This window comes from Patella vulgata, chromosome 1, assembly GCF_932274485.2.
Source record: "Patella vulgata chromosome 1, xgPatVulg1.2, whole genome shotgun sequence".
Lineage (NCBI taxonomy): Eukaryota > Metazoa > Mollusca > Gastropoda > Patellidae > Patella > Patella vulgata.
This window is the reverse complement of record NC_065879.2, coordinates 23,325,827-23,470,005: the sequence shown is the minus strand read 5'-3', so window position 1 is coordinate 23,470,005 and position 144,179 is coordinate 23,325,827. Positions and strand designations below refer to the sequence as shown.

Below are 144,179 nucleotides of genomic sequence, written 5' to 3'. Positions count from 1 at the left end.
CTCAAAGTTCCAATTGTGTTAGATAGATATGCTTTATTTCACAAACCGTACATACAGTGTAGAAACAATGACATATTTACATCAACATAAATATTACATATACATTAGCACAACCGTAAAACTGCACTACATTTTAAAGTGCTCTTCGTCCGTCTTGGAACTATTCATAAATAATTTCATTGTATAAAGATGGCCAGTATAATTTATACATATTTACATAGTAACATTGGCTTTAATGGGCTATAGTTGCCATTGTCTATGATTACATAGTATATCGATAAGTAATAAAAAAACCCATGTACATACGTGTGTTAATATAGGTACAATTTAGGAACAATGAGTAGAAGATAATCCTAGGATAGAGATTTAAGAAAATTAATGAAGTTAATGGCTAATTGTTACGTATTGACTATTAAGTCGAGGAGCGTATTTAAATGGTTTTCCATTAATTTCCTTTTGCTAATGTCATCGGCTTTTATTTTATAAAAAGGGAAAACTTGGAATTTTACTAGTAGGTGTTGTGCACATCTAAAGATATGTCTATTTACAAATCATCGGCTTTCATTTTCAATATTACAATCCCGTCGATGGTTGCGTACTCTATCCCGTAGATGCATATATGAGATTTTTTGTGTCACAATTCATATTGTCGTTGACACTAAAGGTAAAAAGTTATGAAAAAAATTATATTTGTTATTTGGCGTAATATGGTTGCAACATTTACATCGTAGATCCGAGCATTTAGACATAACCGATGAAATGAATTTTGCTTTGGTTAGGAGGCGTTTCAGTTTAGGTGGCTGTCTTTGTGATTTAATGAATTGAACATTATCAAATTTCTTTCTGAGGTTGTCGTTTGATGCCAGGAGTGTCCTGCTCTCATGCATTGTTTTAAAGATGTTGGGGGTTATGAGTAGCGACAAAGATAGCCCTCAATGTTTGGATATCAATGGTCAAAGCCTTATTTATCTATAACCTCGAGGGGTTAATGCTGTTTTAATAAATTTCTTTTTAGATCGCCTAATCTGACAATCCGTTGGTCTTCACCTATCACAATGGTTGATATTTTTCTAGCTAAAGAAAAAGGGTATATTACTTTTGGTATGGCGTGGGTAACATGATTTATAAGAAAGATAGTTTGGTATCTGTTTCTTTAGAATACATATCCGTTATAAGGAGTTCTTCTCTTCATTTCACTAGAATGTCCGAGAATGCGATTTGCAGATCGTTCGTTTCAATTGTGAATTTGATATTTATATAGATTGCATTTTGATTACATAGTTTGCAAATTCTATTTCTCTTGGAATTTTCTTCCATCGGCCAGTTTCTATGGGTAGCTTGGTATTGCAAGTTCTAAATCTACATAATATTAGTTTAAATTTGTACATGGGCAAGACTGATCAGATATTTTTCTAAATCATGACTATAAGAAGACCATGTTTAAACACGTCTATAAGTTAAACCTTTTGGAGACATGGCTATGCTACTATGCCATGGTTGTAAAATTGGTCTTGCAGGGATTAGGTAATTTGGGGTTTTAGCCAATTGATATTTCAAAAGGTTTGTGTTACATATATATATATGATGAGCCACATTCGCCAAGAATGTTTTAATACATTTCACCCAGGGTGTATTGCAAGATTGTGACACTATGTATAGTTTAGTTGTCAGTTTGTTTTCACCAGTTACTGCTTTAGCCCAGTAGCATACATTCGTACTTTCTAATATCGATAATTAAGAGGTACCTGCCCAGTTCATCCAAGACCATCGAAGAACTTGTGGAATTATTTAGTGATAAGATGCATTTACAATATTTCATATGGATTCGTTCGATATTGGTAATGTTAGAGTAGCCCCAAACTTCGCAAGCATATAATAATATAGTTTTCACTACATTATCAAACATATCCAGTTTACATTCTGTATTTAAATTATCTTTACTACATTTTGATAAAACTCCGTACATAGCTTTCATAGATTTATGATTATTACTCTTGCATTGCTGGTTGAAATATCCATTTTTCGTAAAATAAACACCCAAGTACTTACAATTATCAACAATATCAATGAGTTACTAAAATAAAATGTACAGTTATCTGGGGTTTTTTTTCATTAAAACTCATTATCTCAGTTTTATGTATATTCACTTTTTATTTCCATAAGCAGTATATATTGAAAATATTTAGTTGTCTTGTAGGTCCTCGCTTGACTCTGCTAGCAATATAGTGTCAGCATACACTAATATATCGTCGCTGCGCTTCCAAAACCTCGTATCTCGGATTTAGCCAAAAACTTTTTTTGGGCTTATTACATTCACATTTCATTGATACATGTAATTTCAAAACCTCGGACCTCTAAACCAATTAGAAATGCTTATTTTTAGCTTGTGACTAATTGTCGTATTTCTACTGGACAAAAAATATTTTCGTCAAAACCTCGTCTCTCAAGACCACGTTGAAACGACGTCAATAGTATTTCGATTGGACAAAAAATATTTTCGTCAAAACCTCGTATCTCAAGACCACGTTGAAACGACGTCAATAGAAGCCTGCATTTGTTTGATACGGTAAGTTTTTATGATATTTAACCTCTATAAATCAACAACAAGAAGTAATATTAATATTTTATATATAATTAAGTTACCTAGATGTGATTTAGTAGCAATTGGAGTTAATTTTAGGTATGTAATGTAGATAATTTGTCAGCTCAGCTAATATTGCCTAGAAAATTAGTCATTTTATTCCCACATTGACAAATAAACAACAACGTAGTACATTAAGGCCTTTTATATTTTAATTAAACTATTACAATGTCTATTATATATTCGCCAACACTTCCAAATTTGAGATACGACATTTTGGAATAAAACATTTGGAAAAATATTTTACGACATACGATATTTTGACGTAATTTAATATTTACATTTCAGAATGAAAAGAAGATTTTAGAGATGCCTCAACGGCCTTTACTACCATTGTCTCGGGGGAAAATGATTCTTAAACTTGCTAATCCCAATTCCAACAACATAGGATAGTCTTTAGAAAGACTACCAATAGCTAATAAATCACATGAAGGTAATATAAACAGAAATGGTAAACAACAGAACGTAACCAACAACCACAACAAACCAGCCCATTTACTAAGTTCAAATTTAGATGAAAATTCTGGATCAAACATTATTGAAAATTCTTTCAAAACATCACCTCTGGTATCCGATGATAATGCTCAAACCATTGTTAGTTTAGAAGATATTGAGGTCGAAGAGGATATTGGTGAAATTAGTATATCTGATATAGGAGATATTGGTATAGACTCAATTATAACCAGCATAATTGAAGCACCGCCCGAAAACGTAACAGCAACCATAGAGTTAGATTATTCTGCAAATGATAAAGTTGTCTCCAAACCGAGTACTAGTACATGTAGCACACAAAATATTAAACAATGCCACAAGAGAAATCCTGAAACTGATCTTACTGATGTGTATATTGAGCCGGATATAATTATTAAACAACCAATGGTAAACAGGGATGGACTAACAGAAGAAATGGATCTTGATGACTCCGTGAAAGATCCGGATTGGCAACCTGACTCTGGCACAGAAGAGGATGAAGATGGAAACACTGATGATATACATGTAGGAACTGGCGACAAGAGACGTACTTCAGATGATAAGAGTTTTTACTGGAAGAAAAAGGTTAACAAGCGTTTAAGGATGGAAGGAAAGAAGACCTGAAGTAGATGGACAGTATAAATTTAAAATTGACAGAGAAAAAAGAAAACTGAGACCAAGGGAGTGTACAGACAGGTGCGAGAAACTTGGACGGAAATGTAATGAAATAAGTGAAGAATCAAGAGAGGGGTTTTTGGAATATGAATTGGGAAGAGAAAAGGGTCTATGTATGTGGATTGGTTGAAAGGGGAGAGGTAAAGGAAAGAACGACCGAGGGGGAGAGCAGACGACAAAGTTCATTTAAATATTATTTGAAATATAATAATCAACGATATCAAGTGTGCAAATCCATGTTTTTGATTTTTGAGCACACTCTGTCTTGGAGAAAAGACTGTTTACCAGTGGAAGGCGGACTGTAATGAGTATGGAATACCAGCCAAATTTCCAGACAACGCAATTTCAAAACCAGCACGTTCTACACTAAAGCCAAAGGGTGATACTGCCAGAGATTTTCTCAACGACATCCCTAAACTACCGTCCCATTACTGTAGATCAACAAGCACCAAACTCTATTTGGAAGCCACATTTTCAACAAGAGCCGATATATATAAGGTGTATAGAACCTATTGTGAATCTAATAACATAACAGTTTGTGGCCGTAAATTATTCTTTCAGGTTTTTGACGAAATGAATTTGTCATTATATGTACCCAAGAAAGATCAGTGTGATACGTGTATTGCTTATCAAACCAAGAACATAAGCGAAGAGGAGTATAATTTGCACATTGAGAAGAAAGAAGCTGCCAGAGATGAAAAGGGTCGAGATAAAGAAAGAGCCTTAGAAGATAAATCGTTATTAATGTTAACATTGGATTTACAGGCTATTCTCATGTGTCCAAAGTTAGAGGCTAGTGCACTCTACTATAAAACTAAGTTAGGGTGCCATAATTACACTATTTTCAATGTAGCCACTCGTCAAGTTAAATGTTACTTCTGGTTTGAGTCAGAGGGAGACCTTACTGCCAACTCATTCGCTTCCTGTTTGTCTGATTATCTAGAAATGGCCATTGATGATTCAATCACGGAAGTTATTATATACACAGATGGCTGCACATATCAAAACAGAAAGGGGTCACACACAAATGGAGTGTGACTCCATTCACAGTGTCATTGAAAGGGCAATAAAACGAAAGCCAATCTATTCACCTCAGAACTACGGTGGATAAAAGCTAGACCCAAACAGCCCTATGAAGTGGAATTTCTCACTCACGAGTTTTTCAAGGAGTACTCCAAGCTAAAATACTATAACTCAATAAGGACAGGAACAAGGACAGGAGAACCAGTAGTCACTGATTTACGAGTTATAAGATATAATCCAGATGGAGTTATTGAGTATAAATTAAATTATGGTGACGAGTTTTCCCCCTTACCAAGGAGAGCCAAGATAAGAGAACCCTCACCACTTGATGAAGTACCTCAACGTCACAAAGATCCTCTACCAATCAAGAAGAAAAAGTATGGCCACTTGCAGCAACTTAAGGTTGTCATCCCCAAAGACTACCATACATTTTATGATAATTTACCACATGAAAACTGATTTGGTTTAATTACATGTTTAACAATTACAGAATTGTGTTACAAGTTTTAGTTTGTGTTGGTTTTAATGTATTATTATAATAATAAATATATTAAACAACATACTCTCCGTTTTTTTTCTGTCTGAATTAAAAACCAACAGAGAATGGGGAAACAATAAGGTTTGTGTTCTATCAATGGAAACGTAAATTTTGACTTAATACCCACTTTGATACCTCTCTACTTACCTAAAGCCTTGTATCCCTAAATATGCACTCATGTAAACACTCATTCGCTGACCCACCGACATCCCAAATTACTTTTAACCAACCTATATCAATAAACTCACCCATCCGCTCAGAAACTCATCCATTCGCTTTGTAACTCACAAACCCACTCATAAACTCACTAACCTGCTTTGTAACTCACCCACCTACGCAGAAACTCACTAACCCGCTTTGTAACTAACCCACTCACTCAGAAACTCACTAACCCGCTGTGTGTGTAACTCATCCACCCAATCAGAAACTCACTAACCCGCTTTGTAAATCACCCACCCACTCAGAAACTCACTTTGTAACTCACCCACCCACTTACTCAGTAACTAACTCACCGCGTAGTATTTGATCAATTTATCCAGTATCACGCCCATCAGTTCACAAATCCACCCACTCAGTAACTCATCCACTCTCCAAGATTCGTGATTGTGCTTTATTAAAATAATCTTTTATTGGTCCAACAACTTTCAGAAACTCGTATCTCATTTTTTTTTAATATAGTAGAGATACGAATATCGTATCTCATTCATTTTGGAGAAAATATCTAGTTCATTTACTTTTTTTTATTTAGAAATGCTTCTAAATCATTCATGAAAATGGAAAATAGAAACGTGTAGAGATTTTCACCCTGTCGTATTCCGTTGGTACATTCGAAACTACTGCGCGGTTCGTCGCTGTTTAGTATGATCTTGGTTTTAATGTCTTTATAAATATTGGCTATAGCATTAAAACATTTTCCATTTATATAGTTATGTAATAATCTATTCCATAAACCAATCCTCCAAACACTATCAAACGCTTTTTCAAAGTCGATAAAAACACAATAAAGTTTCTTACGAAACCCTTTATAAAGTTGGATTAGAATATAGAAGTTAAAAATATGACCCACTGTGGAATAATGATGTTTCCGAAAGTCTGCTTGCTTTTCTAAAATAATATGATTAGTTTCGGAGAATTGGTTTAGTCGTTCGTTAATAATGGAGGTCAACAGTTTGCCCAGGCAGCTCAGTAGACTGATTGTTTGATAGTTACATGTACTTGTTGGGTTTAAGACATCTCCTTTATTTTTATAAATTTGCATAATACATTATATCCAATTGACCAGTCTGATGGAATTATTCCCGTGTCAAATAAATAAACATAAGTAGATACCAAGGCATGAATGCTATTTTTTATATACTCGTTAATAACAGCATCTTCGCCGAGAGATTTATTTAATTTTAGTTTTTTGACAGCTTTGAAAATTTCGTCAGCAGTTATTATTGCGTTTATACAAATATTGCTATCTATATCATATATTTCATCCATGGCAATACGTAATCAGTAACATCATTGTTTAATTTTCTATTCGGATTACTAAAATAATCATAAAGCGATTGCAGGGGTATTGCACTATTGGCCTTGCCCTTACTGTCGGTATTAAGAATTTTCCAATTTTCATTTAAGGTCTGAACAACTGATATTTTGTAATTTTCTTTGCATGTGGATTCTATGCAATTTTGTGAATTTACGTAAGTATTTTTTTATAAAATGCCCCTTTTCGTATAAGTTCGTTTTAAATATGGCCCCGCCATGTTTTTTTTTATATAAACGTTTAGATTTTCTATAATTCGGACGCGCTAACTTGCATTCTTTCTTAAACCATGGATGTTTATACTTAATTATCCTTTATAGGGACGGTTTCATTGATACAGACATGTCTAGTACCAAACGTGGACTTGCCAGCATCTACAAGAATATTACAAAAATCATGTAATGGTAATGACATATTAATTTAATATAATCCCTTATTGTTTATAAATCTTTTATAGATAGAAAGTAACTGCCAGTATGGCCTGTGTGGTGAACATGCCAATCGTATGATTAATCTATTAATTCTTTTATTTACCATTGTTTATTATGTGGACGTATATTGTCGTCGCCCCTGCCCGTCCGTCCACAACGTGTGGACACTCTACAGGTCACAATTTTTATCCGATTGTGACGAAAACTTGAAGTATAGGTCTATCTACCCAAGATATTGGCATCTATCGGACCATACCTTCATGGATTGTGGCCCCTGATTGTAAGGAAAATCACGTTTTTAGCTTGTGGACATCCTAGAGGTCACAACTGTGATCTGATTTTGATGAAACCTGAAATGCATGTTTATAACCCAACAATCTTGGTTGCTTTCGATATTCGCGCATATCGGATCGTAACTTCCTGAATTATGGCCCTAATCGCGTTTTGCGCTTGTGGTCCCTATAGAGGTCCTTATTTTTTATCCTATTTTAAAAAAAAAGTCGTGTGAATATATCACAGTACACTAATGATGGTTGAGTTCGAATTTCGTGACAATCGGACAAAAATTGTACGCAAATAGTGTAAAAAAATATGGTATATCAAGGTTGTGGACCCTCTAGAGGCCACAGTTTTTATTCGACATGGATGAAACTTTAAATATATGTTTGTATCATAAAGATCTTGGTTCCTTTTGATAATCACACATATCCGAACGTAACTTCCTGGATTATTACGCCTGATAGGTCGAAAAAAGGTCGAAAAATTGCATTTTTACCTTGTGGATTCGATAGAGGTCACAATTCTTTTTTCCGATTTTAAAAACCGTTTAGATATTTCACCTTTCCACCATAATGAAGGTTGAATTGGAATTTCGGGAACATCGAAATGAAACTGCCCGACAAAATGGCCGCTCTTTGTACGCAAATTGTGTATAAGTATGTAATACAAAGGTTATGGATCCTCTAGAGGCCACAAGTTTTATCCGATTTTGACGAAACTTGAAACATATCTTTATATTCTAAAAATCTCAGTCCCTTTTGATATTTGCGCATTTCAGACCGTAACTTTCTGGATTATGGCCCTTGATTGTGCAAAAATATCATTTTTGTTTTTAGCTTGTTTTCTATCCATCTCTTGCAAAATGTGGGCGTATCCTACCTAGCAACCGCCTGTTTCTTATATTGTAAATTATTACATCAATGCCTTTTTATGTCAACACTTGAGCTCGCCAAGTGAATAGAAGTAATTCCATATAAATATGCGATTGTACGTAATACGTCAGCTCCCCCACCCCACCCCCTCGGAATATGTCATACAAAATTTACATGATGCATCAGTTTCCCCCCTCGGAATATGTCATATAAAATTCATAGCGGAATCGAGAATTAACTGTTAAGTTAGTTGCGAAAAAGAGCACTAGTCATGGGAAGATAACTGGTTGTGTAGACGAGGTCGGCAGCTAAACCACCTGGATGCTCTAATAATATCAGAATAAATTGACATTAAGATAGGGAACTACATATCGTGGGCTGAGGATTAACTGGTTCTATGTCCATTTTTTGTCAAACTGAGAATAATGGATGTGAAGTTTTGAAACTCATTGAATTTTTACCAAACTTTCACTGTTGTGGAAGCTGACAATATAAGCAGCTGGCAGAATGTGTGGTGCTTTTTAATGCAGTGGTATCCGATCTGGTCAAACCGAAATACGATAAATGGAGATGGGACTTTGTGACTTTCAAAATTTTATGAATTTGTCAGGCACAAAGTTCTATCTAGGAGATAGACCCTTGTGTCTCAAGACGGTCCGAATCACATAGTTCTATATCCAGCCTCATTGTTTAAAAAAAACCTACCCGTAAACTGGGGAAAAGCTAGCCCAGGGATTAAATTGTCACAGGTTCAGAATCCTTCTATTTGTGTAAAACATATTTAGCCTATGCCAAAGTAACCGCTTAGGTCTAAAGTTACTCTGGTTTACAGGAGAACAAAATGGGTTTAATTCATGAAAATTACTATTGAAATCCATGCTACATTTTCGCCAGACGATGATTAACCACGAAGATTAACCACGAGTGTCAATTTATTGAATAGCTACAAAAATATGATTTCGGAAAAAGTAACACATAACACTCTCAAGCATTAAACATAACAAAAAGCCTTTTCCTCCCCAAAATTTAACGAAGTGAAAGCATTGTCCACTGATTGGACAGGTAACCCCACTCTTAGCTTACCGCCAAGGACATGTAGGGGGGACCGGGGCACATTAAACATATGTGTACATTGAACCACCACGGATATATCCTTTATATATAATACTAGGCAACCCAAGACTACACAGAAGTGAGATAACTTCTTAGACCCATTTCCCCGTCAATAGACAGTAACAACATGCTGTCAATTATTTTTTAGGCAATGATTTTTTTCAAAAGAGCTCTTAAAAGTGAAAATGCAATACTTCCACTTATCATTTTCCATACATGTTAACTGTCTAGTCTAGGAAATTCTTGTACTTAAAATCAGTTCATATATATCTACAATCCAGATAAACGGGCTTGATCCATAGAGGGCATATTGAATTTTTTTTAAATTTTGATCATGAAACTGTGATGGGGCAGATTGAACCCCTGTCAATGGGGTACTTTGAACCATGGTGCAATGTACCCAGTGCATTATAGACTATATATCATTTGATAATTTGTTCAGACTAGGAAATTCTTGTACTTACAATCAGTTCATATCTACAATCCAGATAAACAAGGGCTTGATCCATTTTGAATTTTTTAAAATTTTGATCATAAAACTGTGATGTGGCAGATTCAACTGAACCACTGTCAATGAGGTACGTTGAACCACTGGTTCAATGTACCCCAGTGCATTATAGTTTATATATCATTTGATAATTTGTAATATCTTTAAAAATAGAAACAATATTAGAAGATCAATTGACTCAACTCTGTAGGCCTGTCATATAAATGGAATTAAAACTTCATAGGAGCCGTGTTCGAAACGTGGCTGTAACATACAGGGGCGCAATGGGTCTCCCTGACTAAGAGTCGCTTGTCAGCAAATCAGGCTGTCCAAATTTAGACAGAATATTGGACAAATTTTGGTTTGATTCACTGCAAAAGTTGACTGGGATCCCACTATCACACCAAACTGCCAACTTAAGAAGTGCAATTTACGGCGATTTGTAGGAGCCTAGGGAATCCGGACTCCTGCTTGTTTCGATCGTTGCACGGATGTCTGATCTGTGGATATTTGTTCTTAACTAAACATTGATTATTTGCAGATTCATTAGATCACTACGAAACAAGTGACTAGGTTTGTGATCCAAATTCAGATCTATGTTTAACATGGAATATTTACCACTGTTCAATATGCCCCATTATGTGGTTAAACCTGCCCCGATTATTTTGTACAGCGGGGTACATTGAACAATTACGGTCAAGTGGATTAAAATGTGATATACAATAGCAACTATGATATGTCTTTAAACAATACAATAAAGAAGAGAGATCTTCTAATAAAAACATTTGATATGGAAGGGGGACAACCATGTATCTGAAAAAAAAACTGGTTCAATGTGCCCCGGTCTCCCCTACATTTGATAGAGATCATAAATATATTACACTTAAGCCTATGATGGTAGGGAGCCACGGTGGCCCAAGTGTGTAAGGCGCTGGCCCGCAAGCCTGGAGGAAGCGGCTGTCTAGTCGTTCGGATGGGACGAAAAACCGAGGTCCCGTGTCTGGCATGTACGTAAAAGATCCCTTGGGCCTTGATGTCAACTAGTTCCATCTCCATCATTAAGCACTGAACTACTGTGTACGATCATTCAAAATAAAAATAGGGTTTCAACAAAACATTAGGCCTAAGCTGTCTTAAATTACCTAACAATCAATACCTTTCTAACAGATTAAGAATGAATTTATGAAATGGGGTTTAACGTCCTACTTTTCTGCTCCTATACTGGGCTAATGAAGACGGGCATACGCCATACAGTGTGCTATGAGGGAAATTTTGCCCGGGCAGCGGCACTATCGCCTACTCTTATATCGAATTCCAACTGCCAAGGGATCTTTTACGTGCATTCTAATGTATACACGGGACCTCGGTTTTTCGTCTCATCCGAAGGACTAGACAGCTGTCCTTGTCAGGCCCTCCGTTCTGCACCACTGACAAGGGGAAACCACGTCGGAAAATCCAGATGAACTTTCTCGGCCAATGCAGGGATCGAACACCCGACCTCCAGGCTAGCGAGCCAGCGTCTTACCCACCTAGCCACCGTGGCTCCCCTAACAGATTAAGAATTTCATTCTGGGACAATATTATTCTGAGGGCCTTACGGCGAGTTTTCTGCTCTAGAAATACAGCTATTCTGGTGTCTCTTTCGGCCATTTTGTCAAAAGACCACATGACACCAGACCCAGGAATTATATTGGTGAAAGGGGACATAGAACTTTGTGAGGGGGGATGGATTGAAATTTAAACAAAGGCCTATGTGTTTTTTGGCAATTTAACCTAGAGGGCGCCTCTGAATTAAATCTTGCTCACAGTACATAGCACCTGTTGATTCAAAGATAGTTTTTATGCAAATATCTCATTTTTAGTGAAAAGTGGACATAGAACCAGTTAATCCTCAGCCCACGATATCTAGTTACAAAAAAAGGAACTATTGTTGTGGTTCAGTCTACTGTATGATTTAATATTGATATATTAGGGGAAAATAATGACAACAGGAATAGGGAACACAACAATCATAAACAATGGCAGTGCATAACAATCAGTTTAATTTCATTTATGGGTTTTAATGCCATGTATTAATTCTATAAATGTTTTAATTTTCACGACAGCGATTTTATAAGAGTGTTTTAAGGTGACTTTTGATTTACAAGGATTTTTTTTATTTTTGCGTTTTTACCAATGCCCAACCCTTTAAGTGTAAATAATATAATTAAATCAACCTGTCCATAATATCATATTGATTGTATTGGACGTTAAATCTGTAATAAACGATACAAGTCTATCCGACTTGTAGCATTAATTACTAGTCGGTTATCCGCAGTCCTATGAGTGTATGTAGATAATTATTATTATAAGTTTTCAGTATTAAAGATTTGAAGAACCATTCCAGACTATCTGAAGGACCCCACGGTCACATTTGCTCAAATTACGTATAAGTCGACCATAAGTGTTCATAGCTGTATCCCTTGATGCTCGCTATAAATCTATCTTTAACTGTTTTAATTCCGGCGTGACGTCTTAAATTAAGTTTACAGGGTCGCGTGCTATAAAATGATTAATATATATTTTCACGTTCACTGTCGTTTAAAATGTCATCATTTGCTGTAGTTTTACCTTTAAAATCATAAACTAGGAGCACATATTTAAAACTATTAGCTAAGGACATATACTCTCGCTCTATTTCTTCGGGTGATGAGTATTTGGAGTTAGCCCAATCAGATTAAAACATAGATCCTATTTCGTTTCGTTTTTTATAGTTCAAATTTCGTTTTACTTGTCTTTACTACACTAGGATCTGGAAGAGTTGTTATCATTGACGTGTTCTGGATGATGTGAGGTGGTTGGTTAATCAAATGTCTATGTCATAGGGTCAAAAGCCGCTCGTATGACCTCTGACGCGACCTCACAAAACAACTAGTCAGTTCTTCATGTAGTGTAGGTCATCGAAAGTACAAAAAAGCAAAACGAAATATATATCTGTATTTTAATCAGATTGGAGTTAGCCGGGGTGGGGGTGGGTATAATATATGATTCCGATAACTAAGTTTCTGTCTGTTTGTAATTCAAAATTCACTCTTACAATCAATCGGCTTTGCTTTACTCGATATTTGTCCCCCGCCTTTCGAAGAAAGCAGGGGACTATTAAAATGGGTTCGTCCGTCTGTCTGTCCGTCCGTCACACTTTTTGGGACACAATAACTCCCTTCCTATTTGAGCTAGAATGTTCAAACTTGGTGTATGTGTTTATTAGGTCAATGCCTTGATGGAGTTCGAAGATGAGCATTTTCCGCTTAGGGTAAGCAGAGATAAGCAATTTGATTGGTTGATGCTTTGGGACACGATAACTTTAGTTCTAATTAAGTGAGATTGATGAAACTTGGTGTATAGTTTCATTACAGTAATACCTTGTTATCTAAATTATCCCCCTTTGGTGATACAGTTTTTAGCATATAAACTAGATAATAATTATTCGGTTGACACACAATCAACGGCATAGAATACACGATGGCACAAGCTATAATAATTATTGATATAAAATATTATTTTATCGCAATTTAGCTGATATATAACTGGATAGCCCTCATAAATAAGTAGTGGAAGGAGGGAATCGATTTTCATATTCCGTTTTCCTGCAAATGTTATTTAACTTCTTTATTATATAATATTTGTATTTTTGTCCCCCGCCTTTCGAAGAAAGCAGGGGACTATTAAAATCGGTGTGTCTGTCCGTCCGTCACACTTTTTGGGACACAATAACTCTCTCTAACTGAGCCAGAATGTTCAAACTTGGTGTAGGTGTTTATTAGGTCAATGCCTTGATGGAGTTCAAAGATGAGCATTTTCTGCTTAGTGTAAGCAGAGATAAGCAATTTGATTGGTTGATGCTTTGGGACACGATAACTTTAGTTCTAATTAAGTGAGAGTGATGAAACTTGGTGTATAGCTTCATTACATCAATACCTTGACTAAGTTCGATAATGATCATTTTCTGCTTAGGGTAAGCAGAGCGATAAGCAATTTGATTGGCCGAGACTTTGGAACACAATAACTCCCCTTCTAATTGAGGTAGAATGTTCAAACTTGGTGTAGGTGTTAATTAGGTCAATGTCTTGATGGAGTTCGAACATGAGCATTTTGTGCTTAGGTTAAGCAGAGATAAGCAATTTGATTGGTCAAGATTTTGGAACACAATAACTCTCATTCTAGTTGAGTTAGAATGTTCACACTTGGCGTAGGTGTCTGATAGGTGAATGCCTTGATGGAGATTGAAGATGAGAATTTTCTGCTTAGGGTAAGCAGGGATAAGCAATTTGATTGGTTGATGCTTTGGGACACGATAACTTTAGTTCGAATTAAGTGAGAGTGAGGACACTTGGTGTATAGCTTTATTACATCAATACCTTGACTTAGTTCGATAATGAATATTCTCTGCTGTCATGTCATGGCTGAGTTCAATGATTTACATTAGTCGATGCTTTGGGACAAGATAACTTTGATTCTATCTGATGGAGAGTGCTGAAACATAGTGTATAGTTTGATTGCTCGATACTTTTGAAAAAAATAAATGTGCGATTAATAAATATGTGTCATCTATTTATTTTTGGATTTCGGCGGGGGACATCAGCCTCACTGTTGGCTTGTTTATCCCTAAAAAGAGCTGCTATTCCTCCAGATTTTCTTTTTGCAAGTTGACGTCGATGTTTAATTAAGAGTTTGCACCCTTCTAATTAGATATGATCCGCTTCGCCACCTTTTGTTTCAACAAAACATATGATATCATGGCTGGTGATTTCATCGTTAAACTCCGGATAGTTTAGTTTAGGTTTTGAATCCGCACACATTCACGTAGAATAAGCTACCCCCATGGTTGTCCTATTCGCCCCCAACCGCCCACAAGACTGGTAGTTTTAAACTTATGACTTCCATATCCAAGTGGTTAGTCCTGCTGTGATGTATCACGTCTCGGCGCAGATATTCGTCATCATGAAAGTTAGTATCTGGGTCAAATAACCCCCTTCAATAATAATGCCTTTCATCTATTTCTTTCGGAAATTGTTCATTTACACCATATAGGGTTTACCTTTCAATGTTCTTGGGACTTCATATCTAACTAAATCCCTATCTTTTGAAAAAACGAAATAGGCAATTATTGGCCTGTTTTTATTGGGTTGGTGTTTACCCATATTCCTGGCCATTGCTGGATTGGTTTCTGCTACTTGAGTTTTGAGGGAGTGTGTCTATTCTTCCCGTTCAATCAAATCCATACTAAGTACAGCAACATGGCAGATCCTCCTTTAGTCGTGTTGTTAAACTGATAGTGTCGCTGCCCGGGCAAAATTTCCCTCATAGCACACTGTATGGCGTATGCCCGTCTTCATTAGCCATAGGAGCAGAACAGTGGGATGTTAAACTGTCAGTGAACTCCTCATTATACACCCTCGGACAATAGATAACTCATGATCATATATGCAATTGTCTCTTTTATCTCCTCAAGGTATGCTTACTGACCAGTTCGTATTCCTTTGAAGTAATAAGGAGCGTGTGCACAGATCATATGTAGTTTGTAAATGACATATGGGATTAATTACATGTTTAATTAGATCATAGCCAATCCGTGCCTTAAGAGAAGTTTATACAGAGTTGAAAAGTCAATATCATATATTATCAAAAATCAGCTGAGGTCATAAAGCACCTAATATTTTCGTCGGCCATTTCTACAATTCCAGTAAATATGCGATTGTTACTCATCGAGCGCATTTGCAAGTCGATCTGAGTGTTTCTCATCTCAATCACGTTTGTGTTAAGCCAGCCGAGTTCAGTTCGACAGAATTCATTTCGCGTCTGTAGAGTATTTGTTGTCACCTTCAAGTCCTTCACATTTAACTCCATAGCATGCAATTTCTGTCTATTTATGTCCGTGTTTAAAATCAAGGCCTTTATCCATTTCATCAACTCTTTTACTTCTTTCATATATCTAGGGTGCCCCACACAACAAACATTTGCTCTGTTGAAAGTTGTACATGTCACAGCGAATGTGCACACTTCAGCGACATGTCCCGAACTGATTTCTGGCAAGGAACGCGGTGCGAGAATAACCTGCAGTGTAGTAAATGAGGCTATAAATACCATCGCACGTGAAATTTTCAACACATCTATCCAATATTACGTATTGTTTAATGGTCGAGAGCGAGACATAAAGTAATATATTGTAACAACATGAGGGCCGTAAGGCCCGAATGTTTTTACAATATATTACGCAATGTCTTAAGCTCGAGACCATTAAACAACTTAAAATACGTCACTCGAGTTCAATATTTTACGAAGTTACGCTTGGCACATTGCCCGTACGATTATTTGAAATAATGGTACTCCAACATCAAAGGATGACGTCACATCTGTATTTTAACACCCAATAATACATTCTACAGTAGATATCGCTTGTGTGATAAATTTCATAATCTACGAGATATCGCTTTACATGAATTTGATTGGTCAGTTAAAAAGAAACTACTTTTTTGTCATTTCAAAGAACTTTTTATTAAAAGTAACTTCTTTTTCTAATTAAAAATGAATTATTTTGATTTAATTGACCTTGATGGAAACACTGGGTCAATATAAAGGACGTTGCAATGGTTGAATTGCTATCAAAAATTGATGTATCAATACGCCGTTATGTAATCAGGTTAAGTAAAAGTGAAGTCTATAGAAAAGAATTATATTTATTTATTTGTGCATGTAAGAAAGGATTGGGTGGTAAATATAATCTCCTACTCGTCTTTTTTTTTATCAAAAAATATCAACACTAATTGATAAAGGAAAAAAACCTCGACAGGGCCTCGTTTTTTACTTTATCGATCGACTTGTGTTGATATTTTTTAATATTAAAAAAGACTCGTAAGAGATTCTCTACGTATAGCCGTAAAAAATCTATTGTTCATGATTCTGAATAATATTTAGCTGATTCGTTGTTACAACAGGTTTAGAAAATTACATTCGTTTTATTATTTTTAATTAGCTGTATTATGAACTATACTGTTAGGAGCGGCAGCATTTGGTTTAGTAAAATTAATATCTCCGAAGCTCCTTAGCATTCTCGTAGTATCTTCCTTTTGTTTTTACAAGGTTCTCAAAAGAATCGTTGAAGTGCCTAAAATTCTGTAACGTTTCGTAGAAAATAGTCTTGATTATCCCGGACTGTCAGTCAGACGGAGAACGGTTGGTAGACTGGTTAAGAGGGACTAATTTCATATCAAAGGCACCTTGTTAAATACAAGACGACCGTTTATTTAGGGATTATTAATGTGAGATAATAAGTTAATACTTGTTACATATATACTTATTGTGGTATAATTGTCGAGATATTGGGAGATATTTATTTATGGTGGGACACCCTACTATATCGACTTTTGATCGATCGAGGCTAGGCGCCGTTCAATAGTGTCTAGTTTATTTAATTTGATACTCAGTTCATCTATTTTATTTGTTAACATATCTAACTTTAAGTTAAAATCGTTTCCGATCATGAGGGTGACAATATAAGATACAAACTGTCCCTGTGGGCCTGTTGGCCCATACTGACATAGTTCGTAACCTGCTTGTGGTGTAGAGTGAAGTTGGTGAAATGAAATGAAATGGGGTTTAACGTCCTACTGTTCTGCTCCGAACTGGGCTAATGAAGACGGGCATACGCCATACAGTGTGCTGAGGGAAATTTTGCACGGACAGCGGCACGGCTTACTCTTATATCGAATTCCAACTGTCAAGGGATCTTTTACGTGCACGCCAATGTGTACACGGGACCTCGGTTTATCTTACCATCTGAACGACTAGACAGCTGTCCTTGTCAGGCCCTCCGTCCTGCATCACTGACAAGGGGGAACCACGCCGGAAAATCTGGATGAACTTTCTCGGCCAATGCAGGGATCGAACACCCGACCTTCAGGCTAGCGAGCCAGCGTCTTACCCACGTGATCCCCAGTGAAGTTGATATTGTTGTGAAGAGTTAACGGAGTTGTTATTCATTAAACCCATTCTCGGTTTTCTAAAGTTTTCAGTCTTATTCACCTGTATTTCACAATGTCTTCCACCACTTACGTGTTTGCCTTTGGCCTTCCTTTTCATTTGGGTAACTCATATGTACATATTAATATTATCTTTTTAGAACTTATTTTTCCAAATTGTATTCGAGTTTACAATATACGTCCTCTCCCGCATCAACAAATTCCGGATGATCTTAATCATATAGTAACTGACATGAGGTTATTCACGTATAAAATGTATCGTTGATTACAAACTTACGCGATGATATCGTAATTGAACTGAAGTATTCATTCTATCGTGAAAATGTCAAGTTATCGATTTCTATCGCTTGACCAAATGACAAAATTACCCAGAAAATTTGATGAAAATATTTCTACAATATGACACTTTAATTATGTATTAATAATGGAAATCCCAGAAACACGATTCAATGCATCAACTGATGTCAAACTGCGTATTTCGTTCTCCCGGTTTTGAACGAATTGCGTCCATCCCTTGGTTTAGTTGACAATCCTATAGAATGAGTCCATACAACGCACACTATCCTTAATGTTTACTTAGAATTCTAAAGCCGTTCGGATATTGTTAATAAGTCTGGATAATATTAAGGCTGATAACAATTCTTGTCTTGAAATAGTGGTATGCGTGGTCGGGCCAATTCTCGTTTTTGAAGCAATGAAAAGAACATAGGTCGTGGAGATAGTCTGGTATCCCACAAGAGTAGTTTTTGTTACTGTATCCTCAATGCTGGATTCATAATATCTGGGGCTCCTAATACATATCAAGACACCATACGCAGAAATCACAAACAAACGCAGATATTAGATTAAATGAATGAATCCGGGGGATAGCCGTAAGCGTCCACTGCGCTGTACAGTTCCGGGCCTGTAGTGATACAGACATCACTCAAAATTGAAAAACAATCCGGAATATAACCCAGAAAAAAACACTGTGTAATGCTAGTACAAGTCAGGATATGCTATATGCCATATGAAATATGAATGTATGCATATTGAAGTAAAAAAATACCTATACAAGTAACCAGGTAGTCTAAAACTAAACTGTCTATGTTATAGTGAGAAACATGTCAAGTGTTCAAAAGAATGGAGGTTTATTGACTATAAGGTAAGAGCATAATTATGTTCCATATACCAGGAAAAAACAATCTATACTGAATACAAAGAAGCAAACGGAGAAAGTGCAAACCGTCTCGACGACAGCTGTCTGTTGACTGAATGGCGTGCGGTAAAAGGCGGTAGGTTACCCAATGACGTCAAGGGTTAAATTGTAATAAAAACCACACTAAAAAGGGCGATATTCCAGACAGGACAATGCCAAAAGGTTACAAAGCCCCTGAAACATCATCTTAACTGGATAATGGAGGGGGCTAAGAAACCTAAAGGATCAAAGAACTTCGATCCAACACTTAAGGACAGTTCGCTTAGTAAGGAGTAATTTCCCTGGATATCTTGGCAATCTCTTCTAAATCAAAGACGAGTTCGTCAGTGATGTAATCCCATGGAATTATTAATATTTACTGAATGTGAGTAGAATCTTAGGGGCTAGGATTTCCCAGAGTACGTTTTGAGTAAGTGTCTTCCTCTCCTGTCTAGGCTACTGAGTTCTCCTGGTTTAATTTTTCTTGGGAGTACAGCTGAATCAGTTTTGAATTCCCTGAGATTAAACCCTCCTTCTAAGAGTCTTGACCAGTAGTCAGGTCATCAAGTTAAATTGACCTCGGACAAATTCAGGATCCTCTTCCGCATATGCCTCTATATGGTGTCTTATGGTAACATTCAGAAGGAAATGAGATGAGCTTACTGCAAACACCACTCTAGTAAAACGTAAGCATATTAATATGATATCTGGCGTTTTCTTCTTGATATAGTCAAACCACAAAAATCGAAGTACGTCTCTGTCGGTCACAGGCAATGATACCGTCAAAAAGCCTTTCTCTATGTCGCCTGTAAGTGCTGTTCTGTAGGACCTAAAGCGAAGGATAATATTGAATATCTTTTGGTGAAATGATGATCCCCGCATACAGGCAGTCAGTCGTTCAGTGATGGTATGGGGGCGTCTTAGCAGACGCGTCAAACACAATTCTGACCTTGCTTGTGACCTTCTCCTTCCGTAGGACACCGATATGAGTTAAGTAATGTATTCGACCAATCTCTCCATTTCTTGGATCTACCCGTTCGACAATTCCTTGGTCCATCTGATCCTGGATGACTGAATCATAATTTTGAAGAGGTTCGGTTTCAGATTTCAGACACTGATGAAGATTTTTTTTAAATTTTAAATAATATTTTATTTCATTTGAAAATGGATTGGAGAACAGGCTGGGCCTATGTTGACTCATCTTCAATAAAAGGCTTGATCTCGCTTTAACTACGTACATCTTATCAAGGCCTTCACGTAATACCCTGCATATTTCGGCACTAATTTCGATTGGGTACAAGCCCAGCTTGTGAGCCTATCAGATTCCTCGATCGTGCTTTCAAGCTAAAATGTCTACCTGTGATAATCCAGTTGCAAAGTTCAATGTTCATTCAATGTCACAATCTCTGATTGGACGCTACTCCTCACGTGTCTGTAGATAACATAGCCACAACCTCTGATTGGACGCCACTGCTCACGTGTCTGTAGATAACATAGCTATAAGTTCGGGAATTGTGTAGTAAACAAGCAACGGCCAGATGTTGTAAATTCGCAGTCGTTGCTTCAGGAACATGATGTTGACTCCTCTCCCGAAAAAAAGCAATTGTTCCGATACTGGGAGCATGGGAAAATTGTTTTTTTCGGTAGAGGCGTCCACATAGGCCCAGCCTGTTCTCCAATCCATTTTCAAATGAAATAAAATATTGTTTAAAATAGTCTATTTAAGCAAAGCTTGCTGTTGTCGGGTAACGGTGGGTGTGGTTGTTTCCAGTGGTAACATCACCTGGTACCTTCCATCTCGAAATGATATATTGTCTACAAAAGTCCTTATAAAGAGAGTTATCCTTCACGCCTAAGGATGCTAAGTCCCAAAACCTCTTCAACTGCTCGTCTAAACTGGTGTGAAGTGTGAGTAACGCGTTTTAGTTTCTAATAGATCCTCAACAGTTGGTCCAGAAATACCCTATCCTACACAAGCCTCAATAGCAATTGGGCCATGCCCCCCCCCCGCCCCGCCTTAACTTAACAGATGTCAATTCCCAATACTGGTCTGAATACTACCACCGGATTCAGGAGAAGAATAATCAGCGAGAGTGAGTCTCTTTAGGTGACCATAATGACTCTTTATATTAATATATTGATATCTGCTTTTTTTTCAGTGGATGAGATATGAGAGGTACAACAAGAATTTGATGAGTGTAGCCGGCTCTTACAGTAGGTACATGTTGGTCCTGGATTTGAGATATATGTATTGCTGCTGTACAAGGTCGCTGCCGTTGTCGGGTTGCAAAGAAACGTGTTTCTTTGGATTGTCTCATGACGTGGCGCAGTGTTGTTATCCCGGCTTCTTTTACAAACTTCTAACTCATAAAGAAGAATTTCCAGAATTTTCTCCAGATCCCAATCATCATTTATCATTTCTCTACTTACAGACTTTCATCTCTGAGGGTAATTTGTTCATAATTACTGAAGACAACAAACTTTAAACTTCTTACATTTGCTTCTATCGCATCGTAAATGTTTCGAATTCCCTTTAAGTTGTTAATAGTGGTAATGCTTAATAATTCCATGTGACAATTAATGATTTGCTGTCGATTAATACACCTCCGCTTGTGCATGCAAATAGCTTCTTGGTAATTCTCCGATGATAGTTAGAGGTCTGAAACTGACAAGTCTCTGTCTAACAAGGAATTTGGATAATTGAATGTCTCTATTTCTGTCAAGGCATTATTTTTGTCAATGGATGTGTCAAACGTATCCCAAAAAGCCCGCCATCTTTAGTAATCACCGTTGAAATTTGGTAACCCAAGTTTCGATAAATTGACATGCGGCCTATGACTTCCAGGGTTAATAATTGGCTGAGATATAAAGACTGGGATGGTGGAAGACTCACTGGCTGTCTGGTTTTCTACAGGAGGTGAAACAGCAATTGGGCATGAAACTGTAGAGTCTGCTAAACTGACATCGAATGCATTAAGCTTAAAAGATCTTTGGCGCTCCAAGTCTTTCAAGAAATGGTCGTTTTATTTGTGTTATTCTGAGGGCGCTCATAAAAAATTAATAGCTTGCTCAACTTCTTTGTTAAGATCCCTTTCATCACTAATTTCTAAAATCTCTTCATCAAGTTCCTTTAGAACTGCCTTTTTATCTGACAAAGTCAATTTCATTTAAGTGAGTTTGTCAACAAATTCTGAAACATTCGTTGTTTCACAAATTGAAACCATCAACAGAATATTATAGTGGCTATCTTTCCCTTGACTGACTGACGATGTGCTTCTCGGATTTTATTTCTACGTTTAATTGGTTCTGACTTAAGTTAATGCTTACAAAATGACGTAACTTGGCTGTGTTTACTTTATCCTGGCTTGAATGTATCGTCTGGCTTTTGAATATTCACACTTTATTTACCGGTACTGTCCCAGTGCCCTTGATTTTACGTATGAATATGACGCGGATTTTGAACAGTTGAACTATGGATTTTCAACAACTGCTAAGTTTCAGTGGTATTTTGGCGCTAATACTGTGTGAAATTTTTACAACCCTCGGTGTCTCTTATATCATTTACGTGCATGACAGCGGGAGTTGGGTGGCCTATCCGACCTCGTGGGTTAACTCAGGGTCCTCGGGTCTTCCCCTACAGCAGAACAACAAGGCGCATCCGAGCAATCGTTAACCCTGTATGGAAATCGGGCATGTAAAGTCCAAAACAAAAATTGGAACACGGGACATCCCTTTCGACAACACACCCTGACAATAAAAAATATTACAATCAAAATCTAAATGTTAAAACTAATTACATACTTTTCAGCACATACGTTTTGTTAGCCTATATTTATCTTGTACACTGTTCCATGGATCGATCAGTCAATACTGTCTTTAGCTTAGACATCCAATTTAAAACCGATGTTTTTCAATTGCGAAGTATCTTTGTAACCTTGGTTAGTACAAATCTCTCCCTCTATAATTTTATAACAATCGTGTTATGTAAAATGATGAGGCATTATAAGCCGAATATTTTAAAGTAGAGATTATACAAAGATAATTAACGCCAATAAAGATCTTATTGAGAGAAAAAAGGTTTAATTAGATATTAGTTAGCTGTCACACATCACAATAAATTTCTTTATTGACTCTAATGCTAATTCGGAAACCTTTAGTTGCCTTTTCCCAACGTCTTACTTACTTAACAGCATGTTTTAGGTAAACAAAATGAAATGGAATTTAACGTCCTACTCCTACTGGACTAGTAAACATGTAACTACGAGTCCTTCGTTTCAACGTAACTGTTCTTATAACTTTGTTATTCTTCTACCTCAAAATCATAAATATTCACCATAAACCCGTTAGTTGATTCTAAACCAAAACCGCCATGTAAAGAAGAATCAGGAATGAAATAATAGAAATAGAAACTACATTGGAGAAACTGTGTTCTTTATCGAATTTGATCACGCGTACAGTAAGAGTTGCCACCCTTTGCTCTGGCTTAACGTTATAGGGACATTTCAATCGTTTCATTTAATATCTTATTCATTTTCTAATATTTCAGCCATATACACATGCGACGGTTGGCTCAAACATAAAGTTTCAGAAAGTGACAAACTGTCTTGGTTGGAAACGTTACGGTAAAACCAGTGGTCAACAGTCAGTAAGAATATTAGTAAAGAATGTTTCTTCATCGTATAGAGCGTGTCCCGTCACTATTCAAAATAACACACCAGATTAATCCAACTCAATACTTTATTTTCACCTAATTTAACAAGCTTTTTTCAGTTAAATAAGAATTTATCCAGTTTTAACACAAGTCTTCTGACTCAATGAAATGGAATGGAAATTTGTTTAACGTACCGAATGGGCTAATGAAGACTGGCATAAGCCATGCAGTGTGCTATGGCGGAAATTTTGCCCAGACAGCGGCGCCACGACCTACTCTTTATTTCATATTCCAACTGTCAAGGTTATTTTACGTGCTCGCCAATGTGTACACGGGAATTCTGTTTTTCGTTCCATCTGAACGACCATACCTCCACCCTACTCCACTGACAAAGATGAACCTGCACGCCGAATGAACTTTCTCAGCCAACGCAGGGATCGAACAAGGGACCCCGGTTTAACGATCCATGAGCCAACCTCTTTGCCTCTCCTGCCTTCGGACTAAGATATGGGAAATTATTACATACGTTTGTTTGAGCTGCAGTATGTCAAAATGACAGAATAGTGAAATTCTCATGTGGCTGCTGTTGTGTGTGAAGTATCAGCGGTGAAGATTACTGCAAAACAGATTTCTTTTGTGCTCGGAGAGAGGCAGAGAAATGGCCGTTAGGCCTTAAAAATAATTATGTTCCCTCTGAGTTGGTTGGATTAACCATCTTCATTAGAACAGTCGGTGTAGAAAAGTAGGACGTTAAACCCAATTTCATTTCGTTGGATCATCTGGTACACATTCAATTTTAATATTATCATACATTTCCTATGTATGATCAAAATAATAAAAATAAAATTATAAACAAATTGAATGTGTGTAATAGCCCGTTCAGACGATTAAAGTAGCTAAGTCTCTAACTCAATATCATCCCAAATCTTCAACATTCAAAACGCGAATTATTTGTCAATTTAAATCAACATTGATGTTGTGATCTTACCGGTAAAAGATGGGCTTCTGATATCTAATATTTAAGACAACATTTTACCATTGGTACCATGATGCGTTTCAGCGCCATTTGTAACAAGGAACTCGGAAAACCCGGCTAAGAATATTCAACAAGTCATGTCAAACGGTGACATCATATTCTTATCTGGAGAGCATGCGAAATAAATACTATCGGTGTAGACAGGAATAACCAGACACTAGAGATTTCAATTCGATTGAGACTTCTGGCATATTTCGCCGAACATTACGGATTAGAAATTAGAGTAAAAACAGAGACTATTGAATGTAAATCAGTTTATATACATTCATATATAACGGGTTGGCTTAAACACGCCGGCTCCAGCTCGCTTTGGGCATGCGCACTATACAGTAAGTTACACTCCTGGGAAAATGGCGGCGTCATGCACTGCCAGTGTTATCGAAAGCGTGCGAGAATATGAAGCTACCCATGCGTGGTTAATTCTTAACCTCCGACCGAAGAGTCCAGAATAGTTAAACTGGTTTGGCTTATAGTACGTGTCTTAAAAACCCCGGGGATTTTGAACTGGATTAAAAATAAGCGTCTGAACAGTATATAAGATTATTAAAATGAAAAGGCCATTCTACACAGACATCTGTTTATGTCGGTTAAAAGGTCACAGTTGGTCAGTAGCATGCGCAGAGATAGGTTACAGTGTCGTGTTGCACTCCTACATATTATAGGTGAAAAAATTAAAATACTTATAGGGTAATTATTTCCAGTATGGCATATGTGGTATATAATTATCTAACTAAAAAGTACTCATGAGGTGGGCCCCTGTCTGCTTGAATGTCGTAGGGACCCCTAGTTCTGTTGGTCGAATGGCTAGCGTTTGAGCGACTTAGACGACCACAGATTACCAATGATTTCTCAATTGCTTTAATGTTAATTATCGTCTCTTAGACCGGCTGTAACCTTTTCCCAAATTTTCGTTGGGCAGAACGCTTTCTACCACAGATGTGGCAATCTCTTGCCCAAAAGCATGTATGAGGTTCATCATGAAAAACTTGAGATACACAAACTGGAAGTAGAGACAACCAGCGGCTGCCATGCAGGATACGCCTACATTTTCGAGAGATGGATAGAGAACAAGCTAAAAAGAAAGTGATTTTTCCTACAATCAAGGGCCATAATTCAGGAAATTACAATTCGATATGCGCAATATCGAAAGGAACCGAGATCTTTGTGTTATAAACTTACATTTCAAGTTTCAACAAAATCGGATTAAAATTGTGACCTCTATAGGGTCCACAACCTTGATATACCATATTTTTACGCTATTTGAGAACGGACAGCGGCCATTTAGTCTGTCAATTTTGGGCCGATTTACACGAAATTCGAACTCAGCCATCCCTAGGGTGTAACGATGATATAATACGTTTTTGTTTTAAATCGGATAATAATTATGACCTCAATAGGGTCCACAAGCTAAAAACGCGATTTTTCGTACAATCAGGGGGCCATAATTCAGGAAGTTACGGTCCGATATGCGCGAATATCGAAAGGAACCGCGATCTTCGGGTTATAAACTTACATTTCAGGTTTCAACAAAATCGGATAAAAATTGTGACCTCTATAGGATCCACAACCGTGATATACCATATTTTTACGCTATTTGAGAACGAACGGCGGCCATTTTGTCTGTGAATTTTGGCCCGATTTTCACGAAATTCGAACTCAGCCATCCTTAGGGTGTAACGGTGATATAATAATACGTTTTTTTTTTAAATCGGATAAAAACTATGACCTCTATAGGGTCCACAAGCTAAAAACGCGATTTTTCGTACAATCAGGGGCCATAATTCAGGAAGTTACGGTCCGATATGCGCGAATGTCGAAAGGAACCGAGATCTTTGGATTATCAACTTATATTTCAAGTTTCAACAAAATCGGATAAAAATTGTGACCTCTATAGTGTCCACAAGCTAAAAACGTGATTTTTCGTACAAACAGGGGCCATAATCCATGAAGAACCAATATCGAAAGGAACCGAGATCTTTTGGAGATAAACCTATGTTTCAAGTTTCGTCAAAATCGGATAAGAATTGTCACCTGTAGAGTGTCCATAAACAAATTGTGGACGGACGTTCGGACGGACAGGGGCGACGACAATATACGTCCACATGAAAATGTGGGCGTATAAAAATCCCATGCAATTTCCCGTCCTACATTTTGACTTAAGCAACCTCTGAACTCTTGTATCCTTCTGCCTCAAAATCATAAATATTCACCAAAACCTGGCAGAAAATGTATATTCAAACCTTTTTCTTCAATTCTACACCAAAAGGTCAAAGAAGATCGCCATACAATAAACGGAGAAAGGAAAAAAATGACTAAAAATAGCTTTGGCTCTTGTTTCGTGACGGTGCAATGTAGAAATAATTGACGAGCTATGCCCAAACCCTAGTAACGGAAGTTGACGGAGGATAGTTCAAGAATTTACTTTGTACGTGACGAGGCATCTTTAAATTTTGTACACAATTATATGATTTTAAATGATTCAATAAATATATAAATAAGCTTACAGATAATACATAAATACACACACAACATTAGCCGTTTTTAAGTAAGCCAATTAATTTTTCTATATGCCAAAATATGGTCTGTAGATTCTTATGTTGTGCCTTAGCCTGTTTTACATTTCTAGAAGAACAAATTGTCTTTTATGTGAGTGATTGACTTCTAAACCAGACGTAGGACACATGTATTTAAACTTATGTCATTCTAACTTACGTCAAATATCACTCAATCATGTTGGTTAATTCATTCTGGGGCTATAGCGGGTGTCAGATATGACAGATTTGTTCAGACCTTCGGCACACGAAAAGTGAATTTTATGTATTTTCACATTAAAATTGAATGTTTGTTACACCATTAAAAACATATTAAATTGATTAATTGCACGCTAGACTTAAATGCTATAAACTTGGCTTTAATGAGATCGAATACTTAAAGGAGCTAAAACTCTTAACTCAATACTTTCCATAATATTCGAAATTAAAAACACGAAATAGAATTCAATAATTGATCAATCTCAATCAATATGGATGTTATTATCTTGCAGTAAAAATATGGGATCCTAATCTATATATATATATATTTGTGACTGTCGTTTGTCTGTCTGTCTGTTCGGGTTTGGCGGCTACACTAGGTCTGCCCCGAGTCTGAAATTTGGGGTATAGGGGTAGCTCGGACCGGGGAGTAACATAGGCCAGGTGGCGTTAGTCTATATATATATATACAATTAAAATTTATTATAAAAACCTGTATCCTTTAAAAAGTCTAACACTTTACCATATAAACCCGGTGGGCAAACATGTGATGTAGTGACTGACAACGGTAAAAATTCGATCTAATATCCTTGAAATGCTTGCACTCAATCAAAATGTGCTTATCTGTCAAAGGAACATGACAGTGTTCACATTCTGGTTGAGGCTCTCGCTTAAAATTAAAATATGAGTTAAAAAAGTATGACCAATGCGAGAGCGACACAAAACAACTTCATCTCTCCTGTTAGTTCTATAGGAGTTGGGCCAGTCTCCTAAAAGAGGCTTAATGTGATGAAGTTTATTTGTATCTGCAAGATCCCAAGACCGTTGCCAGCGGTCATATATAAAACAGTTAATGGACGATTTAAAATCGGTGAAAGGTAAAAGAAATTGTGATATGGGAAGATTTAAAGCAGACTTGGCTTTTGATCATTCCCTTTAATATCAACGTGACTGGGGAGCCAGCAAAGGACAGTGTCCTTACCATTAAACTCGTGTGATAGTAGCAGACGATAAATGTCTGCTACTAAAGGGTGTACAAGCTGCTTATTGTTTATTGCCTGTAAAGAGGACAAAGAATCAGTAAATATAATGTGTTTTAAAGATGAAGAGGATTTAATGAACTCCAAAGCCTGAAAGATGACCTGGAGTTCAGCAGTAAATATGGAAGCAGCAGGAGGAAGACGAACAGAAATGGTCTCAGATGGCGTGACAGTAGCCGAAGCTACCCGATCGCCTTCTTTGGAACCATCTGTATAAATTGGAGCGTAATCACCATATTTAGACCTTAACTCTCCGAAGAGAGACTGAAACACTGCGGAAATAGTATCTCTCTTTTTGTTTTTTGGTGGTGTCTCAAAGAAAGGGGTATTCGCAATACTGTCTTGACTGATACCAGCCTGAGACAAAAGGGGTTGAATGCGAATACCGAATGATGAAATAACATTAGTCTTCAGTAAATATAGATGTTCATGATAGGGTCTAAATATGATGTTAAATGAAATATGATGAGGCAGAGATGCAATTTTTGTAGCATACTGCAGTGCAAGTTTATCACGTCTATCGTGCAATGAGGGCTCGTGCGCCTCGACGTATAAACTCTGCACTGGAGATGTTCGAAATGCTCCTAAACTGATTCTAAGTCCTTGGTTGTGTATGGTGTCAAGCTCTTTGAGATAAGACTCGCGCACAGACCCATACACCCATAGTCGAGTTTGGATCTTATTAATGCTCGATATAATCTGAGCAAGACCTTACGGTCTGCTCCCCAGTCAGTGTTTGATAAGACTCTCAACCGAACATAATTAATTAGAAATTACAATCTTTCGACACATTCATATTACATTAATATGTGGTTTTAGACCCATTTTAGTCTATTTAAGGCCCCAAAGAATGTAGCTAAACGTTCTGTAAAGGAAAATGTTGGTATCCACCATTATTACGTAATATGCGATAGAACTTTCTAAATCAATTCCAAATATAAAATTAACATAGGGATCTTTGCTTCGGTTCATTTTCAGTGTGGCTGATAATGCCCTTTACTTCAGGCGGTAACAATAACTGCTTTCCTTTATTTACGCCACTTCCCGATTCTCAAAGTCTGTATCACAGATCAACAGTTGCACTTACAGATCTTTACGTTAATATTATAGTTAAAATGTTCTGTGTAGAATTAAAGGATTGTTATGATGTAATTCTTTGTCTTTATAATCCATTATATGGTGGAGTGTATCGGCTAGTCTTTGTAAAGACACCAAAGTTTGTTCACTAACTGTCCACGATTACCCCCCCCCCCCCCACACACACACACACACACACACCAACTGTCTATTATTAAAAAAAAACTGTACATTATTTTTCGCTCAGTTGTTTTTCAGATGCATTAGAAAAGCAGATGTTTGTGGTCGGGTCGTAAATGGTAGCGCATCAATACCGAAAAATACAATATGAGGGAGAGGAAAACTAAATGAGTTAATTCCTATAACAAGTGAAAACATTTGAAATATCTATTTATATATCAGTGATAAATAAAACACATTGAATAAATAATTTATTTCCCGCAAATAAACGTGTTGTTATTTGAATAATTGTACTTTTACATAATTTTGGGGTAATACTGGAGCATTATCTTACAGAAATGGATTGATTTCTGATAGTAATGGTTAATATTAATTTGTTAGTCTTGGGTGATCAAGGGAGGTAGCTGGAACATCGAGACATTGGCCCATCACTTTTGACGTACAATATTGCAAGTTTTCCACGAATTAATCCAATTTGTTTTTTTATATATATAATTGAAGTATTCTGTTAGTTTTCAAAATATTGAGGTAGTATGGGGTGGTAATTGGTAGTATTTAGTGTGTGTGAGAGAGGGTGGGGGGGGGGGGGTAACGTCCACTCAATATTTGCCTTTTAGTCTGGACTACTTTTCATGTCCATATTCCTATTTCTTTTTTTTTTCAAAAAGAGTTATACAGTTCCTTGAATTGTAACTATAAAAGCTTTATAGTTCTAAAGAATAATGCTATTTTTTTTTTACCGCATATTTGTGTGTTTTAGGTTTAATGTATTATTTCCCAAAGTGATAATACAAGTTTAGATGGCAAATGTTTTGTCATTAGTATTAAAACTACACCCGTTTAAGGTATCAACGGATTAATGTAATATTTGCAACTACATGGCGGTATGCTAAGACCCTAATATGCCAGAATAAAGCACTGCGCAGCTACAGGGTAAACAACATAACATGGGAAATCACAAAGTCCCACACAGATGCCTGAATATATAAACCAAAACCATCAAGACTTCAAATTTTGAAAACTATCTTTGTTTTAGCACAAGACCATATAATCAAACATTCTTTTTTTCAAATATCCTCCATTTTTTTCAAGGGACAACTTTCAAATTATTTGTATGGAGTACCATCATAAACATTATCTGGATGAAACGTTTCGGGTCTATATGGAAAATAGTAAATAATGCATAAAGACTAAATGACAATTAAACATGGCGGTATGCTAAGACCCTAATATGCCAGAATAAAGGTTAACTAAAGAATTACATTGCTTTCTCTTCAGTTTCTCTTACTTTAATTATTAGATAGCTGTAGTTATAATAATGCTGCTATCGTTTTCGTACAAGCCAGTTCATTCCTTTAATAGAATAGTTTTTGTTATACTCAGCTTTGCTTATTTAGTTAAATAATAACAAGTCTTTACATGAAAATAACATTATTGACTATCAAAATATATGTACACGGTCTGGCTTATTGGGTCCTTAAAGATTCCTGTCACATATTCCGATTATCTTTCTGTCCTGGGTCCTCAAGTTTTAATAACTCTTGGGGTTACCGCATCTATTTTTCTTTCAGAGAGAATGCATTATAATCTCTAAGCTGACACGTGGTCTAGACTATATATACTCTAAGACGATTCGGCTGTCTTTTCCAAGAAATGTTTTCTGTGGCTTTAATCCGATTTTCATGAAATGATGTGACACAGCGCCTCTTTATATGAAATGAAATGAAATGAAATGAAATGAAATGGGGTTGAACGTCCTACTGTTCTGTTCCTAAACTGGGCTAATGAAGACGGACATACGTCATTCAATGTGCTATGAGGGAAACTTTGCCCGGACAGCGGCACTACAGCCAACTCTTATATCGAATTCAAACTGCCAAGGGATCTTTTACGTCCACGCCAATATGTACACGGGACCTCGGTTTTTCGTCCCATCTCAACGAGTAGACAGCTGTCTTGTCAGGCCCTCCGTCCTGCCTCACTGACAATTGGAAACCACGCCGGAAAATCTGGATGAACTTTGTCAGCCAATGCAGGGATCTAACATCCGACCCCCAGGTCTTACCCACTTAGCCACCGTGACCCCCCGCCTCTTTATCTGCCAGTGCAAATGAACATTAAATGGAAAAGCTGCATATAATATCCACTAAATAAAATGTTTAAAGTTTAAAGTTTGTGGTGTGCTTCCCACCAACGCATCGTCATGATTTTTGGTGTTTTTTTTTAACTAAGGCTAAGTCTCATGCGACGTCTGGACGTCCGTACGTCCATAATTGTTTATGGACTCTCTACAGGTCACAATTCTTATCCGATTTTGACGAAACTTTAAATATAGGTTTATCCCCAAAAGATCTTTGCTGCTTTCGATATTGGCATGTATCGGATCAAAACTTCATGGATTATGGCCCCTGTTTGTACGAAAAATCACGTTTTTAGCCTGTGGACCCTATAGAGGTCACAATTTTTATCCGATTTTGTTGAAACTTGAAATGTAAGTTTATAACACAAAGATCTCGGTTCCTGTCGATATTCGCGCATATCGGACCGTAACTTCCTGAATTATGGCCCTTGATTGTACGAAAAATCACGATTTTAACTTGTGGACCCTATAGAGGTCATAATTCTTATCCAATTTAAAAACCGTATTATTATATCACCGTTACACCCAAAAGACGGCTGAGTTCGAATTTCGTGAAAATCGGCCCCAAACTGACAGACAAAATGGTCGCCCTTCGTTCTCAAATAGCGTAAAAATATGGTATATCAAGGTTGTGGACCCTATAGAGGTCACAATTTTTATCCGATTTTGTTGAAACTTAAAATGTAAGTTTATAACCCAAAGATCTTGGTTCATTTCGATATACACGCATATTGGACTGTAACTTCCTGAATTATGGCCCCTGATTGTACGAAAAATCGCGTTTTTAGCTTGTGGACCCTATAGAGGTCATAATTTTTATCCGATTTAAAGAAACGTATTATAATATCACCGTTACACCCTAAGGACGGCTGAGTTCGAATTTCGTGAAAATCGGGCCAAAACTGACAGACAAAATGGCGTAAAATATGGTATATCACGGTTGTGGACCCTATAGAGGTCACAATTTTTATCCGATTTTGTTGCAACATGAAATGTAAGTTTATAACCCAAAGATCTCGGTTTCTTTTGATATTCGCGCATATTGGTTCGTAACTTCCTGAATTATGGCCCCTGATTGTACGAAAAATCGCGTTTTTAGCTTGTGGACCCTATAGAGGTCATAATTTATATCCGATTTAACAAAAACGTATTATTATATCACCGTTACACCCTAAGGACGACTGAGTTCGAATTTCGTGAAATTCGGCCCAGAACTGACAGACAAAATGGCCGCCCTTCATTCTCAAATAGTGTAAAAATATGGTATATCAAGGTTGTGGACCCAATAGAGGTCGCAATGTTTATCCGATTTTGTTGAAACTTGAAATGTAAGTTTATAACCCGACGATCTCGATTCCTTAAGATATTAGCGTATATAGGACTTTAACTTCGTGAATTATGGCCCCTGATTGTACGAAAAATCGCGTTTTAGCTTGTGGACCCTATAGAGGTCATAATTTTTATCTGATTTAAAAAAACGTATTATTATATAACCGTTACATCCTAAGGACGACTGAGTTCGAATTTCGTGAAAATCGGCCAAAAACTGACAGACAAAATGGCCGCCCCTCGTTCTCAAATTGCGTAAAAATATGGTATATCAAGGTTGTGGACCCTATAGAGGTCACAATTTTATCTGATTTTGTTGAAACTTGAAATGTAAGTTTATAACTCAAAGATCTTGGTTCCTTTCGATATTTGCGCATATCGAATTGTAATTTCCTGAATTATGGCCCTTGATTGTAGGAAAAATCACTTTCGTTTTAGCTTTTTTTCTATCCATCTCTCGAAAATGTGGGCGTATCCTGCCTGGCAGCCGCTGGTATATGTTAAAATGATCATGCCATACACACTGTCCAAATAACACAAATCCAACTACCACCACGCGTATTCACGAATCCGGCAACACACACTCCCTGAACAACTCAAATCTAAGATCACCTACCACCACCACACGCATTCACGCTTAGTTAAATACATGTTATTGTACATCTTTATTAAAATGAGCCCTCCTGTCTGTCCGTCACAATTTTGAGACACAATAAATCTTCTAATTGACCTATAGTATTCACAGGATTTAATGGCAAGGTAAAGTGACAAAAATTGTCACAACACCTGAAATGTGGGGGGGGGGGGGTCCTCAAAAATTCATACAAAAGACTTGGTATCTTAACAATAATGACATTGGATTTTGTAACTTTGGAAACTATGAAGCAAATATACCATTCAGCACTGCCCAGCTACAGGGTAAAAAACATAACATGGGAAATCACACAGATGCCTGAATATATAAACCATAACCTTCAAGACTTCAAATTTTGAAAACTATCTTTGTTTTAGCACAAGTCCATATAATCAAATCAAACATTCTTTTTTTTTCAAATATCCTCTATTGTTTTCAAGGGACAACTTTCAGATTATTTGTATGGAGTGTCATCATAAACATTATCTGGATGAAATGTTTCGGGTCTATATGGAAAATAGTAAATAATGCATAAAGACTAAATGACGTATTTGCATTAAAATATTTTGTAATAAATTTTATTCAATGTTTATTTAGTCACACTCATCACAATGTTTAACCTTTGTTAAATTGTACACAGATAGTCTATAATTAAATGTGGAAATACCCAGCTGATTGTTTGATTGGAACATATGATGTGTTCCAAATAGTATTCCATAAAAAAGAATTTGCCATACAAAAATTGTATTTAGGTAAAAAATTATATACCAAACCCTCAAAATGCTTATTATTTTAACATAAATGAATAATAATCTATCTAAAATTTAAAAACAAGCCTTAACACTTGACAACGGCAGCCATGATAGCTTAGATTTTGACAGTTCTGTTTTCATCAATTTATAGAACGCTCTATATGAATAATATTGATATTAAAAGATGTGACAGTTCTTGCAAATGATGGCCAATAGTCTATAATATTACGATTTACCACCTGATTTATCGATTATTGTGATAGAATAAGTCAAAAGGTATTTACCTAATCTTTATTTACCTTTCTGTGTTGAATTACGGCTCAACGGAAGTGCTGGTTACGACAATAAGGTCATGAATAATTTATTTTTTGATATTATCAAGTCACGTAAATGGCACCTCATTTGTATTCAGATATGAAATAATCATATTCCACAATTTTTTAAATTAAAAATTTAGAAAAATGTAATTAAAACTAACACTTTGCTCAAGGACGTAAAGCCTAGCTTATGTCGCTCTACGACGCGATAAAACTGGCGGCGATTAACAGAAACTGACAGCTTATGTCGCTACGACTGAATCTATCTACGACTGGACGCAATCACAAGCAACCGGTTGATCATAGTCGTAAGTGCGCTCACGTCGCCCGGCGTCAGCTGAAGAATTGGAGCCACAACTGATAACATGACTGACATGGCCTCATTCCACTTGTCCCCCATGGTTGTTACCGCCCCCCCCCCCTCGACTGGATACCACGTGACTAAATAATCGAATCTTATTGGCTACGCCAGCGAGTCGCCGACTCAAGCCAGTCGTAGTTGCGCGCATGTGCGACTCGGAGAAACTGGAGACGACTAGACGGCGACTGGTTGCCGTCCGACTTACACCAGTCGTAAAAGCGCTCAGGTCGCCCAGGTAGTCACGACTGATCTGTTCCGCCGATTTCGAGTCGGCGTCAGTTTTATCGCGTCGTAGGGCGACATAAGCTAGGCTTTAGACGTTCGGAGACGAAAACAAATCGTTCATACTAAAGCCCGGCCCATACCGCTACGACTACACACAAGCCGACAGGACTCGGCGTCTTGGGTAGTTGTAAAAAATAAAATCGGGTCGCGCCTTTACACCACTTGCCTACGACGGTACCAGTCCACACAGGCCCGACTCTCACAGATTATGCGTCGTGAGTTACGCCACTTCCCTCTAGCGAGTGATTCCAAAAGTAAACCGGAAGCATAAAAGTGACATTATATTTTGCCAAGATGCCACTGAAGTTGACTGCAGTATCAGTGGTTGTGCTGCTGTTGCGGAGCACATGACCTGCACAGTCACATGACTAAATGCTACTATCTGATTTGCTAAACATCAGTAAGACAATTGATCGCGTCGTGTGAGTGTCCACACAAACACGATAAGTTACGACTGCAACCAACTGCATCCGACTACGATTGAACATGTTCAATCGGGCCGACGGGCCACGACGCGACGGAAATCGATTGAATCGTGGTCGTGGGACTATCGACACTGCACTGATTATCTGAGACAAGACGTTGCGTTGGGTAGAGTCTGGGCAAGTCGTGGCGGTATGGGCCGGGCGTAAGGGTTAAACAAATACAAAATAAACGGTGGCAAAAGTCTGTGTCAATAGCGAAGCCGAACAGCTTTGTTTGAGCTTTTTGAAGAATAGAAATAGTAGTACGATAAATAGTATCGACACTGGTACTGACATTGGTTTTTCCTCCCAAAGTGAGTAATATGTATGTTGTTGTAACTGAATTCAATAAGCATTGAATATCCCACATACAGAGTCTGGCATTCCATACTCTGTATAATGACAAGGGTATCAGTTTTCTGATATGATCTATCTTGATATAGATTTAGGATGTGGAAATTATTTTTAACTAGCAGGATACTCGGCTTCGCTCGGGGGTCATAACTCCGAAACCGGAAGTGGTAGACTAACGCCACCTGGCCTATGTTACTCCCCGGTCCGAGCTACCCCTATACCCCAAATTTCAGACTCAGGGCAGACCTAGTGTATCCAAAAGGATATACCTTATTTAACACCATACACTATAAAGTGGTAGAAAATAATTTAAATTTTCATGAGTAAGCTACTGTGGTTTGTTCTATTTTTTCTTGTCGCAGAAAGTAAAGAAGCAAGTGTGCCAAAAGGATATACTTTATTTAACACCATATACTACGACGTAGTAGAAAGTAATTTAAATTTTCACGTGTAAGCTACTGTGGTTTGCTCTAATTTTTCTTGTCGCAGAAAGTAAAGAAGCAAGTGTGCCAAAAGGATGTACTTAATTTAACACCATATACTACGACGTAGTAGAAAATAATTTAAATTTTCATGTGTAAGCTACTGTGGTTTGCTCTAATTTTTCTTGTCGCAGAAAGTACAGAATCAATTGAAACTTGTTCGACAGTAGCAGCTATAACAGTTGAAGGTTTGTTCTTAATTCAATTAAGAAAAAAATAAAGGTGTTGGAAGTGCATCTGGATAAAAATATTTCTAATTTAGTGTTAATGGGTACATGCAAATGAAATGAAATGGGGTTTAACGTTTTACTGTTCATGTGAAAACATGAAATCCAATGCTTAAAATGAGTAAAAATCACTAATTCTACCAGGGCAAATTTGTGTTACTACGTCTGATGTAAACAAAGCATGTCTGTGCTGTTACAGCTTGTGTAGGACTATACTGTATGATCCCTTAAAGGTCAGTCCTTTTTAACAGAATTAAAAAAAGGCTATCGCACTACTGCTGTAAAACAGATTGGTCGATTTGCATAACAGTAGAAGTTTGGACATCAAAATCTGTTCAACAAAAAACTTGCTCTAAATTTAAGATAAAAGTTTCTAACACCACTAGAGCCTTCATTTCTACCCCAGGTAGGGAATGTTTGATACTTTACTTATTAAAGATATAAACAAGGAAAAGATTATATTACAAATATAACCGAGACAAAGACACATCTTATTTCATTGACTTAATTGCATGGAATAATATAGGCTCAAGGAACAAAAATGTCTGTGTGATAGAGTCTAGTAATGATGGCGATTATTTTATTATCTCGATCAAGCTTAGATTGTAAGTTTTATAATATTATTACTGACGGCTGCATAAAATTTTCCGTAACATAGGGATCGAGATATTAATAAAATAATCGCCATCATTACTAGACTCTATCACACCAACATTTTTGTTAACGGGAATTGCGCGTATTCAAATGTGACCTGCAAGGCAGAGACTAAATCAACGTCCTAGGCGAAAAGTAGAAAAGTCGACAGTACGACAGATCATAGGTCGCTAATAGCGCAGTGTGTTAATTTCCTAATTTCTACTTTTCGAGTTGCATTTTGGCTTGTATAGCGTGTTGGCGCCTTCTTACTGACATCAATAAATACTTTTCGACTTTCGTGTTCTGAAGAGGCGAAAAGTAGAAATTATGAATGGTAGTTATAGGCTTCCATACTATTTGGGGCAATCTGACCCACTCCTCTTGCACTGCCACGGCCAATTCTTGCAGTGTTTTCGGTTGACGTTGACGTCGACGAACACGTCTCCCGATCATGTCCCAGACATGCTGTAAAGAGGAAAGGTCAGGAATCATGGCTGGCCAAGGCATATGGACAATATGGTGACGCTGGAGGTAGTCATTCACGACACGAGCGCTGTGGGAACGGGTATTATCATCTTGAAAGATGAAACGTCGACCTGCACGTTGAGCAAAGGGCAGAACTATCAGTGCCAGGATGTAGTGACGGTAGTACACATCAGTGACCATTCCTTGAACAATATGCAAGTCCGTTCTGCCAGTCATGGTGATTCCTCCCGAAACCATAACAGCCCCACGCCCGAATCTGTCATGCTGTCTGACGTTAACGTTAGTATGACGCTCATTTACACGAATTCAAACACGAGCACGCATATCAGTGAAATCCAGAGTAAACCTGAACTCATCTGAGAACATTACACGCGCCCATCGACGATTACCCCAATTTCTACGCTGCCTGCACCATTGACGCCTGTTTGCCATGTGCTGGCGAGTTAATGGAGGCACAACACGCGGTCGTCGCGCATGCAAATGGGCTGCATGTAGCCGATTTCTAATCGTTTTGGGTGTAACTCGAATTCCTGTAACTTGGTATAAGTTTACAGAAAGCTGATTAGCCGTTTGTCCTCGATTTCGCAGGACCTGTGTACCAATGTATCGATCCTGGGCTTGTGTAGTCACTCTAGGACGACCAGAACGAGGTCTATCATCAACATTGTGTGTTTGTGGGTACCGGTTCCACAGTCTGATCACATTAAGCATGTTGGCTACTGCTCGCTGTCTAGAACCCATTTGAAGCATGCCAATAGCACGTAGACGTTCATATTTTGAAAACGTATCATTGCAAATTAAACGTAACACACTAATGCAACGACCCGCTAAACAGTAAATCTTATGCAAGAACCGATTGGAAAGCAAACGCGGATAGATAAACCAGCACGCGGCAGTTTTCATCAACCCTTCCTTGAAGTGTCAAATTTGACAATGAACCCCTCTCGCGTGTATGGCGCTATTGCGTGTCGCACATGCAGCTCTGGTTCTGTTGGGGCGATAAGTTCTTCATATGTGAACATACTCTCAAAGCATGACAAGTGTCCATGACTATTTATCATATCACAACCTGCATAGGCAATTGCATTTCAATATCCCCTACTTTTTTTTAAGAGTATATTTCAGGTAAAAGAAAGAATATAGACTAGTATGAAGAATTTTTAAAAGAGAGCATTTCCACAAAAGTATTTATGGTGTAGTTAAAGTATGGCAATTTTAGTATATGTAACTTTTCAATAAAAGTATGGCAATTTTAGTATATGTAGAGACACCCAATCGTACTAAAAACAAACTCATGGGGCGCACAAGACAAAAATGTGAGAGTATCCCTAAAAGGACAATCCAGTAATTTACTTGGGTTTTGATATTTATGATAAACGGACAGCCTAACGACAAATAAAAACTAAAAATTGATTCTCTCCCAATCAAGTCACTTATAAACAAAGCTGATAAAAATAAATTCTTGTGGCATTGGGTAGTTTTCTTCTGAATACAATATGTGTTTTTGTAATATTGGCGTGTTGCCAACCCAGCTTGGGCATTCGGGGCATCGTCGACTATCACAAGTGGTTCAAAGTTATCTCTGTTGATGATGGCAATATTATGTAGAACTGCCACCGCATTTATAATAGTCGCAGCTCTCTATGGTGTTGCCCCCAATCCAAGTAAAAGCTATCTGGAAATTCAAACAACCTTATAAATGCATGAATTAACTCAGATGAAAACATTATCATGGTTAACCAGATGCTAAACTGTCAGGTGAAATCATCATGTTCTCACTGTAAGTAGTGGATTAAAATTGAACTTATTAAAGCTACACTCTATTTAATACTAGTCGCCTGTCCAACCTCGTGGGTTTTCTCCGGGTCCTCCGGTTTCCTCTCACTGCTAAAGACCCCTACGCGCAAGCGAATTATGTAAATAAAATTAAACCATATGTTAGTCCCGAAATGACCTAGTTTGTGTCGAGTGGACGTTAAACCCCATTTCTCTCTCTCTCTCTATTTAATACTAACCCCAATCGATTTTCCAGAATCCCGAAAGCCTGCTCAAATTTAACCCTTGTCTTGCAATGAGCGATGTTATATCTGTCCTGCGGTTGTCCATGAGGACCCAAAACAGGCGTCAAAAGAAAGGGCCTATTTGGGTAGCCAGAATCTCCAAGAAGAACCACATGCTTTCCTAATTAAACAAAAAAAATGTATCACTGAAACAGGCACAGATTTGATGGCTACCGTGTATTAAGTTTAAAACTTACCATTATGTATAGGTCAACCAAAAAATTCTAGCATCGTGACAGCTTCCAGGCCACTTGGCAACAACACTAGAAAATCTATAATCGGGTACACAAGTGAACTGAAAATAGCAAGAGTTTCTTTAAATCAAAGGGAACGTCATAACAAAAGAGAAAGCTTGGGATTAATTTGAGTCGGGCTTTTGTACGGTAACTCGAAAATAATTGTGTTAATTTTTCATCTATACACCATAGTCAGACGTGAATATACATGTATAATACCGGTGATTACATACATTTTTAATTAACTACCTGTGCACTGATAGACGGGTGACCTTTTCTGCAGATAAACTCTTGGGTGCATACAGAGGGCTTCTTTATCCTTATCAAACATCCATCAATAGCCAATTACATTAGGAAACCCCCATTAAAGAAATATAAAACCATGTAAATGTAAGTAGACTTTAAGTCGAAATCGACATAAATATTCCTAAAAGACATGTGCTTATTTTTTTTAACATATAGGTCTACGAACAACATTTTTAGCAAGGCTAAAATAAATGACAAACGCCTAGACAGACATATGGGTAACTATATTATCTTGAATGAGAATGGATATATCAGTTTTACCTGCAATTCTAAAAAATCTTCGTTTTACGTCCTCTTCTTCTGTTTCTTTTGGAAAAGATTTAAATTGGTTGGCTACGGCCTGTAGTGCCAAACTTACGGCCCGTAAACACCTACAAACAGTGGACTTGCAAAAATATAGTGTGTCGGCCACAAAAGATTGAGACGATCCACTTGCATAAAAACGTAAAGCTTTCAACACCTGAAGCAATACAGACAATGCTTCGGACTTCCTAGTTGCGCGTTGAAGCTGGTCTTGAATAGTATCGCATATATAATATATGGTTGCCGGTCAAAATCTGTGTCGCGTATTTAGTTGGATAGCAACAAAATTGGCAGCCATTGTGATTTTAAGTTAGAACAGCATTCTGCAGCTGCCCCCTTCTCCCAACACCTGGAATAAGTCGGCCCATTGGGGGAAGAAATCGCCTCCTTCAATGGGCGCATGTGCCCTTTCCAGTGGACGCAATACGAAGTCAATGACCATCGTGCCCATAACAGTATGCACGCCCCATAAAGCCGAATGACATTGGTTGGGCTCCCACGACTAGACTGGCGGTGCGCCCAACCAAGATGTCGTTATATATGAGGCGGCCCACAAATGGCGAGGCGCCTCATAATGTATAACACGATTAACACCACAAATCTAACCCGATTCAGAACTTTTCGTTTTCCTCATAAATTAGTATAGGTACGCTAAATTCGTATTCCTTCCTTCAAATTTTTATGATGTTGATATCAAAATATAATAACCAATATCGCAAATTCAGCCTCAAAATTGATATTTTCCGTCATATCCATAGTTCCTCTCCTCAGGTGCAAACCCTATTTTCCATTTTCCAAAATTCTCTGGTCTCTGTTATTGTATAATTTTGCCCTTTTCCGGCTTTGTAGAGGGTCCTCCTTTAAAGCGGATTTTATGGAAGTATTTAATGCGTAGGCAATCTCGTTTTTTGAACTTGTATATCGTAAATAATTCTGTTTCTCGAAATAACTACATAATAGCTTGATACATCCCTTGACATCTCGCGTAATTTTCATCTTGAAATAATAAATAATCAATATTATTCAAGGGGTTATATTTTCTAAGATTCACTTTTTTTTCTAAGTTAATATCTGAAACAAATCGTGCGTATACATAAATCATGAAAATAAAATATCCATTACCGTTATGCGAAACTGTTATCCAAATAATGTTCTGTGGGGAACATTTTGGTAGCGATGCAATACTATGAATATCTATGATCCAATGAACTGTGAGGAATATTAAAATACCGGCATTTAATTTGCATATATAAATATAAATGTTTAGAATACAAATATTTAAAAAATGAATAGTTAAATAACAACTACGGGAAAACGGAATTCGAAAATCGATTCCCGCCCGGCTCTGCTTATTTACGAGGGCTATCTAGATATATATCAGCTAAATTGAGATAAAATAATATTTTGTATCACTAATTATTATAGTTCGTGCCATTGTGTATACTATGCCGTTGATTCTGTGTCAATCGGATAATTATTAATTGGTTTATACGCTAAAATCTGTATCGCCAAAGGGAGATGATATAGATAAATATATTTGTAATATTTATTTACAGCTAATCATAACCTACGTACTTTGGAAAACTAATAAAGTGTTTATAAACTGTCACATTTCCAGACCTTGCTTTCAAAAACCGAGTGGCTTAATGAGCAGTTTCTGAGAATTAAGCAAGTGGAAACCGAACATAATATTAATCCGACCAAAAAAACAGTAATGTTTAACACAAGCTTCACTTGCTTGTTTACTGCCGCAAACCAACCGGGCGAATTTTCCTTCGCTAAATATTTCTAACCGAATGCACCTGATTTGGAAATCCCTGTCTACATTTTACGCAAAATGCAAATCTCCCATTTTACGCAGACGCATTCGTAATGTTTATGTTCTAAGAATGAAAGAATGTCGAAATGTCAATTTTACAAGAGAATATTGGATTTTATCGAACTTCTAGGCGTCAAGACTCGACGAATAGAGCAAAGGGAAGATAATTTCTGGTATGTCACCAAATTTAGCCGTTTAAATTAAAAACTGAAGAAATGGCGAGGAATTGTAGAGTCGGAGTATCTCCTGGAACAGACAGTAAATGCATATTTTCAAACCCTTGTTCGATCATGAGTCCGTCTTCGTTAGCCCAGTCGGAACAGGACAGTAGGACGGTTAAACACATTTCATTTCATTTCGATTATGAGTATCTTCTGCTTAGGCCAAGAACATGCTTCAAGCCTCTAGAACACAATAACTCTTATTCGCATTAAAGCAGAATGTTCAAAGTTTGTGTAGATTTTATGGTAGGCGTGATTGGGTTCAATGATTGGAACACGATAACTTTGATTACAGGTGGATTTCATTACATCAATACCTTGACCAAATTTGATAATGAGCATTTTCGGCTTATGCGACGTATACATAACCTGTTTGATTGTACGATGCCATACAAACAGATAAATGTGCAATTAATTAATATATCCATCTATTTATTTTGGGATTGAGACTGGGGGCACCATCCTTAAACATACACTGAAATGTTATCTAAATTATTAATTAGACATTAATTAACTTATTCAAACCATAATCAACTCTCGATGTTGTCGTAAGCCTGCGATGTTTATTGGATTAGGTTCCGATTTGCTCTTCTACTCATATTCATGATTTAATCATGAAATGGATAATCGAGACTATGTGTTTTATCGTACCGACTTTAGTAATGATGATCGAGGCTAGGTCAAAAATTCAATCGCTAAAATCTCGTATCAATTTGACTGAAATTTTTCGCAAATTCCCTTTACATTATCTAGTTTTTAACTATTATAGTGAGAACTTCAAGCACTTTATCTAATTTCCGATAATGTATCTTTAATTTAGCTTGTTTAAAGAAATAGGCTAACTAGTCTATGTTTGGCTATCGATCCAGGGTTACTTTCAACGCAGTGATTTCTACTCATAAAATCTAAACTTTTTCTTCTATTGATTGGGCCATTAATTAAAGGTGTAATGCACAAATCGACTAATGCCCATTAATATTAACCTCCAGCCAATGTTATCAGGAGAGTGCAGTCAAGTGGAAAAGTGAAGTCGAGTGGAAAATTGTAGTCTTGATATCATACTCCTTTGCGATAGATTATAGATCATGTTGACCATGAAATGACAAAGGGTTAAACTTTTTACTTTTTGTACCAACGAAATCCTAGTCGTTTGAGATAGATTGCATTTGACTGTAATAAAATGGTATTTAACGGCTTACTTTTATGTATCAGTTGGGCAAATGGTGTCGCTACGCCTACAAAGATGACTGGCAAACATCATTAGTATTAGTAATGGAACAGTAATACACTAAATGAAAACTTTGGCCGCCTCACTACAGCGTATATATAATGTGTAAATACTTATGGTTTTACTGATATGTTATCATTTTCTAGATAAAGCCGAAACTTTGGTGTTTATAAATCAGTAATTGTCATTCCAAATTTAGTTTATTTAGTGAGATGAACGTCATGAAATCATCCACAAATATTACACTGGGGGGAACAGTCCCAATCTCTGAACTTATATTACTTTATAAGAAATGAAATGAATGGGGTTTAACGTCACACTGTTCAGTACCGATTGGTCTAATGAAGACGGGTAATATATACCGATAGCCAAAAGAAAGTATACTCACTAAAAGTATGACTAAGTTTTGTTTAGATTAAAAACATTTGATAAAGCATTATTGAGTTTGTCTCTTGCGTCCAAACTCAACATCTCTAAGCAAAATAAAAATGTGAAACAAATTGACATTCTACCCAAATACCGTATACCATGGAAAAACGACTTTGGTTGATTCAGCACAAAATGCACAGTGTATACTTTCTTTTGGACATTAGTATAGAAGAAGGTATACTGCTTTTGTTTTTGTTTTTTATTTATTTTATTAGTGGACTTATTACACTAGGGGTTGTCACAGTACCACAATTCTTGAAAAAATAAGGAGCATTGCTGTTCTCGGTTACGGTATTTGTTGGTAAAAGTTGAATTATCCACCCCTTACGTCCCCTCGGCGTCCATGTTGAATTATCGGTTTGATGGTTCGGTGATTTTAATAGCCATTTGGACATAATTGTAATTATGTAATGACCCAAAAGATCAAAAATGGGCCATTATCATTAAAGATAGTTATTGAAGTGTAATATATACGACTTAATTCTCTATATGTGATGCAGAAAGTTCAGAGAAAGAGAGGAAGCGTACGTACTTTCCAACTGTGAATGTCTGCCGTGGAAAGGTAGGATTTAGAATAAATACACCACCTAACAGTAAGAAAAACTTATTATTTCTTTATTGTAGTAAATTTACTTTAAATGAATACACGATCTAAAAGTAAAGTCATCTTAGAGATGGTTTATTCTAGTAAATCTACGTTAAATAAACAAACGATCTAACAGTAAAACCGTTCTAGTAAATCTACTTTAAATAAATACACGATCTAAAACTATCTCAGAATTGCTGTATTCTAGTAAATTTACTTTAAATAAAATTTATACGATCAAACTACGAGAACAAACACTGTTTAATGTTAATATAATTAAAACAAAAATATAATAATATGCGTTTTATTAAATCTCGCGTGTTTAACTATTTAATGGACGAAAATTTGCGGTTAACGTATGACCATAAACGGGGCTGGATATTCAGCGATAAAAATAGGCTTCATTGCAAGGTATTTATCTGTCATCATATCATGGTACAACTATCAAAGTCTATATCAGTGGTTCTCAACCAGTGTGTCGCGGCACACCCGAGATCTTCCTAAGTGTGCCGCGAAATCTTGCACGGCATACTAAGAAAATGCGAAAAACCATGTGATCCTAATTGAGTATTTACTGGAGTTCATGGCTGTGTTTTTCTTTATTCAGTTTGAGTCATTTTGTGAGTCTATGACTAGTCTGTATGCCGTCTGACTTATCAGCATTTTATTTTGCAAAACTCTAATTTTTTTTCACACATATTTAGCCAGGTGTGCCGCTATTATTCCATGTTCTCAAAGTGTGTCGTCGGCAAAAATAGGTTGAGAACCACTGGTCTATATTCCATTTATAGCAAAGTCATCGCGTAAATTCTAGGGAAGTATTGTATTTTCCTTTTTTTTATGGATATATCGTTATTACTCAATATCGTGCTGATTGGGAGAGATAGTCGTGCAAATTTAAAAAAACAAAATCTCAATTTAAATTATTTAATTTTTATTTCAGATTTAATATGGCGTTATCCCTTTTTACGTCACTGGCTGCGGTTGTCTTTTTAACGTGTCTGATAAGAACGGAAGCTACGTATAGATGCAAACCTACTGCAGACCGAAGTTCAGGAAGTTGTCAAACATATACACTTCGTTGTCAAGATGATTTTACGTATGCTTCCTTCAGTTTCACCCGTACATGTACCGGAGATAAATTTTTCAGTGAATTATATAAGAGATGCGTAGATCCTACAACATTCAACTACATCTGTCAGGGTAAGAATGTGTCCAGAATAACACGATAGTCATTTTTGAATAATACTTCCGTCATGAGAGAGGAGAGAGATAGAGAGAGAGTGGAGGGGGGCTAAAACTGCTTCAACAATGGTGAGAGAGAGAGAGAAATGGGGTTTTACGTCCACTCGACATAAACTAGGTCATTTCGGGACTAACATATGGTTCAATTTCATTTCAATAATTCGCTTGCGCAAATGGGGTCTTTAGCAGTGGGAGGAAACCGGAGGACCCGGAGAAAACCCACGAGGTTGGACAGGCGACCCTACTCCTTGTCACGTACAACCGAGGATTCGAAACTACGCCAGTCGACTCAATGACAGAGCGCGCGCATGCTAACCATTCAGCCCCCCTTCAACGATGGTACAATACTTTCACTGTTCATTCTATGGCTTAATACACGCTTTTTAGCAAAATGTTTACGATAAACAGGAAAAGTCCATTTATAGTATTTGTACCTGGTAGTTCAAGCCTGTTGAAGTCTAGCCAAATATGACCAAATATCTCCCAATTCTAACCCAATACTACAAAATTCAACCACATATATACTACCTTATTATTATCGAAAACTGACAGAATTATGCAATTATTTCATTATCAATGAGTTAATTCCTATAATAAGTGAAAACATTTAAAACAGATACACATTGAATAAATAATTTATTTCTCGCAAATAAGTGTACTGTTATTTGAATAATTGTACTTTTATATAATTTTGGGGTAATACTGGCACATTATCTTACATAAATGGATTGATTTCTGATAGTAAGGGTTAATATTGTGACCCTACGGGTAGGGTTACCTCGTCACGGCACTAAAAGCCTGATGTGACACTATCCTGGTCACGGATCTCTAAAAACATTGATGTGACACTACAGAGACAGAGGTGACTATCTTATCAGGACTTTAGCGCTGTATATATAAATTCAATGAACAATTGACTCTGGAACACTTTGTTGGTTTAACTATGTTTTTATATCTTTATAACATCCATAATACAGTGGTTATATACAGGAAACTACAAACACAGCTATGACATTAAATATAAACTAAATATACGCTATCTTTCTAAGTCTACATGGTGATCTCCCTCGGCCCGTAAGCCGAAGAGGCTGTGGGTATGATGTTCCCGTAGGAACTCTGAACGATGTCTCCCCTATAGAATCCCAAAATGATGTCTGAAAGGAAATTTAACCGCGCCCATTCTTATATAGAAAGTATAGGTGTGTCAGCTATTAGGGTGGGACAAATATTACCATTTTACGTCAACATTATTCTATTTAATTGGACTAATCTTTGCGATTTGACGATAGTACCCTACTTTCAGCAAGTGATGGTGACAGGAAGTGTCTGTGAGTTAGTCTATGAAACTTGAATTTTGTAAAATACCTACTTAGCCCCTTTCATAGAACTAAAATAACCTCTATAGTACACACAGTATTATAATATGTGTTAGTCTTGGGTGATCAAGGGAGGTAGACCGGACGTCCACTTGACACAAACTAGGTCATTTCGGGACTAACATATGGTTCAATTTTATTTTCATAATTCACTCGCGCGTAGGGGTCTATAACAGTGGGGGGATACTAGTAAGGTCGGACAATTGATCCTACTCTTTTTCACTATTATCTAAAGTGCCCGCCTTAGACCATTTAGGCCTTCCCCATTACCATAATAGCAATGTATCTAAAACATGACTTTTTATACAATTTAATATTTACCTTAAAATGAGTAATCTCAATTGAACACATTCTCCTTGAAGGAATTTGTGTCGTCACTTAATGAGATTTCACTGAGTATCTCCAACTGTGTGTGCGTGGATGTGTCTCTCGTGGTGTATGTAGTGTGGCCATTTGTGTGATTCTTTGGGGCAATAATTTGTAAAATCGAGCCAAAATGTATAAATAGCAAATAAAAATCAGCCATTATATTTTACAGCTGATGGATCTGATGGATCGTCTAGTCGGTATAGTGACGAGGATAGTGGGTCTAGTGACGAAAGTGATGACAGGAATAGTGACAGTAGCAGTTCTGAAGAATGAAACGAGGGTGATGTTGGCACAATTTGCAAGCATGAATACAATAAACACATTTTGAAATGACGCCATACAGTAGTTAGTACACATGAAAACCCTCAACAAACTGCGGAATTTAGTCACTGGTGAATATTACAATCCTTCATAACAGTAGCATGGACTATGCATCAAATCGAATGTTATGATTGCAAAATATTTGAAGAAAGAAAGGGCAAAACTGTCTTAAAATAGCATTGCTCTTCCTACCCAAAGGCTATTAAAGATGTATTATGTAAGATTTAGATAAATGAAATGAAATGGAGTTTAACGTCCTACTGTTCTGCTCCGAACTGGGCTAATGAAGACGGGGATTTAGATAAAGGGCTGGTCGTTACTGCAATAATAGTTTTAAAAAAAGATAATGAAATATGAATAATGCCATTTAAATTACTTTATTCTAGGGGAATTTTTGACGTTTCCACAATAATAGAATAGTCTGGATTCGATTTTCATTGCTACAATAATAAACAAAGTCTCGATTTTCTATTTTAACTTTAACCTATTAAATGTTGTGGATGGTCTAATCCATTTTTGAAGTTTCGACAAGAATAGAATAGTCTCGATTCGATTTCCATTGCTACGATAATAAACAAAGTCATGATTTTCTATTTTAATATCCACTTATGGTATAGGGGCTCGTTATGGGTTTGTCATGTGCATAAATTTCTAAACAATACTTCATATAACATTTCACGCCAGAAAAAAGATCTACAATAGGAAGTTTTATCTCTTAAATAATGCATCTTTAAAATTCACATAGCAATGGTTTATTCCCCGAAACAATCCATATGTACTATAGAATTTAAAAACGTATACTTAAGCCTTTAGAGATTATAAAAAACGACCATTAATTACAATATTATGAAAAACGAATTTAATTTTTTAGCTCTAAAGATATTGTTAATATTATAAAAAAAAGATCATTAAATCAATAAACTTTATGAACATATATTTAATACAACTCATTATTTGTCAATTATATCTCTTTTTTTTCTGTTTTAAGATATGTTTATATCTTTAAAATGACATTCAAAATTTTCAATGTAATGCTCATCATCATTTACAGCGCAACCGTACTCGTTATTTTTCGATTAAATAATTTTTTTTGTCTCGGAATTTATTTCTTTTTCAAAAAAGAGAGTAATTTAGATAAAGGAAATCTGATGTTTAATACAACTCATTATTTGTCAATTATATATCTTTTTTCCTGTTTTAAGATATGTTTATATCTTTAAAATGACATTCAAAATTTTCAATGTAATGCTCATCATCATTTACAGCGCAACCGTACTCGTTATTTTTCGATTAAATAATTTTTTTGTCTCGGAATTTATGTCTTTTTCAAAAAAGAGAGTAATTTAGATAAAGGAAATCTGATGTTAAAACATAATGTGCTTTTTTATCTTTATTACGTAAATCGTGTGACGTGTACAAGGTTTGTGACTGTCTGGGCCATCCTAAAGATATATTGTGTTTTCTTGCCGTATGAATAAATTACACAAGTATGGTTATTAAGAACTTATCCATATGTTTGAAATCAAACCCGTAACATAATATATCGTGAACAATTACATATTCCAACGCACCACTTTGTCATTGGGAAATATAAGGTTGGAAGCTAATTGTGTCACATATCGAGATAGGGCGAATGCTCACTAGTCCGCGTGTTCACTAGTCCGCTTGTATCTCTTATTGGCAGTTTTTCGTTATTTGTTATTCCTTATTCACCAATAACGAATAACGATGCGGACCACCTCGTTATTCGCGAATAACGGGGAATACGCTACCTCGTTATTCGATATTCAAATGGTTATTCGGGATTCAAATATGAAGCTAGTCATCGCTAGAATGATGTATGCCAAGTAGCATTAAATACAGCAAAGCGACTTCTGGTTCAAAAAGAATCCAAATTGTTATTCAAGCAGCGAATAACGAACTGTTTGTTATTCGTTTTTCACCTCATTATTCGGGATTCGCATATGCAGTTGTTCAGGTATCTTTAATAGGGATATTTCAGAATTTAATTAAAAAGCGAGAACTAGACGACAATAGAATAATGGATTGCAAAGTATCCCTAGGCAGCATAAAAAATAACGAATAACGAGTGGACCTGGCTCGTTATTGGCGAATAACGAGGGACACGCTGCCTCGTTATTTACTTTTTATTCAAGATTCAAATATAAAGTTAGCCATCACTAGAATGATGGATGCTAAGCATCCCTCAGGGGCATAAACTCAGCAAAACGACTTCTAGGCGAAAAACAGCCTACATTGTAATCCAAGAAGAGAATAACAAGCTGTTTGTTACACTTTTTACCTCGTTATTCGGGATTCATATATGAAGTTGTTTATATAGGTATCTTCAATGAGGATATTTCAGGATTTAATTAATAACGGTAACTGTATTACAACAACAGAATAATGGATTGCAAACTATCCCTTGGCAGTATACAAATGATTAAACCACGTATGGTCGGTAAATAAACCAAGCGGCGAATAACTAATAACGAGGTGGCCTGCCTCGTTATTGGAGAATAACGAGGGATAAGCTGCCTAGTTATTCATTTTTCAACTTGCTGTTCGGCATTCAAATATGAAGCTAGCCATCACTAGAATGATGGATGCCAAGCATCCCCCAGTAGCATAAACTCAGCAAAAAGACTTCTAGACGACAACCAGTTCATATTGTTATTCATGCAGTTTTTCGGGACTCACATATGACGGTGTTTAGGTATCTTTAAAGTGGATATTTAAGGATTTAATTAAAAGCGACCACTAGACAACACTAGAATAATGGTTTGCAAAGTATCCCCTAGCAGCATAAAACGGCTTCAATCATTTATTGCCGATAAACAAGGAATAACGAGGTGGCCTGTCCCCTTATTGGCGAATATCGAGGGACACGCTGCCTCGTTATTCGTTATTCACGTATGAAGGTGTTCAGGTATCTTTAATGAGGATATTTCAGGATTTAATTAAAAGCGACCACTAGGCCGCCTCGTTATTGACGAATAACGAAGGACACGCTGCCTTATTATTCCTTATTCGGGATTCACATATGATGGCCTTCAGGTATCTTTAATTGGGATATCATAGGATTTAATTAAAAGCGATAACTAGATAACAATAGAATACTGGATCCGATAGCGGTATATAACGTATAGTTATTCAAGCGGTTAATAACGAATAACGAGGGACAAGCCGTCTTGTTATTGGCGAACAACGCGGGACAAGCTGCCTCGATATTCAACTATTTGTTATTCGGTATTCAAATATGAAGATAGCCATAAGTAGAATGGAGGATGTTTAGGTATGTTTAGTGAGGATATTTCAGGATTTAATTGACGGCAAATTAACTTCTCACTGCTTCTATGATTGCCGTTTTTACGATTTTTGAGCACATGTAAATAACGAACTCTGACACTAATACTAACGTACCCACCCTAACAGTAAAATGTAACTCTCCCACCCTGACAATCAAATAATGCACCCACCCTGACAATGAAATGTAACGCACCCAACTGACAATGAAATGTAAAGCACCAGCCCCGACCGACAATGAAATGTAATGCACCAACTCTGACAGTTGTTTCGATTGATCGATATCTTCTAATATTCGAAATATCGTTCGTGTTATATTACAGTATCTTGGTGATGTGCTCATAGAGTGTTCTGATACCTCCAGGGGATCATGGGGTTGTTGAATCTGGTGATACTCATGTAACAATATTTTGACTCCTGACTTCCGTGTCTGACCTTGACTTTTGACTATGACATAACATGGCCTAAAACCTTCAGTAGGTCCCGCTTTTGTTTTGCTTTTTTTTGTGATACCCATATTTATAGTATTTTTATAGTGGCGGACTTAGTGCACCAGCGGACTAGTGAACTTCTCTCCGGGATAGATCATTTCGTACTAAGGGGTGCCAGCATGCCTTTCATATCGAAACGGTGTGGCTCTTTTAAAACATTTCAATTTTTGTATGTGAATAAACAATCTGTCTCAGCTAGGTATTGGGATTAGGCGCAGTCCGTTATTATGTTTTCATCTTTTACTTACTAGTAAGATCTGTTGCCATTTTTATATCTTTATATTTGATTTTATTTATCAATTAGAGTTTGGTGGGAGGATTTTCGTAATAGTTGGTATTTCAAAATCCAGGGCACGTTTGGGGAATACTTAATCATTTAAGATTGCAACCTTTACGTTTGCTAAGAGCTAAAGTTTGTAATAGCCTGTACACCATTTATTACAAATGGCAATTTACAACAATATAACCCTTATGTATCAATGGTTTTATCTATATTTGATTGCTATCAAAGGAAAGCCCAGCTTAACCGGAGCGGGTACCTGGGCCTGACTAGAATCGCGGGGCCCCTAACCCGACGAAAAGATTATTTCATATCCTTTGAATCGCACGCATGCGTAACACACAATTAAACAGTCTGTAAAACAAGAATAATTACATGATATCTGATCACATACGAAATCTATTCAGGTTGATTGATTGGAGTCTCACCCAGTCTCCGCCCATCACCGAGAGATGGTTCAGTCTCCGCTCTCGCGCCGCTAGATCGATAACCGTTTAACTTTCATCTGGAATTTGATTTCTTTTCTCTTTTTGCCATGAACCGCGGGGCCCCCTATACCTAACCTGGGCTTTGCATCAAACATACTACAATTTTGTTAAAATACTACATCAACATAACGGGTGACCTTTTAGAAATATGAGCGGACGTATGAACCAAAACCTGCTGATAATAGTACGGAACGGTTATCTTTGGCGCGAAAGGATGACATGAAATTGGCAATACACGTTTGCCATGACTTTTGTTACCGTAATATTAGAATAAGGCCACACCAATTTGATTTTCTGTTCTTTTGGGTCTTGAGAAATAAAGAAGTCACTCGAATAAAGTGTGAGATGTTGTTTAAACTTTCAAAACTTACAAATTTTGAGCTAAAAGCTTTTGAAGAGTACAACCATGTACTTTTGGTTTTTAATTGAGGCCTTTTCGTCGAGAAATAAGAAGTCAAAATTTATCAGGTTTTTGCGAAGAACAGAAAATCAAATTGGTGTGACCTAATATATTTTTGAAAGATAGGTAACTTTCCGTGTATATATGATTGTTATACTAGTATCCGTGCAATCATTGTGCATAAAACTATAAATCTGCTATTTAATAGCTATGTAAATAATAGCTATGGTTCAGTGAATAGGATGCTAGCCCACTAACCAGGGACTCCCGGGTTCGATCCCGTTGTTGGCCGAGAAAGTTTCTTGGGATTGTCCAGGGTAGATTCCCCTTGTCAGCGGTGTAGGACCGAAGGCATGATGAGAAACAGGGTCTAGTTGTTCGGGTTGGGGGAAAAACCGAGGTAACGAGCACACATTTGTGTATACGTGAATTAACTTATTTGGCGAAGAGTTGGTGCCAGGGGCGGATTAAAGGACCGTCCGCCGGGGGCAGCTCGTTCCGAAGGCCCTAGTCAAAGGGGTTCAAGGGCCTTCCCTAACACAATTTTGAAAATTACATCACCGTAGAAGAGATTCATAGTACTATCCTGTCGATTTAGATACAAACGGGTGCAGAAAAATAGTATGTTAAACATTTATTTCCTATGTAATAGACGATCGCAGTTTGTTTGACTGCAGCACGTGGTTGTCAAACAGCCCAATAAAGCTTTAATTGATTTCGCTTAACACATCCTAAGTTCCATGAGAACATTTTATTCGTTGGGATATTTAATTGACGAAACTCTCTAATCTTACTGTTCATATGGACACCTCACTTAATAACGTGTGGGAATATTTTGATTAAAAAGCGATGTAGCCATTTGGGTTTGGGATATCAAGTATAACACCGAAGGTGTCAATATCCTAGTCTTTGTATTAGGACATATAATATCATATACAGATTAAAAGCTTTCATTATTAGATACACGAGTGACCGAACAATCTCCATTGTTCTCGCAGCCTTGTCTTCTCGCTCCAAGAGAATGATTAAATACGTTTCAAGTCAAATGACAAACTAATTTGAAGAGCTAATGAATAGTGCTGTGGTTAATATCTGAACGGTAAATAATGTCGACTTCGACCAGCAGGTTATTGTCCATTTACTCGAACAATAATGCCACTTTATTGGTATTGAGAAGCGTACATTAGTGTGTGAAAATACTATAATTGACGTACGTTGTATATTCTATTTCTGAGAAATCTGGAATAAATGTTAATGATTATCTCAAAAATGTCGCAGTTTGACTAGGTAGATTAAATTTGTTTTAGCCACCATAACCTCGATAATATGTTTGCCAGTAATTTGTTATCATACATAATATAGTATATAAAAATTTAGAATGCTGAAAATCTGATCCCAGCTGAAAATCGATGGGAGTTATATTATACTCTCAAAGTCTCCTGGCTCTAATGTTTTACACTAAATTGAAAACAAAATTCATTACAAACTGTAGCCTAAATAAAGTTAATGCTGTTGTGGACACAATAATGCAGGACAGGTGAGTAACTATTTGACGGTTAGCTACTGGACATGGCATTAGCAAAACATCAATGGAACGAATAATCCAACATTTGCACATGGACAAGGTATCTGATCGTTGGTTGCCCAGAATGCAGTTGACCGAAAAACAAAAACGCCAGAGAGCCATGGTTAGTCGCGCATTCTCGAGTACTATCAGAGAGATCTACGTGCTACCTTGGGTCATATTGTTACTCAGGTGAAACCAGGGTTCACCGCTTTGACCCAGAGTCAAAAAGTCAAAGTACGCAGTGGAAGAACGTGACGTCACCAACGCCCATTTTCACAAGAACGTCTTCCAGTGGCAAGGTTATGGCATCCGTTTCCTGGGACGCCGTCGGCGCAATCATGACAGATTATCTAAAGAAGGGTTCCACCATAATTGCGCTTTTTGTGATCAAATCAATGCTCTATTTCACGCCGCCCAAGTCTCTGTGGGGGCTGCACAGGACTTCCATTGGTAAAGGAGTCATTGTGTCTTCGAGCGTAAGGCAGGGACTCGCTAACCAGTGGGTCCCGGGCTCGATCCCAGTGTTGGGAGAGAAAATTCCACGGGATTTGCCAGCGTGGTGCTGATGTCAATGGTGCAGGACAGAGGGGGAGAAAAGTCGGCTAACAGTTCCCGGTCTATTTATTGATGAAAGCGCTATTCTCTCCTTAACTGTGTTCATTTAATAACTTAAAGGGCGTGCAGCATTTACTAATAATATTTAAATTAAAAACAGGAATTCAAATTCATTATTAGGTCCATTTAATTCAGTATCAATGTGGGCTCCATTTGTAATAAGCAAGTTAAAACGCATCCCGACTGTAACTACAAATGGCTGATCCGCAAACGTCCAAAGGAGAAAAAAAAATCCAGATAAACGTGTACACTGTGCGCAACGATTGCCATTTTATTGAGACTGCTCACGTAACTCACCGAACACAGCTGATTGGAAATTACAATAAAAAATGTAAACTCGACCTATTCTCGATTATTTTAAGTTTGGATGGGAGGTTTTTTTTTCTTTTGTATAAAATAAAATTTCATTTGTAATTTTTTTAAGCAAAATGTTGAAAAAGAGATAACAAATCTGTATCTGAGCCGACTTTGACATTTGCTTTTAATGAAATTGTTCAGGGAATAAATAAAAATTACCCAAACTATCCTCAAGTGACTATTGGCAACTTGTTTCGCTCTAAGAAGGTTTTTAAATATACACTTGACATTAAATACATAAAATCTTCGACAACTGCCATTGCTGAAGGCCGAGAACTATCACCAAGTGCTTAATCATCAATATATCTCCAAAAAAAGATTCATAAAAAGTACTTTCGACTTACCTTTCATAAGTAAATCTTCGACGTCTGTGTTTACTAATAACTTAATTTCGGAAAACACATTGTACTTTATGAAAGCATCCCAGTATTATGTCACCATGGCTACTTACTAGAACACAATCCTTAATTATAAATGCTTAGAATAATTCTCAATATGTGTATCATGTTTACTCAATAAAATTAAAATGTTCATAGATCATCTTTTTTGACGTGTACAATGTACCGAGTGAACTGGGAAGTGTCACGAAGTTGACATATCGTATCAAATCAATTCAATGGACAGTAAAGTTAAAGATTATCTGATTTAAAGATAATATATGTCGATGAACCTTTAAGCTATGTTTATCAGAAAATACTCACTGTATATAAATCCGTATTTGATTCGACAAATCCATTATTTGAATTTTCTCTATTTTTGCAGTTAGTGGTAAGTAAATGTCTTGCTTTAGCTTCTTAAACTTTGTCTTCCATTTTTAGGCAGGTGGTCATGTATGAAAAATAGTCAAGGGTGCAATTCTGTTTAGACAATTTACTCCCCGGCTACTCGTATATCAACTGGACGGGAGCAGCTACTTTCACCAAACGTTAGGCGCCAACTATAGCTTACACATTGGAATTGCTGTTGTTTAGTACAATAAAATATATACACATTTAGAAACACGACACAACGTGACAATATAAGGTTGTATTTAATTACTTGCTTTTACAGAAGCGTTTCCGCCGTTTCTAATATTTATTCCAACTGCCAGGGTTTTTTTTTGTCATTAAACCCATTACCTAAAAGAACGGCTACATGGTGAACGTTTGTATTTAAACGGTCCAGACGTCGAATCAACAGTCTTACATTATATCAAGTGGTTCGGCTCCTAAAATCCAAGTCGTGCTGACCTCTCATTTATTTGGAAATTTATGAAATTGACAAATATCTGTTCAATTCAGTTAGAAAGTCAGTCAGAAAGAGTAAATTGTTTCATTTCAGATCGTCATTATGGTATCCATATCACCAGCAGCTTCGTGTTTGCTCCTTGCCCTTCTGGTTCCGACATCGGAAGCCTTCTACAACGCCTGGACTTTTCCAACTTTTGAGCCAGTGTTCGATTCAGACTTTCACTGTAAACTGATGGCGGATAGAACTGGGCAGAATTGTCAGAATTATATCAAAGAATGTAAAAACTTTTGGGATCACGCCAAAACCGTCACTAAGTTGACCTGTTCCGGAGATCTTTTTTTCAGTGAAACCTTTAACAAATGTGTCGACCCCAAAACATTTAACAAACAATGTATTGGTAAGTTAGCACAATCTTCCAAGACATTTAACAAACAATGTACTGATAAGTTAACGTAATCTTTTAAAACATATAACAATGTATTATTAAGTTAGTGTAATCTTTCAAACCATTTAACAAACAATGTACTGTTATCGTTATTTCAAAATGGAAGTAAAACTCGAGACATGCTGTTAATTTCAAGTCATTATTGAATCACATCACAAAACTAGTTACATGACAATCTAGAGCATCCGGCAGATTGGTGTTTCTCAATTTCTCATTGGAGAGAGATAGAGAGAGAGATAAATGGAGTTTAACGTCCACTCGACACAAACTCGGTCATTTCGGGACTAACACTTGGTTCAATTTTATTTCAATAATTCGCTTGCGCGTAGGGGTCTTTAGCAGTGGGAGGAAACCGGAGGACCCGGAGAAAACCCACGAGGTTGGACAGGCGACACTACTCCTTGTCACGTACAACCGGGGAATCGAAACCCCGCCAGTTGACTCAATGACAGACCGTATGATACAGCGCAGCGCGCACGTGCTAACCATTCGGCCATCCAACCCCCCGCTTGTCGTTGGACTGGCATGACTGCAATTTTGGCTTGTATAGGAATGGTTTGCGAATGTTAAAAGCATTTACGGCTTTGTATTGCAGAGTATATTCGAAACGTCTGACATCGACGCAGCAATATATATCGCAAGTGGAAGGTCCAGGGCAATTTGATACATATTGTGTCTAGAATGACATATACCATTGGGTTGTTGAATTTCAGCTCCATACGTAACATTTTCTAGAAAGGTACCATTTACAACTGACTGTTGATTGTAGGAGTGTATATTGTAGCGGAACATAGCTCTTTCATACTGTTATATTTCTCTAACTTTTCAGGACATGTTCAAGATCCATGGAAATAATTTGGTAAGTTTCTTCCTTAATAGTAGCTATTAGGGCGTTGAATATTTCATAAGTGTGATTTCACCATAAAGGCGATATTTTTTTATTGGTCTACTAGATTCACTGACTGCCTAATCAAAATCTGTTTTTCCCCGGATTCCTATTTATGCATCACTCAAAACGGGTAATCAAACCATATTTTTAAAATTTAATTCATTTTATTCCAAACGATTTGGCAGCTGAAATCTCGAAGGGATTATTAGTCGAGTCAAATTTCAGAATAACCCTAAAAAAATGCAAGAAAACGTATTTGGTCCAGAGAACAACATATCAAAAGTTGTCTGAAATTGAGCTACCGCAAAGGGTCTAAATATGACGTCAAACAAAATGGCCTCCATTGGACCAAAATCCCTTTTTTTTCTGCTCATATTCTATCAAAGCTGTTGTTTGAGAAGGCTTGGGTGTAAGACAATGCTATTATAAAAACAACATCTTAGTAATTCATCACTCTGTGAGTGTTGTGCAGTGTTTCCAAGTGGCGTTATAAGGGGGCGTTAAGACGTCACGACGAAATTTTTTCTTTTTCTTATGGTTTGTTACCCATTTCATTTGAAGTTGTAGATGGGTGGACAGCAAAAGTGCAGACAATTGTTGCAATAGAAATGGCCGACCAGTATTTATGGTCGGTCTAGAGTATATTATCACCAAAAAAAAGTCAAAGTCCGAAATCCGTGCCAAAATGGGTCAAATTGCCCAAATTTCAAAATGGCCGCCGGTTTTGACTGGAAAATGTCAATTTGTATCCAATTATCGTAATATGATCGAGCTTGGTATCAAAATGTATCCTTTCGGGGTAGCTGAATCCATTTCCATACAAATTTTGGTGAATAATTATAACTCCAGATGGCGGCCAGTTTTAACGGGAAAATTCGAATTCTACAAAATGACCACATGTGTCAAAATATACGTTTTGGAGGCAGCTGATTCCATTTTCGACTCATTTTCTCATTTTGGTAATTAACTGGTTCCCCTGGGTCAAAATATGTGGAAATCCCATAGGAGATTTGGGGATTAAGCGAGGTCGTTTGTACGCTGAACCTGTTTCTGAAGAACGTTTCTCTCTGTATTTAGATTACCTGTAAATCTACAAATATAGGATATATCTAATCAGAAACGTCACTACATGTCCACCAACATGATTAGTGAGCTGCTGACCTTGTATCCATGGCATCAGGAATTTGTGCCTGACAAATGCTTCTGAACGTACACTGAAAAAATCCCTATATTTGGGATTAGACTTGGTCGGGTACTGCTGTACGGTAAACAATTTTTTCTATACTAAAATAAAAAAAATATGTACGTTTTAGTAAATCAGAAAATAATTAATTACTCATTGCACCTATTTCAATAACGCAATTCTCTATTTTTCAGAAAGGAGACTTTAATTGAATGCACGTTAATTAACCCATCTTAATAACAAGAAGAGAAAATACTATCTATTGCTATGCATATTCTTATAACACAAACAGAAAAGAATTGTACATATTATGCATTATAATCAACCCAGTAAATATTTATTATAAATTGTTTACAGTTACTTAAACTAAAGTCTATGTAACTGTCTATTATATATATTTATTACAGTTAAATATATTTCTTTAAAAAGAACATTTTGTTTTGATTCGTAACCTCACAGTTACATCCTTTTATACATTTGGGAAAATGTTACGCATTTGCAATCTTGGTTACTAATGCCTCAAAGTCGATTTATCAGACTTTTGTTTAATTACGTCAGATATACGCGGCGACCAAAGGCTTGCCATCTTATAATCATGCGCATGTCTGGGCTAGCACATGATTGTTGGAAACAACAATTTGATACTTCCATCATATTGCAGCCATGGCTATCAAACATAGCTCCCAATAGCTCCAAGGGGTTATTTCACCTCAAGTTTGGCGAATCAAACCTGTTTTATGTATATCTCAACAAATAATGGCGGTGTAGGGCGCCCATGATCTGGCGGGGCGGGGGTTCACGGAAGCTAGTGTTGACATCCTATGAGATTGTATATAAGAGGAACCCAGGCCACCAACACGTTCCTGTTACCTCTTTTGTCTTTTTCATTGCGATTTGAATTTATATTTTCTGGTAAATCTTCGTGAATTGTATGCACAGGAAAATAATATAATTAAGAGTTAGGTATAGATTGATGCATGACAGACAGTTATGTAGTATCCTACGTCTAATTTGTAAATCCAGTGGCAATCCAATAGAAGGTTTTGAGAAAGACATTGAAACACGTCACCCCACTATGCGCCAGGATGCGATCGATGCAGTGGAAATTGGGAAAAGGTTAGCACCGGGAAGAGGGACGAGAAGCCGATGTTATGAAGTAAATTCTGATGTTCTGTAACCAGATTTTGCGAAATGTTCATTTTTTATTTGTTTGTATGAGGACATAACAGTTAAAGCCATGGAGCTGGGTAATATGCTCAGCATCAGAGCGCCATACCTTTATTCTTACTACATAAATGTCATGTTTGCTAACACTAGAACTTGACGAAAGAATTTAAAGGAACAAATATAGTAGAATTATATCTCTAAGGACATGGGGAATAAAAAGGACGATATCTTTACTTTTAGAATTTCAAAAAGTCTACGGAAGTTTTGCTCCATTGGTCCCTTACATGTCCCATCTATGTATAACCGGTCATTAATAGGTGGAAGTCGATTTTTTACCTTTCAATATTGTGATTACATAGTCCATGATAATGTTTGGTTTAAATATGCTGATGGAACTTTAAATACATGTAACATGAAACATTTCCTCCTGATTTTAACGTAATGTATAAAAATAAAAAAACGAATAGACATATTTGTTTTTAGGTGAGCTGACAAAGTATGCCTAAAGGAAAAAGTTTTGAATGTCATTCAAATGTAACCATATTTGTAAAAATAAACCACACGAAGTTGGGTTCACGAGCAAAGTTAATTTACAAAGATATCCCACCATTATCACACGCCATTTGAAATCTTAAAATAACCTCGCTGCTGAAGCAACTGACACATAATCCGTTGATGGCTACTTAGAAACTAACAAGCAATTTTGGCGAATGTCGATGCGTCATCTGTTGCTGTTGTATGATGCTACCCAGTGTTAGGTATGATAATATGATTAATTGTAGTTTAGCGTTGAGTAAATTGAATAAAGACAATACTAAACATCAACCCAGTTGTTTTGGAGACCAATTGATCGTGACCAATTTTTCACCCACAGCTTATAATACATCTATCTCCGTAGGTACATCGAAATGATTACCGCACTTTATGGATTAGAATAGGAACTAAAATAAAAGACATTTCATCAAACTATTACATGTTTGTACGGTTTAGAGATTTGTCCTAGATTGGGTTCATCATGCGAAGATTATCCAATTCTAAGTCTTATTAGTGAAGTGCGATTGGAGGTTCCGGTATTTAACGAGGAATGCCGATTGTGATATGTCAAGTAAGGACGAACCCCCATTTCCGAGTACAACGCGTGCGCTTTAGATCATAAGGTATGTCATTGTTTCAAATGACACGGTTCGAACCAAGGCGTGTACATGACATTGGGTAGTGTAGTGTCGCCTTCGTAACCTCGTGGATTTTCTATCGGCCATCCGGTTACCTCGAAAGTTATGTATAGACATAGAGATGCACCATAGTATGTTACTCTTGACGAAATAACTTCCCCTCCCCCTCTCCCATACATGTTGTTTTATGGAAAATGTCGCCATCGTGAAGTAATTTGCACAAAAGTATAATAATCGAAAGAGCTACTGATGGCGGTGTTAAGAGTTGATAATGATTGTATTAATAATAACGTTAATGTTGGCGTTATGTGATCAATAACGTGATAATATAAAAATTAGTGTTAATTATTTAAGTGGCACTTTTAGGCCTTTTCATTTTAAAGAAGAATCATGACCTTCAGCCTTTAGTATTCAAAATCAAAGCATTGGTATAAAAAACAATTACACGAGAATCTTCTCAAATGTGTTAGATCGCAAAGAATTTTTAACCATAGGCGTACGAGCCCGATGGATTTTAGAAATAAAGATCCCAAAAACAAATTCACGTTCGAGGTATGTCTGGAGCGAGCGGCGAAGGGGCGAAGCGGTACGTCGCGGAGTATAGGATGCCTCCCCAAGAAAATTGTAACACTTAGACGGCCGCAAACGCATTTTCCTGCTATTCCAGATGTTGAGTATATAAATAACAACATGACCTGACCGTGGTCCTGTATAGCCTTATTTATGTGGTTTTGGAACCGAAATCCACTCTATGCCCACCTGAATTCCAGATTTTGATGGACGGTGACATAAATAAAATACCGAAAAGAATACTCAATTAAGATTTCACGGAGCGGCCTGCGAATCCGGTCTCCCGTGAGCATTTTAGGCACATAGTGCTACGTCGGGATGTTTGGAGGTGCTTTTCCTGCCTGTGTATACATGGCAACTTTAAAGGAGCTAAATCGCAAATATTTGGGACCAAGAAATAGACATAAATGGGTCGCAACGCATATAATAATGTAATGTGAATGCATATAAACTGATTTACATTCAACCGTTTCTGCTTTTACTGTAATTTCTAATCGGTTATGTTAGGCGAAATACGCCAGAAGTCTCAATTGAATGACAGTCTTTAGCGTCTGGTTATTCCAGTCTACACCGAGGATATTTATTACGCATGCTTTCCAGATAAGAATATAGCGTCACCATTTGGCATGACTTGTGGAATATGTCTAGCCGCGTTCTTTGAGTCCCTTGTTCCAAATGGCGCTGAAACGCATTATGATACACGATTCGTGTACCAATGGTAAAATGTTTATTTTGTCTTGAATATTGGATATCAGAAGCCCATCTTTTCCCTGTAAGATCAAAAGACCAATGTTGATTTGAATTGACAAATAATTCGTGTTTTCAATGTCGAAGATTTTTGATGATATTGAGTTAGAGACTTGGCTACTTTAAAGTGGTCAAAAATAGCCTTATTTATGTGCTTTTGCAACCGAAACCCACCCCTTGCCGAAATGAATTCTAATCAACCAATCAATAATATCAATAAAGAAATATTAATATGACATATATTGCATCTGGGCCTCCGCCTAGAAATTCAAATCTAGATTGTTTACAGGTTCAAAAGAATGCATTCTGTTTGTTTGCTAACGTTTGTTCTCAAAGAAAACCTCATGCAGACTTCACAATGATCTTGTCGCACTGATTAATCTTTGGAAACATCAATTGTCTCACCTTACTGAATCGAATACATTGCCACACATCATTTCTTATCCAGTGTACTATGAAAATATATGCCAAGGTACCCCCATATGCCGGTGTCATAGTCGCCAACTAACACGAAAACTGGAATATTGGAACATTTTCAACTATAATTCATGGATTTTGAAAGTGTTAAGTTCAATTAAACGATTAACTATACCCTCAGCTATTGTAGTGAAAGTTATACAACTTTTCTATTCCCACTACATGGTATACTGATATGTGATCTCTACATTTATCCACCCAAAGCCATGAACATGAAATCTGGTATTATAACAGCGGTTATGGCAGAGCTAAACAGCCAAAGAGACGGGGAACTCAAGCATCTTGTGTATGATAAATACCTAAATCACCCTATTCAGAAGCTGTATGATATCCGAGACCCAAAATGCGCAGAGATGGAACTACTTCTGCATGAGAGTTGTCAACGATTGGTCAGGACTATCAGAGAGTACAGTGAGCGCACCCACCATTAATGCCTTCAACAACAGACTGGACACGGAATAGGAATTCTCCAAACCATACGGTGCTTTCGACCAAGAAACTCTATACTGCGAATGTTCACAAACAGATGATAAGCGACAAGCCCTGCGTAACGAATTTCATATCGCAAAAAATGTATTCGACCTACTTCTACGCAAAATGGAGAAACAGCATAGACGAATGATATTGAAATGCTGAACACAAATAACCCAAATGAATTTTGGCATAAGATTAAACAACTTGGCCCCCAGAAGTCCCGACGAATCCCGATGGAAATTATCTCTGACACTGACTGTATTATTCGCGACGAGGCGGGTGTACTTGACAGGTGGAAAGATGATTTTCAAAAATTATACAACGCCGAAGACAGTGTTCTGTTCGATAAACTTCACTATGATATTATTTTATTCCAAAAGAACGCTATCGAAGGTTATATGGACAGCGAAAGCTGCAATTCAAATACTCAAATCAACTGAGATATCTCTTTTAGTGAAACCACATCTGTTATTTCTAGATCAAGGAATAAATCGGCTGTTGGTATTGACTGCATACTATACGAGATTCTTTAACTGATCCAACCACCATCCATTTGGCGTAAGTCTGTTTAGTTCCAATACGAAAATACCCATCGGCAGATCCGAGAATTCCACTAAACTACAGAGCTATCAGTCTTCTGTCGTGTATATCTAAGCTTTATAGCAGTTTTATAAATACCAGGCTCTCTGAATATCTCGGTGCTGATAATCTTCTAGCCGACGAACAGAGTGGTTTCAGAAAATCTAGCTCATGTGACGATCACATTTTTGTTCTAAACAGTGTCGTGCTTAACAACAACAATGTTTTCGCTGCTTTCATTGGTCTTAAAAAGTCCTTTGATTACGTAAGTCGGATATATTATTATATAAACTTCTTAAAAATATTGATGGTAAGATGTATAACTCGGTCAAAAGCATGTACTTGAATACATCGCCATGTATAAAACTTGACAACTTATCCGAGTGGTTTTAATTTAATTGCAAATTAGGAGTTCGTCATGGCGATAATCCCTCGCCAAATTTATTCTCTATCTTCATCAACGACTTAGTAAAGCAAATCAGCTTGTGTAATATTGGCATTAAAGTATCCCATTATAAGTTAGCGATATTACTCTACGCAGATGGCATAGTGCTTCTCGAGGATAACGAAAAGAGCCTACAGCTATTGCTTGACAAGATCAACGAATGGTGCATGAGATGGAAAGTCCTCATCAACACATCAAAATCCAAATGCATTCACTTCAGTCCGTCCAGACAAACAAGAAATGGCTTTAAATTTAATCTTGGTCTGGAAGAAATCGATACTGTTGAAAGTTACAAGTATTTGGGTGTTATTTTTCAAGAACACTCTAAGTTTGATAACACAGCCAATACTCTAAGCACTGCTGCTGGGCGAGCATTTGGTTCAGTTATATCAAAATTTTAAAACCTTTACGAAATGCCTTGCACACAAAGAAGATGGATTAAAATGGTTCAACTCTGGAATAGACTTTTAAGTCTAGACGACGATAGACTGACAAAGAAAGTGTTTGAAAAAGATTTCCGCTGTGCTACCTCTAATAAAAACTGGTGTGCTGATATGAAAGTCTTATTCGAGAAACTCAATCTCTCCGAATACTATTATATACCAATAAACTGACGATAAATATCAATGTAATAAAATCAAAGATGTGGACAAATGTAGCGAGTCATGACAGGTCAAATTAAGCAACTCCCCCAAACTCAGAACCTATGCTGTCTTTTAAAATGAGTTTAAAACCGAGAATTACCTAGTCCTTAATCTGCCCAGACATGAACGGTCAACTCTGGCGCAGGTTAGATGCGGGGTTTAACCCGTTCGTGTTGAGACAGGGCGGTCTATAGGTGAGAGGTTAGAAGATCGAACCTGATAAATGTGTGCACATAACTGTAAAGAAAATGAAAAACATTTTATTTTAAACTGTTCCTTATATAGCGATCTGCGACAATACTGGTTTAATAAAGCTCGAATAGACATTGTAATTATTGTAAATACTCAACTTACTGACCATTCGTATGAATTCTTATTATATTAGACTTAATTTGTGTATGTTAAATAGTGACATATACGTCCGGTGGGCCGGGTGTTAGTATTTTATATTGATTTTCACATGTCTTCTTTGTACAACACATGTCACTGAAATAAACAACTTTACTACTATCAAAGGAAATAAAATGAAATGGGGTTTAACGTCCTACTAGCTATTAAAGGGGGCAAGTCGCGAACTCAGTGCCATTCACAGTCTTCGACATTGCAAACATGACTTATTGGTCAATGTAAATCAACATTGATGTTGTTAACTTACCGTGAAAAGATGGGCTTCTGATATCCAATATTTAAGACAAAACGAAAATGTTAAAATTGTCACACGAATCGCGGACCAGAATGCTTTCGAGCGGCATTTTTAATGAAGCGACTCGGTTTGTTAACTTGATAAGTTGATTTCACGGTATACTCGGTGAAAAGGCATAGATCTACTAACTCTCCGCAAGACCAGGCTCTTTGTTACCTATTTAGGGTGTTTTCAGGTATTTGGTGTGTTTTCTGGTATTTAGTGGTTTTCCGGTGTTTTCCGGTATTCAGTATAACATGGAGTTTTCCGGTAGTTTTCCGGTGTTTTCAGGCATTTTCTGGTTGTTTTGCGGTATTTCCCGGTATATTTGTATTGCCGCCCGTGGAAGCTTCTTGGCTCAGAAGACTTGAAAAGATATTTGCCAAATTAAATTAAAGAAGAGTCGGCAAAACTGTTGGGGGTGTGGGGCAATTGAGGGCAGGTCTGGGTATTTGTGCCTATTTTTCCAGTCACCAGTCTCCTTATAGCTAATTGGCAAACAGGCAACTTAGAAAAGGTGAAAAGCTAAACTTATGCATGCATTAAAATACATGTACTTATAATGGTCATATGTAATTCCAAAGTCAATAATAACGGGTAAACAGGCGTGGGGTGGGGGTGTAACATCAGCACAAGCTAGGTCTTTTTCTCGGTAATATTTTATTTCAGTAAATCGCTAAGAGAAAATCCTGTGTCAAAGTTTAAATAAAATACTCCCAAGTGTTATATATCTAAAATTAAATTCCATGAGAAGAAAATAAGTGATATAATTTTAATTATATCGATAAATTCCAATATTTCCCGGTAAAATACTGGAATTTATCAATTATTGTCGATTGCATTACCATCGGTCCATGGGAGAAAACTCTTCCGCACTTCTAAATGGATGCAGACCACAGAATATTTGCCTTTTGATTATAATATAGTTTTTACTTGTTTTTTTTTGCCCGGCTCCAACTATTCCCAAAAGAATATGTTGGGGTAAACTATCTCCACCACAGACGAAACAGCATCTGACAATGTCTTGTTTTAAAGCTTGTACGCGATTGGCCGTGAACATTTTGAGATATGCAAATTTGAAGTTTCATAAAATATATAGAAGGAAATACATTCGTGGGCCGAAATGGGGGAAGGAAGTAATTGTTTGTCCTACAAGTGTAAAGCGATGTTTAGTATATGATAATATTGCGCCGTTAATAACTCAATAAACAGTTGTTGAATGTAATAGTAATCATATCTGTAAGTTATAAATTAATTTTATTGTTTTATCTGTAGGCGTAACCGCGATAGGGGCAAGAAAGAAAAGAAGTTGAAATTTTCGTTTACATGATAACACACTGGTGTACGATTTAAAGACGTATTGACAGTGAAGTAGTGTATTGTGAGTAGTATAGTTTATTTTGGACTTTTGTATCCAATAATATGTTCAGTCTTGTTGGTGTCGGGACTAGTTTGCAACAAGATGGTGACACTTTACATTGAACTTAAACCATTTATAATAATATTGGATTGTTTTGAGTCACTTTCCATAAATTCCACTTTCTTCTCTAACTCACACATTTTCTTCTGTCTTTCTTCACTTGGTTCCTGGCTTCAAATAGATATTTTATTTCGTTAGTCAACAATGCGATTTGCAACATCTACATATGATTTCTTACCACCTTTAGGGGGACCAGGGTTACTTTCAATATCTCCACATTCCAATAAACAATCAGAATTACCTCCGTCAATTCGATAAATTAAGCTTTATTATCAGAGCTCCACAAACGTGCATCAATCACCCCCGCCATCTTGAAGATAATCAGCTTACCTTTGCGTTTCAACATCCGCAAACAAATAAACACTGAGATCTATCATAGTATCCACAAGTTATATTTTTGATTTGGCTATTGTGATATTAATATGTTCATTAATAATGGACAGTTGTTGTTTGGTACCTATTAATATGAATTCCGTTATTTAATTTGGACATAGGATTATTCTTTGTAAAACCTGGATTCTTTTGTGTGCACAATTCAATATTACTGAAAATGTCTTTGTAGTCTGAACAGTGAATTTAAAGTGCCATGTGAGTAGTAATTGTATAAAGCAAATTGAAATTTGCAAAATATTAGCAAAGCGAACCGTGTACAATAAGAAAACAAATATGAAATAAGTCAAAATCATTGGATATCCCAAACATGGATTTAGTTGTTATTTTCATGTAACAACTACCACGGTCATTTTATCTGCAAGGCTACCACTTGTAACTTCTTTTGTCTTTCATGATGGACACACTCTTCCTCTGACTTACCCCTGTATCTACCCCATTCGTAGTCGTTAGTGTGCACCTAAATGAACATTAGATCCCTCGGTGCAGAAAAGTAGGACGCTAAATCCTGGTTCATTTCATTTATAATCATAATCCCCCCTTTTTGTAAAATTTATCAATTAAACAACAATAATTTCATCAATGATTTTAATAACATATCCTTTATTTAAACAATATTCAGAGAACACAACCATAAATTACAAATTATTGACGACTCATTCACTTTGTTTGATTAGAATAGTAACATTTTAAAATATTATGTTTAGACGAACGCCCACCGCATCCGGATTATGTGTGTTAGGGCATTGGTTGCTATTGTGAAAATTCATATATAACTTGATATCTTTTATTGTTGCGAATATACCATAATTGTTTGTGTTTGGAGATAATATCACCGATGTTTGAACTGAAACTCGAAGTGATGGTTTCTCGAATATTAAAACAACAAATGGCGGTAATAAATTAGAAGCCGGCATTTTTCAAAATTTAATTATTTTACTTATGCATTATGTACAAGACAAAATTTATTTTTGTTTCCTATAAACAAAATCAAACGAACCTTGATATAATGCATATTGCAATAAACCTTTTGACAGAAGAAAAGCTATTGGAGTACAGATCTCCCATTTAGAAAATTTGTCCTGTATTGATTTGGTATCGTTCAGCAGTAAATATTCGGTATAATGAACCCTAACTAAATCAAATGGACCCATTAAAAGTTGGTATTTTGGCTCTGGTCAAAAGTATTATTACACTTAAATCTAGGAAACGTCACACTTTAAACTTAATTGGGTTTGGATTTGCTGTATTCAGATACTGAGCGAAATGTACAAACATTTATCATGAACATGACTTGATCGTCTGATGATATTCTTCCATGTCCACTTTGATATCAAGTTGCACAAATCTGGAAAAAAAAAAAACCCTTTTTTTCTTTTATGATTACTCTCAATGGATGACAGGAAAATAAATATGTTGTCACGTCCGCATAATTGTAATATACGCTTCAAAAAAAGGAGGGGATATTCAGAAACAATACAAAACTGCGGAAATGCGCTGCTGTTTTATTAGAGGTAACAGGTGTATATTAATAACAGGCCAATTGCCTACACATGAACATAAACAGTTCATATGGGTGGCTTATTTGACGGACCCATTTCACTCGCAAAGAGATACACTGTCAAAAGTGAAAATGGACGTTTTTGATTTTTGTCTTAATAATGAGTAATTGCTCCACCAATCCTTAGACATTCAGCAATTCGTCGTGGCATGCTCCTAATCAACCGTCCAATCACGATTTGGGGCAATCTGACCCACTCCTCTTGCAGTGCCACGGCCAATTCTTGCAGAATTGTTGGTTAACGTTGACGTCGACGAACACCCCTCCCGAAAAAAATAAACGTAACACACTAAAGCAAAGATACGCTAATCAGTAACGTCCACAGGACTTTACTTAAAGAGATCAAGGGCCATAACTCTGGCAGTAATTATCGGAAACAGTTGAAAATAATCTTCTTCATCTCATGACAGTAAACACTGTGCATCAATTTCAAGTCAAATCGATGATATCTTATGTGTCCGTGCACACAAAGTGTTCATTATCTGAAATCGTAGGCAATCAATAGACTTCTTCGTCGCATGAAATGGAACACTGTGTATAAATTCGGATATTAACTTTATCCTCTAGAGCGTCCACAAGATGTTTTCAATGTGATCAAAAAAAATAACTTGGAGTAATTATCGGAAATCCTTGAACAGGCTTCTTCGTCTCATAACCTTTAAAACTATATTTAATGTATGTATTACCTTAAACCCTACAGACAAACTGCTGGAAGAATCTGAATCGACCATAGTCAATTTTTGTTCTGGTGTAAGAAGTTGCTCTCTGGAGTGTTCCCCGAACCCGAGCTACCGGAAGCCCATGACGAGGACAGACGCAGTTTATCTAGATTAAATAAACAAAATATCCATTAAATTCCAAATATTTTCAATCAATACTTCAACTGTATTAAATGGTTTGTTAATGACAGTCAGTTATATAGAGGGATAACTCGTGTTTTCCTTTTGCGTTCGTCACTTCCAATTGTTGAAACATTGATTACGCATCTATCGTAGCAATGATCTCTATGATAAAATAATATTTGGAATATCACATATGTGATAATGACTGACACCAATATTGTCCTTTAATAGTAAGTGCAGGGGGACTGCACCACACAAAATTTAAACAAAAACAAATACACGGACAGGACATCATACTCAGGAAAACACAAAGGTTGAACATTAAACATGAATAAATAGGCATAACATGAAAGTGTTTATTCATACCCTGAAATAATTTCTTAATGCGAAGTCTGGTGAATTTTCCTCCATTTCTTCAGCAACCTGTGTAGGCTCATCTAAATTACATTTAGGATAAGTTGCGACCGGTCGACATAAATATTGTCTAAAAATAACAAAAAGAGTATTTATAATGGTACAAGACATCTTTGACACGCGTAAAAAAATTAAATTGTCGATTTCATTAGTTTTAATGTGTTTAATAAAGTAGGAATAGGTTTGTTTAACCGTGTCCAGATTCTACACTTTATTTTGGACTAAATCAAATTGGAGTTCTCCCTATAAATTTAAGTCAAGTGGGTCTATTGCCTATATGGTATGGTGTGGGTTTGTTACCGCCCTTGAATCGGAATCATAATACTGAGAGAGAGAGAGAGAGAGAGAGAGAGAGAGAGAGAGAGAGAGAGAGAGTGAGTTTGACGTCCACTCGACACAAACTCGGTCATTTCGGGACTAACATATGGTTCCATTTTTTTTTATTTCAATAATTCGCTTGCGCGTAGGGGTCTTTAGTAGCAGTAGGAGGAAACCGGAGGACCCGGAGAAAACCCACGAGGTTGGACAGGCCACTCAATGACAGACCGCGTGCTAACCATTCGGCCATCCAACCCCCCTCCCCCCATAATACTGAGTTTGAGTCTTTAAATGTTAGGTTTTCCAAATAAGCTACGTCTATAATATACATATACGCGTATACAATTTTATTAAACTATTCAAATGCCACTCTTTCTTGATTCCAATTCATATTTAGGAACACGCGTTGCAAACTCTTTTTTCTTGTAGGCACAATCTATAAACTGATTCCCTACAACGAATCCCTATTCAAGGGAAATAAAAGTCAGCTGGATGATCGAGTTTAGGAGAATATTATATTAGTCATAAGACCAAATTATGACTATAAATTTGAAAGACTAATTCGTTATAGACTAACGAGAGTTAACTCCGATTAAGAGTTAAGGGAAATAACTCTGCCACAAATATCAAACCACGCAAAGATTAATATGACTCTCACATCAGCTAATGCAATTCATTGTCCGTATTCAATTTCATGCTGAATTTTTGCTTGGTTTGCATGACCCTCGTTTTCTCCACAGGCCCCTTATTCCCTGCGAATCTACTGTGGACAGCTTGACATCGTGGATAACGAGGTTGGGAAACACTGCTGTGTGTCTTATGTACTTGGTACTTTAATCTATACATTCTTAATTAATAATAAGTTCCTTACTTATGAATGGGGCTAGAATGAAGCATGTGTGCATCATTTACAGGGCAGACTTCTACGGATTCCCTGGAACATCGACAATTATAGATGACTCTGTTCATGGTGTTGGTGACGTCATTACGTGTCTGCTGATAGTTAAATGCATCAGCGCAAACAGCTCTTGGTGGACAAATAGTTCCAGTTCCTGGTCGCTGAATGATAATAAAAAATATGTATAAATAAAGAAACAATTCCCACATGGAGAAATAGGTGATATGTATAACGAACCTCTGAACAGAATGCGGGAAGGGATGTTATGAATATTAACGGGGCTGGTAGCCTAGTCACCTGTCATCTGAACATGACCGGATTAAGCTTGTGTGGGGCCTGCGTGGAAAATGTCACTGATGCCCTTGCATCAACAGTTAAATGGGTGTCATATTCTCGTCATTAACCGTCACACTTACATAAATGAAATTTATGTCAGTATGGTAGATAGAAAGACTTATTGGGCTCAAACGTATACAACATAATAAATGAAATCATCAATCGTTTATTTTAGAACTAATTTAGGGGCCCTGTCTGCACCCCCCCCCTCGCCCGCCTTAATCTGAACCCGCATCTGAACAGGGAAGGGAATTTCCGCGTTTGAACGTTGAAAGGGATAGAACATCATGATCGATCCTGAGTGAAATAGTTAAAAATACCGGGTTTGGTGGTAGGTCCTGCAATCCCACGCGTTACGTGCTAACCGTGTCGATTTGATGCCAACTATTTGCTAAATCTATTTTGAAGATGAAAATCTGTTGATAAACACTAATAAAACATATGTATCTATCTATAGAGACGATAGAAGTTGGCCGAAATTGCGTTTAATGCATCGTCGACACTTGGCCTAGCACATTTTGGGACTAACATACGGTCATTTTTATTTATTTGAAAACTACCTGCAAAGGAGTTTTCTTTCTAAAGTGTGCCACCGATCTGTACACGGGGCCTCGGTGTTTCGTCCTGTTTTGTTCAGACTAGTACCTAGCTTATCCAATCATTAAATGATCCAATCAAACTAATCTCACACATTTGGACCTAAATAAATCTAAATTCATTATCTGGCAAGGTAGCAAATGTAACTTACGTAGACAATATCAGGCTCTTCTTCAGATGATGCACCTTCTTCACAGTATCCAAGTTTAGCTAGAGAGAGGAGTACGAGACTTGTTGCTATTAGGTACCACATCTCTTGATCTTAGATAAACTGAAATATACAAATATATATGTCCATAAAAGTATATCAAATTAATATAATTAATTTGCAAGTGCATTGCAAATAACATAAACGGAGGAAATCACTGAGAAAAAGTCCAGCCGAGCAAGTTTTAAAAAATCCATTGTGAACTCTGTACTAAGCTTTATCGGAAAGAAAGTTAGGTTGACAGGCAACGAAACATGCGCCCACAGCAACTAAGTCGTCCAAGCAGTCAACTGGAGTTGTCGCATATTTTTTTCTATTGTCGGTAATGAAACATTTATAATACACTAAAATTTGATTAAGAGTAACAACTCATTAAGTAATTATCAGAGAATCATTAGGATTTGTTTGGCTTTTAGTTCTGTCCCATGCTAACGTTTAGTATACGAAACATTTAATGTCATGGATTTAGTTGTTTAAATTTAAAGTCAATCGGACGGGGATGACGACAATATACGACCACATTTCAATGTTGGCGTATAAAAATTCCTCTGTGGTGACATTAGCTCTGAACGTAACTTAAGACATCACTCTGAAATCTGTGGTCAAAAACCTTTGAATTTCGATCGAGTTCTCCTTTACCACCAAATGGGCAATCATTAATAATTTTAAAAAAACACGGCCATAGGCGTACGGGTTCGATGACTGTTAGGGGTTGGGGCAAAACCCGAAATGCCGAAAAAATTTCGGATCACAGACGGCGGCGCCGATCTTCGGCGAGAGGCGAAGTAGCGGAACTTACCGTGGAGGGACAACTCCAAGAAAATTTGGAAAATTTGACGGCCACAAACATATATTTTTCTTCTATTCAAGTCCGTGAATACAGCGACTTCAAAGTGCTCTAATATTTGCCTATTTTAGGTGGCTGACTCGAATTTCAGTCAACTAAACAATTCCTTACAGTCCACGCAGACGGAACCATTTGGAGAAAATTTAACTGTTATTCCAGCCAGCCTGTGAATACAGCAACTCCAATGTGGTCCAATAATATAGCCTACCTTAAGTGGCTGAGCAGAATTTTGAAATTTTACCCCAACACCCCCCCCCCCCCCCGCAAATGCGTTTTTTAGTTTTTAAAGCCAATGAGTTAAGCAACTTCGAAATTGTCCAATTGTTTTGTAAGCGAAATCCAACTCTATGCCGACCTGAATTCCAACCACCCAAACTGGCAGTTGCAGATGCATTCACAAATAATAATCAATGCCCGAAAATGTAGCACAAAGTAGTGTCACTCCAGACAAAATGAAAAGGGCGGGTGTAGGTGACGACAAAAAGCGATACTATTTTCCACTCTGAGTAATTGCAAATTTTGTTACAGCTTATGTATTGTTTTAACAATATAATGGAATATCCCTGACGCCCACTTCAACTATTTGACAAAGAAGCTATCATTAATTGTTCGAATTTTGTTAAATCAACAATCATCCCCAGGTCATACGTAAAACAAAGATAGGTTGCCAGACAACGAAACATACGCCCACAGCAGCCAAATCGTCCGGGCGGTCGACAAGGTTTGACTCATATTTATTCTTTTATGGGTAATTGGAAGCATTTACAAGACAATTTCATACAGATCAGATTATAATTTTTGTCATTTGAGGGTTCACAAGGATCTACAAACTGAAACAAGGGCCTTAACTCTGGAAGTAATTTACAGAAAATTTTGAAATTTGACAGAATCTTTCGTTTTACTAATTTAAATAATGCATATAAATTTCATACAGATCGGATGATAACGTTTGTCATTCGAGCGTTCACAAGGTTCACAAAGTAAAACAAGGGTCATAACTCTAGAAATAATTGACGGAAATTGCTGAAATTCAACAGACCTTCGTTTCACAAATTTAAATGATGCATATAAATTTCATACATATCGGATGATAACTTTCATCTTTCGAGCATTAACAAGGTTGAACAAAGTAATTATTGTAAATTGCTGAAATTCAATAGGTTTTGCGGTTTCGCTAATCTGAATGATGCATATAAATTTCATACAGATCGGTAGATAACTTTTGATGTTAGACCATTCACAAGGAGCAACAAAGTGAAACAGGGCCATAACTCTAGAAGTAATAAACGGAAATTGCTGAAATTCAATAGGATTCTTCTTTTTACTAATTTAAATGACACATATAAATTTCATACAGATCGGCAGATAACTTTAGATGTTAGAGGGTTCACAAGGTACAACAACGTGAAACAAGGGCAATAACTCTAGAATTAATTAAGCGAATTGCTAAAATGCAAATAAATTTCACAAAGATCGGATGATAACTTTTGGCGTTAGAGCGTTCACATGGTTCAATAAAGTGAAACAAGGGCCATAACTCTAGACGTAATAAACGGAAATTGCTGAAATGCAATAGGCTTCTTCGTTTCAGTAATTTTAAAAATGCATATAAATTTCACAAAGATCGGATGATAACTTTTGGCGTTAGAGCATTCACAAGGTTCAACAAAGTGAAACAAGAACCATAACTCTAGATGTAATAAACGGAAATTATTGAAATTAAATAGGCTTCTTCATCTCACTTATGTGAAACAAGAGCCATAACTCTAGATGTAATAAACGGAAATTATTGAAATTAACTAATGTCAACAACATATATCAATTTTTAAAAAATCGGATGATAACGTTTGGTGTTAGAGCGTTCACAAGAAATTGTGGACGACGGACAGGTGGGCGGATCGACGGACCGACGAACGGACGGCCGGGGGCAACGGCAATATACGTCCACATTTCCATATGGGCGTATAAAAACAATCGTTTGCTGCAGAGGGTAGAAGTTCCTTCACAATTATTTTAATTATTTTGTTTTCCAGGTTGAAAAAGTCACCGATGTGAAATCGGTCTACGGTCAGAACATCTGCTAAACGTTCGCAGGCATTTAGCAGAATGAGAAATCCAAATATACTAATCAAAGTTTCTACCAGATAATTGTTTTTGAACGTATGATTAGATTGATTATAGGGCAGACTGCGTTTGAGTCTGTATATGAATTCTATCGTAAGCGGGTAATACAATTATTCATGAAAAACCAACGCATTTGACGTTATTTTCCATCACAATTGTATTTCAATACTGGCACAATTAAGACCGGGCTTTGGAATTCATGGCATTTTGGAAAATATAAAATCTGACGCGTGTGAAAATGCCAATTACTTTTGTGCGGTTCCGTTATATTTTAATGAGTAAACGTGTTGATCTTACGAAAAATCGCTTAGTGTAACTAACCTTTTAACTGCCAAATATAAATCTAAAAAACCTGCGAGATTTATTTACACGTCGTTCAAATAGTGATTGCCAGGCAACGAAATATACACATAAAGTATCAGAAATTGTTAAAACTCAATAAGTTTCTTTGTTTTACTAATTTGTGAACATTACAAAGCATTTCAAGCAGATTGTTGCTGTTGTCGTTAGAGCGATCTACAAAATGATCAAGGGCAATAACTCTTGAAGTTATTATCGGAATAAATGTAATTCAATAGTATTATTCGTGTGATTGATGTAATATGCTAATATACATTTTAAGATCAGAAATGCAGCCTGTAGAAATTGTGGACGAGAAACGGTAAAATAAGATGGCATTCCCATGTGGGCGTTAAGTGCCATCTTTATAAGTTAATATGACAATGAAAATCTACGCCTCATTTGCATATGATAATGTGATCTGCGGAAGACTATCTTAGATTTACAGAATTGATAAAAAAAATAAATTCATATTAAATCATTTGCAAAGATTTCATGTCTAAAATGAATTTTCATTTATTTCCAAATGCAATACAAACATGGCAATACCATAACTAAATCAATAGTAAAAGTCTTTCAAAATTAAACGATATGCATTAACAATTTTTGATCTAGAAACGACGCTATAATATACACTTCCGCTACATAATGATTAGCAGCCATATATAATTATTGGCAGTTAATAATTAGTTGCAATACACATTATTTACAAAATGAGAGAGAGAGAGAAACCGCAGGACCCAGAGAAAACCCACGAGGTTGGACAGGCGACCCTACTCCTTGTCACGTACAACCGGGGAATCGAAACCCCACCAATGACAGACCTTATGATACAGCGCGCACGTGCTAACCATTCGGTCATCTAACACTCCCTATTTACAAAATGTGTAGTTATATGGTCTCTGCGACCATGTTATGTCTTTAACTGATTATTGGTTTCACATAATGTAGAGAAGTCATATCTCACGCACTCAAATTGAATGAGTGGTGGGTTTATAAATAAAAACGGTGATAATTTGGTAAAAACACTTGTTATGTCCTTTCCATTGTCGAAATGTCCATCAAATTCTTTCGTGTTTATGAAATGTGTCTGGTGGATCAAATAAGGTAATGTCCCTATCTCCACCGGTCTTCGGGGTATGGGGGATGTTTATTCCATATTTGGGAAGTTAGCACCAAGGTCAGTTTTCGACGTAAAGCAATTAGGGCGTAAGCAGATATAAAACAGCGTGTTGGGCAAAATTCATTAGAGCCCACCTAGTCTGTCAGAGCAGCCATCAAAAGACATAATATACACTTTATTAAGAACAGAACGAAGAGAGAGAGAGAGAGAGAGAGAGAGAGAGAGAGAGAGAGATATGGGGTTTAACGTCCACTCGACACAGACTAGGTTATTTCGGGACTAACATTTGATTTAATTTTATTTCAATAATTCGCTAAAGACCGGGAGGAAACCTGAGGACCCGGAGAAAACCCACGAGGTTGGACAAGCAACCTACTCCTTGTCACGTACAACCGGGGATTCGAAACCACGCCAGTTGACTCAATGACAAGCCTTATGATACAGCGCGCACGTGCTAACCATTCGACCATCCAACCCCAAGAACGAGGAAGGCTTGTACCAATCTGTTTAAGGAATAAAGCTGTATAAAGCACTTAAACTGTAGTTGTAATTTGGGTCACGGAGAGAAAACAACAACGAAGCCCATTAATACTACAAATGCCATGTTCCTTTAAAAAGCCATGTCCAACTGTCCATGGCCTACACTGTAACAAAAAAAGTCAGTGAAAAAACGTAAAAAGGTCGTTTCGGAAACAAAAATTATCAGGAAACTTTTATCCGTATTTGTTTTTCCTGTAATATACAGAAATTGCTTCATTTAACATGAATTCCATTTTCAAATACAGAAAATAAATTCTTGTAATATTCGTTTCCAGGACATGAAAGAGAAAAACAAATGTCACTATATAAGAGAAATTTATCTCTTCGCCTTTTGTTGCGTTACCAAAGTCTTATTGATTTAATATGCAGCCCCTTTTCGTTATCCCAATCGATAGACGATGGCAAGTAAACACAAAACGCTAATCGTCATTGATTGGACCGGTTAGAGGCTTTCAGATGTAAGATTGTGGTATGAAGAATAACAATACGCTTTATAGATCAGATAAATGATGGAAATTAGATATGCATAACATGTAATATACCAAAATGTACAACTACGTAATTCGGCCACGTAAAAAATGGATAATTTATACAGTGTACGCACATAATATAATAGAATGTGTTGAATTTTTTTATTAACACAAAGGACTAATAAGGGAGATTTTATTCTCAATGTCAGCTTCTCTCTCTGGTTCTCAGAAAATAATCACTGATTAAAACGTGACTGTACTTTAACCCGCCTCATTAAACATTGACCTGTACATCAATCAAACATACACATTCTTTAAGAGAGATAGAATGACTTTTAGTTGCAGCCATCACGGTTCCTCTACTAATCAATTAGTAAACTAAGCGGTAGTAAGTGTAAGTCAAAGGGTTGAATTTTCGCATTGACGATCGATCAGGAGACATCCCCTTTCATTTTCACGTACATAACCCCCAACTAAGTAAGGGGTATCTAGGGATACGGACCCTATCTTGAATACTTATCATTAGATTCAGAACTACAACCTTATCAAAGATCAGACAAAAGTCGTCCACGGGTCAGTCAAAAACGTGATCCGAGTTCTGTACAAGTTGTCGTAACTCCATGTTTGACCTTTAAATGGCAGTCTATAACTAATACGGCCTCTAATGAGGTGACTTGAATCTAACAGGATTGTGACTTTGGTTCATACTGAAATGTCTGCATTACATGATCTGAAATAAAGCTGAAATTGACGTAGCATAGTTTATAACTATTATTCTTGTTAAGTTGTGGTTGAACTTACCTGATACAGAACGATTCAGATTCCAAACCTACTTATGAGAACCAAATTTATCCTTTCTGGATTTGAAGATATCAGTCACTTGTAGAACGTTGGTGATTATTCATTGAAGACGTTTGATATTACTGTGATTCTCAATTAAGTTACTAATACTGATGTTCCCTGAAGTTGTCAGGAATACGATTCTTTACTTAAATTTAATTTCGGACAGGACTTCCTCTTGCAGTTCACTGCCATTTGGTAATGCGGAAGTACTCATTTTCAAACCCATTAACCCGATTGCTTCCATTCTTCATCTTTTTAGCAGCGGATTCTAAAACTTTATAGTTGGTCCAACAATTGAATTGATCCTCTCATTATTAACTTCGGGTTGTAAGGCTTTCTAGCTGATAAACGGAGCTCAAGATGTTGAATTGTTTGGCTGGCAATAGGAGCAGTTTTCATCTTTGAAGACATGAATTGAACGTAACTCGAAGTAGCGCAGTGTGTTTCTTTATATACACAACCGCGGCATGCTAAAACAAGGTGTTCTATATTTTGGAAACACCATCGATCGACATTGATTGAATGTGCATGCTAAAATAAGGTCTTCTATACTTTGGAAATATCTTCGATTGAAATTGATTGAAGTTGCTCAACTGGAAGCGGCTCATCCCAGCCATGGTTACCTTAGTTCTAGGTTTGGCTGTTATCGTCTGATGACCCGTCTCTTTTTATCGTAATTCAGGCCAATTGGTTACACATGTTCGGAGACTGAATCAACCTTTGGGAAATTAAGTTTTGATTATTTGCATAAACTATATACGTACGTTTAGATCCGGTACTTAAATCATGGAAATAAAAACATACTACTGACTAAACCTGGGTTTTCTTTGGTAAATTGTTCAATTTGATTCTTCAGTGTGACATTTAACAGCAACGACCTAAAATACTGTAGGTTCTGAATAATCTTCTTCATTATTTCCAAACTACAAGAATCGCAAGACATCCCGATCCTGTTCAGCAATGGATATCAATAGAAGAGCCTTTACGATGCCACCAGCTCATGGTATTCTATGGATTCCGAATCTGATGTGTGTGAAATAGCTTTATTTAACGTCCGCTTCTACCGAGGTGATATCGCAGACAAGCTGAATCTAATGATAATGTTCAGTGATTATTACGTGACGGGAAGTTGTTGTCTGCTTGACTGGTGCATTCTATAGAATGCGAAGTTTGGTTGTAAGTAAAATATGTTTAGATTTTGGTAGGTAACCTGTGAACGAGGAGCACAGTCATAACAAAGTCCAGTAATCATGTACATTTAAATATGGAAATAGAGGCCTTGTGGTTATTCGAATATTGTAACATTCTTAAGGGTGAATCTTGTATTTTGATTGGACAATAACACCCTCAAAATTCCCTGGGCGACTCACTGTGAATGAATATTTCCTGGCAAATACTTCTCTACCCCAAAACTTTATTCTAGGAAATCTTCATGAATTTTACTTGTATGTCATCAACAATGACATTCAACCATTGGCTTATAGAGGGGCATTCGCCTGCATGGTGTTCGAATAAAAATTCAAATATTTTGAGGAATGCCGGTTGCCTTAGTATGGAGACCTCTGATACACATTTTATTTGACACTGTCCTTATTTAAGCTATAAAACATACACCCAATGCGCTTTAAAAGATCGATTACACCATTTCTGAGTTAATGAGTTTAATACAACAAACTATTAACTGACACATTATGTTTGGTTATAACGTAATAGGTGACTAATGAGGGTAGTTAACAAAGTTACCGTAATTAAATCCGCCTTGCAGCAATGAAATGATTTACTTACATAAATGCAAGCTATTGTTGTGGGGTTGTTTTGTTTTTAGATTATTAGGTTCCTTTCGATATTGGCATGTATCGGACAGTATCTTCATGGACACTCTACAGGTCACAATGTTTATCCAATTTTGACGAAAGACCTCGGTTCCTTTTGATATTGGCATGTATCGGACAGTATCTTCATGGATAATGATGTTCGAAAAATCACGTTTTTAGCTTGTGGACACTCTAGAAGTCACAATTTTTTTTATCCGATATTGATTAAACTTGAAACGTATGTTTACAACCTAAGATCTCGGTTCCTGCCGATATTCGCGCAATCGGACCGTGACTTCCTGGGCGACTTAATCCGAATTTTATTTAGTCTGAACCATAGTCTGAAAATACAGAACCATGCTATTGTGGCGTGTTCGGGGTAGTTCAAAAATGGCGGGTGTCGATGAAACATAAGGGTAAAATATTTAGAAAGAATCTATTTTGGCTTAATATATAATTTTAGGAAAGCTTGAAAGAATTTTAAAAGGTTGCTACTTCTATGAGCAGCGATACATTTAATCTCGCATGAAACATAAGTGTAGAATATTTAGAAAGAATCTATTTTTGTCTAGTATTATGATTTTTACAGTGCATGATTTTTTTTGCATGTCCTAAATCAACCACCGTAGATTTTAGAAAAGCTTTAAAGAATTTTAAATGGTTGCTACTTCCATGAGCGGATAGTTTTTGTCTCGCATGTTATGTCTGAATCTATGTAAGTCTAAAAATTACGCATTATTTCAATATTTGCGCTATGCAGAAAGTAAAGTCAATTTACAAGGAATTTTGTCGTCTTTAAAAGTTCATTTGAGTCACGCAAGTCTAATTTCATGAAAGTATTATTTGTTTATTAAACTATATAACAAGCATAGCCATTTTTCAGGGTTATGGTCGAGATCTAAAGCAGAATAAAATGACATCACCATGTCCATGGGGGCAACCATCTTTGAACAGACGATGGTCCAGACCATCTGCGTTTGGTTACTAGTTCCGACACTAGTCGTGAAAAACTTATAACCGAGGGTCGACCAGGATTATAGCCAGTGGTTGTACGAAATGTCGCAATTTACTTTGTGGTCCCTATAGAGGTCACAATTTTTATCTGATTTAAAAAAAACGTTCGAATATATAACCGTTACACCATAATGATGGTTAAGTTCGAATTTCATGAAAATCGGACCGAAACTGCCCGACAAAATGGCCGCTCCTTTTACATAAAAAAAACGTTCGAATATATAACCGTTACACCATAATGATGGTTAAGTTCGAATTTCATGAAAATCGGACCGAAACTGCCCGACAAAATGGCCGCTCCTTGTACATAAATAGTGTAAAATTCTTTTTATTCGATTATAAACTTAAAATATATGTTTATATCCCAAAGAACTCGGTTCCTTTCGATATTCGCGCATATCAGACCGTATCTTCCTATATTATGGCACCTGGCTGTACGAAAAATCGAGTTTTTAGCTTGTGAACTCTTCAGAGGTCACAATTTTTGTCCGACTTTGACAAATATGTGCTTAATTGCGAAATATCTCAGTTCTTTTCTATATTCGCGAATATCAGATCGTAACTTCCTGGAATGTGGCCCTTGATTGCACGAAATCTCTGTCTATCTTTTGCAAAATGTGTGGGCGTATCTTGCATGGCAACCGCTTGTTAACTAATTACAATCAAAAATATTTTGTACAGTATTTACAATTAGTACAAATGAGGTTATCGATAATATGGCATTACATAATTCCTGATTCATCAATATAATTGTTAGACTTAAAATTAAATAGAGTGAACCAAAAATGCATTATTTGTAAATTAGAAATAACTGCTTTCAAAAAAAGATTCGATTAAGTCAAACATTTTTTTTTTAATTTTGATATCTGAAGTTGTTCTTTAAATCTGATGTGTAGCTGGTTTCAACAGACAAGAGAGCTTAAGAAAATGAAAAGATAGGTTGCCAGACAACAAAACATACGCCCACAGCAGCTAAATCGTCAGGGCAGTCGACAAGGGTTGTCACATATTTATTCTTTTGTAGGTAATTAGGGGAATTTAATAGACAATTTCATGCAGATGACATTATAATTTTCGTTGTTTGAAGGTTCACAAGGTTCTAAAAACTAAAACAAGGGCCGTAACTCTGGAAGCAATCTACAGAAATCGTTCAAATTCGACAGGCTTTTTTCGTTTTACTAATTCAAATAATGCATATCAATTTCATACAGATCGGATGATAACTTTTGTTGTTCGAAAGTTCACAAAATTCAACAAAGTAAATCAAGGGCCATAACTCTAGACGTAATTGACGGAAATTGCTGACATTCAATAGGCTTGTTCGTCTTCATTTCACTAATTTAGGTGATAACTGAAACTCTATAGGCTTGTTCGTTTTACTAATTTAAATGATACATATAAATTTCATACAGATCGGATAATACTTTTTGTCGTTAGAGCATTTACAAGGTACAACAAAGTGAAACAAGGGCAATAACTCACGGCGTAACTAACGGAAATTGCTGAAATTCAATAGGCTTCTTTGTTTCACTAATTTAAATGATGCATATCAATTTCAAACAGATCGGATGATAACTGTTGTCATTAGAGCGTTCACAACATTCAACAAAGTGAAACAAAAGTTAAATGTAAAACGTCAAATGTTAAGTGTTAAATGACAAATATTTTGTGAGAAAATGCTTTTTTTGACGTGTCTACTTTTTACATTTCTCTCATTAAATTTTACATTTGCCCTCTGCCACATCCCATTTGTCCTTCGCGCTTTCTACATAGCATCTTTCGCACAGCATCAACTTTCATATGCAAATGTAGGATATCACGTGACTTATTAACATATACGGAATCCCGGCACACTATAAACCACCACACTATACGGATATTCGCCGCACAATAACAATAGATCGAAGCGTTGGACAATTTAAGAATACATTTCAATGTGGGCGTATGCAAAGTTAGTAAACTTAGGCATAAATTTGTTTTCCGCATACTCTGCCAAAATGAAAGTTTAGTTGAACGGAGCAGGATCCACGAGTAATAGAAACAAATTATCGGACCAATCCAGTTTGGAAATTTTTGTTTAAACTAAATCATCAAACATGTTCTGTTCATTTAAACATACATTATGCAAGAGCTAAATCTGCCTATTGCAGGTCTTTCTTTAGGCCTGAAATATTATCTAAATTATCAATTAGACATTAATTAACTTATCCAGACCATAATCAACTCGAGATGGCATCGCTAGCCTGTGATCTAAAGTGGATTGTGAGCCGATTTAACAATTAAATGGATAATCTAGTTTTTAACTATTATAGTGAGAACTGCCAACTCGTTATCGAATCTCCCATAATGTATCTTTAAGATAAGTTTTCAAAATAATGTTCCCAGCTACATCAATTATAGCTATTTACTTTTGGAATAAAGCCATTCCTGTACGGACGCAGCTATTTAAATATACATTATTACTAGTATTTCTTTTGTGGGGAGGAAGTTTATTTCTGCTCCAATGTAATGGATTGTGATTAACATCATATAAAACAATTTGGTGTTTTATGACATCCTTGATTTGGTTTTAAAATATATGGATAGTTGAAATTTTGAAGAAAAAAACGGTAATACCGACAAGAGTGTTTTTTCTCAATAGCGTCCAAAGTATTGCCGACTAGGAAATATATGTTATAGATATTCATATTTTACACGATTTCGTAAAAAATAAAAACAAGTATGAATAATTGAAATCTTGACAAAAACGGTCCTATCATTGACAGGCAGTTTTTACGAATGTGTCGCGATCACATTGTGATCATTGCATGCGAATTGCATTCTTAATCCCATTTGCCACCATATTCGCCACTGCGTGAGTGTAGCATTATCAAAGTATTCAATTTTGGATGCGATCTGTGGAACATTGTCGGTCAATGTTTGCAACACTTTGGACGCTATTTGCCAAGAAACGCTCTTGCCGGTTATTGTCGGCGATTAGTCGAACCCGTAAAATCAAATGAAATTCTCAGTTTTATTTTGGACAGAAATCAATAGCTCTAGTCATTTGAATTATATTAATCTACTGAAAGTATTTCTCATTTTAATTACAACTTAAGCTGACATAACATTTAAAATGTGTTTCGGTGTCTCTAAAATAAACATCTGATATTTTAGCTATGTGAACACCCCAAATATATGAAGTAGTATCAAGTGTTCTAGCAAGCAGCACCCTTCCGTGTACAACTTTTACATATCGAATGTACCTTAGGGTAAAATAACTTTTAAAAATAAATAAATAACTTACCATAAACCTCTCCAAAAGAACTAGGCAGAATTTCAGAAAGAGAAATGTTGTTGTCTACCGAATTACATGTATTGATGAACCAAAAAAAAAAACTCACTAAAAACTTACCCAAACAGGACAAATAAAAGCTGCTGATGCGTTTTCGGTTGGTTAGAAAAGAGTTTGAAAACGATCTGGGGGTGATCAGTCTGTGAGTTAACGGTGGTTTGATGCACGGTCGTTCGCCAATCATGGGTTAGCCAAGTTTTATTATACCAGACTCGCCGATTCGATCTCACGTCATGAATAATAATAAGAGGAACTGATTTGGCTGCTTGCTATATCGATCTGTGATTCGTGATAGGATCTTTGATGCGAGATTACTATTCATTAATCATCGATTACATTGTTTCAATGGCATCATCTGTAAGCTCTTGCAAATGCTAAAGTTGTATAATGCGGCTAATGATGATGTTGTATAACACGGGTCATGGTGAGAGCGCTCAGCTTTCGTGAATGTTCGTGGAGGTCGCATCTTCCTGATGATGAATATTCTAAACGACAATCAAAAGAAGACAAATAAGCTTTTAAGAGGGTTTTCGATTGAAATTGCACGTTTACATCCATCTTGGACATCAAAGGGTTAATAAAACTTTGATCAGTTCGAACAGATTTCTCAACACTCAACATTTAAGAATGTTCGCAATTGAAGCCCTCGATTTTTTTTTTATATTCTCAAAAGATTCTATTTTGTGAAGGGTCCTATATTAAAAATTGACAAAATTCTACAACATAATCAAGGGCAATAACTGCAAAGTATTTATCACAATATAATGGACATGATATATTTCAATTAGATCAGATGGCGATTTTCAGTTTAAGCGATCACAGGATGAAAGGGGGTACTTGATTGAACGTTCCGGAATTAAATTCCCTCAATCACAAATATAGTGACAATCGAATGAAAAGGTGGATTTCGAGCTATAACGCATGCGTCGACTGAATGAGAAAATATCTCAACCAACCATGCAGCCGAAACATATTCGTTGTGTTTAATTACGTCACGATTCTAATTGTTGGGACTGACGGAACTGTGACAGAACTGTAAATTCGGGACTGTGAATCGAGCATCCCCATTCAGTGTGAGCAAGGGGAATAATTATATCAGTGATTAACGGAAATTGCCTTTGTCTCAATACAAGATTATATAGGTGATACTCGATTGAACGTTCCGGAATTGAATTCTCTCAATCCCCAAAATAGTGACAATCGAGTGAAAAGGTGGATTTCGGGCTACAACGCATGCGTCGCGACTGAATAAGTAAATATCTCAATCAACCATGCAGCCGAAACATATTCGTTGTGTTTGATTACGTCACGATTCTACTTACACCTCCTCCGTTGTCGAGACTGACAGAACTATGACAGAACTGAATTCCGCGTTACTCGATTGCAATTCTGTCCATTCGTAACGTTCTGGACTGTGAATCGAGCATCCCCATAAAAGTGCATGCCTTGCAATATACGAGGGTTAGAAATATTTAATCCTAAATAGGTCAATACCTGTGCATTCGATAAAGGATTGTAAGATAATTTCTTTGAATTATTAAAAACAAATTTAAATCCAAGTATGTATATATTACTGATACTAACTTTAGCCTCTTGAGCCTCTATAAGATATTTTAAATTGATCAAGGGCCATAACTTCGACACTAATTATTGAGAAGCATTGACAATCAATCTTATCAATTGGCTGGTAGCGTTAACTTCTTGAGTGTCGGACAGGCAGGAATGATTACGATATACGACCACATTTCAATGGGGGACTATAAATAATCTAAAATACCATTTAGACGTGTCTATATAAAAAAATAAGGTTGGTAATTGTAAATTTTAGACGTGTTCATAATTGTTACCAGTGCGACTCGTAGTGGAATTTATAACGTCTATGTCTCCCAGAAGGATTGATACACGAGAATAAAATTTTGAAGGCAATCTAATTCGAACAGTTTAAAGTACGGTAAATCGAAATCATGTGCTTACCATCCGGTTAAGATCAATAGGACAATACAGAATACCCTTGTTTAAACTGAAGTAAAAAAGACACAATTTAGATAGTGATTTAGATGCCTAAAACAAAATAAACAAACAAAACGTTGGTTAAATATGATCTACACCTCAATGATCGGAGACAGAATTTAGATACGCCCCAGGTGATTGGTTGGAATTAATAATGGCTACATTAAATCAATAGAAGGTAATATGAACATTAAATAGCCATAACTTTAAATGGCCATAAATACTCAAAATCGGGGACATTGCCCTTTGGACCTTGTATGTTCTGGAAGTCCATATTTGCCGTTTATTACAGATTATTGGACCTTTTACTCATTGGACATGAATAATGCAACCAGATAATGTGGAATGAAGTTTCCAGTATTTGTAGAAATAATCCAATAGATCACAAATTGTAATATACAATTGTCTTGTCTGCGACTTGCTTTATTATAGATGAGTATAATGGCTAGTCCTAACACAGGGTATTATTAACTAAACGTAGAAACTGATGAAATACAGTAGCACTCTGACACCTATTTATTATCCCCGTTCCCAATGATGAAATAATACTCCAACAAAATAACAAACACGAAGCCTTTCAATTAAACTTTATATAATGATTTGACCCTACAGTGCGTGACTCAGACCTACACATTAAATTATAAACTCTTGAGTGTGGCACCATAATTATATACGTGTCGCTTGTGTTTCTGTTGGGCTATTAATATACGGTAGCTACGATGGCTGATTTAGGACACGCAAAAAAAAAAATATCTCGAGTGCTCGAGATATTAAGTCCAGCGCTTGAGATACTAAGTCGAGCGCTCGAGATAATTAAACATGCATTATGCAAGAGCTAAATCTGCCTATTGCAGGTCTTTCTTTAGGCCTGAAATGTGTTCTAAAGTATTAATTAGACATTAATGAACTGATCCAGGCCTTAATCAACTCTCGATGGCATCAGATTTCTTCGATATTAAATAGATTAGAATGGTTCAGCGATACTTTGATTTAATCAAATATGGAGGACCGAGACATAGCTTCTTCGATCAACCAGTACGGTGGTTGAAATTATTGCACACGTCTGTCAAACCTTCAAAGGCTAATATCTTCGCTTGCGATAGAGTAATTTGAATGAAATTTCAAATTATTCATTTTATATCATCTACTTTCGAACTATTATAGCAAGAATGGCTAGTTGTTTATCTAAATCTTACATAATGTATCTTTAACTTGAGCGCTCGAGATAATTAACTTGAGCGCTCGAGATACTAAGTCTCTGTAGCCAAACTCTGTAACCTCTATATATATACTATTCAAAAAAAGTAGGGGATATTTGATTTTTAAGTGTTATTAAAGTCACCTAATGAAACTGACGAAGAAACAAATGACAAAATGAAATGAAGTTCACATTCATCGATTTATTCCAAATGATTGTTAGACTAAGTAAGGCACAGACTGACCATTATAAGGGTAAAATGATACCCGGGGTCAAACAGCAAAGTTACCACAGCATCACAACCAAGTCAGTAACGGGTAAATCCTCCTCTGTTTGCCAAACAAGCATTGATCCGACGTGGCATACTCCTAATGAGACGTCTAAGGTCATTTTGGTCCAGATTGTCCCATTCCTGTTGCAACGCAGCAGCAAGTTCTTGGACATTGGCAGGACGTTGTTGACGTTGACGTAACCTCTGTCCAAGCATGTCCCAGACATGCTCGATGGGGGAGAGGTCGGGACTCAGTGCTGGCCAAAGTAATGTGGTGATGTTCTGTTGTTGGAGGTAACCTGTAACGATCCTGGCCCTGTGACATCTTGCGTTGTCATCCTGGAAGATGAAACGGCGGCCATGACGTCGTGCGAACGGCACAACATGGACTGCCAAGATGTTGTCCCGGTAGTACTGGCCTGTAACACGCCCTGCAACAACATGTAAAGCCGTTCTTCCAGCAACAGTGATGCCTCCCCACACCATAACTGAACCACCCCCAAATCGATCATGTCTGATGACGTTAACGTCTTGGAAGCGCTCGTTTCGACGACGCCACACCCTCCTACGTCTGTCCAAAAAATCAACAGTGAACCTTGACTCATCTGAAAACATCACATTGCTCCAGCGTCGATTATCCCAGTGTTGACGATCCCTACACCAACGACGTCTTGCCTGAATGTGATGATCTCTCAAACAAGGGATCACGCGAGGACGTCGGGCGCGAAGGTGACCCCTATGCAGTCGATTCCGAATCGTCTGGCCACTCACTCTCACACCAGTGTCTGTTTGAAGACGAGCGCTGATCTGATTTGCTGTGATGACACGATTTCTCAAGGCCAAGGTACGGATAAATCGATCCTGGGCTTGAGTTGTCGCCCTTGGTCGACCTGAGCGTGGTCTGTCCTGTACAGATTGTGTATCACGGTATCTGGACCATAGCCTGCTTATGACAGACTGAGAAACATTCATCGTCCGCGCCACAACCGCCTGTGTTGTGCCGATCTGTAGCATGCCAAGGGCACGTAACCTTTCATTTTGGGTAAGCCGACGCATATCAAAATTTGTTTTCTGGTCACTAAAACAATTAAACTGATGTTTCCACCCTGAAATTCAATGCCACAATGACTGTAACATTCAAAGTCAGAGTCGTGCAAATCTTGGGTTGGACCCCCATGATGATCCCAAGCATCACCTGCATTCCATGCGGTAGCTACTGGTGCGTTTGGGCGTCACATGTAACTGGAAATGTTTCTTCTGTTAGGTTCTATAGTGACTTTTTTCGTAGTCATTTGCATATTTTAGTATTATGCCCCCAAAATCAAATATCCCCTACTTTTTTTGAATAGTATACAATTATTGATTCGTATAATAACATGCGATATACTCCCTACTTAACAGGGGGTAAATATAACGGGATATATTTAGTGGTGGTGATGAGCATGGGATGGAGTGTGTGTGTGTTTCCAATAGGTTGATTTTGTATAACTGCGGAAAGATTAAGGAAGTCTTAAAATTGTCATGTTTCTCGAGTCAGTCATCCAGCTAAGATGAATCAATATGCATAATACTTTCTATCAAACTACAGTGTGGTGTAATGTAATGCAATTATGCATTGATAGATCACCTCCAATCTAACTCGATTTTCTTCTCTTCGGCGCTAGTACATTTAGCGAACGACAGAACACAATTAGCGAACGACAGAACACAATACAGATAAAACTTTTCCCCCACAGCTTCCATCGGGATGAGAGTGACAGCTACAGGAGATAAAGTTCGCCAAAGGCAGAAATCAAAGTATATAAGTTCCCGTTCGTGTCAAAAATAACTACTAGAGAAGAGTCCCATCAACCTTCGAACAGGTACGAGAGTGGAGATATAGTTGCATTGGTGACACCAGGTTAAAAATGATCATTGAAATGAACAAAAGGTAGCAGAAATACAGCACTCTCTATGTAGAATTAATTAACGACAAAGCTGGTCAGATCACCGATGTTTCGAGGTCATACCAGAAATACCTTTCCACAGAAAAGCCTCAGACACAAAGAAATTTTTTACTGCAGAATGCTACCGGTAACAGCAACCCCTGGCTCTTGAAATGGTGTTGGTTTGTTTTGTTTTGCTTTTTTTTTGTATTGTCGCTTCTATATGGTCAGTTTTGCTCCCATTTGTATTAATTTGTAGCGAGTGCCATGCAAAGAAAGAACATACTTCATTATACGGATATACCACTGGGTAGTGGCGTATCCAGGATTTCTGAAAGTGTCTTAAATGTAGATTTATAAGTGGATCAGGACTACGAAGTCTCCTGTGAAATATTTTTGTTACGGCTTAGATACGAATGTTGATCTGTCCGCATTTCTTCTGATTTCGAATTGTTACTTGGGAATTCTTTTACGTACCATGATTCGTCCTACCTGAACGCATAGACAACACGTTCCTGGTCTGTCCCATATTGCGAAATTTCCTAGATGCTTCGTCATTTACATTGTAAGAATGTAGTCGCGATTCCCCATTGGCCTCATTTAATTTTTCGTCAATTGAACCGTACCTCACTTTACATGGTGACGATTATAAACTTTATTAATCGATTCAGTAGAAATGGAATATTTTAACCGATACGTGTTGTTTCTGTAATTGCTTTTATTATTTTTTATGCGGGGGGGGGGGAATAGAGTGTGGGGCCAAAACTGTACATGGTGCAAACATTCTGCCAACGTAGATGCGGTTGACCTCCGTCGATCTATTCATTAAATATAAATTGGGTTATTTTTGACAAACAGGAAGTGTTTTACGGATGGGAAAAAAATAATCACAGATTGCCCATATCTCGGTTATTTTTCAACGGATCTTCTTCAAGTTTTAATTTTTGGATTCTTTGGACGAATCCCATATGGGCTCTGACTGACGGTTTTCGAAATTCGGAAGTTTACTTGATTAGTTTTAGCATCAAAGATTTGTGAAATTTTCTTCGACATTCAAGATGGCGTATCTCTGTCACTATTTGAGGTATCAAGTTGAACTTGGTAGGGATAAGGAATACACCGATACCTTCAAAATGGCATATTCAAAAGTTTTGTGACGGCTTCCGGAAATTACCGAGGTCTTCCGATTTTTCCCGAAAATGAATAGTTCTCTCCATTTTAAAGATAGGTTGCCAGGCAACAAAACATACGCCCACAGCAGCTAAATCGTCCGTGCAGTCGACAAGGGTTGTCACATATTTATTCTTTTGTAGGTAATTAGGGGCATTTAATAGACAATTTCATACAGATGACATTATAATTTTCGTCGTTTGAAGTTTCACAAGGTTCTAAAAACTAAAACAATTGCTGAAATTCAATAGGCTTCTTCGTTTCACTAATTTAAATGATGCATATCAATTTTAAACAGGTCGGATGATAACTGTTGTCATTAGAGCGTTCACAAGATTCAACAAAGTGAAACAAGGGTCATAACTCTAGATGTAATTAACGGAAATTGCTGAAATTCAATAGGCTTCTTTTTTTTTACTAATTTAAATGATGCATATAAATTTCATACAGATCGGTTGATAACTTTTGTCGTTAGAGCGTTCACAAGGTGCAACAATGTGAAACAAGGGCCATAACTCTAGAAGAAATTGACGGAAGTTATTGAAATTAAATAGGCTTCTTCATCTCACTAATGCAAAAAACATATATCAATTTCAAAACAATCAGATGATAAATGTAGTCGGTAGAGTGTTCACAAGAAATTGTGGACGATGGACGGACGGACCGACGGACGGGGGCGACGGCAATATACGACCACATTTCCATGTGGGCGTATAAAAATAGACCAAATTGACATATGGTGGTGTTAGCCCCAGATATTATCTTTCATTTTCAGAGACCTCGTTCGATGACATTTTCAACCGTTTGGCCGCCGTATTGGATTTTACAAAAAATCTTCGAATCAATATTCAGCCGCCATTTTGATTCCGATTTTCGAAATTGTATTGAACCTACTAAACATGGAAACAATCCTTAGGAAGCCGATTTTTAAATTTCGATTTCGTTTACTTCCGGTTTCACTTTGAATTTGGTTCGACTTTTCAACTTCTATCTGGTGACCTAACCTTTTAATGACCCATGAACTTTGTATATATGATGGCGCTCGTGTCTACTAACAATTAATATAAAAAAGTTAGGTCTTGATGTATAATTTCCGGTTATATTAAGAGTTTAAAGGACTTTTTTAAGTTTTAATAATCAAAAAACTATTTTTGTTGATGCAATAAAATATGTTTAAACTCCACCTTAATAGGTATTGAATCGTTCTATGCTCAATAATTCATGGTATAACTTGATTGTTGACGTGACAAGGCGTGACCTGACGTACCGAAACACGTCAGTACTCTTTGGAGTTCTAGTTGTATTTGAAATGGTATATTGTGTCTTGAGAATCTCTGCTTTACTACATCAAAGTTTTTGGGGGTTTTTTTTGGTTATTTTGTATTTTCAATTTTAATAAAAGTGTGCTACTCTTAATTGGTGTATTGATACGATAAAATCTTATCTTATTACTGGCAAAAGCATCTGTGGATTTTAAAGAAAATGGTCTAATAGATAGACCTCTAAATTAAATTAAATATTGCGTCCATGACGTCAATGGGGCAAGGGCCTTTTGATGGTCATCTTAACGATTTCAGTGCCATATTGTAGGTAGCTCTTGAATGGGAGCACCTATAATTTATCTATATATCAATCCGAGTAGCTATTATCAGTACCTTTCTTTTGTTAGAATGTCGAAAGGGTTGACAGGCTCCTTTAAAAGTAAGAGCTAAGCCTTATTCTTTCCTTTAAGAAGGTGAATAAATTAAATTTCAGTCGATCGACAGACAATTTTGATCAATGGTTTGAACCATCAAAATACAATCTGATTAAAACACAGATCTTATTTCGTTTCGTATTTTATAATTCAAAATTTCGTTTTACTTGTCTTTACTATACAAGGATCTGGAAGAGTTGTTATCATTGACGTGTTCTGGATGATGTGAGGGATTAGCCAATGAAACGTTCTGTTACGGCGAGCTTTTGGCGTGAGCTGCACGGAACTGTGGGTAATCCACTAGAAACATCTATGCTGTCTGGTTAATCAAATAGCTGACGTCATAGGTCAAAGGCGCTCGTATGACCTCTGACGCGACCTCCCATAACAACTGGTCAGATCATCATGTAGTGTAGGCCACCGAAAGTATAAAAAACGAAACGAAATATAGAGCTGTATTTTAATCAGATTTCACATGGCAATTTCACACGATTTACTCATTTTTCATTTCATTGAGAATCGCGCTTTATAAACTAAGCTTAGACGATCCTAACCATTCATTGATCAATGGACGGATTATGGAAATTGATTAAGCACACGAAATCGTCAATTTCCTGCAACGTCTGCTTATACAAACGTGATGTTGGAAATTACAGGCTAGTACTTGTTTCTCAAAGAGAGTCCTTAGAACCATCCACTGCTGTGGTAGAGGCAAGACATCAGTAGTGGAACTATTGTATATTGGAGTGGGGTTTATATAACACCAAGGTGGTTTCAAAACATGTCTTTATTCTAGGATTGAATAAATCGAACTGCCGGGCTAAAGTTACCTCAGTCCCGACTACAACTTGCCTTACCTTAATCTTAAAGGTACGGTAATGATCTGCAATCAATACATAACAATTATCTCTCTTTATGAAAGTTTGAAAATAGCGTTAATTACTAAGAAAAGTTTATTTATAACGATCTGGAACACGTCTTATACGTTCTGGATATCGACGTTCTGTAACGATTGGTTGATCTGGAGGATTCTGAACTTCAGACAAGATTGGTTTATTAATATCAGTATTGATATTAGTTTTATTAGTTTGACGAGTTGGTATGCCTCTTAACAGTCCGTCCGGGTTAGAATTAAACTGACGACCCAACGTATTTGACGTAAGTGTTGTATCTAATAATTCCGGTGATTTATCCTTTAATTCAAGAGAACGTTTGCGAAGTTGATCCTCGTGTCTTTTCCAAACCTGCTGGTAGACTTGAACATCGTACGAACGTTGCTTTACATCAATAATGATACCAGGTAACCAGCGCGGACCAGATCTCAAATTTAATACATAAACAGGGTCACCAACTTTAAACAATGGTGAGAAAACCGTATTACGATCATATACATCACACTCCTTTCTAAAACTCAAAGAAGGTCTAAGACTTGAAAACCTTGTACGAAGTTGTCGATGCATCAGCAAATAACACGGGCTTTCACCAGTCGCCGAATGTGGTGTTGTTCTGTAAGACAACAAAAACCCACAAATTTTTTCTTCTAGCGATCGTCGATCGTCCGCCATTTTCTTCATTTGTTTCTTAAAGTAACCTACATATCGTTCAGCCATACCGTTGGTCGCAGGGTGTGCTGGAGCTGTACGCGTATGTTTAATATCATTCGCGAATAGAAACTCGAAGAACTCACTACTAGTAAATTGAGTACCATTATCTGTTACTATGTGTTCGGGAGTACCGAATGTCGAAAATAGCTTCCTAAGTTCTTTAACAGTTGATGTCGTGGTGATAGATTTCATTTGAATGACCTCTAACCATTTCGAATAAGAATCAACGACAATCAAAAAATAGTAACCTAAAAATGGACCGGCGAAATCTAGATGTAATCTCTTCCACGGGCTCGAGGGCCAATTCCACGATGCGACGTCCGGGGATGCAGGCATAGGCGCGTTTTCTTGGCACATTTTACAATGTTTAGTAATTTTTTCTATTTCCTCATTAATTTTCGGCCACCAGAAATACTGTCTGGCAACAGCTTTCATACGGACAGTTCCCAAATGTTCACTATGCAAATCTAACAAAAGAGTCGGTCGTAAATTAACAGGAACTATAACTCTACTTCCCCATAAAACACAGTCTTGTTCGATCGACAGTTCGGTCTTTCTGATAAAATAGGGTTTTAGCTCATCAACATTACAATAATTAGGCCAACCATCTCGGGACAGTTGTAAAACTTTTGATAGAGTTGTGTCATTTCGGGTTTCTGCGGCGATAACTTTTGAAGTTAAAGGAACCTCTTTCAACACAGAGTTTGTAACAAACAAAACTTCGTCGTTATGACAGTTAAAATTACTTCTATCATCTTGTAACGGCGTACGTGATAAGTAATCCGCGCACAGATTATCTTTTGAAGAAACATATTTCACTTCATAACGGTATGCCGATAAGATCAGAGCCCAACGTTTTATACGGGCCGCGGCCAGTTGAGGAATTCCGTTATTTTCTCCGAATAACTTAACCAATGGTTTGTGGTCAGTAAGTAACGTGAATTTTCTACCAAGCAAGTATTGCCTAAATTTTTGTACACCAAATACTATTGATAAGGCTTCCCTCTCAATCTGGGCGTAGTTCTTCTCTGCAGCGGAAAGACTTCGTGACGCGAACGATATGGGTTTCAGTTTACCATCTTCCTCTCGTTGCTGTAGAACAGTACCAATTCCAAACGGCGAGGCATCACAGGAGAGTACTAACTCAGCATCAGGATTATAATGTGCAAGAACTATTTCATCAGACATCATAGATTTTATTTTCTGAAAAATGAGTTCATGTTTATTATTCCAACTCCATTTCTTATCAACCTTTAATAGATCATAAAGTGGAGCCATATGATGTGAAAGGTGTGGTTGAAACCGTGAATAATAGTTCACCATACCAACGAATGATCGCAACTGTGATACGTTAGAAGGTGCCTTTGCTTCTTTAATAGCTTTCACTTTGGATTCAGTAGGATGAATACCATCAGCCGTCACTTTCAATCCTAAATATTCAACTTCAGTCAACAAAAACTTACATTTTTCTTTTCTAAGTTTCAAACCACACGATTTTAAACGCGATAAAACAGCACGGAGATTTTCTAAATGTTCCTCTTCATTACAACCGGTTACTATAATATCATCAAGATAAGCACTCTGTCCAACTAATCCCTTTAAAACAGTTTCAATAGCTCTCTGAAACAAACTCACAGCAGAGCTAACACCAAAAGGTAAGCGTAAGTACTCATAAAGACCACAGTGGGTATTTATTGTTGTTAATCCCCTCGATACGTCATCCAAAGCTATTTGGTGATATGCCTGTGACAAATCCAACTTTGTGAAATATTTTCCACCAGCCAAATTAGAAAAAATATCGTTTATTAAAGGGAGGGGGTAGCGATCAAGCTTAGCCACTTTATTTATTGTAAGTTTATAGTCACCACACAGTCGCAAGCTGCCATTTGGTTTGATCACTGGAACCACTGGTGCTGCCCAGTCCGAATATGTCACTTTCTGAATTAAACCATCACTTTCAAGCCGCTTTAGCTCCTCTTCTATTTTCTTTTTCATAGCAAATGGTACAGATCTAGCTTTACAAAATACTGGAGTAGCATTGTCTACAATGTCTAAATGAATTTTATAATCATTCAAAAGTCCTACTTTGTCCGAAAATAACTCATCAAATTCATCCAATAAACTTGTTAAACTAGCAGAAGACTGAATTGTTGACAGTGTCATGATTTCATCCCAGTTTAGTTTAAGCTCTTGTAACCACGATCTGCCTAACAAAGGTGGGCCATTTCCGTCAACTACAATCAGTGGTAGAAGAGTTTTCTGTCCATTAGTTTCAGCATTTACTATTTTCTCACCGAGAACGTTTATTTTATTTCCGGTATACGAACTAAGTTTAATGTACGACCGAGACAATCGGGAATTTCCATATAGTTCTTCATAATCATGTTTGTTCATAACCGTTACACCTGCACCGGTATCTAACTGAAATTTAACGGGTTTACCGTCAATAAAAACCTTAACGTTTAAAGGGGCACTACCAGTTAGAGAATTTAAAGTAAATAACACATCGGTGTCAGAGTCTGCACTGATCGCATTCGCTTTAAAATTTGGATGTTTTCCAGATTTACGCGACTGTCTGATACGTCTGGACAAGCAAACCTTCGCAATATGTCCTATCTTATGACAGAAATTACACTCAGCCTCTTTAAAATGGCATTTGTCAGACGTATGATTACTTCCACCACAACGAAAACAGGGTTTACGACGTACACTTATATTACTGCTGTCTTGATTGTGTGCTCTTTTGTCTTTAGAGAACGATTTTTGTCCACCAATCCTATGTACAGATGATACTGCGTCATTTGAGGAACTTGTACCTTGTAAAACACTAGCATCGCGTGTAGCATATTCTTGGGCTAAGGCAATGGTGTATGCAATTTCAAAAGTTAGCTCCGTTTCTAACAAAAGCCTCCTTTGTATCCGTTCATCCGCCACTCCACATACAAGTCTGTCTCTAAGCATATTGTTCAGATTGTTACCAAAGTTACAATTTTCAGCAAGTCGACGTAATTCTGAAACGTAGTCGGCTATTGATTCTCCCTGTCGTCTGTGGTACGTATGGAATTTAAAACGTTGCACAGTCTCAGAGGGAGTCGGAGAAAAATAACTTTTTAATATATCAATTATTTCATCAAATGTCTTACTTGCCGGTTTATTTGGTGATATTTGGTTACGAAGAACTGAGTAAGTAGATGGCCCAATAACACTTAACAGGATAGCACGCCTTTTCTGTGCACGTGCGTTGACTGCGGTTGCGTTCGTTTCATCCCTATTCAGTTCAATTTCATCAAGATTATTTGCCACCAAATACTGTTCAAGACGTTCTATATATTGGTCCCATTCATCTTTATTACCACTAAACTGTTCTATTTTACCAAAAGTTGCCATCTTTGATCCTCGTCGCCAATTATTGTATATTGGAGTGGGGTTTATATAACACCAAGGTGGTTTCAAAACATGTCTTTATTCTAGGATTGAATAAATCGAACTGCCGGGCTAAAGTTACCTCAGTCCCGACTACAACTTGCCTTACCTTAATCTTAAAGGTACGGTAATGATCTGCAATCAATACATAACAGGAACCATTTCTAGAGTCCAACAAAGTGGCATATTTTAATTTACAATTTGGGTTGTTTGTTCCCTTTAATATCGTTAAAAACTCATTAGAAATTCACATCATAATTATGCCGCATAAATTACATTGTTAAATGTTAAACAATAATGAACGTTTTTCAAAAGGTCACAGTGTGCTGTAAGGACTATAAAGCACAGATACCATCGGACAAGGATGCATTTAATTTTTGTACCATTGATTAGATTACAATATATATAAAATTTATATTGTAATCTAATTTAATGATACAAAAATTAAATGCATCCTTGTCCGATGGTATCTGCACTTTATACATACTGTATATTTTATCATTGGACTGGCGTAATATTTCAAACAGTATGTTGTTGGTTTACAAATTTTGCAAGAGCTCTTAAAACTAAAGATCAAATGAACCGCAGTTATACAAAACTCCATTCGATGTATGCATGTTTAGTCCCTGATGATCCATCATAATAAAACTTCTGCAAGATGTGCATCCAGAGAAAAGGACAGGAACTGCTTCTTTTGTTGTTTTTCTTTTATCTGCAAGGTGTGTATCCAGAGAAAAGGATAGAAACTGCTACTTTTGCTGTTTTTCTTTACGATGAAATTGAATTGGGCAGCGGCCACCGAAGTCACCCCTAATATAGGGAAAGAAACAATTTACCTCACTGAGAACATGGATGAATATTAACATTATATAATTACCAAAAACCAATTATATTCATACACGAACATTGATGAAATTAGTGTTATATTAGCTAAATTCTTAACTCACAGATTTACATGGGCACTCATTCCGTAAAAATTAGATATTATAGTTCATCCAATGAGTTGGAGTGGGGGGGGGGTGAGAAAAGGGTAAAGCTCCAAATAATGTAGCCAGAATTATGTGATTTATAGTAATTGGAGATAAGTGCTGTTTTTCATTCATGTTCTCCGTGATATAAACAGCGACCTGTAAGCATTTAGTAACCGAATGAGGGTAACACATGGCACATATGGAACTCTTTACTTGATAACGACGAGAGAACCCTCGTCCTAACGTCACCAGAAATAAACTTCTAGGTAACCTGTATTCCATATAATTGTATATTATGTTTTAGCGACCGGAAAGACCGAACACATTTTAATTTATCAGAACATTTCCTGGCTGTACGTGACAAAGATTAGGGTCCTCCGGTTTCCTCCCACTGCTAAAGACCCCTACGCGCAAGCGAATTATTGAAATAAAATTAAACCATATGTTAGTCCCGAAATGACCTAGTTTGTGTCGAGTGGACGTTAAACCCCATTTCTCTCTCTCTCTCTAGAACATTTCCTAGAGATTGATATGGTCAACCATTTTGTTCCTAATGAGATAAACTGATTGTAATGCACAGGTGTAGCAAGGGCAGTTAAGTAAAGCTAAATAATTAAAAATAGGATAAACCTACCTTATATTTATGTTTATGTATTATATGCTGCCCTTTATGAAGGTGGTACAAATAGGTTGATCAGAATGGTATCCTTTCTGACGTATATTATTTTTGAAACTACGTACTGATAGTCTCCCACAGATTCCTGTAACTGGTTTTATGATTGGTTTAAATGTGTAACCACAATCTAGTTAATAATGATAAGGCGGTAACAAGTTAAAGTGACGTTTTCTCATTTAAGTATATGTGCGCCATAAGTTAGTTAATAAGAGTATTTTTTTAAGAATTTAAAGTGACACTGACACGCCTCGGAATTATTGCAAATATAGCGATTTGGATTGTAATTATTTGTGTCGCATGTTCTAGTTTAAGTACATTTATTTCGGTGAAAACTAGATTGAAACGTTGAGTAAAATGAATAGAAATCTATAACAAGGCCCAACAAGCTAGAATCAAAATTACTCTAACTAAAATGCATTGGTAAAATAAATATATTATAATATATAATTATTAAGGTTTACTTAAACTTATGGTCTTTTGGAGTTTAGAAAAAAAAATAACTTTTACAAATATTATGTCTTACCATTGTTTATACACGGTACAGAGTGAAGAGGGGTAATACAATTGGAAAAAGTTCGTTTAAATAAACGTGGATTATTTGTAAACCATATAAGTATCTTGTTTTAAACGACAGCCGCTTTAATCTGAAAACACCCCGTATATAACCCCAACCACGTGTTCGCTTTTACGTCTATGAACTTATCATGTTGAGGTTTATAAACAAATTATATTATCCAGTTAAAGATAAATACTATATCAAGTTACATCTGACTTCGTCATTCTACGAGTTTAAATTGGTTCTTAACGACCTCCAAATACTGTGTCATGTATAAACAACGGAATATCTTACTTGCTATGTGAACTAATTGGTCAGAGCAGCACTGTAAACAACTGCAGCCGAATTTAGACCATGCCATATGCAGAAAATAAATACTGTTAACAGGGTTTTTCTCGAAGCAAATGGGTTGGCCATGGCAGCGTTTTAACCTATAACTCTGGTAACCAGTTTTGATTTTACTCTTAAAATACATGGTACTTGGCACCTTTATCAACACAATTATAGCTTATTATAAATACACAATAAAGTAGAGTATAGAGTTCGGGTACTATTTGTAATCCATGGTATCGCAGACTATATTAATGTATTTTAATATATTCTCGGGTACTCAGGTCTATGTATGGTTCATATGATAATTATTGAAAATTGCTGACATTCAATAACTGTGTCAAATATATTTTGATATCAAATAATAGCTTATTTCAATAACAATCTCACTTCGAATTGATATCGCAGAAAATGCTTTTTATATATACTCTTCAAAAAAAAGTAGGGGATATTGAAATGCAAATACTTATGCAGGTTGTGATATGATAAATAGTCATGGACACTTGACATGCTTTGAGAGTATGTTCACAGATGAAGAACTTATCGCCCCAACAGAACCAATAGCGCCATACATGTGGGAGGGGTTTGTTGTCAAGTTTGACACTTCAAGGAAGGGTTGATGAAAACTACTGCTTGCTGGTTTATCCTATCCATGTTTGCTTTCTTATCGGTTCTTGCATAAGATTTACTGTTTAGCGTATCTTTGCTTTAGTGTGTTACGTTTAATTTGATCGGAAGACGTGTTCATCGACGTCAACGTCAACGGACAACACTGCAAGAATTGGCCGTGGCACTGCAAGAGGAGTGGGTCAGATTGCCCCAAATCGTGATTGGACAGTTGATTGGGAGACAAAAATCAAAAACTTCCATTTTCACTTTTGACAGTGTATCTCTTTGCGAGTGAAATGGGGCCGTCAGATAAGCCGCCCATATGAACTGTTTATGTTCATGTGTAGGCAATTGGCCTGTTATTAACATACACTGGTTACCTCTAATAAAACAGCAGTGCATTTCCGCAGTTTTGTATTGTTTCTGAATACCCCCTACTTATATATCTGAGCGTGGTGGCATGGGCGTCACACATGGGGGGGGGGGGGGTCCGACCCCCCCCCCCCAATTGTTTTTCTGGGGGGGGGGGGGGAGTTTACAACAATTATTAGGATTAGTTAAGATTCTATCTGTATAAAACCTGTACATATCCCATGGTTTATACTGCTAAAATAAAACACTGAGATAATCATCCTGGAAACATGTGTGAAGTGAAAAGTACCTGTGTTCCGTACAATTGTGTCAGGTTTGCCTGTCAGTAATATTTTATTTTTTTTCTGCCACTTATCAGAGTGAATCGCATGTAGGTACCCAAAAACATAACCGCCTAAACCAAATATTTATCGCCCGCTCAGCCAGCAACGTAACCATAATGCTTTTGCACGCGGTGTCTTGGTAGACAGCATGGCCACATGGTGTTTGTTTATATTTTTTAGGGGTTTTAAAAAATGGGTTAGGGTTAGGGGTTAGGGATGCGGACCCCCCCCCCAATATATATGTCACGGCTACGCCTCTGCGTGGTGGTGTAACTGTAGGTAGACCATTGAGCCTATTATCTATGCAAGTCATGGATTGAATCCCATGGATTTGTTTGTCGCTTGTATAACCCAGTGGGGTTTCTCTGGTTTCCTGCTATGTTTTATTGAAATAAAATGTTAATTTCGAAACGATATAGTTAGTGAACATTACCACTACTACTATTTCCCCCAAATCGGATTTACCTATAGGCTTGGCAGGATGAAGTCTATGGGCTCAAGTTTTAGGGGCCCCGACCAAGTTGTATACTTTTGACCTTGCCATCAGCCTTTCTTACAAGCACTGTAGCCTAGTGTTAAACACACTTTCATCCTCATCTAGGCGTCAGGTTGGAAGTGGGCTAATAAGTGGTATCCCCTCTTCATTTTAATCCGGTTCGGTCCTGCCCTCTTTCAATTACCTTTTGTCTTATTATATATGTTAAGCTGATTCAAATTTTATAACACTTTACAACGCTCCTGGGGCTAATTGGGTTTGGCACTTCCTACGACATCAAATTAGCCTCACTGGGGCAAAGTTACAATATCTTGTCCCAAATGAACCTTCCCTTTTCAGATTCTGCAGTGGTTTAGTGCTCCGAGTCAACATGTGAACGTATATCACACCAGCATTATTTGAACAAAAAACTAACACATTTTTCTGTAAAACAACTATTCAATTCTTTTTTATTAAATTTCTTAAACACCTTAAATACCATCATTCATATAATCCTAGGAAGGCAGACATTTAGAATGCTGTCTATATTTTGAAATATACTATTCAAAAAAAGTAGGGGATATTTGATTTTGGGGGCATAATACTAAAATATGCAAATGACTACGAAAAAAGTCACTATAGAACCTAACAGAAGAAACATTTCCAGTTAAATGTGACGCCCAAACGCACCAATAGCTACCGCATGGAATGCAGGTGATGCTTGGGATCATCATGGGGGTCCAACCCAAGATTTGCACGACTCTGACTTTGAATGTTCCAGTCATTGTGGCATTGAATTCCAGGGTGGAAACATCAGTTTAATTGTTTTAGTGACCAGAAAACAAATTTTGATATGCGTCGGCTTACCCAAAATGAAAGGTTACGTGCCCTTGGCATGCTACAGATCGGCACAACACAGGCGGTTGTGGCGCGGACGATGAATGTTTCTCAGTCTGTCATAAGCAGGCTATGGTCCAGATACCGTGATACACAATCTGTACAGGACAGACCACGCTCAGGTCGACCAAGGGCGACAACTCAAGCCCAGGATCGACATATCCGTACCTTGGCCTTGAGAAATCGTGTCATCACAGCAAATCAGATCAGCGCTCGTCTTCAAACAGACACTGGTGTGAGAGTGAGTGGCCAGACGATTCGGAATCGACTGCATAGGGGTCACCTTCGCGCCCGACGTCCTCGCGTGATCCCTTGTTTGAGAGATCATCACATTCAGGCAAGACGTTGTTGGTGTAGGGATCGTCAACACTGGGATAATCGACGCTGGAGCAATGTGATGTTTTCAGATGAGTCAAGGTTCACTGTTGATTTTTTGGACAGACGTAGGAGGGTGTGGCGTCGTCGAAACGAGCGCTTCCAAGACGTTAACGTCATCAGACATGATCGATTTGGGGGTGGTTCTGTTATGGTGTGGGGAGGCATCACTGTTGCTGGAAGAACGGCTTTACATGTTGTTGCAGGGCGTGTTACAGGCCAGTACTACCGGGACAACATCTTGGCAGTCCATGTTGTGCCGTTCGCACGACGTCATGGCCGCCGTTTCATCTTCCAGGATGACAACGCAAGATGTCACAGGGCCAGGATCGTTACAGGTTACCTCCAACAACAGAACATCACCACATTACCTTGGCCAGCACTGAGTCCCGACCTCTCCCCCATCGAGCACGTCTGGGACATGCTTGGACAGAGGTTACGTCAACGTCAACAACGTCCTGCCAATGTCCAAGAACTTGCTGCTGCGTTGCAACAGGAATGGGACAATCTGGACCAAAATGACCTTAGACGTCTCATTAGGAGTATGCCACGTCGGATCAATGCTTGTTTGGCAAACAGAGGAGGATTTACCCGTTACTGACTTGGTTGTGATGCTGTGGTAACTTTGCTGTTTGACCCCGGGTATCATTTTACCCTTATAATGGTCAGTCTGTGCCTTACTTAGTTTAACGATCATTTGGAATAAATCGATGAATGTGAACTTCATTTCATTTTGTCATTTGTTTCTTCGTCAGTTTCATTAGGTGACTTTAATAACACTTAAAAATCAAATATCCCCTACTTTTTTTGAATAGTATAGTTTGAATAGAGAAAATAACAAGATTATCTAACAAAGTTGAAGAACACTAGAAGTTATTGAAAATCATTGAGAATCAAAAAGGTTTCTTCCTTTCAATACAAAATTAACAAGCCAACAGTGAGGCTGATGTCCGCCGCCCAAATCCCAAAATATATTAATCGCACATTTATTTTTTTCAAAAGTATCAAGCAATCAAACTGATAATCAACTATACACTAAGTTTCATCACTCTATATCAGATAGAATCAAAGTTATCTTGTCCCAAAGCATCGACCAATGAAATTTCTTAGTTCGGCTTAGCTTTAGCTCGAAATGTTAATCATTGAACTCAGTCAAGACATTCACCTAATGAACATCTACATAAAGTTTAAACATTCTACCTGAATTAAAAGCAGAGTTATGTTCCAAGGTTTTGACCCATCAAAATACTTATCACTCCTTAGCCTAAGCAGAAAATTCTCATCATCGAACTTAGTCAAGGTATTGATGTAATAAAGCTATACTCGGGAGTTTCATCACTCTCAATTAAAACCAAAGTTATCGTGCCCAAAAGCATCAACCGATCAGATTACCTATCTCTGCTTACCGTAAGCAGACAATGTTTATCATCGAACTCGCTCAAGGCGTTCACCTAATGAACGCCTACACCAAGTTTGAACATTCTATCTCAATTAGAAGGTTCCGGCGTGGTTCCCCCTTGTCAGTGATGCAGGACGGAGGGCCTGACAAGGACAGCTGTCTAGTCATTCGGATGAGACGAAAAACCGAGGTCCCGTGTACACATTGGCGTGCACGTAAAAGATCCCTTGACAGTTGGAATTCGATATAAGAGTAGGCCGTAGTGCCGCTGTCCGGGCAAAATTACCCTCATAGCACACTGTATGGTGTATGCCCGTCTTCATTAGCCCAGTTCGGAGCAAAACAGTAGGACGTTAAACCCCATTTCATTTCATTTCATTTCTCAATTAGAAGGAGAGTTATTGTGTTCCAAAGTATCGGCCAATCAAATTGCTTATAGCTCTGCTTACCCTGAGGAGAAAATGCTCACTATCGAACTTAGTCAAGGTATTGATGTGATAAAACTATAGAAGTGTCCCCACTGTCACTTAATTAGAACTAGTGTTATCGTGTCCCAAAGCATCAACCAATCTGATTAAAACACAGATCCTATTTCGTTTCGCTTTACTTGTCATTACTACACTAGGATCTGGAAGAGTTGTTATCATTGACGTGTTCTGAATGATGTGGGGGAATAGCTAATGAAACGGTCTGTTACGGCGAACTCAAGGCGTGTTTTGCACGGAACTGTAGGTAATCCCTTAGTAACATGAATGCTGATTTGTTAATCAAGTGTCTGACGTAATAGGGTCAAAAGCTGCTCGTATGACATCTAGCTTAATTAGGAAAATTATTGTGTCCCAAAAAGTGTGACAGACGGGCGGACGGGCAGACAGACAGACAGACAGAGACCCATTTTAATAGTCCCCTGCTTTCTTAGAAAGGCGGGGGGGGGGGGGCAAAAATAACTGCACTCTTTTAAATTTCTTACAAGATTTTATAATAAAGTGGGATAACTATTGAGTTGAAAATGAATAGGATTCTTGTTTCAACGTCAACGAGACAAACACAAATTAAATTTAGTTGTAGTTTAGTAAGCTACACATGATTTTTTACACCACATTCTGTTCTCTTACTTAAAAGAAAAAAAAAACACCTCTTTTCGTCTCCTGTAAAATCAACCTTTTGGAGAGATGATAGAACACACAAACACACAGAAAAAATTTAAGCACCCTATGTATTTTTCACAATGATTTGTCTTACAAGGTTTGGCACTGATAATATAACCTCGGAAAAACAAATGTGGTCTGCAAGAATACATATTTGACGATAAGAAAACATAAAAAGTTTATCCAATTTTTCTGATTTTTATCACCATTATGTAAATAATTCCAAGATACCACATTTGCGCTAAAAGGGTGTCAAAATAAGTATGGAGATGCAGATTCAGAAACGGGCTTCAATATTGTGTGATTAATGATGAAAAAGGTCATGTTAAGTCGATAAATCATCAATAGCCGATAAACCCGCCACTGGAGGACAGCTTTCTCTACAATGCCTTGGCCTGCAATAGTGTAGCACCATGGGTCTTCTGTCAGACAGTGAGAGCGGGCCACCAAATCCGATCGCCACATCCTACGTATGACCCATGCATCTTTTCTTACTACATATTTTAGTAGCCCTGTGATTGTCTAGTATTTTCACTTGTTGTCTTTGCTTCCCCTTCACGATGTGTATTTATTTTCTGGCGTGGTTTCCCCTTGTCAGTGATACAGGACGGAGCGTCTGACAAGGAAAGTTGTCTAGTCGTTCGGATGGGACGAAAAACCGAGGTCCCGTGTACATATTGGCGTGCACGTAAAAGATCCCTTGGCAGTTGGAATTCGATATTAAAGATGGCTGTAGCGCTGCTGCGCGGGCAAAATTTCCCTCATAGCACACTGTATGGTGTATGCCCGTCTTCATTAGCCCAGTTTAGGAGCAGAACAGTAGGACGTTAAACCCCATTTCATTTCATTTCATTTCTGACTGTTTTCTCAGTCAGTTAAGACGTTTGTCTTTCCAGGAATAACAATGCAACAGTTCGTTTTTACATTTTACATAACATAGCCGGATACATGGATACAAGCATAGTATAGATTACAATACTAAAGTCATTCTCTAAACATACCCAGTCAGACTCGCTGGGGCGAGTCTGCTGATAGAAATTGCTACATCTTTTCCCTTCCAGTATCTGTCTGTTGTCTGATAAATTCTCACAAGTATGATATTTTTGTAGCTTTGGGTTTTGGACCTTCAATCATCTAATTGGTCAAATAGGATGTAAATAATCAAAGAGATTGGTTAATTAAGTCAAATGACGTTGAAACCCACCCTCATATGGTTAGTGGAAATTTACTGGAGAAATTTCCCACAAGATATCTGTTATCAACCTCGAATTGAATGTTTACCACATTATGACTCTTTATTTTATGTAACAATATGCCATTGCCACTCATTTGCTAACTTGATTTAAGTACATATATGTGAATCTAATAACTTGCCAAAGATATTAATTAATACAATATAATGCCATCATTAATTTCAAGAGCAAAAATTCTAGCAATATTGCTACAATAGGTCCTGACCTTCATCCGTTAAGAGTATGTTTGGGACATTTGGGGCATCGAGTACAGGCATTGAACCCACATGTACACACTCTGTCACAATTGGAGGCATTTCTTCATTGAGATAACAGGTGAAAGCTGTCATACGGGCATGATTTGTGTCTTCAAGTCATCTGTGGAATATAAATGACATTTTTCATCTTCAATCACGATGTTGAATTGTGTTTCTGACTATATGTTTTCTTATCGTTAAAGATTAAGTTTTCGGGGTGTCAACGCCAAACCTTGTTAATAGTAATACATATCCAAAATATATTAGCACAATGGTAAAGCTGCACTACTTTATTACACTATAAACGATGAAAAGATAAAAGGTATGCCGCCACAAAATATATATATTTTTTAATGTATATATGTAAGCTTATATATCATATATTCTTATTATAATTGTTTATCTGTTGAATGTGTTACATCTTTCTTTTATAAATATAAAGCACTCAACAATTTTATTGTCTATGATTCTAAATAATAAACCGATTTCCTACACATAGGGTACATCTCTTTAAATTAACACTAACATTATTTCAAACCTAATATTTTCCTTATGTTTTTAACACTTCAATTATTTCACATGCAGGATCAGGTATTTTGATACAAACAGTATTACTTCACACTAAGCATCTGCCAAACTTCATTCAATGTCTTTTTATTTCAATCCAAATTTAACATACAAATCTTCCACTTGCACACTCATTTTCAACATTTCATAATACAACTGTACAAGTATTTCTATTTTACACAATTTGGGAATAGTTCACACTTTAATAATATTTCTACTGTACACACTTTGGAAACATCTAACACTTTAACCATATTTCTAATATTGACACTTAGGAATTTAACACTTTCATAGTTTTTCTATTTAACACTTCAATAGTTTTTCTAGCTACTGTTCACACACTTAACAGTATTTCTACTGTACACACCGTGGGAACATTAAACACATTAATAGTATTTAAACATTTCTGGAACACTTCACATATCTATTGTTGACACTTAGCGAATATAAACCACAATAGTAATTATACTGCACACACATAAAAGATGGCACAATTTATAATCATTATTTATTTAGTAAACACTTTGGTAACTGGTGACACTTTTAAAACTATTTCTGTGTTTACAGCTTGTGAACAGTTGACACATTATCTTAACATTATTTTTATTGTATATTTAGAAAAATTCTGTACAAACAACTTAATCCAAGAATTTTATTATGTTCCAAATTAGAGCACAGCCTGGAGATCTGTTTATACATTTTTAAAGAGAAGAGCTTTATTAATCTCATCATTTAAAACATCTGGTATATTGTTCTGGAAATCATATTTGAAGGAACAAATCAAATTATTTACATCTATCTGAAAAAAGATCAATCTCAATTTAAAACATCAGCAATTCCATTAATTTTTCATTAAAGATGCATTATTCACAGGGGCGTACATAACGATTTTGTTTGGGGGGGATGTTTAGCCAAAATGCGACCGACTGATGGCCATACCCCTAGTACGAGTGATGCAGTCAGGAACCGAGCACCACAGGTGCGAGTTTTGTAGGGGCCATGTGCAGTAGCGGATCTAGATGGGGTGGGGGTGTAACCGAGCTTTTATTTTTTGGGACTGGGCCTGACAATTTTAGTCAATGTCATGGCAAATGGATCCAAATTCTCGTTAACGAGAGGATAAGAAATGTGACAGAATCTTGAGGCCTATCTGTCAATGTCGCCTGTTTTGTGAGAGTAGAACTAACAATTCTACAGTCTTTTGACACACGACTCACTCACTAGTGGTACTACTAACTGGGCGATTCACTGTAACTGTGAATATAGTGATGAGATAGTATAAGACAGAGAAGGAGTTGAAGAATGATGGCATAATGGAATGAGCGCCAATATGTAACTGAGCTTTTAATTTTTGAGGACTGGGCCTGATGGCACTTTACCTCATTGGGGCGCTTACTTGGTCTCTGAAATCGGGAGAGATTTTGTAGCATTCTGATGGTCAGAAAACACCCCATTAATTCATTAATAGTCTGAGACCGACTGCGGTGAGCACTTTTTTTTCGGGACCGACTATTTTTTTGCCATGGGGTGAAAAACATTTTTTTCAAACATGATAAGTCGACAAGGTTATTTTATACTAAAGTTTTGCGTGAGTAGAGTGGCGTGTGCAGTGAGCACTTATTTTGATACCGACTGCTCATATCTTACGACCGATTGCACTGATTTTGCGACCGACTAGTATTTGGGATCTATTCTGGCATTATTTGTTTACCTCATTAATTCATTAAGACGGCGATGCATAATTTTGAGACCGACTGCAGTGACTGCACTTATTTTGAGACCGACTATCTTTCTCCCTGGGGGAAATTTTGTTCTTAGACCTACATACTCACAACAGAATAAGAGTGAAACACATTAAGTTGACAAAGTTATTTTATACTAAAGTTTTGCGCGAGTAGCGTGATGTGTGCAGTGAGCACTTATTTTGATACCGACTGCTCTTATTTTGCGACCGACTGCACTGATTTTGCGACTGCTCTTATTTTGCGACCGACTGCACTGATTTTGCGACTGACTATTTTTTTTCCTGTACACCCCCCACATTTACGTCCCTGATTATTCAAGAGCTGAATCAGCCTATTGCAGGTCTTTAATTTAGCTTCAAATGGTATATAAATTATCATTTAGACATTTATTACCATGACAAGCCCATAATCAACCCTCTAGACCATCTGATGGCAGAGATTTAAATGGATTAGAATGCCCGCTAGATTTTAAAATTTAAGGATAATATGGATAGTTGAGACAGAGTCTCACTTGTCCAGTACCGTTGCTACGATAATAAACAATTTAAGCTAGACCTTCCAACACCCATAATTTTGATCAGAATAAAGTAATGTGAATGAAATTTACAATATATTTATTTTTCATTATCTATTTTTGAACTATTATAGCAAGAACGGCCAGCACTTTATCTAAATCTTACATAATGCATCTTTAAGATAGCAACCTTTTGTTCTGGTTATTTGTGAGACCTTAATCTTTTTTTACATGTAAAAGTCAATTTAGAACAGAATAAACTTTAAGATATCTTATGGAAGATTAGATAAAGAGCTGGCAGTTTTCACCATAATAGTTTAAAACTAGATCCTCATAACTAAAGTCGGGACGATAAAAAACATAGTCTTGATTATCCATTATTTTATTTAATCATCAATGAGCGTTGAGCAGCAGATCGGATTCTAATCCACTAAATATTGCAGGCTAGTGATGACATCGAGAGTTGATTATGGTCTGGATATGTGCAATAGGCAGATTAAGCTCTTGCATAATGTATGTTTAAAAGGAATCTTCTCTTTGGTTCAAAATTAACTAATGTGTTCTTACAGTATCATTATTTCTACTTACCATGGAAGTTTCTAGTAAATAAACTGTTTTTCCTTGCTACAGAATAAAATACAAGATAGTCATTAATTATCTTATCAAGGGCAATAATAAAATTAAAATCAATTGATCCGCTTCAAAGTTATGCAATATAATTACAGGTATGTATGTTTTGAACTGAAACGTCATTAAATGTAAATTTATGAAAATAAACAAAGATTGCTGACTTTTGAGTGTTGAACTCCTCCTAGGCAGGGCTGGCATACATAACATCTAATGACATACTGATCTTATATAAAAAGGGACCAAAACCGGATGCTTTCACAAGCGTTTTGGGTATGAAAATGAAATGAAATGGGGTTTAACATCCTACTGTTTTGCTTCAAAGTGGGCTAATGAAGACGGGCATACGCCATTTGGTGTGCTATGAGGGAAATTTTGCCCGGACAGCGGTGTTACGGCCTACTCTTATATCAAATTCCAACTGTCAAGGGATCTTTTACATGCACGCCAACGTGTACACAGGACCTCAGTTTTCCATCCTATACAAACAACTAGACAGCTGTCGTTGTCAGGCCCTCCGTCCTGCATCACTGACAAGGGGGAACCACGCCGGAAAATCGGGATGAACTTTCTAGGCCAATGCAGGGATCTAACACCCGACCTCTAGGCTAGCGAGCCAGCGTCTTGCCCACTTAGCTACCGTGACCCCCGTTTTGGTCATGTCGAGGGCAATAAATCTGTTATTATAACCAAGATCCATCAAAATCAGATTAATAATGTTGACTCTCATGCATTCACAAACATTTTCGACTTATTTTGGCACAATTCTGAACCATCCATAACAAGATATTGTGGATATACATGTAGAGTCAAATATCAATTTTCTGTCAAAATCGGATGATGAATGTTAACTCTAATATGTTTACAAGGAAGCGTGGATGGACATACAGACAGACATACAGAGATGTCAATATACATTCATACAAATCATAAATACTGGGAAATAAAAATGCTTACACCGAATGAAGTATCCTCTTCACCACAGAGAGAATATGTTCGATCTTTTCCTATTTCACCTGTCAAGTACATAAAATCATTGCGTAACGTAAAACTAGAACAGATAACTATATATGTAAGGATCAGCTTATTATATATATTGAAATTGAATACATGATACCTAAAAAATACTTAATTGTCAGTGTCACAGTCAAAGTGGTTTGGCAGTTGCCATGAGTTTTGTTGTGGCATTTTGAACACCCCTTCCCCCATCAGCAGAATGGAAAATCTATAATGAACATATTCAGCTGTTCTGAAAACTATCTACAGAAAGCACTTATGCAAAATTCAAAGCACCTTATGCTGCAGTGTGCCTTTAATTTGCATTTATTTCAAATTGGTTTCAAATCCAAACAAGATGACTAGTCATCACCATCCCGCGCCCTTGAACTTGTTTGGAAGGCATAAGGAACCAGCGGCTGCGAGGCATGATACGCCCACATTATCGAGAGATGGATAGAGAACACGCTAAAAAGAGAGTGATTTTTCGTACAATCAGGGGCCAGAATTCAGGAAGTTACGGTCCGATATGCGCTAATTTTGGGCCGATTTTCACGAAATTCGAACTCAGCCTGTGATATAATAATACGTTTTTTTTAAATCGGATAAAAATTATGACCTCTATAGGGTCCACAAGTTAAAAACGCGATTTTTCGTACAATCGGGGACCATAATTCAGAAATTTACGGTCCGATATGCGCGAATATCGAAAGGAACCGAGATCTTTGGGTTATAAACTTACATGTCGAGTTTCAACAAAATCGGATAAAAATTGTGACCTCTATAGGGTCCACAACCTTGATATACTATATTTTTACGCTATTTGAGAATGAACGGCGGCCATTTTGTCTGTCAATTTTGGGCTGATTTTCACGGACAGACGGACAGGGGCGACAGCATAATACGTCCACATGAAAATGTGAGCGTATAAAAACAACTTCTTGGAATATCAATGGGACTAGTCAGAAGATTCATACTCATAGTAGCTCGGCAAGGCAAAGTCGCTACTCTCTGTAAGGATTGCAAAACAACCGTTGCCTACCTCAATCATCCGCTGTATGTTAAACAATAAACTTATACATCAGAAAATAAAATACTATAATAGGTTAATGTTTGTACAAAGTTTCATAAAAATTTCTCGAACAGATAATAAAATATGCTCTAGAAACAAAATCAGGACGGAAGGCTGGATTTCAGAAAATAAAATAATGGGTAAAGGTATCTTGAACAGTCAAATGTGTTTCCATGGAAACACATAAAATTATCAAATCTGAGAAATTCAAAATAAGTGCCAAGAAGATATCTTGAACGGTTTATGAGATATGCTCCGGAAACAAAATTGTACACCAAAAACTAAGTCAAATTTGTTTCCATGGAAACACAAAATATATAAATCCTAGAAATTCCTAAATAGCAAAAGGCACAACTACTGTAATGAGTAGATGTGTGTACAAAGTTTCAAAAAGATATCTTGAACAGTTTATGATATATGTTCCGGAAACAAAATTATACACCAAAAACTAAGTCAAATTTGTTTCCATGGAAACACAAAAAAATATAAATCCCAGAAATTCCTAAATAGCAAAAGGCACAACTACTGTAATAGGTTGATGTGAGTGCAAAGTTTCAGAAAAATATCTAGAACGGTTTATGAGATATGCTCCAGAAACAAAATTGTACACCAAAAACTAAGTCAAATTTGTTTCCATGGAAACATAAAAAATATAAATCCCAGAAATTCCTAAAAAGGCACAAGTACTGTAATAGGTTGATATGTGTGCAAAGTTTCAGAAAGATATCTTGAACGGTTTATGAGATATGCTCCAGAAACGAAATCGGACGGACGGACGGACGGACCCCGTTTCAATATCATTCCCTAACTTTGTTCGGCACGGGATAATTACCTTTATACCAGAGTATTTCAAATGCATTACTTTTCCCTATATTAGTAGTGTTTATGACTTTTCCTATTCCAGTTTTTCCATTTTTAATCATTACAATGGCTGCATGTCCTGAAATTTGTAAAGAGAAATAATGAAAGGATTTCCACTATTCTCTAAAGCTAGTAATGATTACTAGCTATATAAAGGTCCTAATGCAAATGGGGATCCAACGGTCCAATTGGCAAAAATTTTGAAAAACTTGAATACAACATTGTTCAAAGTTTAATCTACATGGGTTATTTGCAGACTTCACAGGACCTTGTGTTTGTATTTCTTGTCAGCCCTTCAGATGCCTCTTATGATAAAGTTAGAACCAATTTTGCAGTTTGGCTCGGTACCAGTTTTGGCTCTGTTCCTTGTGTATGGGACTTGAGTGAACCAGCGGCTGCCAGGCAGGATACGCCCACATTTTCGAGAGATGGATAGAGAACAAGCTAAAAAGAAAGTGATTTTTCGTACAATCAGGGGCCATAATTCAGGAAGTTACTGTCCGATATGCGCGACTATCGAAAGGAACCAAGATCTTTAGGTTATAAACTTACATTTCAAGTTTCATCAAAATCGGAAAAAAATTGGGACCTCTATAGGGTCCACAACCTCGATATACCATATTTTTACGCTATTTGAGATCGAAGGGCGGCCATTTTGTCGGTCAGTTTTGGGCCGATTTTCACGAAATTCGAACTCAGTCATCCTTAGGGTCTAACGGTGATACAATTATAAGTTTTTCTCAATCGGTTAAAATTTATGACCTCTATTGGGTCCACAAGCTAAAATCGCAATTTTTCGTACAACCAGGGGCCATAATTCAGGAAGTTACGTTCCGATATGCGCGAATATCGAAAGGAACGAAGATCTTTGGGATATAAATTTACATTTCAAGATTCATCTAAATAGGATTAAAATTGTGACCTCTATAGGGTCCACAACCTTGATATACCATATTTTTACGATATTTGAGAATGAAGGGCCGCCATTTTGTCTGTCTGTTTTGGGCCGATTTTCACGAAATTCGAACTCAGCCGTCCTTTGGGTGTAACGGTGATACAATTATACATTTTTGTAAATCGGATAAAAATTATGACCTCTATAGGGTCCACAAGCTAAAAACGTGATTTTTCGTACAATCAGGGGTCATAATTCAGGAAGTTACGGTCCGATATGCACGAATATCGAAAGGAACCACAATCTTTGGGTTATAAACTTACAATTCAAGTTTCAACAAAATCGGATTACCAGCGGTTGCCAGACAGGATACGCCCACATTTTCGAGAGATGGATAGAGAACAAGCTAAAAAGAAAGTGATTTTTCCTACAATCAAGGGCTATAATGCAGGAATTACAATTCGATATGCGCAAATATCGAAACCGAGATCTTTGTGTTATAAACTTACATTTAAAATTTCAACAAAATCGGATAAAAATTGTGACCTCCATAGGATCCACAACCTTGATGCATATTTTTACGCTATTTGAGAACGATGGGCGACCATTTTGTCTGTCAGTTTTGGGCCGATTTTCATGAAATTCGAACTCAGCCGTCCTTAGGGTTTAACGGTGATATAATAATACGTTTTTTTAAATCGGATAAAAATTATGACCTCTATAGGGTCCACAAGCTAAAAATGCGATTTTTCGTACAATCAGGGGCCATAATTCAGGAAGTTACGTTCCGATATGCACGAATATCGAAGGGAACCGAGGTCTTTGGGTTATAATAATACATTTCAAGTTTTAACTAAATAGGATAAAAATTGTGACCTCTACAGTGTTCACAAGCTAAAAACGTGATTTTTCGTACAATCAGGGGCCATAATCCATGAAGTTACAGTCCGATACATGCCAATATCGAAAGGAACCAAGATCTTAGGGTGATAAACCTATATTTCAAGTTTCATTGCAATGGGATAAAAATTGTGACCAGTAGACTGTTCACAAACAATTGTGGACGGACGGACGACAATATACGTCCACATGAAAATGTGGGCGTATAAAAAGCATCAGTTACATATCAATTTGATTGCTTATTTTCATATAGAAGCTATTTAAAAACAGTCAAGCAACGATTTATCATTTTACTTCCGTTTTTTTCGACGTCTCTATAAAACACTTTGGAAGAAGGCTTTTCAATACTTCAACTGTTCATAATTATTAGTTCTATTACCTACAAAAATAAAAGATATGTTGCCAGGCAACGAAAGATACACCCACAGCAGCTAATTAGTCCGAGCGGTCAACAAGGGCTGTCGCATATGTTGACTATTGTAGGTAATAGGGGGCATTAACAAGACATTTTCATACAGATCAGATTATAATTTTCGTCCTTTGAGGGTTCACAAGGTGCTACAAACTGAAACAAGGGCCTTAACTCGGAAAGTAATATACAAAAATTGTCGAATTCTTTACTAATTTAAATAATGCATATAAATTTCATACAGGTCAGATGATGACTTATGTAATTTAAGCATTCGCTTTGTTCAACAAAGTAAAACAAGGCCCATAACTCAAGAAGTAATTATTGGAAATTGTTGAAATTCAATAGGATTCTTCGTTTGACTAACATTAAAACTGTAAATAAATTACATACAGAGAAAGAGAGAGAGAAAGAGAGAGAGTGTTTAACGTCCACTTGACACAAAACAGGTCATTTCGAGACTAACATATTGTTCAATTCTATTTCAATAATTTGCATGCGCGTAGGGATCTTTAGCAGTGGGAGGTAACTGGAGGACCCGGAGAAAACCCACGAGGTTGGACAAGCGACGTACAACCGGGGAATCGAAACCATGCCAGACTCAATGACAGACCTTATGATACAGTGCGCATACGCTAACCATTCTGCTATCCCCCCCCCCCGAGATGGATAGAGAACAAGCTAACCATAAAAGTGTTTTTTTGTACAATCACGGACCATAATCCAGGAAGTTATGGTCTGAAATGTGCAAATATTGAAAGGGACTGAGATATTGGGGATATACAGATATATTTTAAGTTTCATCAAAATTGCAAAAAAATTGTGACTACAAGCTTGATATTACATACTTTTACACTATTTATGTACAAGGAGCCGCCATTGTGTAAGGCAGTTTCGGTCCAATTTTCAAGAAATATCGTAAGGAACCAAGTTTCATCAAAATAAGATGAAAATTGTGACCTCTACCGTGTCCAGAAGCTAAAAACATGATTTTTCTTACAATCAGGGGCTATATTTCATGAGGTTATGGTCCAATACATGCCAATATCGGAAGCAACCAAGATCTTTTGGAGATAGACCAATATTTCAAGTTTCGTCAAAATCGGATAAAAATTGTGACCTGTAGAGTGTCCACAAACAAATTGTGGACGGCGGACAGGGGTGATGGCAAAATACGTCCACATGGTAATGTAGGCATATAAAAAATGATACCAAGCCAAACTGAGTACAGAGTCAGCTTCAAAAATCCTCACGGTTCTTTTAGACCCAAGGCGGACACTCAACCCTGAAACACTTGTTGTTCACTCCTTTCAAAACAGTGTATTCACAAGAAATTGTGGATATACAAATAGATGGAGAAATTAATTATCACAAAGTTACCTGTCTCTAACTGTAGAGGATCAAAGTTCAAAATTTCAAATTCTTTTTTAATATTTCGAGGATCTATCATATCTGGATTATTAATAACCTGTTTGCATTTTAATGAATAATTGTGGCTGTAAAGAAAAAAAAGACATTAGAATTCATCTTGCTAAGGGCCTGTTTAATTGTCAAAAATCCAGAGCTAGACAACCTTTCTAGAAAGTCATAACAACGCAGACCTAGGGTAATGGAATGTAGTTATTACATTCTTTGAAGTAATCATCATGTAATGGGACATAGAAAAGTAATTAAAGATACTTTCCTGTGTACAATCTGTGTTATTTGATGATATATTCGGACTAAAAACATATTCAAACTAATTAATCTATCAAAAATTTGCTTCAAATCCCTCTCAAAACTTTGTATTCGCCGTGAGATTCTTAAAGCTATCTGTCACCTTACTTCATTGTGGGAGAGTCCATTTTTCAGAATGTATTTTTCATTACTTACTATCCATTTACCATGCATATTGAGGCCTAAGTCAAATCTTAATTATTTTCTGTGAACTTCTTTTTCTGCCATTTCATTGCAGAGTCTTTTGTACGTTGACACCCCTCAATGTTCCCCAAACTGCCCAACCATCTGATCAAGAAATATCAACCTCTGCCTTGGTCAAGCTAGCACAGAATAAGCTGGCAGACAACAGTTTGCCATACTTTTATTGGAAATAACCACCCGATAAATACGTTCAGGCCAATGTATATTTAATTGCATTCCCCAAAAAACATGTAATAATGGTCAATTACATTTTGATGAAATGATTTTGATTGCATGTGCAAAATGGTAAATCACATGTGCAAAAGGTTAAACTTATTTGTTAATCAAAAAAACTTAAACATTACAAATAGGTTAGCTGGTTGATATCAGAATTAGAAATGAAGCCATAATTGGTATACAATAACATTCAAATAGATATTTTGTAATGGTGCTTTTCATGAAATAAATATATCTAATGTGTGAGGACAAGTCATAAAGTAAATATATATATAGAGAGAGAGATAAATGGGGTTTAGCATCCACTTGACACAAACTAGGTCATTTCGGGACTAACATATGGTTCAACATTATTTCAATAATTGCCTTCATCAGGCCTTAAATCAAGTTTCTGCAAACATTTTGCTTGGAACTCTCAGGATTTGTATTCCTGGTGTTATAAGCTTTCCAAAAATGTATAGTTTGTTTAGCAGGAAGGACTTTGTAGCGCGACTTCACGCTAAAACTTTGGCTGCAGGCCTATTTCTGATCTAAGAATAAATGTACTGGTAATTGATTACAATGCAAACCAGCGGCTGCCAGGCAGGATACGCCCACATTTTCGAGATATGGATAGAAAACAAGCTAAAAAGGAAGTGATTTTTCCTACAATCAAGGGCCATAATTCAGAAAATTACAATTCGATATGCGCAAATATCGAAAGGAACCAAGATCTTTGGGTTATAAACTTACATTTCAAGTTTCAACCAAATCGGATAAAAATTGTGACCTCTATAGGCTCCACAACCTTGATATACCATATTTTTACGCTATTTGAGAACGAACGGCGGCCATTTTGTCTGTCAGTTTTGGGCCGATTTTCACAAAATTCGAACTCAACCGTCCTTAGGGTTTAACGGTGATATAATAATACGTTTTTTTAAATCGGATAAAAATTATGACCTCTATAGGGTCCACAAGCCAAAAAACCCGTTTTTTACGTACAATCAGGGGCCATAATTCAGGAAGTTATTGTCCGATATGCGTGAATATCGAAAGGAACCGAGATCTTTGGGTTATAAACTTTAACAAAATCGGATAAAAATTGTGACCTCGACAGAGTTCACAAGCCAAAAACGTGATTTTCCGTACAATCAGGGGCCATAATCCATGAAGAACCAATATCGAAAGGAACCGAGATCTTAGGGTGATAAACCTATATTTCAAGTTTCATTGAAATCGGATAAAAATTGTGACCTGTAGACTGTTCACAAACAATTGTGGACGGACGGACGGACAGGCGCGACGACAATATATGTCCACATGAAAATGTGGGCGTATAAAAAGTGTTGATAATGTAATGTAATAAATCCTTGGTGTGCATAGGCCTTATAAGTGTGAGTTACAGATGATATTTATAACCTTTCAGAATTGATAAATATTAAAATCCCCAAATTTGGCCACTGTTCTGAATGTTTTGAAAGTACCAATCATGTATCAGAAAGAAAAGAAATCAAATGTCTGGTTTGTAAATGATAGTTATAAAGAGGTTTATTGCAAGGCTTTTTAAAAGAAATTTTTTCTCAACAGTACATGACTGGAACTTAATATGTTAATCCCAAAAAGACCAACAGCCTAGCTATACAAGGACCACATTACAGTTCAGCTTCCTGTAAGGTGGGTTTCAGTATAAGACAGGTATCTACAAACAGCCTTAATGAAGTCCTTCTGAAAAACAAGGATCCTTATAACCCAAGTGTAGTCAGTAGACACCAACAACGGCAATATAGTCATGCTGGAGTGTTAGCTCTAACTCTTCTAAAGCAAAATTTATTAAAGGAAGCCATGCATATTACCAGTCAGAACATTCTGTGATGTTCTTACCTTCTACTTTTGTACAATAACTTCTTCCTGCTTACCATGCACATAAATACGTTATAAATACATGTATTTGGCACTACTTTTACATAAACAGTTCTTTCTGAAATTAAGAGTAATTTGGTCATTGTATTTGTAGTATTACGGTAACACTGTAATAAGAGTAATCTTAATGTCTTTATATACCAAGATGAAAATAGTCAAACTTCATTTGTGAATTACTTCCCTTTTCAAATTTCACTTTAAAATTATGATGTGAAGTCATTTGTCATTCACCCAGGACTGCACAACAGACGTTCAATGGCTACTTATGATGCACACTGGATCCATTCATCTGATTTGATTGTATCAAGGGTTTCTCCCTAGTTAATGTTATTGTTATGTGTTCTATCCGGCAGATGCTATTATAACAATGTAATCAGATTTAAACTGCAAGTCTAATTTCCGCAAAAAAATATTAGCTTTGTATAGATCCATTGTCAGGGGCTACACTGTATATGTCATTTGGACCAGCTGTGATGAAACATGATAATTTTTATAATGACCGAATACATAACTTAAACATGCATTATGCAAGAGCTAAGTCTTAATTTAGGCTTAAGATGTTATAGAAATTATAAATTAGATCTTTATTGAAACAACAAGACCAAAATCAACTCTGTAGACCCACGGATGGCTCGGCTACATCTCGGATTTAAATAGGATTTCACTAATTGATTAAATCAAATAAGGGGTAACCTGATGAAAATACGTCAGTTAGATCGAGGCTAAATGATAGAGTGTACTTAGCGAGGCCGCTGTAAAGCGTTTCCGTATGCCATTGAAAACTTTACTTGATAATCGAGATATGTAGGTGGAGTTAATGCCTGTCAATCAAACGATCGGTGAAGGTGAAGACGCATTTCGCTACCATTTTTAGTCAAATATTACAACGATGATAACTATGTTCAGAATAAAGTAATTTGACTGAATTTTTCAATATATTCTTCTTTCATCATCTACTTTTGAACTGTTATAGCAAGAATGGCCAACTCTCTATAAAAATCTCCCATAATATATCTTTAACCATTGTTTATGATGATAAAGGTTCGTTAGTCCTGTGTGAGGTCAGTCAGCTCCTGTGTTTGCAGGGCTAAATTTAAATCAATCTGACATATGTAGTTTTCATTTGTTATATTATGTAAGATTATATAGAATTCAGATGCTTTTGTTGTAGCAACATAGTTTGACATTGGCCTTTAAATATCAATTCTAATCGAATGACATCCAAATTTGGGATCATAATATATATCCATTCTTGAGAAATACAGCCTATATGTTCTACTGATTTTAGATAGCCATGCACAGTGTGGAATACACCCACACAGCATCTTTGTCTAGAAAAAAAGATTGCAGCCTATTGTGGGCATATAAATATAATTTATACCCTATAAAACTTGAATAGACATGATGGCAATCAAATTTTTGAAAATTTACAATTTTTTTTTCTGTTTTGTACACTACATTGTAATCGTATACCCTAGTCAGACCGGGGTGGCGCCCTTACTGTGCTGCTACGGCGACGAAAAATGGTCTTGGAGCGCGTCAAGATTGTCATAAGCGTGGTGACAACGCCAGATATCGCACTGTGGTCTCCATGGTGGCAAATGATTGCCGAGTCACGGCGTTTGTTTTGAGCATGTTCAAAACAAATGCCAAATTTCTGCGATCTGATCTGAAAAGCTGTGAAAATGAGACTTTTTTAAAGTTCGTAATTTTTGGGGACATTTTCTCACGTTGTGTTAACTTTTTCCGGCGACCTAGTGCTATTTCAGGTCGCCATACGGTCACTGCAGCGCAGTAAGGACGCCACCCTGGTCTGATACTATAGGGGCATTATCTCTGTGCCATGTTCTGCGCATGAGAGTGCTATTTATATCATCTAATATGCCAATTGTGTTTTATAATTCCCTACAAAAAGCAATCTGGCATATCAATACAAACTGATTAGTTGAACAGCTGAATACTGACTTCAACAAAAGGTGGAAATTCAGTACAACATAAAAATGCAAAATAATAATCAGATTAAGGCTTTAAAGAGGCATTATCACCAATTTTGTGGAGGAGAATTTAACAGGTAGTTAAAATAGGGAATAAGCTTGATTTCAGACTGACCAGACCATTGGTTGCACCTTTACAAATAAGCTTTCCAGTTAGTTTTAAGTCATACGAGGTTCCGTCTGTATAAACATGACAGTCATTTTTGAGTCAAATACCATACTGTCTGTATAATAACCATACCAACTCATATCACAAAAACTATATTTACTGATTGACGACTATCGCTAAAGTGAGAGTGCCTCTTTAATAGTAAAGTTACGTTATTTTTTATTACCAATGACTATAAAACTTTTACCTACCCTGTAGAGTTATTTTTATTACTAGATGAGGCTTGTTTATCAATATTTTCGCTATTAGTTGTATCTTTATTATGGACTGGACAGTTTACTTTGACTGTTTTCGATTTCTTGGTTAGTGCATCTTCACCATCAACTGATTCATCAATGTTCTTTCTTTTTGAAGGAACTAAAATAACCCCAATATAACATTAAACATTATTCAGTTACACAAGACAAGCAACAACATAGTCTTTTTAGTTAGGGAAAGGAATGAAATGGTGATTGATGTCTAATATTTAAGTTACACTACATGTCCTATGTTCTGCCCATGCTTGGTGGTTCATCGGTCACCCGGGAGAAGATCAAGCTCAACATCTCATAAATTTTGATGACCTCCACAACCATTGGCAACAAAGTCAATCAAGGTCTGAAATTTTAAGCCCCCCCCCCCCATGACATATAAAGCCACAGAAGTTCTGAAACAGTATCATATCAAATATAAATGCTTCAAAGAAAATACCTTTCAATTTTCCTTCTTTCAATTAAAGTCGAAACTCAGTTAATCAAAAATTTTGGTATTTGCAGGCAATATGAAAACACTGAATGCTCTGCACAGATATCAGACAAATAAATAAAGTAGATATTACCTGTATTTTTAACGATTTCACCAACAGGTAGGTCAATGATCTGCGTACCTGTTGATGTTACTTTATCACTTTCACTTTTAGTCGGTGATGCTATAACAATAAAACAAAACATCATAATAAATACACCCTACCACTTGACTCAATGACAGATCTTATGATCTGAAGCACACACATTAGTCCACTCGACCACCCAACCCCCATAATGTCAACTGACATCCAGGGGATTAAACTGGCTTAAAAAGAAGAAACCAGAAATTGTTTTTCGGATGAAGATAAAAAAGAAATCACAAAGATTAAGTAGTCAATCAAGGTAGGTGTTAGTTTGATCACTTAATTAATTCCGCCTGTTATTGACAATACTCAAGATTAGTAATTGGGGAGTTAAATCTTTCAATAGGGTTCTTCCCTTTGACCAAATGAAAATTCCTTCAAGTTTGCCATCAGCTATACATTAGACCAGGAGCCCAGTGGGTCAACCTAGCTGAAAAGTGTACCAATTTTCATGTGGTACACTTTTGAGCTAAACTAGTCTAGTTGGGGGCATTGCATTTTGGGCGTGGAATACCACACCCACCACCAGAAACCTGGCAGACTTACATTCTGATGATACTAGATAATAATAATAATAATAATAATAATATAATAATAATAAAAACTTTATTTAATGAGGCAACGTATTTAGTTTGCAAAAAGAAAAAACTAATCTTCCATAGGTCCCTCCTAAACTACAAAGACATATATACATGTAATATCAGGATAAATTTAAAATCATTAGAAATGCAATAGCATTTTAAAGTGGGAAGTTTGATAAGTCACTCCCAAACTACAAAACATATACATTATACAAGTAGAATATAGGAAGAACACTATAATTACACACAAAATAAAATAGAATGCAGTTGCAAGTTAAAAATAATAAGTATGTCATCAGTTGAATATTATGGTTCCTTCAGTGTGCAAAATAAATGAGTTTTCAGTTTAATCTTAAAATTTTCAACATTTTTACACATCTTTATATCAAAAGGCAGATTGTTCCATAAAAGACATGCAGAATAATGAAAAGTACGTTTCATGGATTCCGTTTTGCATTTTTGAAGAAAAAGAGATTTACTGGTCTGTGAACGGAGCAAGATATCCGTTTTGGAAACAAGAGATTTTTCAATAAAATGGAAATTTAGATAAAGTGGAGTATTAAATGTAATAATTTTGAATGATAAGACAATTTTATTGTAAAGAATCCTCTGTGTAAGGGTAAGCCAACCGAGTTTAGTAAATAAAGAGGTGGACGGAGTTTCAATCGGTGCATCAAGAATAGCTCTTGCTGCCCTCTTTTGTAATTTTAAAAGAATGTCTAATCTACTTTTGGTAGCATTTCCCCAAATAATAGAGCAATAATCAAATATTGGTAGTATGTAACTGTTATAAAACAAAATTCTTGTCTCGTAAGGTAAATGATCTTTTATCTTATTTAGGAGAAATATTTTTGATGCAAGTTTTTTAGACGTATCTGCTATCTGTGCTTCCCAATTAAGGTCTTGGTCAATTTGAATTCCAAGTAATTTTGCGGTAGTAACCGTCTCAATTTTCTCACCATGGAGTGATAAAGTTAGGTTTTTCTGATTTCTTTTGTGTTTTGTTGAAATCAGCATTGATTTTGTTTTCGAAGGATTGATTACCATCCCATTGTTTTCACACCATTTAGCAACCAAATAGAGATCATTTTGGAGATTTTTGGCGATGGATAAAATATCTTTGTGTGAACAATACAGGGTACTGTCATCAGCAAACAAATCTATCTGACTTGATTCAATATTGAGTGGGAGATCATTTATAAAAATTAGGAATAGGAGAGGACCCAGGATCGAACCTTGTGGAACCCCGCATTTGACTGTAGTAATTGAGGAGGTAATTGATCCTAAACATACTTTTTGCTTCCGTGAGTCAAGATATGATTCAATCAAAATTTGTGAATTATTATCAAATCGATAAAGATGTAGTTTTTCAATAATAAGCTTATGATCAATGAGATCAAATGCTTTGCTAAAATCAAGATACACTATACCACTCATCGCACCATTATCGATAGCATCAAGCCAATTATCTGTCATTCGGATCAGTGCAGTAGCACATGAATGATTTGATCTAAATCCAGATTGGTAAGCATAAAGAACATTGAAGGTTTCCAAATAAGTTTGAATTTGAGTGCTCAAGTGCCTTTCGAATATTTTTGAAATTGTGGGGAGAATTGAGATTGGCCTATAATTGTTCGGATCATCTTTAGCTCCCTTCTTATGTATAGGAATAATTTTAGCCAGTTTAAGGGCACTGGGGAACATGTTTTGAGAAATACAAAGATTAATGATATATGTCAAACTACTACAAATTGTATACGCAGACAATTTTAAAATTTGGGGTCCAATACCATCACACCCAATGGCTTTGTTACTATTTAAACTCAATAAATGTTTTAATACCTCTGTGGTAGTAATACAATTAATAGAAAAGTTGTTATTTGGGGGAATCTTATCATTTACGTAATCTGATATCTTTCGTTTGCACTCTTGAGAAAGTGGTGTATAGGGGGGCTTAATGTCATCAGTTAAATTAGTGAAGTAATCATTCATCACATTAGCAATAGCATTTAGATCATTAACTGTTGTTTTTCCATATTTAATACTATTGGGATAAGGGCAATTATTGGGTTTATTCTGTATGTCACGAAAATATCTCCATATGTTTTTAGATTGCTCTTCATTTTCGATAGAGTCCTTGATCAAGTTTTTTTTGGCTTTATTAATGAGATTTTTGGTTTTATTTCTCCATATTCTATAGTCGTCACACCTCTTGGAGGCTTTAAAGAAGTCCCTGAACTTTCGGGCTTTATTTATTTCCTCATTAAACCACTTCGGTTGATAGTATCTTTTTACTCTTTTTCGCTTTTGCGGAGCATGGCAGTCTAAAACACCTATAAAAAGGTCATACCAAGTATCAAGGGCAGAATTTGGGTCATCAATTGACTCGACTAGTTCAAATGGAATTTTAGCAAGATCATTAATAAAATTAGAATCATCAAAGTTTTTGTAATTTCTGTATAGAATTTCCAAGTGGTTGTGTTTTGTGATTTTTCTCTTGCAGTTTCCAATGATAAAAATAATCGGAAAATGGTCACTAATACCATATTGAGGAACTTTAATTTCAACAATATTATCCGGTGTGTTTGTATATAGATGGTCAATGACAGTAGAAGAATTTTTAAAACAGCGTGTAGGGGCAGTAATTAATTGATGTAATCCCTGCATATTGATTATGTTTTCCCATCGTTTTGGAACAGTAGTTGAATAATCTATATTAAAATCTCCTATTACATAAATAGATTGACCAGTATTTATGGAATTTAAACTAGTTTCAAAATCATCAAACCAACCTGTACACGAAGAAGGTGGTCTATATACAAGACATAATAAAAATGATTTTTCATATTCTGGATGGAGTTCAATCCAAATGGATTCGATATTTTGATGTTCATAATCAAGTTTTCTTGAATATTTTAGATCTGAATTTACATATAAGATAAGGCCTCCGCCACTTTTGCTCAGTCGATCTTTTCTGATCAGATCATAACCAAAGATATTAATAAATTTATCGTCAATTTCAGAATGTAAAAACGTTTCAGAAAAGCCCATGACATTAAAATTTTCATTATCTTGCACAATTAAATCCCTTACTTCATCAATTTTACCGAAAAGTCTATTTATATTTATGATATAGGAGAAAATTGGTACACTTTTCAGCTAGGTTAACCCCTTGGGCTCCCGCTCTACATCTGGGCATAGTTCATACAAAAGGTGCTATTCACAAAGCAAAATATCCTAAAAATACAACCATTGGAAAGGGCTTTTGTCTTGCAAAGTGTGAGGTCCATTTAGATATATCAACTCATAATATCTGTCCAATTCACTTCGGTTTTTGACCCAATGAGCAATCATTTTAAATTTTCAATAAATATATTTATAAACACTTGTTACTTACCTGATTCAGTTTCTAGCTGATCGCTTGACAATTCATCCGTGGTTGGTTTTTTAACAGAGGGTTTATCAATTGATGATTTTTCAGTTAATGATATTTTTGTACTAGGTGAATTTTTTTTGGCAACTGAGGATAATTTTTTTGTTTCAGATCCTTTCTTTTTTTCAGTTGGTGATTCAGTCGTTGATGTGCAAGTGGATTGGGCTGTGTTGCATTTCTTGGCTAGATTACGAGCAGAAACTCTGACTGATTGGGGCTTCATTAATGTACTCTCCGCTTCTGTCGGACTTTGTGGTTCAGTTTTAGCAGGAGTTACGCGAGACCAGCATATTTTGGTTGCTGAAATATATTCAATTTATCAAAGGAGAAATCATGGATACATTTCAGTAAAAAGAACTGACTATTTTGATGTGAAAGACTATTTTTAGACCCCTTTATGTTAGTCCTAAGCAACTAGACAAAAGAGAATGACCTTCACATGTCAGGGTTTGTGCTTGTGGGGCTGCATATGGAAATTTTGCTTAGCAGTTTGGATGGGACGAAAAACCTCTACACATTGGCATGCACATAAAAGATCACTTAACCCAGTTAAAAGTTTTTTGTTTTTTTTATGAGTGTATGAGTAATATTTTGTTGGTAGGTCAATTTGTGGGTTTGTTTGGTATAGGAAATCAAACTGATGAAGTTGTAAATTGCAAAATAACTTCATAATAGCCACTTTTTACCAGAAATTTAATGTGCTATCTATTTTGTATGTATTGATGAAATTGAAATTAATGATTATTGACAATTATGTCCAACGTAAGAGAAAGTCCAAGGGAGAACACTCCATTTTACAATATTTATTTTGAGGGCTGAGGAAATTTCAAGACTATCAAGCTCTAAATACCTATATTTGGCTTTAAATATTAACTATAGGTTTTAAAGGTAACAACATAGAAATACCTACCTTCTGGATGTATACTTTGACATATATTAGATATAGCCTGTAAAGACGGAAGTATTTTATCAAACTTGACGTCTACCATCATTTGTTCTACATTTCCTACTGGAGGTAAACCAGTCAAACTTTCAGACATTTTCTTCAATCTGAAAACAGGTGGATTAGGATGTTTACTAAGATAATTTGTCAATAAATATCAGGACGTAATGTAGCTGCAACTATCATCATACACTTTTACATTAACATATTTAGAGTTTTTGTTAATCCTGACTCATTTGTTATCCTGTAATGGATTGGTTGTTAACCTGACTGTTAACCAGTCATAATTTAGGACAGAAATTGTCATTCAGTCCAGCAGTATTTGATTGGATTTACGTATCAAACGAGGAGTATGGTGAATGTAATGATTCTAAACTTACTCTTTTGGCAGGTCAGGAGATTCTTTTAACATTACATGTAATTTATTGAAGAACGAGAGAACTCTTTTAATCATGGCTGACCCCTCTTTATAACGTTCACTCAGTATATCTATATCGTTCTTGATAACTTCATGGCTACGATTATAATACACCATTATATATTGTAACACATCCTCGTGTTTATCTGAAATAAACCAATCAAATCATAACCTGTCTGGAATAATGTTTAATGTCTCATCATTTGGGATTAAAAAAGACATTTTTATCATTTCTGCTCAAACTGTATCTGCATCCAGTACAACGAATTATTGTCCATAAAAACCAGTGCCTCTTGTTTACCTTGTTCTTGCTGTAAGGGAAGAGTTTCCATGCAGTAAATTGGAAAAATGATTGTACCCATCTGGTATTTGGGGACATAATTTGCACAATGGTTAGAGAGATGGATTTGTACTCATGTGGTTGAAAGTTCAATGACCAAGTGTCAAATGAAATGAAATAGGGTTTAACATCCTACTATGAATAAGTGGTCATAAGTCTGATCAAGATGTAGTGGAATAAACAATCAACTGCGTTTCTTACTCACTTTTTAGTATTTCGTGGAGCTGTTCAAAGGCTTTATCTATATTTGATATTAAAGATTCTTTTGATTTCTGAAAAAGAAAAATCAAAAAAAAATATTGAAAACAGTACACACTTGTCAGCTTCTCATACTGCTGACACTGATTGTTGCTGACTACGCAATTACAGACTGCATGTGTGACCACTTCTTGACACAATTCACAATGCTTTTATTGATTTTTACACCTTGTGCATACGTTTCAAAAGAAAGTAAAGTCGGTAAAATGCCCAGCCTACTATCATTCCAAAACTCATAATTATTTCAACTTCATCATGTCTTGCCAGTCATATCAGTAGAGAATTTTCATTTCATCTTCTAGACAAAGCCAACAGAACTTCAATTCTTGTATATACACCAAAGTGTGGGCATTTGACTGAAAAGGCAGTGTTTCTTGGACAGGGTTTGTATCGGTCACACAAGTATCAGTATCAGGAACCCAGATCTTTGGGATATAAAAATATAATTTAAGTTTCATCAAATTCGGATAATAATTGTGACCTCTAAAAGATCCACACTCCACAACCTTTTACACAATTTGCATACGGGGAGCAGCCATTTTGTCTGGCAGTTTTGGTTCGATTTTCATTATGGTGTAAAGGTGATATATTTAAACATATTTTTATTTTTAAATCGGATAAAAAATGTGACCTATAGCACCTGATTTTTCATAAAATAAGGGGCCATAATCCAGGATGTTACAGTGTGATATGTGTGAATAGTGATAGGAACTGAGATCTTTAGGTCATAAACATAAATTTCAAGTTTCATCAAAATCGGATAAAAATTGTGACCTCTAGAGTGTCCACAAGCTAAAAATGTGATTTTTCGTAAAATCAAGGGTCATAATCCATGAAGTTATACAGTCCAATACATGCCAATTCCGATAGGAACCGAGATCTTTGGGCATATAAAAAAAAACCGTGATTTTTCATACAATCAGGGCCCATAATCCATGAAATTATGGTCCAGTACATGCCAATGTCGAAAGGAAATGAGATCTTTCAGATATAAACCTATATTTCAAGTTTCATCAAAATCGGATAAAATTTGTGATCTGTAAAGAGTCCACAAACAAATTGTGGATGGACGGAGAGGGGCGATGACAATATAGGACCACATGAAAATGTGATTTACAATAATTAATAGAATACAATATAAAAAAAAACCCATCGTTTCATCCAACGGTTCATTAGTAAAAATACTAACTTCTTCAGGGATGAAGAACTAAATACAAAATGACTGTAAGTCAGTTATGACATCATAGGAATGATGAGGGCACGGACTTAGATACATAACATGAAAGGTTAGCTTACATACTAAAGGTAAAAATTTACAAATAAGGAAAATTATGCATCATTATGAATGATTTTGAAACCCCCTGGATTTAACTTGTTTAAATTTAAATGAACTTTTTGAATCAGCATATAGAAATAGTCACAGTACAGAAATGGCCCTTCGAGTCTATAATGACACTCTATGTAAATTAGATGATAAAGACGCTGTTGTATTGATTCTTTTCGACCTTATTGCTGTATTTGACACCATTAATCAAAATGTATTACTGAAAAGATTGAAAAGCGATTTCAAATGCAAGGATGTGCATTTAATTGGTTCGCGTCATACCTAAATAACAGAAAACAGCAAGTTGTTATTAACAAAGCTAAGTCAAATCCAGTTAATCTACAGTTTGGAGTGCCACAAGGATCGGTATTAGGCACACTTCTTTTTAAAGCCAATACTACACCGTTAGCTAATATTATCAGATACCATAATCTGGACTATCAGTTATCACTGTTATGTCAACGACACACAACTATATTTAGCTATCAAACCAGAGTCTCAATCAAGTTCTATTTCCAAATCATAAATCTGTGTCTTATCAATAAAAGAGTGGATGACAAATTTTTTCCAAAAACTGAATGACAAAACAATTCCCTAGCAATTTTCAGACACAAGCAAAATGCTTGGTCTGTCTGAACAGTAGTTGACTGTGCAGAACATCCAAAGTGAAATCCTACCTCTATCTTCTCTAGAACCTCTGAACGTTGTGTTAACTGTGTCTGTATATGTAATTGACAGGACTGCAAGGTATTCACATCTGATTCTATTGAGCCCTGCTTAAGCAATACAAAATAAATAAAACAATTAACTCAATTTAAAACTGAAAGATTTCCTGAATTTACAATTCTTGCTTATATAAACTACTGTAAAACATGAAATTATTGCGACATGAAATTATTGCGAGTTGGGGTGGTGAAACATAATTGCGACATGAAATTATTGCGAATTTCTATAATGGGGAAAAAATTATTGCGACATGAAATTATTGCGAATTTAAATAATTTTTTTTTAGTAAATTTGTCTATAAAATCTTCAAAACATCGGTTGATCGGTGTAACTCTGTATGTAATATTATAGGAGGCACTAAAGCGTCTGTTTAACAATAAAGTGGCAATGGAAAAGAGATACTAGATGATCGTGACAAAACTTCGGTACTTTTATTTTATTCAATCAGTATCAAATAATGTGTGGTTACGCGTGAAAACAATGACCAGGTTAGTTGTTTAATAAAACAAAAGATTAATTAATAGATCATCCTGGGTTACATTTCTTTCTACCTGATCAGTGGGGGTCCAGTTAATTAACTACTACTCACGGGATTAGTGGGGGTGTTACAAAGAACGACAAGATGGTAACATTCAACAATGGTCGTTGAATGGGCGATGTTTTGTTAAATTTATTTGTAAAATAGTGACCGCTGAATAAAGAGATGAAACAACAGAATTTTTAGGGGGGGAATTTATCGTGACCCTTTACAAGGAGATGTCGCTGAATAGGAGTGGCTGCTCATACAGATTCTAATGTACTTATTAGAACTCTTTCTTGTGAAGAGTAATGAAGGGGGAGTAATTCAATATGGCCGACATTTTAACGAATTTTCACGAAATTATTGCGAACATGAAATTATTGCGAGAGGGCCTCGCTCGCAATTTTCGCAATAATTTCATGCTCGCAATAATTTCATGTTTTACAGTAATCTTCATCAAATTCAAATTATCAAGGGTTCATTTCTGTGTACACTGGTGAACCTCAATTTTGAGTACCATATAAAAGAATAGCCCACCCCTTACTTGACCTGAAATATAATTATTTCTTCAAATTTCAAAATCTACAGGAAACGTATAAAGCACAGCCAATAAGAGCACAGGATTCCATAGGGTCTACTGACATATTTTTAAAGGCCAACTCAAGTGGAAATAAGGCATCTATCACAGCTTGCCAGACACAAATTCAGGTTTTGTCAGGCAAAATCCCACGGGTGATTTGTCTATTTTAGTTCTTTTACTGATTTTTAGTATGGTACATGTTTGGTCCAAAGTACAAAATGTAAGGTTCTAGTGTGTCAGGTACAACTAAAACTATTATTTCCAGGCTTGCCTACTGCTATAATAAGAGCTCTTATAGAAAACTCATACTTAAAGAGTTCTTCTAGAAAACTGGTTAAGGATACAATCTTTTAATTTGAACAGGCATACAATGAAAATGCTGTTCTTTAATTATCTACTGTACGTACAAGTGCTGAAGAAAAAATAATTTACCCCCAGTTGTTTCAGTTCTCGTAATTTGATCACGCTCATAATTTCATGACTAAGATGAAAATCCCGTAAACATAGAGCACAGACTAATTTCTGACATACGATGCAGGCAATGTTTTTCTCCATCATTTCAGCATCGTGGATCTCACACTGAGCATATGGTGCTTCTGCATCAGTAACCATTTTGCGCAAATCAGCATTCATGTTGCTGGTGTAATTACCTGAAATTAATATGTAAATACAAGTATTGTAGCCAAAAAAGAGCTGCAAAAAATTGCAATATCTCAATATAAAGTCATACATAAATGATTTATAATATCTTTATAATATCATTTCTGAGATTCAATAGGTTTCTTTACTTCACTAATTGCTAAGCAGTACAATACTCCATACTCTAGAATCAATAACAAAATCTTCATTCTTCGGCCTAATCTATCTGTTGTTAAAAATAGTATTAGATTCACTGGTGCCCATTTATGGAATTCATTACCCGACTATTTAAAATATTGTAAATCATATTATTCATTTCGAAGGCGAGTATTTAAATTTGTAACTACGTAGATACCTAGTCTAGTACTCTTGGTAGTAGTACATAAATTGGGAGAGGTCAGAAGAAATACATGTATTTATGGCCATTTTCATTAATTAGTTTGTTCTATTTACATGTACCTTAAGCATATTATTAGATGATAATTATATGATTGGTGTGTGACAACTTTATTATGTGGTGATTTATTATATTCAGTTGTGATTTTGTTAATATTCTTTTGTAAATATTTCTCTTCTATATTCAAATTTTATTGTTAACTTCTTTAACTTCTGTTATAAAGGGCAAAATGTAAGACAGGCCTCCCGACCTAATTTTCAACCATTTGAAAATAACATTATTATTATTATTTTTATTAAATAACGCATATAAATTTCATATAGATTTGGTGATAACAATTCTGGTTAAAGCTTTCACAGGGTTCCAGAAAATGTTACAGGGACCATAACTCTAGAAGTAATTAACATAAATTTTGAAAAGATCAGATGATTAATGTAGTCGGTAAAGTGTTCACAAGAAATTGTGCACAACGGAATGACACAGGTAATGTATATATATATATCTGGATGGATTTTTTAATTTATTTATGCATTTATCTACCGTAAACAAAGAAGTACTTGTACTTTATTTACTTTAATATATATATATACATGTGGGCGTATATGCACTTGCCCCCTCGATTTGACAAAGACAACACTGGGTACCATTACAGATATAAAGAACTAAAACATTCTTTTCATAAACATTCAACATTGGAAATTTTGTCGTTCCTTAATAAGAGGTCTATGAAGTACCTAACAGACCTAACAAGCCAACAGTGAGGCTGATGTCCACCGCCGAAATCACAAAATAAATAGAAGATACATATTAATTAATCACACATTTATTTTTTTCAAAAGTATCAAGCAATCAAACTGATTATCAACTATACAGATAGAATCAAAGTTTTCTTGTCCTAAAGCATTGACCAATGACATTGTTTAGCTCTGCTTAGCTTTAGCTCGAAATGTTAATAATTGAACTCCGTCAAGACATTTACCTAATGAACATCTAGATCAAGTTTAAACATTTTACCTCAATTAAAAGCAGAGTTATTATGTTCCAAAGTCTTGAGCAACCAAATTGCTTATCTCTCCTTAGCCTAAGCAGAAAATGCTTATCTCTCCTTAGCCTAAGCAGAAAATTCTCATCTTTAAACTCCATCACATGTGGCATTGACCTAATAAACACCCACACCAAGTTTGAACATTCTAACTCAATTAGAAAGAGAGTTATGGTGTTCCAAAGTCTCGCCCAATCAAATTGCTTATTGCTCTGCTTACCCTGAACAGAAAATGCTCATTATCGAACTTAGTCAAGGTATCAATCTCACTTAATTGCTTATCTCTGCATACCCTAAGCAGAAATTGCTCATCTACACAAACTAGGTCATTTCAGGACTAACACCAAATGACGTCATGATGATGGTTGCTAGGTAGATGTATCAAAATTGTAAATTTGATCGACGTTCATGATTAACATGTAAAGGGACAATGTCAATGAAGTAGACATTTTTCGTCTTAATAATAGAAATAAGATGAAACAGAATTAAAATTTACACTGAACAAATAAAGAAGTTGGATTGTACATGTCTTAATTTAGAAATTACATGAAAAGAAGTTAGAAATTACATTTAGAAATTAGACGATAGCATGTTAGAATTTTGAATCTAATATACCGCCATACTGAAGTAGATATTTACTTTTTACGTCCGAATTGTTGTATTTTAAAACTTGTTGTGGACGTATTCAAAGTCAAAGAATTAACCCAAAATCACAAAATTTCGTTTGAAGATAAATAATGAACAATGATTTTAAAATACTTTTGAGTTGAATTTTTACACCGTTTTTGGTGTTAAGGCGAGTTTTTGGTGTGAGGTGCACGGAACTGTAGGTAACCCACTAGAAACATTAACGCTGATTGGTTAATCAAATGTCTGACGTCATCATAGGGTCAAAAGCCGCTCATATGACCTCTGACACGACCTTCCACTACAACCGGTCAGATCTTCATGTAGTGTAGGCCATCGAAAGTATAAAAAATAAAACGAAATACAGATCTGTATTTTAATCAAATTGTGCCTTCATCAAGTTTGAACATTCTACCGCAATTAGAAGGAGAGTTATTGTATTCCAAAGTCTCGACCAATGAAATTGCTTATCAGTCTACTTCTCCTGAGCAGAAAATGCTCATTAACGAACTTAGTCAAAGTATTGATGTAATGAAACTATACACCAAGTTTCAACACTCTCACTTAATTAGAACTAAAGTTATCATGTCCCAAAGCATCAACCAATGAAGTTGCTTCTCTCTGCTTACCTAAGCAGAAAATGCTTATCTTTGAACTACATAAAAGTATTCACGTAATAAACACCTACACCAAGTTTGAACATTCTAGCTCAATTAGAAGTAGAGTTGTTGTGTCCCAAAAAGTGTGACGAACGGACAGACAAATGGACACATTTTAATAGTCCCCAAATCCAAGACTTATTCAAATCCACCATTATTTCAACTCGTATTACAATAATTTATATCAATATTTGATAATATACCATTCTTTATACCAAATTGTCATTTTTAATTTAAAATAGTAACAGTTTTTTTGTGTCAAAAAGGCTCCTCAAAACCCCCTAATTTTCGACAGTGCCCTTTTTTATTGCTGAAAGTGCCTTTTCTCAGACCCAAAATGTCCGTTCCCAACCCGTTGCAGGGATCACAAATGACTCAAACCATCGACTCAAACACACCAGTCTGGTCTAATTAATGCTTCCACTTTCAAACAAATTCTTGTTGTTTAGCTGGCGGTGCCCTATAGAATGACTATAGACAGACATCAATGATAGCATCTTGTGGAATCGGCGGCATATACTACTATACACTCATGCCCATCACCGACGCGCATTAGTGCAACTTGATGTAGCATTGTTTCATGTGTGGACAGTAAAAGTTACAAGGCTTAAATAGTGAAGTGGCTAGGGAATAGATTCGTCTTTTTTCCCATCATAATGCCTCGCTCGCCTTGACAATTTTCGAGTCGCGTGTTCAACTGGCTTTTTTGCTCGATTTTAAGGCTCTTTTTCAACGATTTCCAAACGTTTACTTAGACGAAAATATCAGCCAAATAGCTCTTGGAATTGCTACAGATGCAGGAAATGACGGATAATTTTCTTGGGGACCCCCCCCCCCCATATCTCAGCGGCGTGCCGCGTCTCCGCGGTCAGTGCCCTCATTTTGCGGCGCCCCCCCTTTTCAGAATTCCTAGATCCGCCCCTGATATATATCAATATTTGATAATATAGTACCATTCTTTATGCAAAATTGTCAGTTTTAATTGACAATGTTGTAACTGGTGTATACCTACACGAAATCCCTTGCTTGGAAATTGGATTTTGAGGGTAATTTTGACACAAAACTCTTTAAAATTAAAAATGACAATTTGGTATTAAGAATGGTACATGTATATATCAAATAGTGATATATATTATCGTGGTATGGGTAGAAATAATTGTGGATTTGGGTGGATTTAGGTGAATTTGGGTCAATCGGGCTACCGTTCAAATACTGTAATAAACATTTTGTGTTTTTGCAAACTCTCCAGCTTGCTCAGGATGTTTGATAAAAATGAAACGTGATGCAAACAAAATAAAAAAACATCTTGGCTGTTTTAAATCAGTTTCCATAAGATCTGGCTTCCCCATGCACAAGCAACCAAACCAAACTGGGTGTGGGTCGTTTCATCCCAAAACCGATACGCTGGGCTGTTTCATCCCAACCTGGTTTTTGATAGGCAAACCTGGAAATAAGGCACCTGTCACTGACAATGTCAGGCACAGATTCAGGCTTTGTACTGGTGCCTGTCATTTTGTGCCTGTCATATCCTGCACTAAGTTGAAAAGGTCAGGTACTATTTTTAAACATACATTATGCAAGAGATAAATCTGTCTATTGCAGGTCTTTTTTTAGGACTGAAATGTTATCTAAATTATTAATTAGACATTAATTAACCTATCCAGACCATAATCAACTTTAGATGGCATCGCTAGCTTGCGATCTTTAGTGGAATATTAGCCGATTTACTGCATAACTTTCCTTCACGATTTAACGATTAAATGGATAATCGAGACTATGCTGTTTATGGTACAGACTTTAGTAATGATGATCAAGTCTATGTGGAAATTTCAACCGCTTTGTTCTCGGTTCATAGTGGATCAATTTGAATGAAATTTTCAGCAAATTGCCTTTACATTATCTAGTTTTTAACTATTATAGTGAGAACTGCCAACTCGTTATCGAATCTCCAATAATGTATCTTTAAGGTACTGACTATTTTGTCAGGTACATGTAAAACTGTTATTTTCAGGCCTGTTGATAGGGCTATCTTATCCCAGGCTGTTTCATCCCCTTTGTTATTGTAATAGCAGTTAATTAATTAGATAAAGAACTGACAGTTCTCACTATAATAGTTTAAGATAGGTTGCCAGGCAACGAAACATACGCCCACAGCAGCTATATCGTCCGGGCATTCAACAAGAATTGTCGCATATTTTTACTTTTTTCGGTAATGAAACATTTATAATACATTAAAATCTGATTAAGAGTAACAACTCATGAAGTAATTATCAGAGAACCATTAGAATTTGTTTGTTTTTTATAAAGTTCTGTTCCATGCTAACGTTTAGTATACAAAACTTTTAACATCATGGATTTAGCTGTTCAAGATTCATTGAAAATCAATATATACTATTCAAAAAAAGTAGGGGATATTTGATTTTGGGGGCATAATACTAAAATATGCAAATGACTACGAAAAAAGTCACTATAGAACCTAACAGAAGAAACATTTCCAGTTACATGTGACGCCCAAACGTACCAATAGCTACCGCATGGAATGCAGGTGATGCTTGGGATCATCATGGGGGTCCAACCCAAGATTTGCACGACTCTGACTTTGAATGTTACAGTCATTGTGGCATTGAATTCCAGGGTCGAAACATCAGTTTAATTGTTTTAGTGACCAGAAAACAAATTTTGATATGCGTCGGCTTACCCAAAATGAAAGGTTACGTGCCCTTGGCATGCTACAGATCGGCACAACACAGGCAGTTGTGGCGCGGACGATGAATGTTTCTCAGTCTGTCATAAGCAGGCTATGGTCCAGATACCGTGATACACAATCTGTACAGGACAGACCACGCTCAGGTCGACCAAGGGCGACAACTCAAGCCCAGGATCGATTTATCCGTACCTTGGCCTTGAGAAATCGTGTCATCACAGCAAATCAGATCAGCGCTCGTCTTCAAACAGACACTGGTGTGAGAGTGAGTGGCCAGACGATTCGGAATCGACTGCATAGGGGTCACCTTCGCGCCTGACGTCCTCGCGTGATCCCTTGTTTGAGAGATCATCACATTCAGGCAAGACGTCGTTGGTGTAGGGATCGTCAACACTGGGATAATCGACGCTGGAGCAATGTGATGTTTTCAGATGAGTCAAGGTTCACTGTTGATTTTTTGGACAGACGTAGGAGGGTGTGGCGTCGTCGAAACGAGCGCTTCCAAGACGTTAACGTCATCAGACATGATCGATTTGGGGGTGGTTCTGTTATGGTGTGGGGAGGCATCACTGTTGCTGGAAGAACGGCTTTACATGTTGTTGCAGGGCGTGTTACAGGCCAGTACTACCGGGACAACATCTTGGCAGTCCATGTTGTGCCGTTCGCACGACGTCATGGCCGCCGTTTCATCTTCCAGGATTACAACACAAGATGTCACAGGGCCATGATCGTTACAGGTTACCTCCAACAACAGAACATCACCACATTACCTTGGCCAGCACTGAGTCCCGACCTCTCCCCCATCGAGCATGTCTGGGACATGCTTGGACAGAGGTTACGTCAACGTCAACAACGTCCTGCCAATGTCCAAGAACTTGCTGCTGCGTTGCAACAGGAATGGGACAATCTGGACCAAAATGACCTTAGACGTCTCATTAGGAGTATGCCACGTCGGACCAATGCTTGTTTGGCAAACAGAGGAGGATTTACCCGTTACTGACTTGGTTGTGATGCTGTGGTAACTTTGCTGTTTGACCCCGGGTATCATTTTACCCTTATAATGGTCAGTCTGTGCCTTACTTAGTCTAACGATCATTTGGAATAAATCGATGAATGTGAACTTCATTTCATTTTGTCATTTGTTTCTTCGTCAGTTTCATTAGGTGACTTTAATAACACTTAAAAATCAAATATCCCCTACTTTTTTTGAATAGTATATAATCCTTGAGTGGCATTTAGCGATTGAATGATAACTTTAGCCTCTAGAGCGTCACAAGATTTTTCAAAGTGATCAAGGGTCATAACTCTGGCAGTAATTATCTGAAATTGTTGAAAATCAATAAGCTTCCTCGTCTAATGACCTTAAACACTGTGTATAATGTTTAAGTTAATCGGATATTAACTTTGACCTCTAGAGCGTCAACAAGATTTTTTGAGGTGATCAAGGGCCATAACTCTGGCAGTAATTATCAGAATTCGCTGAAAATCAATAGGCTTCTTCGTCTCATGACCTTAAACACTGTGTATAAATTGAAAGTCAATCGGATATTAACTTTAGCCTCTAGAGCGTCCACAAGATTTTTCAAAGTGATCAAGGGCCAAAACTCTGGCAGTAATTATCGGAAATCGCTGAAAATCAATAGGCTTCTTCGTCTCATGACCTTAAACACTGTGTATAAATTTAAAGTTAATCGGATATTAACTTTAGCCTCTAGAGTGTCCACAAGATTTTTCAAAGTGATCAAGGCCCATAACTCTGGCAGTAATTATCGGAAATCGCTGAAAATCAATAGGCTTCTTTGTCTCATGACCTTAAACACTGTGTATAAATTTAAAGTCAATCGGATATTAACTTTAGCCTCTAATTATGGTCTTTTTAAGTTAATTAATGTCTAATTAATAATGTAGATAACATTTCAGGCCTAAGGAAAGGCCTGCAATAGGCAGCTTTAGTTCTTGCATAATGTATGTTTAACAGGGTTGTACATTTAACTTATCGTTGGGATGAAAAGCCCTGCTCCCGTCAAACTGAATGAAAAGCCCTGCTCCCGTCAAACTGAATGAAAAGCCCTGCTCCCTTTAAACTGGCGATCAAGTCATACTAGTGAGTAGTGGCATAGTGCTTACAATATAAAAGACAATTTCAGGATCTGCAGGATTGTTTTCTTTTAATTTTTTCTGTGGTTGCATTATTAGAAAGAATCTTAATTCTCGGAAGTGGATTAGAAGTAACCTTGACTTGAATACATTTTTGTATTTAGCAGGTATTTTTAGAATTGTTCGAAATTGTGTTTTCTATGTTAATGTATATAATGTGTGTCACGTGTGTGTAAATCTAAGGTACCGTACGATAACTAGAAAGATTTATAACTGTAAATTTACTTAAAATTAATCTGCCTTTCTTTTGTCTCTGAGTCGGCGAACTCTCATCTGCCATTTAGGAAAATACAACAACACACCGCCTGTCGATAACCTGGTGACCGTGGTCTTGAAATCCAATCGAACGGCAAATCAATTTATCTCTGAATAGTCTGAAACAAAGAAATAAAAGCCGATGAGATTATAATTTTCCGTTATTTTAACCAGTTCAAAACTAACATTTCAAAGCAACGGTTGAATAACTGTATATTTACCCCTGGAATCTTTTGCATGTCCAACTTCAATTTACTTCAAGAAGAAAATTTACTAACCAATTTCACAAAATAAAGTCAACAAGAAGAATGGTGTCGTCAAAAAATTTCAATGCTGGAGTTATCTCCCCTCAACGCAAATCATGTTACCTAATACTTATGTCTAGAAGAGAAAATTTGCAGTGTTTCATAACTCTACTAATTCTCAAATGTTCCCTTTTGTATTCTATGCCCATATGCTACGAATATGCGATTCGCCTATTCCCAATAATATTATTATCATATAAAAATAAATATATACTGGAGTTATCTACCTTTGTAATCAGTTATCCCCCCTTACCACGTGTCCTTTTATAACTATAATTATATTGACACTGGACCACACCAATCTAGTCTACGCCACTTCACCCTTGGTGGAAGTGGACGTAAAACTCCAGGAACGAACGAACGAACGGGCCACACCAAGTTAGCGGGAGGATGACTTGGCATAAGAAAAATAATGAAAAGTAAACAATTATCGGTTTTGGGGGCGAAAGTGTGATCAAAAGGCCTATAGTTTACTATAATTTACTATATTTCCAAGTTTTATTACCAGATTATGGGCAGATACGCCCACATTTTGCAAATTTGTACTCAACCTTCATTGATCTTTAACAGTGATATATACTATTCAAAAAAAGTAGGGGATATTTGATTTTTAAGTGTTATTAAAGTCACCTAATGAAACTGACGAAGAAACAAATGACAAAATGAAATGAAGTTCACATTCATCGATTTATTCCAAATGATCGTTAGACTAAGTAAGGCACAGACTGACCATTATAAGGGTAAAATGATACCCGGGGTCAAACAGCAAAGTTACCACAGCATCACAACCAAGTCAGTAACGGGTAAATCCTCCTCTGTTTGCCAAACAAGCATTGATCCGACGTGGCATACTCCTAATGAGACGTCTAAGGTCATTTTGGTCCAGATTGTCCCATTCCTGTTGCAACGCAGCAGCAAGTTCTTGGACATTGGCAGGACGTTGTTGACGTTGACGTAACCTCTGTCCAAGCATGTCCCAGACATGCTCGATGGGGGAGAGGTCGGGACTCAGTGCTGGCCAAGGTAATGTGGTGATGTTCTGT

General features: G+C 36.6%; 1 protein-coding gene and 1 long non-coding RNA gene across 7 annotated transcripts; both read right to left on the bottom strand.

Moving 5' to 3' along the window:
* Positions 1–69,617: 69,617 nt before the first annotated feature.
* LOC126826809 (uncharacterized) lies at positions 69,618–101,716 on the bottom strand. Of its 4 annotated transcripts, XR_008789375.1 has the most exons (7): positions 101,559–101,682; positions 88,631–88,676; positions 74,152–74,271; positions 73,041–73,228; positions 71,804–71,921; positions 71,282–71,420; positions 69,618–70,382 (listed from the first exon to the last, which is right to left on the bottom strand). It is a non-coding gene; the product is annotated as an uncharacterized LOC126826809 (long non-coding RNA). The 4 variants fall into 4 exon arrangements; XR_008789374.1 differs by lacking the exon at positions 88,631–88,676 and having other exon boundaries at positions 101,559–101,716; XR_007682404.2 differs by lacking the exons at positions 88,631–88,676; positions 101,559–101,682 and adding an exon at positions 86,717–86,874.
* Positions 101,717–108,997: 7,281 nt separating this feature from the next.
* LOC126826713 (uncharacterized) lies at positions 108,998–143,148 on the bottom strand. Of its 3 annotated transcripts, XM_050555760.1 has the most exons (16): positions 143,053–143,148; positions 142,802–142,950; positions 134,784–135,001; positions 133,203–133,298; positions 131,149–131,215; positions 130,566–130,749; positions 130,153–130,292; positions 129,207–129,542; positions 125,178–125,267; positions 124,552–124,717; positions 122,159–122,255; positions 119,540–119,655; positions 115,927–116,034; positions 113,984–114,042; positions 112,988–113,023; positions 108,998–110,939 (listed from the first exon to the last, which is right to left on the bottom strand). In XM_050555760.1, exons 2-11 carry the CDS (start codon positions 142,854–142,856, stop codon positions 122,210–122,212), a joined length of 1,398 nt encoding a protein of 465 aa, XP_050411717.1. In that variant the 5' UTR covers positions 142,857–142,950; positions 143,053–143,148; the 3' UTR covers positions 108,998–110,939; positions 112,988–113,023; positions 113,984–114,042; positions 115,927–116,034; positions 119,540–119,655; positions 122,159–122,209. The 3 variants fall into 3 exon arrangements, with proteins under 3 accessions (XP_050411717.1, XP_050411702.1, XP_050411712.1); XM_050555745.1 differs by lacking the exon at positions 122,159–122,255; XM_050555755.1 differs by lacking the exons at positions 115,927–116,034; positions 122,159–122,255.
* Positions 143,149–144,179: the final 1,031 nt, after the last annotated feature.

Bases quoted from the DNA above. Each gene is read 5' to 3' on its own strand.
- LOC126826713 (XM_050555745.1), bottom strand. From the start codon at position 142,856: ATGGCAGATGAGAGTTCGCCGACTCAGAGACAAAAGAAAGGCAGATTA. The intron at 130,293-130,565 runs GTAAGTTTAGAA...ACCTGTTTTCAG, and splicing joins TCTCCTGACCTGCCAAAAGA to ATTGAAGAAAATGTCTGAAA. The intron at 124,718-125,177 runs GTAATATCTACT...GGGTTATTTTAG, and splicing joins TGAAATCGTTAAAAATACAG to TTCCTTCAAAAAGAAAGAAC.